A 144,179-nucleotide genomic window follows, 5' to 3' on the forward strand; every position below is an offset into this window, starting at 1 on the left:
GACGTAAGTGAGAAAACTGCAATGGTGCGAACACGAAAAATATGATGGTACTTTGTAGCTTTTGTTATTTTTATATAAATATAGATTTTAAGACTGCAGCCTAAGTCGTATATACCAACCCAAACTGAACACACGGGGCAGCAACAACAACAACAATAAACAAAAATGTAGAACAAAATTACACGTGATATTAAGAAGCGACGTCGCCTGTAACGTCGCCGATGATATATTTTATATTAAATTTATTTTTAACGGAGCGGTGTTGTTGGTGACCTCTGCGTTATGTTCAATGTAAATGTCACCCAACTTGTATACGTTTTGTGGCAGATGTCACGACGTTAATAAAGTGGCATCGAAGATATGAGGATGACGATGCAAACGAGTGAATGTTTTCAAACAATATAGGGGTTTTTTTTTGTTAAAGAACGAAAGAGGATTATTTCTCCACATATCTGGCTGTCGCCTGATGATGCTGGTTGTAATTACTGGCGAAACGTCGTACTCAAATTGTCAATGTTGCGGATTTACTCTCCAACACACCGGTGTGCTGTACTAGTAATTGGCATGTTCTGTTTACGTGACAAACCTTACAAATTCGCTGTGTCCAGTGGTTGCGGGTGTAACGACATATTTATCTAGCCTTAAAAAAAAACCTCTTTTACGGATAATATTGGTCGTGAAAGCCGGCTACGTGTTAAACCAAAGTTATGTTCATCGGCTTATAGTTTTATTTTATTTCAGGGGAATTCTCTGTAACGTGTGAAAGGTTTTGTGTCGTTTTATCAAAGTGATGAATCGACCCTCGAGGCCCAGAATCGGGTTTAACTTCGATGAATTGATCTGAAATTCTGCGGTTACAGGATTGTAATCATTGCCAGTGTTTAATGCTTGAACATAAGTTAATGCTATAATGCTAATATTATTATATTTAAATAATACATAATATTATGACATTCGTTCGTTCGTTTCTCAGTCCGCTTGTCCTGGTGAGGGTCGCGGTGGCAGCTTGTTGAGTCGGGCAGTCCAGACCTCCCTTTCCCTATTGTATTATACATTATATTATATACCAATATTATTACATACATATCAATAATACAGTAATAATATCAGACGAATCGTGAACCCACTGCTGAATGAACCCCTCGCTGCGTCCTATGTCAGTCATGGGACTGTTTGTTGGTAGGAGATATTAACGGCATAATTTGTAGGTATTATTATATCCAGCTGCCCCAGCAGACCCACCTCTCTCTCTGCACCCCCACTCCCTTCTCTATATTTAAAACCTCGACACAGATACATTGGGTCTCTGTGTGTCTATGTTGTGTGTCTCTCTGTATGTCTCTGTGTTGTCTCTCTCTGATTGTGCGTCTGTCTGTGTGTCTATGTTGTGTGTCTCTCTCTCTGATTGTGCGTCTGTCTGTGTGTCTATGTGGTGTCTCTCTCTGTGTGTCTCTGTGTTGTCTCTCTCTGCTTGTGTGTCTGTCTGTGTGTCTCCGTGTCTGTGTTTTGTCTCTCTCTCAAATTTAGTTCTACCTGATGACGGTTGCTTGTGTTGCAATCGAAACGTCGTATTCGATTATTTAATTTATTTTCTTTCTACGTGACTTTACCGAAAGAACCAAATAATTATTATATCCATGATGTTCATACTGCACGTAGAAAAGAGATGTTCGTAACACATAATACACACAGACACATCGATATATCCATGCACAAAGACATGCACGCACACACATACTTGCATACACATTCTGTTCACGTATATACAAAGACACATTTATACTACGACACGTAACAGCACCTATACCCGACATTCGCCACTTAGTGACGGTGACGTCATCGCGCCGCCTGTGCCAGGCTAGGTGCACTTTGAGGCCACGTGAAGTGTCGAAGGCTCTCTGCTGACAGGAGGTCTCGGGACCAGACTCAGGTGCCATGGGTTGCCTGACTGAGATGACCGGTAGATGCACCAGCTGTACACCCCTACTGTGCCAAAGATACATGCCAGCATGCACGCACTACACCTACATGCGAGAGATACGTTCGTATATGTATACGTCATCGGGTGACGTCACTATTGCTAGTACGAAGACATGTTCACGTGCCTCCAGAACGGAAATGATCAGAGCATCTGAAACCTCTGAAATCCGAAATCAGTCTCTCAATTAAAATCAAATGCAAAGATCCCCCGTGTGGCCTTTGACCGACCTGTTGGGGCAAGTGCTGTCAACGAGCACACACGATGGGTAAGCCAGCACCACGCGCGCCCGCCCGCCCGCCCTTTGTCTCCCGCGGTAAGAGAATGACTACAGACTGCATCCTGGGTACTCGTTGAAGGCTGAGGAATCCTGCAGGGGAAGGCTAAGCGACCGCTTCAGACATGGCGTCAATAAAGTTGGCTGTGAGCGGGGATCGAACTCGGGTATATGTACATAGAGGGGGAGGAACGGGGTGATGTCCGCGGGGCAAATCCCACTGTGTGGAATCCCCGACGACTTCCAACTAAACCGAAAGTATTACATCTGACACCGTGACGTCGAAGCCCCCCCCCCCCTTCCAAAGCGCGGGGCCTGGGGCGGCCGCTCCGAATCGCACGTGTCTGTCAGTACATACACACGTGTCTGTCAGTACATACACACGTGTACATACACACATGTCTGTCAGTACATACACACGTGTCTGTCAGTACATACACACGTGTACATACACACATGTCTGTCAGTACATACACACGTGTACATACACACGTGTCTGTCAGTACATACACACGTGTCTGTCAGTACATACACACGTGTACATACACACATGTCTGTCAGTACATACACACGTGTACATACACACGTGTCTGTCAGTACATACACACGTGTCTGTCAGTACATACACACGTGTCTGTCAGTACATACACACGTGTACATACACACGTGTCTGTCAGTACATACACACGTGTCTGTCAGTACATACACACGTGTACATACACACGTGTCTGTCAGTACATACGCACGTGTCTGTCAGTACATACGCACGTGTCTGTCAGTACATACGCACGTGTCTGTCAGTACATACACACATATCTGCCAGTACATACACACGTATCTGCCAGTACATACACAGGTGTATGTCAGTACATACACACGTATCTGTCAGTACATACACACGTATCTGTCAGTACATACACACGTGTCTGTCAGTGCATACACACGTATCTATCAGTACATACACACGTATCTGCTGTCAGAACATACACACGTATCTATCAGTACATACACACGTATCTATCAGTACATACGCACGTGTCTGTAAGTACATACACACGTGTCTGCCAGTACATGCGCACGTATCGTGCTCCGGACGTATGGGTTCACAGTCGCCCCAGCGTGCACAACACGTGTCGAGCCAACTCAGTTAAACGTGTGGGTTGATTCGGTGAAACGTTCAACGTGTCTTTCTCTCGTCAATATACGAGCACACGCGCAAATAAATCGCCAAGTGATCAACATCGTAGCGATCCATTGATTTGCCTTCCTCACGCCAAAAAAACCAAAAGCCACGTTAGTTGTCGTATTGTACACAAAGACAAAGGGGAAAAAAACGCCGCACAGCCTTTGACGTACTGTTGAGAGCAAGCGATGTTAGCGAGCACCTATGGAGGACGGCACAGCACACGAGCGGGTGTGTGAGCAGCACCTCGCCGGGCCGCCTTTGTCTTCCTCCTGACGATTTTTTTACACGTCGCGGCAGATTACTCATTTGAGGATTTGTTGACCCTAGGGGAAGCCCAGGACCGGTTCAGATATAATCGTCACCGGTTGTCGGTGGCCGTGAGCGGGAATCGAACTCGGGTGGCCGGGTTCGTAGCGCAACGCAACGCAACGCGCTGACCACTGCGCCACCGCTCCCCACAAAGCGCACACACAGTCATGTACTGTACACACACACGCATGTGCACACGAACGCATACAAACTGTATGCGTGTGTGTGTGTGCACATCCACGGCTGCGGCGTGATACACATTTAGGGAATTATACAACGAAGCCGTTTGCACGTGTACACACACAGGTACATGATCCGGCCGTTCATACATCGCCATCCTTCAAGCGCTAACGCACGCGTCTTATACAGCAATGCGTCACGTATACATAGTCGTCCCTTCTTTTATAATTAACTTAACGCATGTTGGGTAAAAGCTTTGAAGATAGAGAATCATGTTGTTTCGTTTGGGTCATATCTTACACGGCATATATTGAACCAATATATATATTATTTGGTAATCTCAGCGGCCTATGTCTCACCCGGCTGGTTTTGCCACGTATATATTTACCTGTAGTTGACAGGTGCTGGTAAATCACAACGTGTCAGTTACCTGGCATTACGCGCCGTTGTGAGAATAATTCACACTCTACAGAGATGGCGTTTGCAGTGAGCCATGAATGAATCATTTCTTCATGTGGGTTGAAGTGAATGTATTTGAAAATATTTAACACGTGTCGGCTTCCGCGACCAATATTGCTGATTCATAAAAAAAATCATTTGAGGGGAGGAGGGGGGGGGGAGTTCAGGCCGCGTGAGTAAAATTGCGTGTCGTACACCCTCATCCACCCGACACTGCCAATTAATAATGTTGTCACCTAAACACCAACCAATTTCCAAGATTCTCGCGAAACGTCGGGCTACCCAATTGTTGAAATATACATAAGTTTTGATTTAAAGCTTTCGTGACTGCAGTGATTCATATTCTTGGTTCTTTCGGTAAAGTCACGTTTTATTATTTTATTGTTTCCCTTCAACGTGACTTTACCGAAAGAATCAAGAATATATATACATAAGTGTTTACGATGCACGTAAATAAATATATTATCTTAAAGCAAACGATTTAAACATTGTTAGTAATCTAAACTCATGCGAAAACCGCGAACGCATTGAAATCGCAACATTTTGAACCTCGCACATTTCACAATCCACAGTTGCGTTGGTTTCGCATCTTGGATAATCCCGTCGCTCCACGCGTGAGAATGAGTCGACGGAACGACTAAAAAGTATACAGGATAATTACGTCTCTCCACGCGTGGGAATGAGTCGGCGGAACGACTAAAAACTACAGGATAATTACGTCTCTCCACGCGTGGGAATGAGTCGGCGGAACGACTAAAAACTACAGGATAATTACGTCTCTCCACGCGTGGGAATGAGTCGGCGGAACGACTAAAAGCTTCGGGATAATTCCGTCGACATAAAACCGGACACGCGGCCCCCACAGCCAGACCGAACCACGATGACATCACCACCCGCAATGTCACCGGCTTTGTTTAATGCTATCCTCTAATCTAGCGCAGCGACGACAGCCAGGATGTCTGGATATCATACGTGATTACATTATTTATTCTTATCATTAACATTGTAGATTCATATCAACGCCACCCACCGACCCACCCTCGTACCCCCACTGACCAGCCATGGGAAAGTAGGTTCGGTCGAGGAACTCCCGTGACCCATAGGCGTGGTGGGAATGCCTTCAGCCAGCAGTGGATTGATTGACAGCAGGCTGTCTGAACAATGATGGTATAATCAATTATCGGTATAATGCAGGTGTCTAGGTGCATTCTTATCCATTGCAAGAGTCGTGCCAGTCGGCGGCGTGCTTTGGTGACCGAAGCCTCTCATCCAGCAGTGGGTTGTGACCATGGCTGCTGCTGCTGATAATACAAACACGTGTGTGTATATATACACACACATCGCCACTGGGGAGACAAAGGCGGCCGTGTGTGGGGCTGGCCACCCACTCCCCTCGTGTTCGCCGTGCCAGCCTCCATAGGCGCTCGCTAACAGCGCTTGCCCCGAAATTATGTTAAGGCTACACGGGGGATCTTTGTCTTGGATGTGTATATATATACACACGCACACACACGTGGTTTGTTCTGTTGATTGCTGCGCGCCGTCAATTCGCAATGTCTGTGATCGTTCTTATCGTCGCTTCTGTTTGCTTCAGGACAGCGCTAAATGCCAATCAAGGTTCTCTTCTGCTGTTCACGCGTCGATTACACCGATGGACACGATCCACTGTGGGGTTGATTTCACTCTCTCTGTGTCTCGGCTGACACAGGTATCAGTTACCTGTGTTGTATAGCGGTTAACTGTGTCGTCATTCATTGCGACGAGTGTCACTTACAAAGGCAACGCACCCCCGTGTAGCCTTTCACAGACTGTTGGGGCAATTGATGCTAGCGAGTAGGACCTATGAAAGCCGGCACGGCACATGAATGGAGGTGGTTGGCCAACACAGCGCCCGACCGCCTTCGTCTTCCTCGTGGCGATGTTTACACACCGTACCAGGTACTCACGCGTGGAGCGATGGAATTATCGCGTGGATTTTAGTCGTTCCGGCAAACTCATTCCCACGCGTGGAGCGACGGATTTATCATTTCGGACAGCTTTCTGTGCTTCGTGTTGTTCTCCTTCCGCCGCACCTCCAATTAGCGCGGCTTGTCTACGTATGGCAAGGCCGTAGCCATCGAGTCAACATTGGGGGGGACCAAATCTTCCAGGGGGTCTGGGGGTCCCCCCCCCCAGAAAAATATCTAGATTTGAAAACGAATTTCCTGCCATTTCCTGCCTAAAATATGATAAAATTCACTAACACATAGGATGGATGTTTTTTTTTACAATTAAATCTAATAATCTATTGCATTACATTGCTATGCTTTTTTACCTTTTCTTGTTTCATTGCATGTAATGGCAGAGATTAGGGATTAATAAAGTACAACCATAACCACAATCATATAAACATAAATCTATTTTATAGCAATATATTGGGGGGGGGGGGACATTTGGAGCATATCTGATTGTGGGATGTGTCCCCCCCCCCCAATATATATTATAATTACGGCATTGACGTACGGTGCGAAAGAAGTTCAACAAGCAATGGAACACGTCTGAGAGAGAGAGAGAAAGTACGTCCCCCGGGGAGACGGAGCGACGGAATGACTTGGTGTGCACGTGCTTCAGTTGGACTCTTACGTCGCAAGGTCGTGACAGGTCGCGACGGTTTGGTGGGAAGAAGGCCTTCATCCAGCAGTGGATTGACCATGGCCGATTATGATTATTAGCAGTACTGTATTAACAATGCATGTCTTTAATGCGTGGATCAATATTAGTTCAACAATGTAGCTCACGTGATTAGACATCACTATGTACGTGGGTAGTCAGACGGTTAAAATCAATTATTCCAATCGACCTGGAGATGGGGAGCGGTGGCACAGTGGTTAGCGCATCGCAGTGTGAACCCGGGCCACTTGAGTTCAATGCCGGGTCACGGCTAACATCAGTGGCGTGAGATATCTGAATAGATCCAAGGTTTATTTCTTCCCCTGCCCAAACCCTCAAACATTCTAACAATCTAACCATGTTACTCAGAGAATTATGAGTCAGTGTACACGCGAGTATTGTTAAGGTTTAAAGTGAATAACTATTCTACATAATTGCCTTTTAACAAAGTGTATATACAACAACGACGTACATCTCGTCTGCAGAATCCACTGCTGGATGAAGGCCTCCGCACCTCATAGCGCGGGAGGGGGGGGGGGGGAGGTGTTTGACCATACTTCACCACGCGTTACAACGCGGAGCAGAGCTCAAAGCGACCGGGCCAAGCTGGGATGGAGTTAGACGCCACGCAGAGACGCGTGCGGGGAGGGGGTGGGGTCATCATCCACGAAATGCCCATACTTGACCTACGTTGTGATCACGTCAGCCCCCGCGGTGTGATTCTCTACCTTGCTGGCTGCTGGACGCTCGCTCGTCCCGATAGAGAAGTTCAACACACACACACACACGCAGTAGGCACCGTGACGCTCAATAGTCAGGAGCTGACTGTGCAGCCACTGAGACAGGCACGTAATTAGACAGCGAACCAGTTCATAGCAACAGTTTCCAGCGCTGCTTGCGGTAGAGAGCGCACGTGCGTATGGCATGGCGCGTAACAAAGGGATTGCATGATAATGATGTATTGCTATGGCAACGGTTACGATCGTCCTTAATATTGATGACGATTTAAAATGACTACGATGGTGGATTTAAGGCGACGATTGTTAAATATGATGGTGTGATAATGATGATAACGACGATGCTGATGGTTCGGATTATTGATGATGAGTATGACAACGATGTTGATATTTATGACGGCGACAATGATGATGACGACGATGATAACAAAATCGACAATGATCGTAACAATGCTGAAGATGATCGTTACCATCATCACCACCACCACTATCAGTGTCATCGTCTGGGCGGCCTCAGTGTTCGTGGGTCACACCCCCACCCCCTCTGCCCCTCGCTCCTCTCTCTCCTCTCCGCCGACTCGCGCACGCCCTCAAGGGGATGGCCTTGCGAGTCGCCTCCACTCCACTCGCCCCGCACATCTCGAGCCACACACACACAGACACACAGACAAACACTCACACACACACACTCACACACACAGACACACACTCACACACACACACATCCATCCACACACCTATCCACCCACCCACACAACCATCCACCCACACACCCACACACCCACACACCCATCCACCCACACACCCACACACCCATCCACCCACACACCCACACACCCATCTACACACACCCACACACCCATCCACCCACACACCCATCCACCCATCCACCCACACACCCATCCACCCATCCATCCACACACCCACACACACATCCACCCACACACCCACACACACACATCCACCCATCCACCCATCCATCCACACACCCATCCACCCACACACACCCACACACCCATCCACCCATCCACCCACACACCCATCCACCCATCCACCCATCCAACCACACAGCCATTCACCCATCCACCCACACACCCATCCACCCATCCACCCATCCATCCACACACCCACACACCCACACACACACATCCACCCATCCACCCATCCATCCACACACCCATCCACCTACCCACACACCCACACACCCATCCACCCACACACCCATCCACCCATCCACCCATCCATCCACACACCCACATACATCCATCCACACATACACACCCACCCACTCACCCATCCACCCATCCATCCACACACCCATCCATCCACACACCCACACACCCATCCACCCACACACCCATCCACCCATCCACCCATCCATCCACACACCCACATCCACACACACCCACACACCCATCCACCCATCCATCCACACACCCATCCACCCACCCACACACACACCCATCCACCCATCCACCCACACACCCATCCACCCACACACCCATCCATCCATCCACCCACACACTCATCCACCCATCCATCCACACACCCACACACCCACACACCCATCCACCCATCCACCCACACACCCATCCACCCACACACCCATCCACCCATCCACCCACACACTCATCCACCCATCCATCCACACACCCACACACCCACACACCCATTCACCCACACACCCATCCACCCATCCATCCACACACCCACACACCCACACACACACACATCCACACACATCCACTCATCCACCCACCCACACACCCACATCCACCCACACACACATCCACCCACACACACCCACACACACATCCATCCATCCACCCATCCATTCACACATCCACACACACACACATCCACCCACACAAACACATCCACCCACACACACACACATCCACCCACACACACATCCACCCACACACACATCCACCCACACACACATCCACCCACACACACACACATCCACCCACACACACACACATCCACCCACACACACATCCACCCACACACACACACATCCACCCACACACATCCACCCACACACACACATCCACCCACACACACACATCCATCCACCCACACACCGATCCATCCACCCACACACCCATCCATCGACCCACACACCCATCCACCCATCAATCCACGCACCCATCCACCCACCCACACACCCACACACCCATCCACCCATCCACCCACACACCCATCCACCCATCCACCCATCCACCCATCCACCCACACACCCATCCACCCATCCACCCACACACCCATCCACCCATCCACCCATCCACACACTCACACACCCACACACACACATCCACCCACACACACCCACACACCCACACACCTACACACACCCATCCACACACACACATCCACACACACATCCACCCACACACAACAACCGCCATTCGCCACTAAGTGGCGGTGACGTCACCACGACGCTTGTGCCAGGCTATGTGCACCCTGAGGCCACGTGAAGTGTCGAACGCCCGCTGGCAGGAGGTCACGGGGCAGACCCAGGTGCCACGGGTCGACTTACTGAGATGACTGGCTGATGCACCACCTGTGCCCCCTACTGTGCCAACCTGCTGTGCTTCAGCCACCCGGCGCTCCGCTCGTTGTTGTGAGCGTCGCTCCTCCGCCCTCCGTTGTTGTTGGAGGGCGACTACCTCCAACTGCCCAGTAGCGTCCTTCACGAGCCTCCTCCACAGAGGCCGATCTTGACTCCGCTGGTACCAGTCATCGGCAAGTCCACTCAGCTCCACGTCCTCCTGTACCACATCACTCCATCTCTTCTCTAGCCCGTGCCGCGCCCGTTTAGCCCCCTCGATCCGGCCGAACAAAAGCTGTTTCGGCATGCGGTGGCTGAACATGCGGGCTACATGACCCAGCCATCGCAGCCTTGCCCGCCGGAGGAGCTCACCGATGGGACCTTGCCCAGATCTTTCAAGGATTTGTGAGCTCCTCACACAATCCAGTCTGGTTAAACCCAGGATGGATCGTAGGCAGGCCAGCCTAAATGTTTCTAACCAGCGAAGATGTTCCATTAGGGGGGTCCACGTTTCGCAAGCGTAGAGAAGGGAGGGAATGACCGTGGCCGAGAAGACCTGAAGCTTAGTGCGGAGCGACAGACCAGGTAGCTTCCACACAGCGTTACGCAACCGATGAAAAGATATTGCCGCTCGACTGATTCGGAGTGAGACCTCTGCTGTTAAACTGGAGCCGGTCATAAGCACACTGCCCAGGTATGGGAAACTCTCCACTCTCTCCACACCTGCCCCATCACCGATTGCGAGTTGTGGGGGTGGAGTGTCCGATGGTACAAAATACCCAGGCAGGCGCTTAGTTTTGATGGGGCTGATGGTAAGGCCCCACCTCCAGTCTCAGCAGCAGCGTCTCCAACTCTTGCTCTGAATGAGCAGCTATTACCAAATCATCAGCATACATAACGTGGTTGAGCAATAGGGAGCCATCCCTTGACCGCACCCGGGCATCGATCAGCCTCCCATTATATCTGTACCATATTGAGATTCCCCCGGTACAGTTATTGAAGGCTTCACGAACTACGTGGTCAAAATAGATGTTAAATAATATGGGAGCCAGAGGACATCCCTGTCGCACCCCAAGGTGTACAGGGAATGGCTCTGACTCCCGGCCACGTAGTTTTACCCGGGCCCGCTCACCATCATGAACGTCCTTAATGATCGTGAGCAGAGGGTCAGGTACTCCAAAAGCACGAAGAACAACCCAGAGCCCAGGCGTACTGATGGTATCATAGGCCTTGACCAGGTCACACACACACACATCCACACACATACAAAGATCCCCCGTATAGCCTTAACAGACTGTTGAGGCTGAGTCGACCGTGGGGAGGCCCAGGACCGGTTCAGATAATCGTCACAGGTGGCCGCCAGCGGGAATCGAACCCGGGTATGCACGGGTTCGTGGCTCAGCGCGGCGCTAACCTCGAACCCACCCCAGCGGTCCCAGAGCGACGGGGGTCTGCTGTTTGCCCTCAGCCAAAGATCCTCATGGGATGTGAATTCACGGTACATAATTCATATGCACGCGATGGATGCAGTGTTCAACTTTCGAGATACTCTCTTCCCTCCCCTCGCCCCTCCACTCCTTCCCGTCCCTCCCCTACAGCCCTTCCGCGTCCCCCTCATCCCTCAATTATCGTGGCACGCCCCTTGTCAACTGCATCATTTTCCATTCTGTCACCGTTTTGTAAGCTCGGTCAAGCGCGTTGAGTGAAGGCGCTCTATAAAAAATATTAATCAGATTATATGTAATACACTGCCCATAGAAAGGTGGTAGAGGGGGTATATAAATATATCACAGGCGACGTTTCGGGCACTGCCCCTTTTTCACAGCAGTGGCCCTTCTTGTTGAAGAATGGGTATACCGTCGTCGTTTTGTGCCTATGTACCATTGCCACCGCAGTCTCACGACATCGTCGTTGTTGTTATTGTTGTTATTGTTGTTATTGTTGTTGTTCTATGGCGATAGTTGTGTCAATCTTGTATGGAGGCCTCCCCACGTCATGTTGTACATGGGGGAGTTGGGGTTGTTTGACCATACCTCGCCATGCTGGTCAGTGCAGCTCGGTGAAGGGAAGTGGGCGGATGGGGCGGGCGAAACCCGGTTCAGATGTCACCCCGCCACCGATGGATATCACCTTGGCTGGATCTCCAACTCCGAGGATCGCTGCGTTGATGAGGCGAGGTGCGCTAACCCTGGGGTTGCCAATCAAAATAAGAGGAAGAGGCATTCTTTTCGAATTCAGAAAAGAAATATGAACAAAACAACTTCCAGATTTCAATGAGCCGCAATGCACTGTGGTGGTGAACACGAGACGGGTGCGTCCTTAATACAAAAACAACGCGTCACGAAGTGGTTCCTTGAAGAGCCACTGCATGCGGCTCCGGAGCCGCACCCAGGCTGCCGAGCCCCTGCGCTAACCTCTGCGCCACCGCTCCCCGAGGGACAGTCTAAAGTTATATCCGCCCAATCAGCTGCACCCCCCCGCCCCATTCCACCACCCCCCGCTAAAATTAAATCTACATCAACAGCTGCGCCCCCCCCCGCCCGCCACTCGACCCGCCAACCACACGCCCCCACAAATTTAGCAAAAAACCTTCCCGGACAGCTGGTTCATGTACCCCACCCATCCACCCACAGCCACGCTACAAATTGCAAGTAGCGACCGTGAATCCAATGGATGGCCAGGGCAGTCGACCAATCACTCGGCCGAGGATTTTTATTGTAACCACCAGGTACGACCCGCAAGGAGATGTTGGTGCCTCTGCTGGCGAAGGAGGGAATGGGGTAGGAGCATGGTGGGGGGGGGGGGGTATGGTCGAGCTTTTGGTCCCGTACGTTAACAATTGAAAGTCCAACTCAATTTAGAAAGGTGCCCCACGCAACATGAGCGAATCAACGTCAGTCTTCGGTCTCCGGTAAGATGCAGGTTTCCCTCGCTTTATGCGGATTCGGTCCCTTGTGCGATTTCGCGCATGTATATGCGTCGATAAGCTGCGCCGCAGTGGCGAGACGTTAACTGCCTCGCCTGGTATGCAGGGGAGCGTGGGTTTACATCCAGAACCTATGCAGCTCTTTTTCAGAAGCGACCTGGCCACAAACGCTAGCTCAACGAAGTGCCTTATCACGTGGTACATTCATGGCAATCAAACACCCTACACGCGTGACGTTGTTTCTAAACGTGGAGGGAGAAACTCGAGGGTCCGGAGAAAAATCCACGCGCACACGGGGAGAGAGATACGCAAACGCCAAATATACAGCAGGCGTCAGGGTCGGGATGGAACCGACGACCTCCTGCATACCAGGCGAGGTAGTTACCATCTCATAACCACCGCGGCCCCATTCGGGTTCCTTCCCCACGTCTACGATGAACACGACTCACCATTAATTGGCTGAAAATATCTTAAAATAAGAACCCAATGTAGCGGCAGGATTCCTGCAGAAACAGCAATGGGACCCAGCGTGGCTCTTTTGGATAAATGCGATTTATACAAAAACAACAGCACGTGTACATGAACAGACGGTTGGTCAATTCAACTGCTAGGTTATGACTTCCCCCATGCCGTGTCTGTTGTGGGGTGATGAGGGGTTGTTTAGCCATACTTCACCACGCTGGTTAGAGCGTGTTGCTTTTAGCCGGGAGGGGGGGGGGGGACACACACGGAGCATTAAACAAACCATTCCGAAAACAAAAATGTATATCACACAGCTAATAACACAAACAGGCATGCATTACAACTTGAATAATTAGTTTAGTTTTAAAAGTGGCGGAATAGGTCTCTCTGGTTTTGTATTACTGCACTGTGGTAATTATTTTTATTGTATTATTTTTGCTCAAGCCCTCAAAGAAGACAAAGATCCTCCGTATAGACTTAACAGACTGTTGGGGCAAGCGCTGTTAGCGGGTAGCACCTATGAATGCCGGCACGACAGACGCGAGGGGGTGGGGGTGACAAACACCACGCCCGGCTGCCTTTGTCTCCCCAAAAGCGACGCTGTACACATCGTCCCAGGTACTCATTTGAGGTTGAGTCGACCTAGGGGAACGTACAGGATTGGTTCCAAGTAATCATCACCGGTGTTTGTGGCTGTGAGCGGGAATCGAACTCGGTTAACCGGGTTCGTTGCGCAGCGCGCTAACCGCTGCGCCACCGCTCCCCGATCAATCACTCAGTGAGAGGGGGGTGGGTGGGAAATTCCGACCTCACGAACCCCCCGCAGTCAAACTTTACGATTCTGGTTTTATTTTTTATATGAAGCCGTTACTTTTAATGTCTCACCCAATGCATCTGAATTACCCCGATTTCGATTGTCGTGCGGTACGTACGGCGTGTATCGAATTAACCTGTAACCATCATCACCACCACCGTCGTCATGATCCACCATTCGTCATCATCTATCTACTTCTGGATGAAGTCATTCCTTTCCCAGGCTGTCACATCCATCACTGTAAGCCGCATTGCCGCAATCAATTCCTTGGTCTCTCCTCACCTCTCTCTCTCTCTCCCGCACATGAACTGAACTCTTCGCTTCAACTTCGGCACCGTGTTCTTGGTTCTTTGGGTAAAGTCACGTAGATATAAAAATATATAAAAAAGAAAAGTAAGTAAAATAAAAAAATATATTTTCATTTTTTAAAATATATATTTATTTTATTTACGTTTAGTTTTTTATATTTTAAAATATATATTTTATTGGTTTTATATATTTTTTATTTTATTGTTTCCCTTTCTACGTGACTTTACCGACAGAACCAAGAATTTATATTTTTATTTAATTAACTTTACTTTTTATATTTTTCTATTAACTTTTATTTTTCTATCTAGTTTACTTATTTTATTTACTTAAATTTTAGATCTTTTTTTGTATCTACGCGACTTTACCGAAATAACCAAGAATATGAATTCCAGCAGTCACGAAAATCTTACGTCAAAATTCTTCGGCGCCGAGTTCCTCCCCCTCTCGGGTAGCATAGCCCCCCCACCACCCCCACCCTCTCATTTTTGGGCTGCCACTCATTGTGCCACCAGTCTCGGTCTCCATCGTCCATTGTAAACTCTGCGTCCTACCAACACCTGAGCCGGAAAAGTCAATTATGCGATGGCACTGATTTTCTTTTTTGCTCTCATCGATTTATTCATCTTCCTGCCTCTCGGTTTTAATTCTGAGCATGCGTCTCGCCGTGTTTTCCTTGCACATTCTATACCCGACGTGAAAAAACGATGGCGAGCACACGCGTATACGACACACTTGCGTTTTTTGTAAAGCTCTTGGAGATTCGATATGAATACCGAATTAATGCGGAATGAAGATATAATCTGAGTGATGTGTATTAAAAAAAGTCTAGACCCCCACCAATGAATATGTAAATTTTGGTTCCTCGCAGATACATAGCTCAAAAGGGGAAATTACGTATTACAATGACAAAGATCCCCCGGATAGGCTTAACCGGCTGTTGGGGCAAGTGCTGCTACCGATCAGTTATGAAAGCCGACACGACACATGAATGGCGTGGGTAGTCAGCACCACGTCCGGCCGCATTTGTCTCCCCCATTGCAACCACCATCATCAACATCGTCATCATCATCAATCGTCATCAGCCGTGACTAATATATTAGCGGCTCGCCGCGTTGTTTGATCGACGTGATGTTCAACAACTTTCCGATAATGCCATCTAATGGCAATTTACAAGAAGCGTGCATCTACTAGTATTGGAACAAAGCGGTCTGCCTATGCGTGAGGACTGTAAGGGGTAAAGCCTTTGGCACAATGCCGTTATATATACTGTACGTAGTTTTTTTTAAATATATACATAAGTTATATTTTAAGAAAACGAAACACATTCCCAAAAAACATAGACTGGGTTTTCCGTTCCATGCTGGAGAATTGGCGAGCGGCTGTTTCTCAGTCAGGAGGGAGCGTTCAGAGTGATTGTAGAGTCTGGCTCAATAAAAGTGAGGTTGGCCACACGAACGGCTGTGGTCTTTTTAGGAATATAGCCCTCTCATCCATCCATGCATGTATGCAGTGCCGGATTAAACTAGTGCGGGGCCTGTAGCAAATGTTATGAAGGGGCCCTAAATTAAAAATAAAACACGGAAAATTTTAAACACTTAAAATTTTTTACTGGCATAGTAAAGTAATTATATTTTTTTCAAGTGCTATACAGCCAGATAATGCGACAATCACTAACCTACAACAACCAGTTCTTCCATAAAAGTTGAATGCGGTATAGTACTATAGTTATAGAGCAAGTGCAGAATCACTGAACCGGAATTGATAGCTTGAAAGGATTTAGCGCGTGGCCCTTGAAAGTGCGGGGCCCGTAGCTACATATGTAGCTACTTTTGCTACTAGGATAATCAGGCACTGCCTATATGGGGTAGTGGTAAAAAAAAGCACACACACAACACACCGCCTTAAAAGCAATGTACTCTACAGGTTCCACGAGCATTATACGGGTTCGGTTTGTGCGATTTCGCACTGTACATGCGGCTCACCTATTTCTACACGCAAAAAATCGCTTTATGCGGTTTGAACCAACTCGTCCGGTGGGACATGGAAACAACATTGCGTGAACTGCAGGCTGACTCATTAAAATAAAATGTTGAGTTCTAAAATGTTGCTGGCACAACACTTTGTGGGAAGGTTTGATGGCATCGATTATAACGGATTATGCATCTATGCACAGTATGTTGAACTTCTTTCGCACCGTACTTATCCAACCGTATTATTCTACATATACATGGGGAAGTATGGCCAGCTCACCACGACCATTAGGTCCTCCATTGAGTCGTGGTTTGAAAAAGTGCAGATAATTATCTATTTTGGTTTCGAAGGAATGTTAACGATGAATGGATTCATCGATAAAAATATATATTATTTGCTCAAGATGCGCTGTATCGACTCGCTTGTGTATTATTTTAACGTTTATTCATTTTATAGCTTCACGAAAATGTTACATGGGGGGTGGACGGAACACGAAGTAGGGAGAGAGACAATACCAACGAGTCCGTTACAAAGGAGACAGACAGCACGAACAGATATGGCAGCACAGACGAGGCAGAACAGAGCCAGAACAGACCAAAGCGACAATGCGAACGAAAGAGAATTTACGAGTCGTAATCATACAAACGAGACGGTATTGCGCCAAAAAAAAAATCGATTTTTTTTTCGATATATTACATTTTCGATTAAAAAAAAGATTTTTTTTTTCGAAACGCGATGTACACATGGCGACGATTTATTGATTCGCGCGGGAATTAATCGTAACACGACACTCGCTACACACGTACGATGCATGTGCATACATGCGCATATGCATATACATATACAATTAAATGCATACGCACTTACATGTATATTGCTTATACGCAGGGAGTCATTTCTGACTCGATATTTTCCGGAACTCTGCTCGGCTGACTTGATGCAGGGATTATCGGCGTAAGGCACTACCACTTGTAGTATAATGTACGACTGTCCACAATAACACAATGTAATTGCACCGTATATTACTAAAATCGTACGAACAGGTTTAGTGTATATGTATAACATATACTGCATATATATGTGGATATATACTATTTTTTTTTACCAGGTAAAGCCCACTGAGCTATAAAGCTCTTCAGAAGCGACCTGGCCACAAATGATAGCCCAATTAAGTGGATTATCACGTGGAAATTTAAAGAAGCCAAATACTCTAAACGCATGTTTCTAAATGAGGAGGGAAACCCGGAGGACCTGGAGAAAAATCCGCTCGACCATGGGGAGAAGATGCAAACTCCAAATATAAAAGCGTCAGGGTCGGGTTCGAACCCACGACCTTCTGTATACTGGGCGAGGTAGTTCACATCGCGGCACCCATCAGTTACGGGGAACTGTAGTGGAGTGGTCAGCGCGCTGCACTACGAACCCGGTTACCCGAGTTCGATTCTCGCTCACGGCCAACTGCAGTGAAGATTATCTGAACTGGTCCTGGGCTTCCCCTAGGTCGATTCAGCCTCAAATGAGTACCTGGTGCGGTGTGTAAATATCATAACTAGAGAGACAAAGGCGGCCGGGCGTGGTATTAGCCACCCAAGCCGTCGTGTGCCGTGCCGGACTTAATAGGTGCTCGCTAACAGCACTTGCCCCAACAGTCTGTTAAGGCTACACGGGGGATCTTTGCATTTGTTTTTATTGTTGCAGACCTAGAATTAATCACACACACGGGATATTTTGTTGGAAGTTATGCTGGGCAATCATTTAACTTGAAAAGAGTTCAAATCTAAGCCACGTTACACAGGGAAGAAATTCATCTTTGCCAAGGCACAGGTATTAATTTACAAGGCTACCACCGCTGTAGCCTGCACACACACGCACACATATATTTCACCGTGCACTATTGTCCCGAATGATTAATATTTTATGAGTGAACTCCACGTACACTGCAGCGAGTGCATGGCATTGCGAGGAGTATGCGTGTGTTGTAGCTCGTAACGGCGAGATGCAGAATACTGTGAGCTCTCTGCGACGTTTTTTAAATTAACTTCGTGGGCGCTCTTGAATGTGTGGGAAACAACACGATGGCCTTAAGAGGCGACTACATATAATTATCAGCGACGTTTCGGGCTTTGACCCACTATTCATAGCACGTAGAATAGTGTGCTATGAAGGTTTATTTTCTATAAAGGGTCAAAGCCATTGTCTGAAACGTCACCAATAATGTTTTCTTTCAAGACAGCGTTGAAATTGACTGGTGTGTTGAGTTGTGTATTATTATTAGTTGTGCGTGTGCACCGCTGCCAACGCAGCAGTAGCAGCAGCACATCACCAAATAAAGTGTTTGCATTTTAAGAACGTGTGCCAAGCCTGCTTCGTTTCAAATGAGTGATTTATATCCTGACAAACACATTATTATTTTGTACTCTCAATTCAAGTAACGCTTGTCAAGCAATCATCATAATCATACGGGCGAATCATGAGCCATTACTCTGCTTTGTGTTTATAGGTATGTACTGTATTATGTTAAAACTCTTTCTCACCGTACGTAGCCAACCGTGCTAATTGGAGATGATCCGTAGTTGCAACTAAACTCATTACGTGTTCATGGATAAAATCACATACAAGCTAAACTCCGTTCTGTGTGTCCACACGCACATGGATAATTAAATACATATTCTAGCATTGCCCATCGGCTTCCCATTTGCACGTGACGCGAAGGGGTCGAAATTGGGCCAGAGTGGTTGCATGAACAAACAATACTGGGTACTATTGGTCTGGGAAGCCAATGTGTACGCTCATGGACCACAGCATAATTTGTGTTTATATTCCGCAGGCAGAACTGAGTTCTTGCTCATCATATACATTATGGCAACCAGATGAGAGCCCATTGAGAGATAAAGGGAGGCTTGGAAATCTAAAAGCGGGTTAGAGTTCAACAAAACTTAATCGAGGTTCAGTCCGCCATAGCAGACAGATAAGAGTATGACTCTTTTATTTTAATGAAATAAACCTTAAAATCTGACACATTTTGCAATAAGCAAATAAACCAGGGGGTGGAGTGGGGGTTGCAAATTTTAGTTTAGCCTTGCGCACGATGATGGCTGTAGCGCGGCCCACGAGCTCGACGCTAATGTGGAGGTTTGCTGCTGGCTGCTGCTGCTGCTGCCGGGTCACAACGAGATGGCTGCAAGAGTTCGTGTCGTTTTGCTCCGCCGCCGAAGGAGCCCAGGCTACAGTGGTGTTTGCTCTACGGTCCATAGGGTGGCTTGCATGGCCACGATCGCACTGGCGTGGCTTGTCTTTAATGGTTTCCTATATGTATCTCTGTGAGTCTCTGTGAGTCTCTGTGTATCTCTGTAGGTATCTATGGGTTCGCTATAGGTTTCGTGGTGTGGGTTTCATGGTCACAATCGCACTGCCGTGGCTTGTCTTACATTTTATTTCTATGAGCCTCTGTGGATCCCTGTGGATCTCTATGGATTTTTTCCGTGTCCCTATGGATGTACTGTATATTAACAGTAATACAATTTATATAAAAAAGAGCCTCTCATCGATCATCTAAAAACGCTGTTCGAGACGCAGCGACCAACATTCAGCATGAAAAAAAAACCTCACGGAATTAAAAGTTGAATAAACAAAAGTGCATGAATCAGTTTTAAGACGTGTTTCTAAAACGTCCACAGACTCCGAAAGAGATGCTGAGATCTAGTGGGGTTGGGGGGGGGGCACGCAGGGAACAGCTCCCTTGCCCAATGACCGAAGATGCCTCTATGGCCTCATGGGAACGCAGAGGGAATCTGCAATCCCCAGACGTTGAGGACGGGACCTTATGGGTGCAGCGGCGAGTCTCTGATGTGTAGACTGGGAGCAAGGTGGTTTAATTCAGAACTCTGTGGTCCATAGCCTTGGGTTGTAGTGGCCGCAGGCCCCGCTGTAACAATTAAGCGAGTCGTGAAAAAAAATGCTGTCGACCGTTGGCTCACGTTAAACATTTACCAACGACGAAGTTAAACTCCGTTTGCCTTGGTGGCTCATTTATTTCCTCGTGTCTAATTGTTTCTCGTGTCTTAATTATTTCCAGGTCCGCCCGGATGTCCGGTGCCATTGCAAAGAGGCGAGGGTTGGAGGAGGGGGCCGGGGGGAGGAGGGGGGCGTGGGGGTGGTGATGGCGATGGCGTCACGTGACGCGAACAATGCGTGAACCGGACAGGTCACGTGGATCGTGGTCAACAGAGTCACGAGGTCACACCACTCACTCCCCATAACCACGTGCCGCACCACGCAACATCCCCCCGCCCCCCCCACCCCGTGGCGTGCCGTCACAACAACAACAGAATATATTAAGCATCGTCGTCGAGACGTGATCTTCCCCTATTTACAACCCCCAAGCCAAGCAGTGAGAACACCGCATCCCTTTGGCGAGGCCGAGCCTATTCATAATAGGATAGTAGACTTCCTCACAAAGTCGTCCTCATTTTATCGACCACCGGAAGGTTGATTGGTTGAGTTGAGTTAACCGCCAGGAGTTGGCTTGGCAACTTTTCGATTTGCGAGGCCGTTTTTTTTTGTTGTTGCTCAAACACAGAGCTACCAGGCTGACTCCGACGTGCTACGGGCTGCCGGTGGCGGTGTGACCGTACACTCTCACTCTGGGGGTGTCCAGACAAGGCTCAGCTGCGATCCAGCCCGGAATACGACGATCGTCTTCGAGATGGACACGTTTTTTCCCAGCTGTTTGAGTCGCTGCTCTCAACGGCAAAGTCGCCAAGCATTCGGTTCCTTGTTTGAGCTGGTAGTCTGGAGAAGGCCGGGAGATTGTTGAGTTCCGTACGCGAGCAATGCTGCACGCCTGTCTGCTAAATCTAAACAATTGTTGACAATAATGATGACAACACTCATTATCTATAGCCTGGATTGAAGGGTCACCCCCACGTTGTTTCGGTCAAGGGGGGTTGCTTGACCATACTTCACAACGCTGGTCAATGCTGGTTGGTAAAGGGATGGTGAGGCCCAGGACCGGTCCAGAAAACCATCGCTGCTGATGTGGTGGTCAGCGCACTGCCGCTATTAAACCAGCGAACTGAATTTGATTGCCGGGCCACAGCCAACTTCAGTGGTGAGCGATAAAATTTTGATTGAAAGCTTTCGTGACTGCAGGGATTCATATTATTGGTTCTTTCGGTAAAGTCACGTAGAAGGGAAACAATAAAATAATAAAAATATGAAACAAAATTCTCACGACGTTTCCACTGCAACACAAGCAATCATCATCAGGTGTGAAAACCACAACAAGAAAATTTGAAAAAAATGCTGTGGTTGTCACACCTGATGATGATTGCTAGTGTTGCAGTCGAAACGTCGTGATAATTTTATTGTTTTATATATTTTTATTATTTTATTGTTTCCCTTCTACGTTACTTTACCGAAAGAACCAAGAATATGGTGAGTGATAGTTCAACCCGCACCGACCAGCGTGGTGAAGTATGGCCAAACGACTGGTAAAGACGGTGTATCTCTATAACCATTCAGGTGATCGAGAGTTGAGACGAGACCTGGGGACGAGGGAGACATGCGGATACTGAGCAAAGAAGGAACGCGGTGCAAAACAAAAAAAAGGTAAGGAAAAAATTAACGTAGGTCCATTGACCGAAACGTCAGATTGCCATGTAAAAGCTACGTCTATACTTTACACGGATTGTTCGTGTCTCGGTGGTGCAGTATGTTCATCCTGTGCAAAGTGACTCTGCTGCCTCTGAGCGGTGATGATTTGAGGTTATTACAGTGCCCTGCTATATGCCGGGGCGTCCCAGAGCACCTCACGTTACATCTCAACGCATATTAAGGAAGGGCACCCCCAGTGGCAGCTGTCCCCGTGCAGCACAAGTTGACTACAGCACCTGACCAGCAAACGGGCATCAGTATCCAAGTAGTGTGTGTGGGGGGGGCGATAATTTCTGTGCATAATCAATCCCAATTTGCGTCTAAAAAAATAAATGTTGCCAAATTTGGACCCTGCCGCCGGCATCCAATGGCTTTGTTGGGATGGTTTCCCTTTGCGCATGACGTCAGGAAGGTCTTTACTTTCCACTGCGAGTGAAGCGGACGACGCGTAGTAGTATTAGTATTATTATTGCTGGTGTTGTTATTAATGCACCCGCCGCACCCGCGGTATTAATCAGGGTGGCCCGCTGGAAAAAATTCGAACCGCGAAAGCCTCCGCAACAACGCGGCGGAAGCGCTGCCGGCTGTGGCAGCGCCACTGCCAACACTCTCCTGACTCACGCTCGCCACGGTGAACACGAAGCGGGGATCGATGGGCGTGATTAACAAGGACGACAATTGGTGTCAACTCCTGTGGATGTAAAGCGAGTGGACGTTGTTAACTGCACTGATTAACAAAAAATATATATATATGTACGAATGGCCGGCGGAAGTGTGTCGGTGGGAAATGACGTCACAAAGGGGAAATACGAATGAACGGCGGAAGTGTGGGGGGGGGAGGGGGATGACGTCACAAAGGGGAAATACGAATGACCGGCGGAAGTGTGTCGGTGGGAAATGACGTCACAAAAGGGGAAATACGAATGAACGGCAAAAGTGTGGGGGGGGGGGGGGGTGACGTCACAAAGGGGAAATGCGAATATGAACGGCGGCAGTTTGGGGGGGGGGGAGGATGACGTCACAAAGGGGAAATACGAATTAACGGCGGAAGTCTGGGGGGGGATGACGTCACAAAAGTGGAAATACGAATGAACGGCGGAAGTGTGGGGGGGGGGGTGACGTCACAAAGGGGAAATGCGAATATGAACGGCGGCAGTGTGGGGGGGGGGGGGGAGGATGACGTCACAAAGGGGAAATACGAATTAACGGCGGAAGTCTGGGGGGGGGGATGATGTCACAAAAGGGGAAATACGAATGAACGGCGTAAGTGTGGGTGGGATGACGTCACAAAGGAGAAATACGAATGAACGGCGGCAGTGTGGGGGGATGACGTCACAAAGGGGAATGTTTCGCAGCATCGCTGGCAGCAAACTGATATCGTGTCTCGAAATATAGCCATTGTTGCGTTCTCCTGGTTGTACAAATGTACTGCGTGTACTGCCGATACACAGGCTTTCCGTGTAGAAGTACTGAGAAGTGTCTCCATTGAATATTTAGTTTACCACATTGCATGCTATTTCATAAAATGATATAGTTGCCCAATAGTACAAATTAAATATTCCTACTATCGTCATAGTCAAAATTAACACGCTGATGTTGTTTATCTGTTTGCATTTTATATTGCATGAGCATTTGTGATTAAATATTAGATCTAAAGTTACTTTACAATGATTCGGTGGCTAATGCGTGGCACCGATGCCATCGGAAGTTTCAAACGACACCGAGCATAGACTTTGTGCATAAGCCAACAAAACTATTTAGCGTTCGTGAAGAACTGCATTGTGGTCTTCTATTGTCTTGGGACATGATCAAAGCAGATTTGAGACAATGCGACCGCATCTTGAGCGGTAGTGGCAACAGTGAGATACACATTTGTAGACCTGTTTCGCCATCATCTGGCCTCGTCAGCAGAGTGGATTCAGGAATGCTCATTGCCGCAAAGTATGTCTCCATTTGAGAGCGAGATCTAAGACAAGAGGACCATAATGTAACCTCTTCAGGAAATTATGATGGTTTGTTTTATTAAATGCACAGATGTTTGCGTCTTGTTTGCAACTCGTGCTGTTCGGGCCTGTACTGTTACTCTTATCATGGCGTTGGATATTCCTCATGATGTAAAGTTGGGAGTGGATCATAGGTCATTTACAATCCGCGATCGATGCTGTTGGATGTGCAAGTGTCCGCGAGGTGGTGGTGTTCGTGCCACGTGCGTGCACAATGACTAATGCCCGTACGGGCACGTCACGAGTTCTAATGATAATTGCATGGCGGTGATGATAGCTGATGATCCCACATTCGCGTCGTAGTGAACCTGCCGAAACACTTCACCACCTTGCGTAGTCCACGGGCCAGTGTAGAATTCGGTGGTGGTCTCGGGGTCTTCCTCTCCACGCTGATGATGAAGCGGTTGTCGTCGATGCCCGGGCAAGACGATCATCGTAATAATCATCTCACTCAGAAGCCACATTCATTGTCGTATCATACGCAAAGACACAGATCCCCCCGTATAGCCTTAACAGACCGTTAGCGAGCACCTATGGATGTCAGTACGGCACACGACGGGGTGGGTGGTCAGCACCACGCCCGGCCGCCTTTGTCTCCCCAGTGGCGATGTTTGCACACCGCACCAGGTAGTCATTTGAGGCTGAGTCAACCTGGGGGGAGGCCCAGGCACCGTTCAGATGATGTTGGCCGTGAGTGGGAATCGAACTCGGGTCGCCGGTTTTGGACATCTGTGAAAAAGAGCTTTATAGCTCATCGGTTTCCTCCAGTATACATACATATTGTCGTGATGCTGATTGGCAGCGTAGCACGTTAACCATTGAACTACACACTGGCTACAATAATAATAACAACACAGTCATCATCGAGGGTGGTTCCATCAACAGTTCCATTTATGTGGCATGTGCCCCCCATGGGCGAGGAGAATCCACCCAAAATCAACGATGGAAGATCGCGCCTCACGTTTTCTGTTTGCCCACCACGGCGTTTGTGCTTTGGCCAACAAAGTTAACTTTCGCCACCCGCGCGTGAACCGGGCACAACCGTGACGCATCATCTCCCCGACGAATCCTGAGTGACTCTTGAAGAGTCATCCTTCTTCGGTAAATGATTACTTGATGTTTTTTCGGAAGTAACGTAACCCAATCCGGCATGTAGTTGTTGCGGGCTTTTTTTTGGTTCTTGTTAAAGTTTAACGTGCTTTGATTGATTGATTGATTATTTTCGAATCAACATACATCTGGGGAACTCTTAGTTCAATGAGTTATTTTTTCTATCATTCTGAGTGTTGGTCGCTGTGTCTCGTACAGCGTTTTGAGATTATCGATGAGAGGCTCTTTTTATCAACTGAATTACTATTAATATAAAGCGCATCCATAGGGACACAAAGAAATCCATCGAGATGCACAGGGATCCACAGAGGCTCATATAAATGAAATGTAAGACAAGCCACGGCAGTGCGATTGTATCCATGAAACCCACACCACGAAACCCATAGCGAACCCATAGATACCCATAGAGATACACAGAGACTCACAGAGACACAGAGATACACATAGGAAACCATTAAAGACACGCCACGCCAGAGCGATTGTGGCCATGCGGGCTACAACGACTACTACGACCGCTGCTGCGTCTGTGCACTGAGTGCTGCACAGCGTCGATGCTTTTGCATCGGATGCAGACTTTCTCACGTCAAACCATGCATAATACAACCCAATCATTCTCCCATGTTTTAAGTCGTCCTCTTAACCTGAGTAATTGTCGGAGAGTAACGAACCCGTGCAATGCTCATTTAGAGTAAGACAATGACGTGTAAACCCGAGGTAAGGTCACTACCGGCACGGTAAGTTAGTAACGCGACCAGGGTTTATAATGTTATCGTTGTAAAGCTGGATTCCCTACCACGTGGCTTACTTAACCAGTTCTTAATATGATAGGCTTATAACAAACACACATCTAATAACGTGATGTGTAACATTATACTTACAGTACATATACGTACGTGCATATATATGTAGTGTATGGAACACATACATTGCTTTATTTGGATATATTTACATATGGTATGGTAATATGATAAATGGTCACAACTTGGGAAGATCATAATCCAGAGTGGATTGATTTTGGCATATTATGATGGTACACAGTATACATATTTAAGTAATACATAATGTAAAATTATAATTCACCACTGATTGTTAGCCGTGGCCGGGAATTTAACTCAGGTGGATGGGATCATCGCGCAAGTGCGTGCTAACCATTGCGCCACTGCTCACCCACTGTAGCAAGTACACGTGTTATCATCGGTCATGATCTATGCACTGCTAGATGAAGGGAACTCCTAATCTAGCACTGCGTAGTATATATACATATATATTGTATACAGCAGCATACGCATATTTGACAGTTCTTTGTGATTTTATACACCCCAAACATATGCACGTAAATGAAAGTACAGCGTGTACACCTTGGCGCGATTCACAAAGCTTCCGCAGGTAGAACGTTCATGGTTGTTAAGCGGTGCATACAACGCTCGCGTCTACGTATGCACTTCATAGAACTGTTAAGGCTATACGGGGGTATTTGTATTTGTTTGCACCAAAGACAAAGACAACGAACATCAGCAGTCGGTTGTGGTGCTGGTCATCCCAGCCCGGAACGCTGTTCCCTGAATTTCGAAATGCACATATATGGCATTATTTGTACTCTAGTGGTAGTGCCGTACGCTGGTGCCTACTCCACGCACGCACACCCACACATATATATGAACACACACACACAGGTCATTACTCGCCGCGTCTGTTGCGAGCATGAACCGAAGGAGCGCGCATCACATTTGCATTCACTAATTGCCCGGAGACGAACATTCCCCGTAAATTATTCCGATGCAGAGAAGCTCCAACGAACACACACACGCTCCCTACACACACACACTCCCTACACACACACACACACACGCTCCCTACACACACACGCTCCCTACACACACACACCCAGCCACTTCCCCCTACATACACACCCAGCCACTTGCCCCCTTCACCCAGTCACTTCCCCACACAACGACAAATATCTCCCGTGTAGCCTTACCATACTGTTGGGGCAAGTGCTGGTAGCCAGAAGGTCGGTCCACGTGGGTGACCGCCTTTGTCTCCCCAGTCGACCTAGGGACCGGTTCAGATAATCGTCACTGGTGTTGGCCGTGAGCGGGACACACAGAGACACAGACTATACAACAACAACCGCCGTTCGAGGTGATGTTAACACGACGTTTGTGCCATGCTAGGTACACTTTGAGGCCACGTATCGGAGGCCCGATAGCATGATGTTACGGTACACTTTGAGGCCACGTATCGGAGGCCCGCTAGCATGATGTTACGGAACAGGTCCAGCTGCCATGGGTTGACTGACTGCTGTGTCAGCTCTGCATTTTAGGCGCCCGGCGCTGCGCTCGTTGTTGTGAGCGTCGCTCCCCTCTGCCTTCCGTTTCACACGATAGAGTGTTAGGGTAAGTTTGCGAGCACCTATGAAGGCCGGAACGGCACACGAGGGGGGTGGCCAACACCACGCCTGCCTTTGTCTCCCCAGTGGCGATGTTTACACATCGCACCAGGTACTCATTTGAGGCTGAGTCGACATAGGGGAGGCCCAGAACCGGTTCAGATAATCGTAACTGGTGTTAGTGGCTGTGAGCGGGAATCGAACCCAGGTCGCCAGGTTCGTAGCGCAGCGCGCTTACCGCTACACTACCACACAGACACACACACAGAAACACACACAGAGACTCACACAGAGACACACACACAGACACACAGAGACACACACACAGAGACACACACAGACACACACACACACAGACACACACAGAGACTCACACAGAGACACACAGAAACACACACACAGACACACACACAGAGACACACACACAGACACACACACAGACACACACAGAGACTCACACAGACACACACAGAAACACACACACAGACACACACAGGAGACACACACCACGCAGAGGCGCGCGTGTTTATGGCTTCTTCTCGGTGGTGCGCTCTGATCTCCCTGATGCGGGGCCTCCGTCTCCACGCGAAATTGCTTTATGGGGGGAGGGGGGGGGGCACTCTACCACCTCGTGGGCAGGCAACACAATGCGACTCGCAGCTATAAAAGCGGCCCGGTATGTCGCCTTAATAGCTCCATAAAGCAATTACGGCGGAAACGCCGGAGCCTCCGAACAGAACAAGCGACGCTCGCAGCTCAAGCTGTTATATGGTCCTGGGGCAATTTGGCTCCCCCTTTTTAATTCTTTCAACTGCGTTTATTTATTTATTTTATCCCCCCCGCCCCCCACACACACACACAACCATCCTCGGATTCTTTCTCTTCCCTCTCCTTTTCCTCGACCGCTTAAAAGAAACCGCATTTGTACGGTCGTCCCCAGCCCCCCCCCCCTTTCTGAGAGATTGCCAAAGACAAAGAGAGCCTGCATAGTCTCAATGTACTGTTGGGGCAAGTGTTGTTAGCGGGTAGCACCTATGAAGGCCGCCACGGCACACGATGGTGGGTGGGTGGCCAGTACCATGCCCGACCGCCTTTATCTCCCCATCGACGATGACATACACACACACACGCGCGCGTACGAAATAAAGACCAAGATAAGATACCCAGTAAAGGATCTTTCAGGCTGTTCGGGCAAGTGCTGTTAGCGAGTACCTAGGCAACGGTGCACGAGGGGATCGTGTGGCTAGTACAATGCCCAGCCGTCTTTGTCTTACCAGAACTGTTTGTAGTATAAGCACACATACACACACCGCTCCAAGTACTCAGTTGAAAACGAGTCGAAGCAAGAGGAGGTGACCCAGCACCGGTTCTGACATCACTCGCCACTGATGTTAGCCGCGGCCCTGGAATCGAATTGGAAGCGTGACGGGGTCGTAGTGCGGCATCGCTAACTACTGCACCACCGCTCCACACACACATACACACACACGTGCACCCTACACGCACGCACACTACACGACCCACATTTCCACATCTCTCTTCCCAGGCGCAGTGGTTTGGTTTATGTAATGCCGCATACTTAGAATGCCGTGACAAATCGTAACCGCGAAAGCTGTTATTGTGGTGGTATGTGTGTGTGTCTGTGTGTGTCTGTGTGTGTGTGTATCTGTGTGTGTCTATGTGTATCTGTGTCTGTGTGTGTATATGTGTGTGTGTGTCTGTGGTGAGCGCTCTGCGCTACGAACTCGGCGACCCGAGTTCGATCCTGCTCACGGCCAACACCATTAGTGACGATTATCTGAACCCGTCCTCGACCTCTCTTAGGTCGACTCAGCCTCAAATGAGTACCTGGTGCGGTGTTTTTCTTAAGCATCGCCACTCGGCAGACGAAGGCGGCCGGGCGTGGTGCTGGCCACCCACCCCCTCGTGTGCCGTTCCCTGCCTTCATAGGTGCTCGCTAACAGCACTTGCCTCAACAGTCCGTTAACGACTATACGCGTGATATTTGTCTTTGTTTCCCAACATGTATGCAGGAACGCAAATCCATATATATGCAGTAATGATATAACATTATAATCATTTTCATCTTCTTGTCATCTACTGGACGAGCAATGATCTCTCTGCTACCTCGAAGGTCCATTGCCCGAATCGTCAGTTATAATCTACTTATCACCCCCACGTCCCATTATCTTCGTTTCGTGGATGACTGGACGTAAATGCCTACTCACGCCGTGTTGGTCACGGGGAATTTGTTTGACCATACTTCACCAGGCTGGTGTGTGCGCCGTTGATGGTGAATGGAGAGGGGCGGACCAGACTGAGGTATCACGCCGCCGCTGATGTCGTTGTAGCTGCGGCCGGGACTCGAACTCAGATCGCCGGACTCGCACACAAACACACACACAGGGCGCAGTGCTCTAACCGCTGCGCCACCGCTCCATCTCGTATAATTACCCAAACGCAAGTCTATAAATGTTTGTTACAATTATGTATCTTGCATGCCAGTTACAGCACATACTAATAATAACAACTAAACGATATTAAAGCTATATATCTTTATTATCGCGCGCAAGGCAAATTGAACTATGCTATTTAAATTGGAATCGATTATTTTACGAAGAGCCAAATGTATATCCGCTTTGCAGCGGCTCGTGCGAGGTTCCGCTGCACGGTCGCAGCTCATACTCTGTCTGTGGGTTGATGTTGCTCTCTTTGTACTTTGCTCGTGAAGAGATGTTGATGTATTTGCATCTCATGTCCAGTGAATTTATGGGAGTCTCTTCCGCTATAAGATTAAGCCGCCTGTTTAACTAATGCACGTTAACAGTAGTACAAAAAGACACAGATCCACACGTAAAGCCTTTAACGGACTGTGTTAGGAAAAGTGCTGTTAGCGAGCAGCACGCAATGCACACGATGGTTCTGGGTGGTCAGCAACACTCCCGGCCGCCTTTGTCTCCCCAGTGGTGATGTTTACACATTAGGCCAGGTACGATTTGAGGCTCAGTCGACATAGGGGAGACCCACCACCGGTTCAGACAATCGTCGCTGTTGTTGGTGGTGGCCGTGAGCGGGAATGGAACTTTGGGTCGCCGAGTAATCCAACCACCACCATCGTCGCCGTCAATCATCATCAGTCGTGATTAATCGATTACTGGATGAAGAATGATTCGCGTCAGTCACAGCCATCTTTCACGATTTTACATACTGTATAGGTCAACATGTATACTGTATGTACAACATAGTGTATTAGGCTTAAGTGTAAGCGTAATACATATACATAATAAATAAATCATGGTTGTAATAACACACATGTTTGTACTGCTCTATGAATATCACGAAGCTCTGCGGCTTGCGATTGTACCAACTCTATGATGGTTGACGGGTGGGATGTCTACTACACTTCAATGTTTACGACATTACGTATTGCACGCGGAATATTCATCAGGGTCCTTGTGCAGAGTAAAATTAACTCGATAAATATTCAGTACATTCTTCTCATACTTGCTCCCAATTTGTCTCTCCACGTAAACAAATAAAACATATATAATGTTAAACACATTCCCATCGGCCACGCACACTATTATTGCCTTACATATATATGTATCCTAACAGTGAGGTTACGCGGTTAAATTAAATACGATAACTTTGTTTTATATGTGTACGCTGTTTACCGCTGTTATTACCGAAGTAAAATAAAGTAGGCGTTGCTATAAGAAGGCATAACAAGTCGTAAAGATGTAAATCTACTTAAAATAATAATTACATGTGCAACCTCGCCTCTTCCTCCATCCGTTACCTCCTCCACTCTCAACTCGAGCAGAGACAAAGATCCTCCCCACCAGATAGCCTCTAACAGACTGTTAGGGCAAGTGCTGTTTGCGAGCACCTGTGGAGGCCGGAACTGCACGCAATGGGGCTGGCGTTGCCAGGGATCACATCCCCTGCCGCCTTTGTCACCTCAGCGTTGCTTTTTTTATTTTTCCACACCGCACCAGGTTCTCATTTGATGCTGAATCGACCCAGAGAGGGCCCAGGGGCGGCTCAAGACATTCGTACACTGTGTGAGTTGGTTGTGAGCGGGAATTGAACTCGTCGCGCCGGGTTTTGCAGCCCAATGCGCCAACCACTGCGCCACCGCTCCCCACTCAGCTCAAAAACCCACGCGAGTGACCCGACCATACCTCGACCACGCTGGTGAGTGCTGAGTTGGTTGTTAAACGTTAAGTTATTTTCGCTGTGAGTTTGCACGCGGCCGATTATAAGTTATTATTTAATAATTTGGTCGCCTGTTCCAATATAAAGTGCTGCACTACACACAGCGCGTGTTAGTCAGCAACGTCGCTGCAACTCAGTAACAACATTGCAGTGCATTCGATCTGTGTAATATATTCCCATATAGACATATATGTATATATACACATATATATAATGCTGTCATAGTCAGTTCGTTGTCAAAGCTATTGCTGGATGAAGGCTGTCTTCCCATGCTGTCTCGGTCATGCGGGGGTGGTGGTGGGGGGGGGGGGGTGTTTAACCATACTTCACCACTCTCGGCAGCACGGGTCGTACAGGGCGGCAGAGAAGCAAGCGGAGGGAGCCGTTCCTGACATCGCTCGCCACTGAAGCTCGCCGGGTCGCGCCTCCTATTAACACGGTCGCTTAACGTACGGCGCGAAATAAGTTCAACATACTGTACTTGCATACGTGTCCCGGGAATCATTGAGCGAAGTCCGCCGCCGGGTTCATAGCCCAGCGCGCTAACCACTGCGCCACCGCCCCCCCCTCCCCAACAACACGTAAACACGTGGGTTCATAGCCCAGCGCGCTAACCACTGCGCCACCGCCCCCCCCCCCTCCCCAACAACACGTAAACAGGTGGCTGTTGTGAACCCATGGAATTCGAGAGACAAATGGAAAGCGGACGAGCCCCGTGTTTTTATACGAACAAAAATGACATTTATTTGTATTTGTTAAATGTATTCTTGTTCTCCTCTCCAACGCTACATCGCGACGTCCGATGTGTTCGCCCATGTTGATGTTCTCGTTGTTGTTGTTATTGCTCTGGCCCGGAGTGGAATTAGTCCAACGAAACGTAGGAGCAGCATCGGCAGCAGCAAGCGGCAGCCGCTGTGTTCACCGGGTGAACGGATTGACAGCGGCGGCGTCAACTCCGCGTGCACGACTCCAAAGAGCGACGCGGTAACAACGCGAGCGCGGCCGCGTCACAGCGCACGTCTCGTCACGTGACGCCTACAAACGCGACCGCGTGTCTGCGGTGGCCAACAACGGGCGACTGTCGACGGGCGAGGACATTCACGAGCACGTGTAGGAGTTTTACGGAGAGAGCGGTGTTAGTACACCACAGAACGGCGCGCTCTCTCTCTCTCTCTCTCGCTCTCTCTGATGTGGTTTGTTTTTCGGATCGTAAACGCGCGTAGTGCTGGCTCGAGGCGAATTCCCCGGCGTTTGGCTAAAGACACCCTAAACTTAAGCTATTTTTTTACTTTACCAGGCAAGACCAACTGAGCTATATATTTATAGCTCTTTTTCAGACGCGACCTGGCTATCACAAATTATGGTTGAAGCAAGTGGCTTATCACGTGCAAATGTATAGCAGACAAATACTCTAAACGCATTTTTTCTAAATGTGAAGGGCAAAACCGGAGGACCCGGAGAATAAATTCACGCAACCACCACGGGGGGAAGATGCGGACTCAGCAGGCGTCAGGGTCGGGATCAAATCCACGACCTCCTGTATACCAGGCGAGGTAGTTAACATCTCGCCACCTACTCCCGGCAAGTGGAGCGAAACGCCGGACGTCATGCCGAACGCTACACGTGCTCCGACCCGTAGACACACCCAGGAGCTGTGCAGCACAACCACGGACTGGTGTGTAGCAGAGAGAGAGACAGTCGATCATAACAAGAGGATACTAAAAGCCTTCAGCCTGGGTTTAAGAACAGAGGGCATGGAGTCGACAGCACGAACGTCTGAGAGAGGTGGGGGAAGATATCCAGACCACGTGTGCAGCACAGGATCATTCACGACCTTGCTTCATTCCACACTGATCAGCTGAGTTCACCAGAGTTCAAGACTCGCTGTCAGGGAGTTCGGTGTCCTTCGTAATTGTGAGTCCGCAGGTTGATACAGTAAACTGGCTAATACAGTAATTAAATACACAATATAAACTTGTATTATTGTTACTACGAATTAATACCGTTGTGACATATCCAATAAACGCACTGCATATGCCACGCGTACCTTGTTTAACAAAACGTGTCTCCGTACACCGCGGGGATATAATACACGCCGCAATCGAAGAACGGGACACTTGAACAAACACAAAGATAGGATCTGAAAAAAACAATAATAGGTTTTACCCTTTCTGGCAATAAAACAGCAGGTGTTCGTTAATATGTTCATACACAGAGATAGAAACCTTTTTTGCAAGGAATCGTGTCTGCATTAACCACACGTACTTGTGGTGATCATGCAAAAAACATGCTCTGATAATGATAACATGTGGCATTGTCTTTGAAACTGATTGGCCTACACCAGAGACAGCCTTCTATAGGTCCTCGTCTCACCAGTGTCAGACCAGAGAACGCCAAATAGGCGAACAGTACAAAGACAATGCCACATATGATTCCTTGCTAAGAGGTTTATATTTGGTGTTTGAACATCTTAACACCTTTTTTTATTGCCAGAAAGGGCAAAACCTAATCTTATTATGTTTCCATACATTAAATACTGGCAACAACAAACAAGATAGGGTAGCCAGCTAATCGCTATTAGCCAATGGCATTGCACAAAACAAAAGCTATTAGCGACAGATATAAGAGCGACGTTGAACCCTGATCCTACGGACCCTCTCGCCATTTCTTCAGTGCCGGGAGCATCATGCAGGGCGATCCATTCACAGATACCCCACCGATTTCCAACATGCCTCGTACATTCTCCCCCCCTCTCGCTGAACACAGTACAAAGGCCGTTTGGATATGCGCGAAAGCGAGAAGGCTCCCATGGTCGTACGAAGGAAGGAGATCGCTAACTACATTTGATAAGGTGCATTGAGATTCGGTGGCTTCGAAATGAAACGTCGTGTTCCATGTACATTTCTCGCTTAAATGTTTTGAGTATTCATAAATGGATCATTCTCTATCATTTTTGCTACATAGGTCTAACTGTAGTGAAGAGTCCCCTTGAGACCTTACCCTGGCCATAACTTAACCCCCCCCCCCCTACAAAAAAACCCGAAACCGAACACAGCTCCGTCTCTAACTATAATGCTACACTCTAACCCGACTCCCCCTCATAACCCCAACCATAACATTATCCATAACCCTATTGTGATCTATAGCGGTACAGTCTAATCCTAACCCCCAACTATAAACTTGATTTTAACCATAGCTTTAATTCCAAACAATAACCATAACTCTGGAATAACCCTAAGCCTAGCCCTTAATACGAACCCAACCGAAACCCAAACACAGCCACAGCCTCACCAAGATCATTGTATTCTCGTCATAACCCTGATACCCCAACTTTAACCCTACACTTATAACATAGCACAAACAGTATTACGCTAACGGTAACTATAAACCGTAACAGCACAAGCTCTAACCCCACTTCTAAACCCTAACCCAAACTCTAACCACACCTCTAAATCTTAACTAACAATACAAACTCTAACCCTAACGCCAACACAAACTCTAACCACACCTCCGAACCTTAACTAACAATACAAACTCTAACCCTAACACTAACACAAACTCTAACTCTACTTCTAAACCCTCGCTAACACAAACCCGAACTCTTAACCCTACACCTCGGGGATTAAAAGGCTCCTTGTGGCCTAGACGAAAAGGGTTGGCTTTGGTTGTTTAGCAGCCACATTGGCACTTATTACACATAATTGCATCAAGGTAAACGCACTAATTGCCTACTCGACAGAGGTTACACTTGACGTGAATGCGTCAACCACAACAACGACTACAAAACGACAACAACAGGGGTTTAATAATCAAGAGGCCGTGTGCAGAGGCACGCGTCAACATTCCAACATGGCCATGTGCAGAGGCCTACCGGAAGTTCCATGGAGAGGCGTGAGTCCTCGCAACAATCCAAAAAAAAAACCCAACGAATTGTGAACGTACTGCGCTCAAAATTAAAAAAAAGCGTGCTGAAAATGTAACACTCTAGCAGTGCCGGAAGTTGTAAGTGAAAAAAAAAACATATTTTTTTAAACGAACATGACAAAAAAAACATTACACAATTCAATTGTCAAACGTACTTGTCGCTCGTCGGGCCATTGACACCACGAGCCTTTTGGGGGCGTCAACATTGGCCACTGTCGAGCTGAGATGATCCGATCTCACCGGGGTGAATTTTTTCTGCTATCGCACTAAAACATACAAACGTAGTGCGACACGCGTTCAAGTGGTGGGGAGGCGATTGTCAGCTGCGATGCGCGTGAGTGAGTCAATTGAGCATCGACCACCCACCCCCGCGTGTTCTCGTTCTCTCGAAAGTAAAAGCACGTGGAAATTTTCCAAGCGAAAGTATAACCAGCTGCTCGAAAGCGAACGGCACAGATTTTCCCATGTTGACGAAATCGGCCGAAACTAATTCAAAAGAGTTCAGTAAATTTGGCCTCCGAAAGAAAAAAAAACACTCAAGCTGACAATGAACGATCCTCGTACGTGGGAATATATCCCGACGTCTTTTCCACATCATGGGCTGCTACACAACACGCACAAGACGAAGATCCCCCGTATAGCCTTAACAGACTGCAGTCCCGAACACACACACACACGTAAAGACACACACGCACAATTGTCACGCAAAAGACAATCTCAACGAACGTGCCGGTGAATGTTATCAGAGGTAGAGAGAGGCCAACGCAGCATCGTCGTCGTCATCATCAAAGACAAATGTCCCCCGTGTAGCCTATTCAGGCTGTTGGGGCAAGTGCTGTTAGCGAACACCTATGAAGGCCGGCCCGGCAAAACCGGGGAGGCGGGGGGGGGGGGAGTGGATCAGCACCACGCCCGGCCGCCTTTGTCTCCACCAGTGGCGATGTTCACACACCGCACCGGGTACTCATTTGAGGCCGAGTCGACAAAGGGGGGCGAAAGACCCAGGAACCGGTTCAGATAATCGTCACTGGTGTTTGCCTTGAGCGGGAATCGAACCCGAGTCCGCCGGGTACGTAGTCGCAGCGCGCTAACCCCCCCCCCCCCCCCCCATCATCAGCCACAGCAACAACAGGACCCCCCCCCCCCCTCCACACACCCTGGACTGGAGTCCCCCACTTCCAAGCAAGCTCCCCCCCCCCTCCACCGCCCGCCTCCACTCGGGCACCACCCCCCGCGCTCCCCGACACCCCTCAACGCGAAGGGCCGGGCGCCGGACCTCCTCCGCCCGTCCGGGTCTCCTTCTTCCACTTCATGCGGCGGTTCTGGAACCAGATCTTGATCTGGCGCTCGGTGAGGCAGAGCGAGTGGGCGATCTCGACGCGTCGCCGGCGGGTGAGGTAGCGGTTGAAGTGGAACTCCTTCTCCAGCTCCAGCGTCTGGTAGCGCGAGTAGGCGGTACGGGCTCGTCGTGAGTCCTGGCCTTCTGTGTACGGATGGAGTGCATGGGGGTGGGGGGGGCGACAATACACATTGCTATCTCTCTCACACAATCTTATTTTGCTCTCTCTCTCTCTCTCTCGTGCTCTCTATCTCTCGCTCCCTCGCTCGCTCTCCCGCCAGCTGACGAACAACTCAGCCTTTGGGTCCCGGTCTGCAGTTTTGTTTAGAGATAATGCACAGCACAGCGCTGTGCTGCGCTGTTCAGTAATTGTCATGTGAAGGGGCAGCGGTGCAATTGCCAAATCGCGGCACTGCAGGCGATAGGGCACCCACGAGAAAAGTCCACAAAGTGGAGTCCCTTAAGAGTGGCTCTTTGGCCTCCTCTTCCACGCTGGTCAGGCGTCTTGGAAGAGGTATACTGTAAATAAATGTGCGTAGCAATAATATAAATCAAAATGCTACAGCACCCCCCCCCCCCCCCCCCGTAATACTAGCTATGAGTATGGTCTGCGCTAGTCACCCTGTCTGTATGCATATTCAGGGTGCACGCTCTTCATTGTATAATAGCGCGTGTAGCCCTATCTTAATCCACTGCTGGATGAAGGCCTCTCCACGCCGCGTCCGTCACGCGTTGTTTGACCATACTTCACCACGCCGGTCAGTGCAGATTGGGTGAGGAATGGCGGTGGGAGAGGGTTGGGAGGTTGGCCACGACGATCTACGGATATCACTCGCCACTGATGTTAACCGCGCCCGAGGACTCGAGGTAGCCGCATTCATAGCGCAGTGCACTAACCACTGCGCCACAGCCCTCTACCTTCCTTTTAACAATTCCAAGCCTCCGTGTTAAACCAAATTCCAAAGATAATTGTTTGGGGGCGAATGATGTGAGCGAGCGCCTATGAAGGACCGCGCAGCGCACGATGGGAGTGGTTGATGCGCTCGGCAACAGGAATGCCAGGCCCCATTTGCTGCTGCTGATGATGGTGGTGGTGGTGATGATGGTGATGGTGGTGATGACACACGCATGACATCGGGTGCTGGTTTTAAGCTGAGTCGACCTACAGCTTTCACACGCCAAAAATATTTATTTTTGCTAAATAATAACGTGTCTGGCTCACAGGAAAAGATGTTGATAAATCTGCAGTCTGCCCTTCCTCAGGAAACTAAATATATATATACACACACACGCCGACAACAACAAGACAAAGGTCCCCCATATAGCATTAACAGGCTGTTGGGGCAAGTCCTGTTGGCGAGCACCTATGAAGGTGCGCACGGCTCACGAGGTGTGGCCAAAACATGCCCGGCCGCCTTTGTCTTCCCAGTGTTTATTTTTTTCTCTCACACCGACAAGGAGAGACCCAGAATCGGTTCAAATATTTGACCTGCATTTAAACCACTACGCCACCGCTCCCCACAACACACATGTACGGTACATACATGAAGAGAAAAAGATCCCCCGTAAAGCCTTTAATAGACTGTTAGGGCAAGTGCTGTTAGCGAGCACCTATGAACACACATACACACGTATACATATATGTATACATTTATATACACACACAAGGTTTACTTGAACCAATGCAATTATGTATTTACCTTCAAACACGGTCCTACAGAATAGCGTACAGATACAGTTCAAATAAATTAGCATTGCTCATTGTTAAATGAATTGTGACGTCTGCACGATATGTATATAATGTACCCGGTATATCAATTGGACACGAAAGGAGCACAGTGCATGAATGGTGATGATATAACGTTATGTCGGGGCCTTACTGTTTATATCCTCTGTATGCGTGCAAAGTAATTCGATCAGAAATACTGTATATATATTAAACTCACATTTACATTATTATAATTATCATAAATATTTAATGACATTGTGTAAACATTTCCACAGTTAAGTGTTTTGCTGTTGTTGTTGTTAAGTCGTCCAAGTAAATTTCTCATTCATAACGCCACATCGCCCCTTGCCTGCATTGAGGTGGAGAGTTCAGTGCAACACTTTTCTCGCTTGGATAGCTCTGGAGCAGAAGTGAAGAGTTTCACACTGACACAATATTTTTCGCCATAATACAACGCTTAACTTACTAATACCACTGGTAACCATAACCAATTCAATTGTATTATCATTATATTTCACCCGTGATATGCATATGAAGGTGCGTCGTTTAAAATAAAACGGACTGTTTGCTGCAACTTTTTTCCCCCACTAAACTCGCTTTAGTAAATGATCAACTCACATATTATACTCACTGCAGTCAGTAAAATGTTTAAAACTTACTTTTAAGAGTACAGTACGTGTCTGTGTGTATCATCGCCACTGGGGAGACAAAGGCGGGCGGGCGGGTGTGGTGCTGTCCATCCACCCCCTCGCGTGCCGTGCCGGCATTCATAGGTGCTACTCGCTAACAGCACTTGCCCCGACAGTCTGTTACGGCTATACGGGGGATCTTTGTCTTCGTGTCATTATAAGTAGAACGAATTCTTCTAAAACTGAAGGAGATGGCGACGGAGATTGTGATGTGAAATCGCGTTGCTCAGTTGATGTCTTTCTGACCAATATAACGCCACGTGATGCTTGCACGAGAGCGCACTTTAAAATAAACTTTTGAATGTTGAACTTTCCAATTATCTCCTGTTGTTGCTAGTGTTGTTGTTGGTGGTGGTGTTGTTGTTGATGGTGTTGTTGTTGGTGTTGATCGTGGTGCTGTTGGTGTAGTTAGTGGTGGGTTGGTGGTGTTGGTGGTGTTGTTGGTGGTGTTTCTGTGGTGGTGTTGGTGGTGTGAGTGGTGGTGTTGCTGGTATTGTTCGTATTGGTGGTGTTTCTGTTGGTGGCGTTGGTGGGGTCGTAACCAGCTATACGTTCACTTGCGCTACTTTGGAACAATGTAAACTTTTACATTTTAAAGCTAGAGTTTACAGCAACACTTAAACACAACAACACGAAGTGGCAATGGCGGCACCACGGTGCTTGTGCCAGGCTAGGTGCACCTAGATATACAAAACACACACAAATACCAGACAACACAACCATAATCCACAAACACTCGCTATATAGGAGGCTTGCATATACGTTTATCACGTGCAAATGTAATGATAAGTTATTAGCAAAACTTAGGGTTTAAAAACATATATAATTCTTACCTGCTTTTCAAGTTTCAGTGAAATTCGACTAAACTGACAGTACAATCGTCAGTTTAACAATTCGTGCTTACTTTGAAGGGGACGTGTTCTTGTCAATGCTGTCCATGTTGCTGTGTGCATGATTACTCTCGTTATCAGCATATAACTAAACGCGCGCGTGTGTACACATATATATACATATTACTACATTGCCGACACAACAGCCACAGCCACCACCACCCACCACAAACCCAAACGAGTACCCCCCTCTATCTTAGCTCTGATCAAAGCACTCCTTCTTCCGTCGTTTATAGTATCTAGCATTAGAAGCATTCTATAGCCCATATAAAAAAGCAGGGGTGGACGCGCCTTTCATTATTGGACGTAAACACCCGTGCCTAGTGGAGGATCACACGTCTTTGCTGCCACTATCACCCCCCCCTCCCTTCTCTGTTTTATTGCTCTTACAAACAAAAGCTGCGAGGGGTTATTGTTTACCTATATACGACGAGTGTAACACACGCACCAGCCTACCTACCCTGAGCTTGATGCGACCTCCTCATCCAAGGGAAAATCTGGTGCTGTTGCTGCTCCTCCCGATGCTGCTGCTGCTGCTGCCGCCCTCCCGTCGCCGCTACTCCTATCGCTGCCGCCGCCGCCGCGGCCACCACATGGGACCCCGACCCTGGGTGTCCGTGCGACCCTTCGGGCCCCGGCACTGGCCCGAGAGACTCCGCGTCACCCCGATCGGCGCGGATTTGCAGGGCGGTCGCAGCGCCTCGCAGGGCGCCGTTACTGCCGCCGCTGTTGTTGCTGCTGCAGCTGTTGCCGCGTTCGTCTCGACGTCCTGCTGCTGCTGCTGTCTGCTGGACACTACCCCGAGCGAGGGCTGCTGTCGCCGCTTTAGGAACACAGAGAGACGCTGTCGCCGATGCCGTCCCGCTTGTAGTCGCGAGAGGATTCGTCTCCTGCACCGCGACACGACCGCCCCCCGAGACGTGATGATGCTGATGCTGCTGCTGGTGTTGATGCTGCTGCTGCTGCCCGTACAACCCGCAACAGTACCTTCCGGCCGGTATCATCCCGAGGCCGGCCACCGCGCAGCTGTGAGGAGGCAACGCTCTCCTCCTCGCACGGAGAGGAGACAAATAGAAAGTACCCGGGCCCCGTCGAGAGGATTGATTCGCGCAGCAGCAGCAGCAAAAAAAAAGATCATTAATTTCATTCGATTCTTTTTTTTTAGGGATGGGGGGTGGAGAGCGCAATGTATACTTTTGATGGCGTGCGTCTCTCCCGTGTTGAGACGGAGAACGACGTTTCTACAGAAGGAGACCGAAAGCATCGACCGACACGAAACGACGCCGCGATGCCCCCCCTCCCCCCCCGGTAGAAAACGAAGGGCAGCAGCCCGGGGGATGAGTTTGGATGCGAAGTGGCGAGTTCGGCGCTGTTGTGACTTTTGCACTGTTTGTGCACACAACGCGAAGTTTGTTTTCGATGTGGAGGTCTGTTGTTCTCTCTCCCCCTCTCCTCCTCCACCACCACCACCACCTCCACCTCGATATCTTTTCTGCTTGGTGGCCGCGAGCCGACAGCCCAAGATGGAGGAGGCTCGTTGGGGGGCGCTGGGTGGGGGGGGGGAGCCCGCAGATGACCGCGGTGCGCGTGACACACGAAGGCGATGTCACAGCGACACCTGGCGACCCCCGCTCGCCGCTACCCTCGTGGGCGATGCAGCTGTCTCGAGGCACCGCCTTTACGCACCGCGCCGCTTGTGAAATGGCCGAGTGGCCTTACTACGGTAGCCCTTCCGACATGGGGTGGCCTTCCCCGGGTGGGGGGGGGGCCTTCCAGTTACCAACAACAACAGCAGCAGCAACAATTACGAGCGGCGACAAAACAATATCCACAACAACAATGTAAACGGCAGCGACAACGACACTTCAAGAAAGTCGACCGACCGAGATGCCTAAAGGCTCTGATCGTTTCTATACCGAAGCAGAATTGTCCCCAGACTTGTCAACAGAAGTCGCAACAAGTTGACCGACAGCTCGGTAACCGAACGCACGGGTGATGTTGCTTGCAACCGAAATGACGAACCCCCTGGCAACCGACCGACAGGACGCAGCGCGGTCGTTCTGCGTCAGCGAATATCTCGATAAAGAGTTGGACCACCTGCCACGTGACGGTAAATGAAACGCATCTTTCAATTCGCTGTCTTTTTTTTCCACTTTAAGACCTTGAGTCAGCACACACGCACACACAACTATCTTCAGGAGTCTTCCGTAAAATGTGTTGGGGCACAATGGTAAATCGGTGTATTTAAATGTTTGCAATTAAGTTTGCGATATATACTGTCTATATATTTTTGAATCCCACCGTTAAAAGAAATCTACATATGGCTCAACACGCGTTGCAGTTGGATGGAAAATGAAATGACTAGACAGGCATTGTCGTAAGTTCAGTCGTTACACATTTATTCAGACGATTTGCTTATCAAGCAGATTCCATCCCCACCCCCGATTTAACGCCAGTCCACACAGATAACACACAAAGGCAATGATCCCCCCGTATAGCCCTTCAGCAGACCGTAGGGGCAAGTGTTGTTAGCGAGCACCTATGAAGGCAAGCACGGCACACGAGGAGCTGAGTGGCCAGAACCACGCCCGGCGGCATTTGTCTGACCATGTCCCGATGTTCACGACACACCGCACCAGGTAATAATGTCACAACTGAGCCGACCTAGGGAAGGCCCCTAGATCGGTTCAGATATTCGTCAGCGATTTTTGACCTTGAGCGGGAATCGAACTCGCGTCGCCGGGTTCGTAGCGCATCGCGCTTTCCGCTACACTACTAACCCACACCACACAAGACAAATATCCCCCATGAAGCCTTAAGAGACTGTTGGGACATGTACCTTAAAAAGACACATACACACATGCTATGTATATAGCATATGCACAATTAGCAGGCTTACTTACAACACTATTGTACGAAATCTCTACATCATCTCAATTGCAGTTTATGATACGTTGTTATGCCAACAACCATAACTATATACTGTATATATTTTAGAAAATACTGTTATATGGGTATCATTGTTGTCATTAACTTCCCGGGGCTATTCACGTCATTGCTCAACTAGTGTCACAGACATAATTGTACAAACAATATCGCGGTTGTAATCATCTTTCGCGTACGTGCGCACGTGTGTGTACGTACGCACGTGTGTGTACGTGTGTAAACGATACGGTAGCGCAGTGGTTAGCGCACTTCACTCCGAACGTAGGCCACACGAGTTCGATGCCCGCTCACGGCCAACACCATTGACGATTATCTGAACCCGTCGTGGGCCTCTCCTCGGTCGAGTCAGCCTCAAATGAGTACCTGGTGCGACGTGTAATAGATCGCCACTAGGGAGACAAAGGCGGACGGGCGTGGTGCGAGTGGCCCACTCCCTCGTGTTCCGCGAGTCGCCCACTCCCTCGTGTTCCGTTCTGGCCTTCATAGGTGCTCGCTAACAGAACTTATCCTATAAAGGCTATACGGGGGATATGTCTTTGTGTTACCTTATCTTCAACTGCGTACAGCTCGGTAGTGAATTGGTAGCGTTCGGATGGTTAGTTGTGAGTAGCTTGGTTATTGGTTGAATTCGGTTGAATTATTGCGTTTGGTTTGTTCGATGAATTTGCTTGGGATTGGTGCGATTGTACTTTGTACTGGCAGGTTGCGTGGGTGGGTTGCGTATTTAGGTTGCGTGATCTGGTTGCGTGGGTGGGTTGCGTGGTTGGGATGCGTGGTTGTGTTGCATGCTTGGGTTTCGTGATTTGGTTGATGTTTTCACCGAACATGTTGGGTTTTATTGTTAATGGTTGAATCGTTTTTTTTACAGTTTGGGTATAGCTCGTTAAGTTGCTTGGTTAAACATTTGCTTGGTCAGTTTACACGGTCTGTCGGTCGGTCGGTTTTTCGTGAGTTTCGTTGCTCGCGGTAGCAACTTTGCTTTGTTGATCGAGTTACGGCGGTTGGCTATGAGTTGGATTGGATGTCGGGTCGATTCGGATTGCGCTTGTTGGGTTGCTTAGTTGCGTTTCTTATTTGATTTGGTTGGGTTTGCCGATTAGTTTCGTCGCTCGGGTTGGTTAGTTGCGCACCGTGCTTCATGAGTCCGTGTTCGTTAAGTCGCTTGTTTTGATTGCGTGAGCTGCCTGGGCGAGGCCGCAGGCTATTGTTGCGTCTGTTGCTCGAGTTTGGGTGATTACGATGCCGGGTTCGACGAGGCTGAGTTGATCTGCTTTATTGGTTGCTTGAAAAGGTTGGTTATTTGGGTTTATCGATTGGTAAGCTCGGGATAGTTTGTTTGCTTTGATCGGCTGCTTGCCGAGAGTGGTTGACTCCGTTAGCTTGATGGTGGATTTGGTTGCTCGGTTAAGTTGCTTGGCTGGCATTATTGCTTTGTTGAGTCGGCTCTATTCGGTCGCTTGCTCGCTCAGTTGAGATTGCTCGGCTGGTGAGGAGACGTCTAGCTGGCTTCCTCGATCTGTTCGCTCGGTCCTTTGGGTAGGTTACCGGACGGGGCTCTGTTGCTTGTTGTTAAGGTTGTCTGCCTCGTTATCTTGCGCCGTTGGGTTGCTTTGGCTGGTCCGGTCGCGTGTTTGTTGGTTAGGTGCAATGTTGAAGCGTGGTTATCATAGGGGGGGGCGGTGTGAGATTCATTGAGAGCCCCCCCCCCCCCCAACTATCCAATGGCCGACCTTCCATTTCGTAGCCCGATGCCGTTCCGGCCTGTGGGCCTCAACGCAGTTGCACCGCCTGCGTACCCGAGAGCCGCCCCGCTGACTGGGTGGTTGGTTGTGTTGTTTGGTGGTGGTTAGCGATGTGGTTGTTCGTGGTTGAGAGCTATGGGGCAGGTGAGGGATGGTTGGTGGTGGTTGTGTAGCGGGTGAAGTGGAGGTGTGGTGGTAGTTGTTTAGCGGGTTAAGTTAGGAGGTGAGTGGAGATGGTGGTAGTTGTGTAGGGGGTGAGGTGACGTGGTGAGTGGTGGTGGTTGTGTAGCGGGGGATGTTGGTGAGTGGTGGTGGTGTAGGGGGTGAGGTGACGTGGTGAGTGGTGGTGGTTGCGTAGCGGGGGGTGTTGGTGAGTGGTGGTGGTGGTTGTGTAGGGGGGGATGTTGGTGAGTGGTGGTGAGTGGTGGTGGTTGTGTAGCGGGGGATGTTGGTGAGTGGTGGTGGTTGTGTAGGGGGTGAGGTGACGTGGTGAGTGGTGGTGGTGGTGGTTGTGTAGCGGGGGATGTTGGTGAGTGGTGGTGGTGGTGGTTGTGTAGGGGGTGAGGTGACGTGGTGAGTGGTGGTGGTGGTTGTGAAGCGGGGGATGTTGGTGAGTGTACGAATTGCGGCGTGGACGCGGGTCTCATCTGCACCTCCTTCCACCCAGCCCCGCCTGGCGAGCGCAGACATTGTTCGTGGCGTCGCGTACGCTGTAGTCACAACCTTGCAAACCTGCATTGGGGACACGCAAGGTCGTACCTACAGGGTAGGCGAGCCAAAACCACAGCGGGTGGCGGGCGGGCGGGGGGCCGGTGGTGGCGAGGACGAGGAGGAGGATGAGGATGACGAGGAGGAGGGTGACGAGGAGGAGGGTGTACGCCAGGAAGGAAGCCGAGGGGGGATGGTGGTGGTGGTTGGGAGGCACGGGGACAGACGGCCACCGGCCGGGCCCCCATCAGAATCACGTCGCGTCCTGGTTGCTCTCGTACTCACTTCGCCAATGTTTCCGCGACGTCGTCTCACGGACGTTGTCTCACGACGACGACGACGATGATGATGGTGGTGGTGACGATGTTGAGCGGGCTATCGGATTTGCGTGACTGCCGCCGGACGCACGCGGCCCTGCTGGAGTCGGGGGCTAATCACGACGACCCCCACCACCTTCTCGTGAAATGGCTTCTGGGTATCGAGAGAGAGAGAGTTGCAAGATGTACTACTGTACACTGTATGTTGGACTTCTTTCGCGCCGTACGTAGCCCACGGTGCTAATCTGAGGCGGCGGGCGAAAATTCGGTGGGTCACAATACAGAAAAAAAAATCAATTAAAATGTGTACACAGACAGACGGCAGCCTAACACTTAAACCGCGAATCGGTTTAGCCCCCCCCCCCTCCCGAACGTTCGAAGCTGTGCAAAATCACGAAACGGGCGGCTGCCTGCTAACGTCGACCCGGCCGTCCTGACGTGCCCACAACGCATCCACCGAGCTGTTCACGTCATTTATCTTTAGAGAGAGAGAGGGAAAAAAAAATTACGTGCGATCCCGTTTTCTCTCCGTCGTTCGAGAAACCACCACCCCCCCATCCCCCCACATCTAAACAATCGATTTTCGTTTCTCGTTGCACGCAATTTTGTTTCTAAAGCGACACGCAGCGATGTATAAAGTCAAGTGAAACCCGTGATGACGAATAAGGATGAGCGTCGATGTCGCGGTCGTGGCGTGCAGATTGCGAGGGCCACGCAGAGAATTCGGCGCCGCGGGGTGGCCCGGCTGCTTGTGCAGAGGCGCCGCTATTCGGGACTGCATAGCGGGGAGCCGTTCCTCAAGCGACCCCGGATCCCACCGCGCGCGCTTCGGCCACCAGCAAATAGCCCCTCCACACGACCACCACCACCAATCGCCCCTCCACACCACCACCACCATCACCACCCTCGAAGCCCCCACCTCCATCTCCCCCCGGCCCGAAAACCTCCGCACTGCGGAAAAACCACGTCAGTCGCGCACAACCACGTGACCCTTCCCTTTATGCGCGCATTTATTAATTATTTTACGGCGAGCGCCGGAGGTGAATACATTACATTGTTTAATTTATCCGGCTTAATTTTTTTTGTTGTTGTCAATTTTTGCCGCAGCTTAACTGCAAGTTTGTCCTTTTAAATAATAATTACAACTACGACGCCAGACGCTAATTTTTTTTATTTCAAGTATCGGTGCCGAACATTTTTTTTCAGAAGTTAACAAAAAGCAGCCGTTCTTTTTTACAATTACTTGCGGCCGGATTTTCGACTACACATGATTGCTTAGGGAGGAGGTGTCGTTAACTCACTCAAGCAATACGCAGACATTATTGGCACACACACATACACACTCCCCCAAAATACTTCGGAATTCTTTCTCACCGTTTTATTCCCCCTCTGTAATATTTAATTATGCCTGATTTTATTGGACCCATGCCAAACAATGCACCTGAAAAACAAGTTAATACCTCGATGGGCTTGACTGGTAGCATGGGGATGGTTAAGCGTAATTCGTAAGTGTTTGGGCGATTTGTTTGCCTTTGCTGTAATTTGCACGACTATCGCGTTTTGAAACTGTTGTTACTGTAACGTTCTTACCAGCCCCTTACTAAACATCTGTGAAACACAGCTTTATAGCTTATCGGATTCCTCCAGTATAAATACACATTTTAATTCCGATTCAAAGGTAGAACATGTAACTTTATCATAGCCTTTGCGCGGACCGTAACTTTTGTCTTTCCTTCAGATGTGACATACGCTCCTACCGCTAAGAGCAAGCACTCTCGACAACAAACGAAAGCACACGCACAACAGCACTGCACAAACGGTACCGATGATAACTTAATATCCGGGTGAATTAGACTCGACTTGCTGAAGATAAGTAATACGCGCGATAGGCAGTAGCAGCATCAGCAGCAGTACGACCCGATAGGTTACCGGACACTGTCATAAGTAGCGAGCCAACATGACATTCCCAACATGACATTCCCAAACGCGCGTCACTCATCGGCCCTGCGCGTGCTCTTCAGAAAATGGCTCCCGCCGTGTTACACAGCTGATGAATGGCAATAACGGTGGCAAGGATATATCCTATTATATGTAAAAAAAAAGATTCCTTTCGTTTCAGCACTGCGCATCCGCAAAAGAAGCAACAAGACCACCGATTATTATCTTCGCAAAACTGTAACAGCATCCACAAACAAACGCAGTCTCAGCGGGCTGTTTTCGCGCTACAGCGCTTTTACGCGACGCCTTATGTGATACGGGGTGTGGTGGTGGTGGTGGGGGGTGTGCACCAGTCGACGGATGCCGCATAGAGTTGTGTAAATAATTATATAATATCACTTTTGACACACGTGTATGCGTATGTGTACGCGTGTGTGTGTGCGTGTAGCGGCTAGCGTACTGACGCGCCCGGCCACCCGAGTTCGGTTCCCGCTCGCGCCCGATAAACATCGGTGGATATTTGAGCCGATCCTGGGCCTCTCCTAGATCGACTCGGCAGTAGATTGAGCAAACAACCCGGCGCGGTGTGTAAATACCAGCACTGGAGAGACAAAGGCGGCCGGGCGTGGTGTTTGCCCCCCCCCACCCCCTTTCGTAGGTCGCTAACATTTGTCCTTATCTCGAGTGGCAATTGGTCAACACTGCCCCGGTCGCCCGTGGGTTTTTGTCGCCCGCAGGCCCCCCAACAATTGCCTGGCTAAGTGGCGCGGACGTTTCACGCGATGGATCGTAGGGGGCAAATATGTAGTTCGCGACGAGCGATGGAATTGGCACTCGAACGTGTACGTGCGCGTCTGTCTGTGAGCTGGCCACCCACACCCCCTCGTGTGCCGTGCCAGCCTTGATAGGAGCTTGCTAAATCGCGCTTGTTCTACCAGTCTACAAGGTTATTCGGGTGATCTTAGTCTTTGTGAGTAGGTATAGATGCTTGCTAACAGCACTTGCCCTTCTAACAATAGCCTGTGTAGCTGGCTACACGGGGGCATCGTTTTCTTGTCTATGTTATACGTGAATGTATGTAGTAACGTGTACGTAGTAACGTAGTAAATTGTATTCAATCTTATAACAACAGCTACACCGTGGTCAATTGCGCGAGGCACGTACACGTATAGAGACTACTTACGTGAGTGCGTCTGCGTGCTGCGGATATAGATTGGCATTCATATCGACAGGCAGCGTAAAGATAAAGCATGAATAGGCTGCTGGGACCAGTGCTGTTAGCGAGCACCTATGAAGAACTGGAACGGCACACGAGAGGCTGGGTGGCAAGCACCACGTCCGGCCGCCTTTGTCTCTCTCGTGGCAGATGTTTACACATCGCACCAGGTACTCGTTTGAGGCTGAGTTGACATAGGGAGGGGGGAGGGCAGGACCGGTTCAGATATTCGCCACTGTTATTGGTCGTCAGCGGGAACCAAATTCGGGTTGGCTATGTTCGTAGCGCAGTGCGCCAACCACTGCGCCACCGCTCCCCACACAGGCAGCGTCACACACAAAGACAAAAGATCCTCCGAATAGCCTTAACCGACTTTTTGGGCAAGTGCTGTTAGCGAGCACCTATGAAGGCCGGCACGGCACACGAGGGGGTGCTTGGCCAGTACCGCACACACAGACAAGACAAAGACACACAGACAGACACAGACCAGACAATACACAGACGTACACTGAGATTTAATTCAATTCGCGGGCGCGAATCGGGTCGAGTCGAGACGTCCTTTAATCCCTCTTCCCCTCTCTCTCTTAATTCGCCGCCGTGGCGTTGTAGCCTCGCTCCGTCCGTCCGTTCCGCGGCGCCGCGATTCGAGCCTCGCAGTGGACGCCGCGAGCCGCTCTCCTTGCCCGCCCAAAAAAGCGATCACCGCTCCGGTGAGCACCGGGCACGGAGTACCGCATCAACTGCGCCACATCCCTCGTGTCCGAGCCGCGGACACGCCGACGTGACTCTGCCGTCACCCGTCTCTCGTCATCATCATCATCATCACCGCCGCCACCACCACCACCACCGACATCATCACTCATCAACACCATCAATAATAATAACATTGAGTGTTAATAATACATCAAATTGGCGCACGCACGGACGTTGCAACTGGCACGCGCGTGGGTGATGTTGGCCGTGGCGTATTCGCGCGCAGCCGACCGTCTCTTCCTCCCCCCCACGTCACTCCACATCATCAACCAACATTTCCACCACCGCCACCACCGCCGTTATCAATAATCGCAACGGCAATACATATTTATGAATAATCACAACGATGAATAGTCTCGCAGCCGACGCGCACTGCACGCGCGCAATCAAATAAAGAGCGCGTGCCGGGAGGATTTGACGGCGGCTCCGGCGGCCGTGGATGGATGATGCATTCCTCCGTCCCGTTCCGTGCGTACGCGCGCGCGTGAGTACACTGCCGTACACGTGTGCCGTTTTTTTGTGTGCGCGTGCATTGCGTACGCGTGCGTACTTAAACTTACCCCCGGGGGTTTCGCTGCGGTAGGGAAGATCGCCCCACCGGGGGCGAGGGGGGGGGGGACCCCCAAAAACCCCTCGGTTGGGCCCCGGTGACACCGCGGGGCTCGGGACGACGGCGGTCGGAAGAGGCTCGGGAGGTCTCTTGGTGGCTGCTGTTGTCTCTCTCTCTCTAAGGGAGATCGGATGTCTCTGTCACGGGGCTCCGAGAGACACTCGGCCCAGGCTCCGTTGCCCCCTTTCGTTCTGGAGTTTTAAGCTGAAATGTTTTTCTCGCGAGCGCCAACGCGGTCCATTCAACTCGGCAAAACGCCACCTCGCTCCGCCTCCTGTTGCCCCTATAAGCCTCGGCCATTATGAACCGCGCGCGCTAAAACCGTAATGTTTCTGGATTGGGGGGGGGAGTGGGTGGTGATGGTGGCGGTGTTGGTGTTAAGCTCAGGGATTGTTCCTACCTAGACGGAGGTTTCGGCTAAAATGCATAAAATAATTGCTGTGAAATTCATAAAAAAAAGTTCATGTTCATTGCTCCGTTCCACATGGTCGGGCTCGGCCAATGGGAGAAACGCTCGCGTCGTAAAGTTGTTCCACAAAGTTGTAAATTGTCATAAACCATCGTCAAATTTACTGTGTTTCTAGTGACGCGCTGAGAGGACAGAAGGAAGACGCCGCCATTTTGGACCGGGCGAGAGTCGCGGATTTGGCGCTCGCCAAGAGACAGGGGGGGGGGGGGGGATGGAGAAAGGGCGAAACAATTTAAACAAAAAAACATTTAACAAAAACACATTTAACAAAAAAACCGAATAATTAAATGGAATAATATGGCGACTCAAAACTACAAAAACCCCCACAAAGTTTGAACAATTTCTTACTTCAAATAGAAAACAAAACCATATAACCGACCGTGTCGCGAGCAACACCACCACCAAACAAACAACCACCGGACAAAAACAACAACAACAACAACAAAGATGATAGCGATCGTGACTTCGACGTTCGTGCCTTTGTGTACATAGCCTGGCTCTGCGAGTAACAACACCTGTGCGAGGAGTGTAGATTCGAATTGTGATCATGACGGCAGACAGCGAGATGCGTACATAATACAAGCGCACTTTGTGTGTGCGAGATTGTGTGTGTGTGTGTTTGCACACACATATATACTACGTCTATTTAATTTGCGATAAATGTGATGGCGTAAATATATATTTGAATAATAATGTCGACAAGATAGCGAAATTTTGAGGTATGTTTTTTTTGGCGCAGCGAATATAAACACCATAAGTCGAGCGCGCATGCTATAGCCGTGTAATAATAATAACAATAACTACAGAGCCCCTTACGCGAAAACAATAAGTCGAGATATAATTATAAAATATTGACGTAGTTTTTATTTTCGTATATATAAATAAAATAGAGTATATTTAATAGCTGAACTGAAAAATCGTACGATCACACGTTGCTTCCCACGGCCAAATATGATTGTTGTCCATGCGGGTATTTGTAGCCGTTACGTCTGGTTTCACGATACTGGAAAGGTATACTTATAGATTGTTATAATTATAATGATATTACAATTACAGGGATTATGTTTGTATATATATCGTTTGAAATAAAAGGTAGTTTTCAAATGGATGTTAAAAGATCAGACTATTGAGTCTCAGCTTTCCGCTTTTGTCAAATACTAATAATGTCTGCAATTATTCGGACGTGTAGTAGTATCGTTCTGCACTCTTTAAATTGTCGCGCTTAAAACAATTAAATACGGTCGCGTATTCTGGACATGCGCGTGGTTTCACAACAGTATAAATGTTATATATATACATATATCAATTACTGGATTAAATATTGACTTTCGTGACTGCAGGAATTCATAGTCTTTGGGGTTTTTCGGTAAAGTCAAGTAGATAGAACAATAAAATAATACTAGATTAAGTGTGTACGAATATCCACATATAGGCGTATTATCGCGAAATACGTTATACAATTACTTTAATTCGTTGATTGTATTTATTGATATACACTGTTTATATAAATGCATGGTATTTATACAACAGCAATTGTTATATATATTTAATTGTGGTTGGTGCGCCGCTGTTTGTAAATGATTATATTTAACCGTGGGAGTTTGTTGTTGTATTATATGCGAACGGTTAGAACATTCAAAACATTTTTGGGGACAAAAAAAATATTCCGTCCGATTTTTTTTTGGGTCGGCGAAATCGTTACCGCCAGGCAACTTGGCAACGAATCGTCCGTTTTGAGTGATGCCCCCACCTCCCCATCTCGAGCCATCGGGAATCTGTGCTCAAATTTTTTTCGATAAAACATTTTTGAGATAATTGTCGAGTGCGAGACAAATAACTCATCCGACCCATATTTGGGCTCTCCACGTTCAACCCCATCGGGCCAGCGACACGGCCTCGCTTCGGTAAGGCGGCGTCCCGTCAGCTTGTATCAGCAAGTATTGGTTCAACACAAGCAAATTGTAAAACAAAAGTAAAACTTGCACCGGCTTCTGACTATCAGTGTCACATCAGCAGTCGGGCTTCGCTCGAACCAATCGGGCGATGCTGCTGATGCATTTGCCCGATGTCTATTTCACCAAACCAAGGCGCCGTGCGGATAGGATTGAGACATACATCACGAATATGAACACGCGACTTATTTTCTCACTACGCGTCTCGTGCCGTTGTCTACTACGCGAAGGGATACACGAACATAGACGCGGTGGAGGGGGGGGGGGGGTGATGGGGTTGTTCTTGCGTTGCCTTTGTGCGCCCACCGAGCGTGAAACGTCCGCGCACCGTCGACGGAGACTGCCTAATGACGGCACTACTTTGTTGCGCGCTCGCAACGTCGTCTTGTTTGCACGTGATACTAATAATGCCAATACACTGAACACACAAAATAATGATGAATGTAATTTTCAAACTAAGAGCGTCTTAATTGGGGTTAGTGTGTTTAATCAGCACAGTACTATGACCGCTCAAGTTCAGCGATCGTTTGGTCATTGTTACCTGTGGTGTGATGCACAGAGCACGCACGACGTTTTTGTAATGTTGTTGGTTAATAATAGCAGCAGTGAAGAATAATAAAATAATCACAGTACATTAGCCTATGCGATTAAAAGAACTACCGCCCAAATTTGGAATTCACTTCAAATAATCTATTTTCCCAAGTTCGTAGCTACCTATAGACAAAGCCTTGCTAAATTCAAGTAAGCGTATCTGTTTTGTATAACAACCTTTAAATCGTGCCGGTTGTCGCGAGCCGTGACACGTGTACATAGCGTAATACATATAATATGTATATAGATGTTTACGGAGTCGAGATGGCACCACGTCTCAAGACGCTGTGAAGAAACCGCGGCTGATGTGTCTTGTAGAGTCCAGGAGACGGCAACCTGGGGCTCCGCATGCGGCACTTTGAGGACTGATCCGTGACATTATTGACATTGCATTGCGGCTCTTTAAATATTGCGGGGTTTTTTTAACTCGAATTCGATCAAAAAATGGTTTCTTGGTATTTTGGTTTGCCTACCCCAGGGTTCGACAGAGGCAGGATCAGTCACAAGCAGGCGAGACAAGAGCATGTTTTCAATCTGGACTGCGGAAACAAATAAGACCCCTACGTGTAACAATGATAATTGTAAACATTGTCATATATTTGTAATTCATATATAGGATACAAATCTGAACAATCGGCAAATACGGTGACGTACTTACCGTTTTTGTGACAAACTAATCCCACTATCGGCTCCATATCACAGCGATTCACAATTATATATAAGAGAAAATTGCGCGGTAATGATCTTTAACGACGCGTGTGGGTGATTCAAACAATATCAGATCGACTAAAAGAGATTGCAAGTGGAGCGGTGGCGCAGTGTTTAAGCGCAGGACAATTGCAAAACACAGCAGAAACACCTCCGTTGAGATCACGAGACCTATCACGGCGACAAACGTCAGTGCCGTCTCGTCTCCGTATACGCGAAACCCGCACTGAACAGTTCCTGTGGATTAAACTCGTGACCCTGCCCAACAGTGGACTTACCAAGAGCTGTGCACGTTGGCGTTACACAAATGAATTATCTTATAATTATATATTATTACGAGCGTAATCATTATTATTATTTCATGGCGTCAGTTGCATAGCATACGCGCGCTGTTAAAAACGACATTGCAGATCGTGTACTGTGTATTTAACACTAACACCCACAACTCAACACACTCGTCAGCAACAATGTGGCATGATCAATAATCAAATATATTTAATCGGGGACGTTCCGGGCAATGGCCCTTCTTCATGGCACACAGAACCAACTGAAAACCGAAACAAATTGCTTCATGTGCTATCAGGAAGGGCCATTGCCCGAAACGTCGCCAATTAAATGTATATTTTATCATTTGAAAGCCACGGCGTTGTTGCTATTGAGCGAGTTGTTGTTGAGTGTATTGTAGTCGTCCGCCGCTGCCAACGCAGTAGTCAAATACAATCGCATTCGCCGTAATTATATCACAGACGCACACACACACACCGCTCGTACTGAATTACAAAAAACGACGTCAACAGTTGCCTTTAAGATGCAGTCTTATCACTTAGATCGTCGTGAGTGGTGTGGGCACATTTTAATCTGAACGCGACAAGTTGTACTTTTTAAGTTTTGCATTCGATCATTTGTATTTTGTGTATGCAGTGCACGCACTGGGTAACGTTACAACGCCTCTTGATAAAATATATTTTAAAATAGAAAAAAATGATTATCAGCTCTGTGTCAATCCACTGCCGGATGAAGGCCTCGTTTAACCATACTTTCACCACGCCTATGATGGTGGCGGCGGAGTTAGGATCGGTTCAGATACGATAGCCATTTGTGTTAGATGTGTTTAATTATACACGTTCAAGCCGAATATTATCTATCATGCGTCACGATACATGCTCATTATGGCAAGCTTCTCGTTCTGAACAGAGCTCGTGAACTTACGATCATACAATGTGTGTTCACGCATACATCTATGCACAGCGCTACCAATAGCCCTATGGGTTCACCACTATACGCAACGAAGACAAAGATCCCCCCCGTACAGCCTTTAACAGACTGTTGGGGCACGTGCTGTTAGCGAGAGGTACCTATGAAGGCCACCTCGGCACACGATGGGTGGTGGTGGTGTGGTCAGAACCACGCTCGCCGGGCCGCCGTTGTCTCCCCAAGTGATGATGCTCAATGCAAACCGCACGAGGTACTCGTTTAAAGGCCGCAAGGGAGACAAAGACGGACAGGCTTGACCACACACCACCCCGTCGTGTGCCGCGCCACCCTCCACGGGTCCTCGCTAACAGCACTTGCCCCAACAGTCTTGTTAAATTCTGTACGGGGGATCTTTGGTTTATGGTGATGTGATCGCGCTACGGGATGTTCACGCGAAGCTAGCTGTCTGACGAGTGCTATCGTCCAAACGAGACCGAATACACGACACGGACCCCCTATGTGGGAATGCTAATCACGAAAACACTGCAATGGAATATGGCTTTACACTCGAAGACGCGGTAGAAATTTCGTTTTGTATTATTACTTTATTTTGATAACACTCTTAGCAAAAAAAAAAAAGGAAAATTATCAAGAAACATGCACACGCACACTGAACTACTTGATATTTTGAGCCACAGCTGTTGTCGGACGCGTGACACAGACTCGCCTTGATGATACACACGCAGCAGACAAAGTGGAAGAACAAAAACCACAACAACGACGACGACAACGACAACACACATGCCTTGTAAAATCTTGTCAAAAAAGTCACGTATATGTAATAAATATTACAATCACACGAATTGAATCTGTATTATCTGTTGTAACTTTCACATTTGGGAGTATAATCCTATATATAGTCACACTATTGGTAAATCATATAAAGTACAGACACGCAAGGTTATATGGTGGTTGACTAGCTTACAAGGTAAGACGGTAGTGTATGTGTGTGGGGTTTTTATATATATAAAGGTGATCCCTACGTTTCGAGAGGTAACCATTACTTAGGGGAAGTAAGAAAGACAAACGCCCCGTACACACACACACGCGCAATATATCTACACAACACGTCACAGATCCTATACGTGCGCATCAAACGTCATACTTGCTATGTATATATATGCGTATCGTTAATCAGATCTGTCAACGGGGATATTGTATTTTTTTTTAACGAGTCACAGTTGTAACAAAACACCATTTGCTGTTTAATCACGACCGGTGTGTGTGCACACTGCACGTGTATATACTGGTAGTAATTCATAGGTAGCATCATTAAAGTACTGGCGTTGCTCGAGTCTAGGTAGTTATTTCCTTGATCTATTTTTGAAAGCTAATACCTCTAAGCAGGGCTAGAGTATTGCTATCATTATTATTCAATAGTTTTACATGAAACTAATTTGTGTCGCCTATTGAGTACAGTACTTATAGTTTACTCCGCGAGGAAACACCTGGAGCGTTAAACATTATTAGATTATCGTGGTAGTAATTCATGCTCAAATGAGCAGCTTTGAGGCGGTATTTAAAGCCCTGAGCCAGTGGCGGGAAATTCCACATTCCTATGACGGCGGCGGCGACGACGACTCAATCTATATCCGTAAGACAACCACTGTGGACATCGTCACAAAGTGGTAGTAATTTTATCGACCCCCCCCCCCACACCACCGACTTGGGAGTCGCTCGCTCTACAGCTGAGACACCAGGCTGGTTAAACCATTCTTAAAACACAATTAAGACAGCGTATATATTGAACATTCCAGATAGTGGTTCACTGAGCGTGCAAAAAACGGGGAGTTAAAATTGCGGTTTATGATTTACAAGAAATTAAAAAAGCGACTCCGTGTATTATATGTTATAACATGCCAAAACACACACACACACACACGGGGTGTGCGTGTCAGGGCACGACGCGTGGATGGCTCGGGTCACTCAAGAATGCGTTTGATGATCGCTGGGTTATAAAGCCAGGCGACTTCCACTCACCAACCCACCAACAATCGTTACCATCGTCGTCATTATCGTCAATCGGTTGAAGAAAAACGGGATGGCGTGGGCCAACCAAATTACCATAATCATCAGCACCATCGTCGTCACCACCACCATCATCATCACAAGATGCACTCTTGGACAAGGCCTAATCACACCATCGTCAGAGGGTTAATGTAAAATGCACGCCTTGGATCACACAATACAACATCACCACCACCGCTATAATCACCGGCATCATCATCATCATTACCACCACCACCATAATCATCATCTTCACCAATCATCGGTTGAACGTAAAATGCGCATCTCGGGATGGACAAATCATAGCATCATTCTTACGACCATCGCTATCATCATCATCATCATCATTCGGCCTTCTTCTCCTCTTCTTCTTCCTCCTCCTCGTCGTCTTCCTCCTCGTGAGCCTCCTCGGGCGATGGGTTCGGACCCCTGTTCTCCTTCTTCCACTTCATGCGGCGGTTCTGGAACCAGATCTTGATCTGGCGCTCGGTGAGGCAGAGCGAGTGGGCGATCTCGACGCGGCGCCTCCTCGTCAGGTAGCGGTTGAAGTGGAACTCCTTCTCCAGCTCCAGGGTCTGGTAGCGCGAGTAGGTCTGCCGGCCTCGCTTGCCATCGTGGCCTCCTGCGTGGTGCAAGAGAGTGTGTGGGGCACACGTTACAATAATGATGATCATGATGATAAGTACAACAATCATCGGTCAAAGACGTCAAAGCGATCTCCTCCGCTTCAAAATGACCACCGTGCAATTGGCGGCGATCTCCCGTTTACGGCACCGAGCCAGTCGGTGGACGTTCCACATTCGTATGCCAGGGGCGAGTCGTGGGAGGTGGAGGCAGCTTGTAGAGGCCTTGATCCAGCAGTGGATTGATGCTGCTGCTGATGGTGAGAGTCGAAACGCGACGGCCTCTCGAGTATAACAGCGGGCATCTTTGTTTCATAGAGAGCGAGAGAAACAAAAATGAAACTCGAGCCGGGACGAGAATAGAGGCAGGGAGTCGACAGCACGGATGGCTGTCGTAAGGGAATTCCGGATGATGCAGGGGCAGCAGAGGAGAATGTGCGACCTCCTAGCGGGCGAAGGGTGGGCTGGGAGCCGACAGAACGCCTTGGTTGCTGGAGTGGAGAGAGGGTGCATGGAGAAGGGGAGTAAAGAAACCTGAGAGTAGGGGGGGGGGTGCGGAACAGTGCCTGGAGTGAGATGAGAGAGGAGAGGGAGCTGGGGAACTCGGGGGAGGGGAGTACAGAGTAGTCCAGATGTCTTGTGACCCGCCAATTAATTTACCACTAACATTATTTTTCCTTTGCATGTGTATTTTTATAATAATTAAATAGCGTGGGGGGGCGTCACAAGACATCTGGACCACCCTGTACATGGAGGACCTGGAAGACGGTGCGGTCTTGACATTGATCAGCGATTGGATTGGGAGACAGTGGACGGATTGGAGTACGGGATGATGTGCCAGGTGATATCATTACTGGTTGATTGCAAGAGGCCGGGCGACTTTTACTAAACTGGAAATTAAACTGGTTTCGATCTCAACCGTGGCGTCTGTATATTTGGGGTTTGCATGTTCTCTCTCCCCATGGATTTTTTCTCCCTCCACATTTAGAATCAACAAACGTTTGGAGTATTTGGCTGCTATAAATGTCCACATGATGAGCTACTTCGTTGGGCTATCATTTGTGATGGCCAGGTCGCTTCTCAAAAAAAGCTATACAGCTCAGTGGGCCTTAGCTGGTAAAATTATTAACAAAAGTTTAGTTTTTAGTTTCGAGACTGAATGCTATTGGACGTTTAAAGGGAGACGACAGTGACGAAACAATATAGTTACAAATAACCCTCGTGAAGATACAGGCGCGCAGGCACTCGTGAGATAAGGTGCTGGCAAAGAGCCCAGATTTGTCTTGCGAGTGAGACTCTCTCGGTCTCAGTCGAGGCTCGCGCGTGTGGCCGCACTTCGCGGGGTGGGCCGCGTGCGGGTTCCCAAAAATTCAGAGCCCTGCTCAAAAAAAGAGTCTGGATACTCGGTGATGCGCTTGCGGAGCAAAACGGTTCATTGAAAGCGAGATTAGGGAGAATGGTAGGGTGCCGTTATGGGAAAGAGAGAACATAATGGAACGGAACACACCACTGTGCGTAGAGAGGGGGGGGAGTTGTCGTCCGGTGCGTATCGCCTGTGAGGCCACAAAAACGATTCACTGCTGAAGGAAAGTTAGCGGGCTAAGTGCAGGGACTTCGTCACTGGTAGAAGGGGTTGGTCGATGGCCGGTGGGCGAGACTGCTGACGGAATGGCAGTCGAAGGAGGGAAACACCACTGCAGCGATGGAGCCATTCATATCGGCTCGTGTGAACAGGGTCCTCGTGTGAACAGGGTCCTCGTGTGAACAGGGTTCTTGCGTATACAGGGTTCTCGCGTGAACAGGGTTCTCGCGTGAACAGGGTTCTCGCATGGACAGGGTCCTCGCGTGAACAGGGTCCTCGCGTGGACAGGGGTTCGCGTGGACAGGGGTTCGCGTGGACAGGGGTTCGCGTGGACAGGGGTTCGCGTGGACAGGGGCTCGTGTGAACAGGGTCCTCGTGTGAACAGGGTCCTCGCGTGAACAGGGTCCTCGCGTGAACAGGGTCCTCGTGTGAACAGGGGCTACACGGCTGAGGATGCTGTTCCTACGGTAAGAGCGGCATCGTGGGGAGGTCTTCATCCAGCAGTTGATAGATCATGGCTGATGGTAATCGCGATGATCTTCATCATTACTGGAATATTTATACCATGAGTGACGTGGCGGAAGGTCGTGAAGGGATGTGCGTACAGTATTGCTAGAGGTCAGGGTATGCACATGGTTTAGTATATACATTACTGTACGGCACGCACGCACGCATATACGAAGGGCGGAAGGCGGCTGATGGACCTACATACATTTTTTGTTTGTTAATAAAATGTATACGTCGACAGGCAGACCCGTGTGTGTCTCATATATTTTTGCATGCGTTTATATACGTAACGTTGGCATTCGCTGGTAGAGTAAGATCTCTTTTGGAATCGAACGCGTCAGTTAGGCGTGCGAAACGTGGAGTGCATAGGGGCTACCTTCTCCGTCGGATTAATTATAAGACGCACCAACACCCCTGTACTTATTTGTCAACAAAATTGGAGGATGCGACTTATGATCCGGTGTGTGTGTCCGTGTGCGGTTGTGCGTGTGAGAGACGTGGAGCGGTTGTGTAGCGGTTAGCAGGCTGCGCTATACGAACCCGGCGACCAGAGTTCGATTCCCACTCACGGCCAACGCCAGTGACGATTACCTGAACCGGTCCTCGACCTCCCCTAGGTCGACTCAGCCTAAAATGAGTACCTGGTGCGGTGCGTAAATATTGCCACTGGGGGAGACAAAGGCGGCCAGGCGTGGTGCTGGCCACCCGCCCCCTCGTGTGCCGTTCCGGCCTTCATAGGTGCTCGCTAACAGCACTTGCCCCAAAAATCTGTGAAGGCTACACCGGGGGATCTTTGTCTTTGGTTGTGCGTGTGAGAGCCCAGTTTTGTACAACTTTATTGACACCAGGTATACGTTTTGGGTGCGCATTTTTTTCTCTCCAGAGCATCTTACAGTCGGGTACATACGGTAGGTGAAGGCTTCGTTAAACTCCAGGCCTTGCGACCCAGCCACGGTTACAGTGCCCTTTTGTCCACGTTTACCGGCTCAAAATGAAGGTCCTTCCGCACGCTGCACGAACCCGATGATTGCTCGACAATACGGCGAGTCGACTTTGCTGTGCACATTTACAACGCTGACTTTGCCGTGGGTTTAATGCGTATCAAGCACGGATAACAAAGACTGCCCCCCGTAAAGCTTTTGCGTGAGGCACCTATGAAGGCCAGCACCACTCCCGGCCGCCTTTGTCTCCCCAGCGCTGATGCTTACACACCGCACTAGGTACTCATTTGAGGCCGAGTTGACCTAGGGGAGGCCCGGCACCGGTTCGAGCTAACAATAGATGTTTTTTCTTCTTTCCGCACAGTCCCATCTATATGATGCTGTCCACACAACGTAGCTTCGCGGCAGGCCAAAGATACTCGCGTTGTACAAGGAAGTCGCCCTCCCAAGCAACGGTGGCAAGCTGTTACCTACCTCGACTGATACACACAGTTCGTTTCCGACCCGAATTCCTGTGTATTTGGAGTTTGCATCTCTCTCTCTCTCTCCCCGTGGTCGCTTGCATTTTTCTCCGGGCCCTCTGTTTGTTTTCCTCCACATTTAGAAATATTCGTTTAGAGAATTTGGATGTAATACATTTCCACATGATAAGCCACTTTGTTGAGCTGTCATTTGTGACCAGGTTGCTTCTGCAAAGGAGATATATAGTTCAGTGGGCCTTACCTTGTAAAATAAAAAAAATAGTTGAGTTTTAGTTCAGCCATATAACTAGGAGTAAATCTGCTTAGCTTCCCAGATCTGATTTGATCACGTTAATATTACCACTATTCTATCTCGTATTGACAATGACTTTGTGTTTTTATTCATTTCCACCTGTTTACCCGGGAAACCTTTACCGAGCGTCAAGATTAATTTTCAGGAGGATCCTTTCAAGTATTCACAGTTTCGGAGGTGCAATGCTGTTGCTTCTGTGTGCGGTCCCAAAATTAGTGATTTTCAGGATAACTTTTTAAAGCTTTGGGCTGAAAAATATCAGTTGTTCATCAAGGAAAAAAAAAACCTCACTGAGTTTCACGATTGGGATGTTTGGCCCAGTACGATAAACAAGATCTTCGGTAAAATGAAACTATTTAACAAGATATCATCACGCACACACACTAAACAAATATAAAGATCAACCGATTAGCTTTATGGGTCCCGGGCTTACTGCAGGGCTGTCGGTGAGTACCAATTATGTCCGTCAGTATACACGAGGGGGTGATGCCACAAAACGTGCCAAGATCGTATAAGGTTGAGTCGACCGAGGAGGAGGAGGCCCATATCGCCAGATGTCGTGAGCTAAAGCAGGGGTGTGTTGACCATGGCTAGTCGTGGGACTGGGAGACGACTGTCTGGGAGAGAACAATAACAGGTATTACAGACTTGGTTCTGAGACGTGGGCATGAGTTGACAGTACGGCAATGGGATGAATCAATCTGTGAGAAGCTTTGTGCGTCACGTGCTATCCCCTCACATTTTTGGGTTTTCTCCGGGCACTCTGAAATGTTCTCCCATCGGCCAAACACACATTCATGGAAATGGTCAACCGTGTTAAAGCATGAAGCTCATGAGAGTTCGTCGAGAGGGCAGTGTTCTTCACTAATTTTCAGATGGGAGGCCACTTTTGCCGATAAGACATCAACGTCAGGGCGGTCACACATTTGACACTATTGTTGGGCTTGACGGCACATTGGGGTATTGTCACGTGTTGTGCGTTGTCACGTGTTGTGGGGCGCCGCACGTCAGGGGCTTCACTAAAGGCCGCGGGCCTTGCAACTGAGAACACTGGTCGAGAGACTCAGCGAGGCTGTCTGAAAAATGTGTGCATTCTAATTATTGGTCACATTGCCGGGAATTGAACCCAGGTGGCTGGCAACTGAGCGTAGAGCACGAACCACAACTCGGTATACATACAAACACTGTACACATGCGAAGACAAAACAAACACAAAGATCCCCCTCCAGCCTTAGGATGTAGGGACAAGTGCTGTTAACGAGGTCCTATGAAGGCCGGCACGGCCTTCATAGGACCTCGTTGCTGTTTGCTACACACTGCACCTGGTGCGCATTTAAGGCTGAATTGACTTAGGGGAGGCCCAGGACCGTTTCAAATATTCGCTGTTATTGGTCGTGAGCGGGGAATTGAACTCGGGTCGCCTGGTGTGTAGCGCAGTGCACTAACCCCTACTCTAGTGCTCCCTACATATACACAACATGCTCTACACTCAAAAGCATGCACACCCACATACACAGGCATGCGTGCATACACGCACCTACAAAACGCACTCTAATATTAAAGTAAACATGCCAAATGTTTTACACACTGTACATACAAAGACAAGGATCCCTCGAATAGCCTTAACATGCTATTAGGGCAAGTGCTGTTAACGTTGACCAATGAAGGCCAACACGGCACACGAAGGGGAGGTGTGTCCAGCACCACGCCCGGTCGCCTTTGTCTCCCCAGTTGCGATGTTTACACATCGCACCAGGTACTCATTTGAGGCCGAGTCGACCTGGGAGAGGGCTCAGGACCGGCTTTTAGATAATCGTCCCTGGTGTTGGTGACCGTGAGCGGGCATCGAACTGGGGAGGGTGGGTGGGGTGGTGGTGATGGGGGGGGGGGTGGTGGTCGTAGCCGGCTTCGTAGCACAGTGGTTCAGCGCTAAGCGCTGCGCCACCGCTCTCCGTACGCAACACCCTCACACAGACGCACGCGCCCATTGCCCAGCAGCGAGAGGGGAGGGGGGGTGAAGAGGTCGCGACGTTGCGAGTGGCGCTGGCCGCCGTGTGGCCAAGTTGAGCGCTGCGCAAAGCGCTCGCGCCGTGTTCACGGGGAACTCTGCGCGTCGCGGCACGCGCGAGGCGTTTTCCTCGTGGCGATTTAAGGGGGGGGGGAGGGGAACAGAAAATAGACGAAAGGGAAATGGAGAAAACAAATATAACTTGGGAGCGCATTTTACTGGGAATACCTCTCCCCTACATCACCCCCCCACCCCCAAAAAATAAAATATACTCCTGGTGGTCTATGAGTAGGCGAGTAAATTCTACGTGGCGTAATGTCATCGCCGTTGAAGCCAGATCTATATTGGCCTGCAGATTGATCAACGTTGTGGGGCGCAGGCTGCGGCACGGATACCGTGCAGGTAGACGTTTGCGAATGTGGGAAATGTCAGCGTGCCACGTAGCAAAGCGAGATGGGGGGGAGGGCGGGTGGATAGTGCACACACACACACACAACATGAAACGAATGCCCTGGTCTAACACCGCAGTGACTCGAGGCGTAAGCATGCGATCTCTCTGTAATGTGGCCTTAGTAACCTTCCTTGTGCTTTTGGGGCGGGCGGGGAAGAGAGGGGGGGGGTGGTGGTGCCGCCATAACCAAACCACTGTCAATGGGTCTATACCAGTCTGCCGCAACACTGTTGCTGGGGGAATTATGTAACCCCCCCCCCCACACACATCTATTATGCCATTTAGAATATGGGTAGAATTGGATTTGAGAATATTATACACAAGTCGAGTGCACTCAGCCAGGCACATCGGAGTATCACCGTTGGCTAAGTACGGTGCGAAAGAAGCTCAACATACATAACACATGCGTACCTATGACTCCAGTGGTAGTGCCTTACGCCGACAATCCCCATTCAAAAGCCAGCCACAGCCTGCCTCGCTGCGTTCCGGAAAACATCGACGCGTAAAAAGATCGAGACTCGCCTCGCCTATCCTCAAGCACTGGGGCACGCCATAGGAGATAGATACAACCAGGCGCTTGCTACGTAACACCAGCCATCATCATATCGCCGCGTTAACGCAACTCAAATGATACTAGACCCGTCAATAATTGATGTCGCGCGTAACATTCGGAGGCGACGGGGACTTGGGCGAACATTACGGGGACATCGTCGCATTTTGACGTTGGTTGGTTGCGTTGTGTTCATGGCACGCAGTGTCCAGTTACTCGAGTAAAAGCGTAGTTCACTCGCGGGAACGAAACGTCAACGGGACTACACTTTATCGGCGAGGGTGGTTCTCAATCGCTCATTGTGGTACAACAGGAACGAGGGCAGATAGTGCGGCGGCCGCATTATGTTTAGTTTTTAACAAAAGCTGCTCCCTCTCTTTGTGCGACCGCGGACAACTCTGGAGTGGTCCGCACAGACTGTTTGGGGGTGGGGGGTCAGGTGATGTAACAACAAAAAATCGAGGACCTTATTAAGGCCGGAAAACACGAGGCCGCCTTTGTCTCTCCACTCGTTTAAGGCTGAGTCGACCTCCCCCCCCCCGCCGCCGCCGCCTGCCCCCGAGCTCGTAGTTCGGGTTCAGAAAATCTCGTCGCTGGTGTTTTGGAACGCCGTGAGCGGGAATCGAACTCGGGCGACGCCGGGTTCGCAGCGCAGTGCGCGCTTAACCACCGCGCCGCCGCCGACTCCCATCGCATCTAAATCGACACGCAGTTTGTGTTGTGCATGTACACACGCACGCACAGCACACACATCAATCCACCGTCGAGTTTGACAGACCTTTGTGGGACACGTGCTATTAGCGTGCGCTTTATTGCAGCCGCGCGGCACACGAGGGGAGGGGGCCGGTGGCCAAAACCACGTCCGGCCGCCTTTGTCTCCCTTTGTGGCGATGTGTACACAACGCGCTAGGTACTCGTTTGAGGCTGAGTCGACCTAGGGGAGGCTCAGAACGGGTTCAGATAATTGTCACTGGTGGTGGCCGACACAAAAGCATACACGCGCGCGCAAGACAAAGATCCTTCATGTAGTCTTAGACCACTGAAAATAGTAATCGCACTTCCTATTCGCATGGTTGGCTACGTACGGTGCGAAAGAAGTTCAACATGCAAATACTGTTGACAAACAGCTAGAACACACAGTATAGACTTGTTATATACTGCAGTATAGACAAAGGTCTCTCGTATAGACCATACATTGTCAGTGACGGCCTATTGCTGCAGAAAAATCCATTGTACTGTACTACGCTCCGACGCCTCTGCACTTACCGCCTCCATCAACCCGGCAACGACCAGAGTGGTGAATATGGTGAAAGCAAATAACTTAATCAACTTCCCCGCGAGGAGGAGGCCCTCATCCAGCGGTAGATTGACAAGAGGTGATGCACACGTGTTGTTTGCTACCTCAACCGCTTAAGCGCCGCGAATAACAAACAGCGACCCTAATCAGCGGCCGCTCTGACAATGCACTACAAGTATGAGCCACCACCACCACCACAACAATCACCACACCAACCACACCAACACCACCACCACAACAATCACCACACCAACCACACCAACACCACCACCACCACAACAATCACCACACCAACACCACCATATCACCACACCAACCACACAACACCACCACCACCACAACAATCACCACACCAACCACAACAATCACCACACCAACCACACCACCACCACCACAACAATCACCACACCAACCACACCAACACCACCACCACCACAACAATCACCACACAATCACCACACCAACAAGTCTCCCTGTCGCGTCTACGACGGCTACACGAATCGCAGGCGGACGACTCGCGGCTGTCTCCCGCACAGCCGTCGCGCTGTTTGCGCTTCCGCTAACAATGGCCTTAGACGCGCGTCGGGAGAGAGGAGAACGCGGAGACGCGGGGAGGGGAGCCGGCGGCGCGCAAGGCAAAACAAAGGCGAACGACGCGCGGCCTCCCCCGCCCGGTCTTTCGGTCTCCCCCCGCCCGGTCTCTCGGTCTCCCCCGGGCCGGTCTCTCGGCCTCCCCCGCCCGGTCTCTCGGTCTCCCCCCGCCCGGTCTCTCGGTCTCCCCCGGGCCGGTCTCTCGGCCTCCCCCGCCCGGTCTCTCGGTCTCCCCCGCCCGGTCTCTCGGCCTCCCCCCGCCCGGTCTCCCTCGCCCGGTCTCTCGGCCTCCCCCCGCCCGGTCTCTCGGCCTCATCCCGCCCGGTCTCTCGGCCTCCCCCCGCCCGGTCTCTCGGCCTCATCCCGCCCGGTCTCTCGGTCTCCCCCGCCCGGTCTCTCGGCCTCTCCCCGCCCGGTCTCCCCCGGGCCGGTCTCTCGGCCTCCCCCCGCCCGGTCTCTCGGTCTCCCCCCGCCCGGTCTCTCGGTCTCCCCCGCCCGGCCTCCCCCGGGTCGGTCTCTCAATCTGCCCCCGACCGGTCGCTCGACTCGGTCTCTCGCTGCCGCTTGTCGTCGGAATCACAACAACGACGACGACGACAGACAAACAATAACAACGAATACCTGTGCTGCGCATCCACGGGTAAATGGGCACTCCGCTCGGCAGCCCAGCATGCTGCTGCTGCTGGTGGAGCTGCTGGTGGTGGTGGTGCTGGTGCTGCTGCTTCCCAGCCACCGTCCCCACCACCTCGACATCGCCGCGCTTTGCCGCCGTGTCCCCGTAGGCGGCCGCGGCGTGGAGAGCCCCGTGCTCGTAGGCGTACTGCAGGCCGTGCAGCGAGGCGGCCGCGGCGGCTCCCAGACGCTCGAGCCCAAAGCCCGACGATCCGTACAGAGAGGCTGGGTGGTGATGGTGTTGCTGCTGATGATGATGGTGCTGCTGTTGGTGGTGGTGGTGATGATGATGGTAGAGCGCGCTGGCTGCCGCGTAAGGGGAAGACGAGGTAGAGGACGACGATGAGGATGATGATGACGACGAGGAGGTGGAGGTGGTGGTGGTGGATGAGGCGGCTAAGGGCGCCGAGATGGCGCTCGCAGGCGGGCAGCTCTCGCTCGGGTAGGGTCCGCAGGGCGCTTCGGGTAAACCTCCGGCGGACAAATACGCGGAGCTTTCCGAGGCATATTTAGAAAACAGAGCGTTCATATAATATGCAGAATTCATATTTGGCCCTAATGATTTGCATGCAGAAACGTTAGTCTTTTTTATTTGAAAAAAAACTCGGGAGAAATCCGTGAATTACGACGACATAAATCCACAGATTTACAACTGCACGGCTCTCTCGCTGGTACGGCGAGGTCACGTGGCAGCGCCATGTGGTATGCGGTTAGCCAATACACGCGGGCAATGCGAAAGGCGCATCAGTCATCTCGACTCTGTTAAAGCCATTTAAATAGGGTTTTTTTTTTAAACAATGGTAAAGCGGGAGGATTTTCTACCCAAACGAGTTTTTATTGTTATTATTGTTAGTAACCGACCCGCCTTTTCTTTTTTCGTGGGCAAACGGAACGAATAAAGTCATTTGAAGATGCAACGGATATTATTATTATCCGTTCTTTATTAATCGAGCGCAAGTCGTTTTTTTTGTTTAATGTTTGTTGGTTCGGCCGTGTTTTGTGGGGGTTTTGCGTGGGGCTACGACGAGAGGTGGCGTTGGTTGGTTTATCGCGCTGTCATACATATGCAGTGCGTACCTACCTGACCCGTATCACACGCGCGCACACACACACACGCATTATCATGATTATTTCCACGGACGATTTCAAGAGAGACAGAAAGGGGAATTCTTCGAGCAGCCTGTCTGCCTGCCTAAGCATTTTCATTACAGACGCCGCGGTTTACGATCGAGTGAGAGAGTGCGTGGTCGTGCGTGCGTGCGTGCGGGCGCGTGTGTCTGAGCGCGCGCGCGCGTGTGTCTGAGCGTCTTCCCCGTCAATAACAACATCGGCGAGCGGCTTAGGTGGCCATGTGTCCGAAGCGGGACTAGTGTGGCACTCGGTCTAGCTTTCGACGTCCCAGACGACGCTTTCGCTCGACCATGAGCGGGTGCCATTTGTGCACCACCCCCCCCCACCCCCCACTTTATATTACGCAGATAGCAAATCTGATATCATTCACGAGCCAACCATTGGCCGAGTCTGTTATGGCTCTGGTGGTCGTACTCACAAAGCAATCGCGATACGAATTATCCACGGTATTCAATTGCATGCCCCCCCCCACACGTCAAGCCAGCCCCTCCCCTCGTCTAAAAACCAGTCGGGGGTGCGGGGTTGCAGACGGTGGGGGTGAGCCCAGACTTGACACAAAAGGCAGTGGGAATGTTACGCATTGTATACACACGAGGGCGGTGAACACGCCTTAAGAACAACAACAACAACAAGACGTGAATTAAAAGTACGAGCAACATACACATTTAGGATTTTATTTTTTTTCTCAATAGTCGTCATCCCCCCCCCACCCTTCCCCAACCTTGACATCAATGTGCCTGTACAATGTTCTTGTTCGTCTGTTTGCGATTCAATACATTTGGTGAAGTATGGTCAAATACATCTCCACGACCCGCAATGACGTTGTAAATGGAGAGTCCGAATCCCCTTTCGTGCAGTCTCAGCGGGTGCATGGGACTGACGATCTGGAGTCGTGCGTGTACTGTATAGACGGATGTGCTGGATATTAATGTATATGTGTGGCTTCGTCGTAATCGTTACATGGGCAAGCTGTTAGCTCTGTTGTTGAAGTTGCTTCGGCTGTCTTAGTTCTCAAGACGTTCGCTTGATCGCCTCCTGACTCAAATTCGTTGTGTATGTATGTTGAACTTCTTTCGCACCGGACGTGTTCAGCCGTGCTCACCGTAGGTGCGGAATACATTTGATTTGGTGGTGGTGATGCTGATGGCGTTGTTGCTGGGTTGGCAGTATTGCAGTGCGCAATCACACTTTATAACAATACCGGCAACAATAAACACAACGTTCGTTAACAACACCGTTGGCCTTAAAGTATATACAAATATATGATAGGCGACGTTTTGGGCAATGGTCCTTTTTCATAGCACATGAAAGAAGGGAACATTTCCTGAAACGTTGCCTATTGTGTACAGTGGATGTATATATAGTACATAGATTTATTTTAAGGCCACAATGTTGTCATTGAGCAATGCGTTGAGATGTTTGTTGGAATAATGTGCGTTTGCATGGGTGCAAATACCACGTGAGAGTGGAGGTATTATTGCATCTGCGAGGTGTTGTCATTTAATATATTTCGCACTTTCACTGTTACGTAAGTAACTTAAATACCCTCTTCTGTTGCACCACGCGTGACACAAAATATAATGGGACAGCGATGTGTCTTTTTGTTATCCTCCTTGCTGAAAAACGAAACGCGAAATAATTTTATACAAAACCAAACCAACAGCGTGTGTGTGTGTGAGAGAGATAGATATAATACGCGAAAAATACGAAGATTTAACTTTTAGAACGCACCACGAATGCATCTCACTAAACATTACACAGTCACGCGCGCGCGCACGCACGCGTTTTAACACGGGTATAATCGTACACCACATAGCGTAATCATACATGCATTTCAATACGCTGTTGTTTTAATATAAAATACCAATATACACGTATAAGTGAAGAATGACAAGGTAGCTCATGTTGTTGGGCAATACTGCACCCTTATTATTATTCTTATTATTCTTCCGTTGTTGCTCCTTCGACCCGTGATATTTGTTGACAGCGACTCCACACGGACATCACATGCACTGTGTCTCAGAGGGGTAGACTCCACCGCAACAACCGCCGCAGTTTCTCGTGGTCGACTCGACCCCCCCCAAACACACCCCCACACACACAAAAAGACACGACTCTCGAGTGAAGGTTAAATTGCTCAGGCTAAGACTTCTGTTCCAACTCCTCTGCGGTGACGGACGGAGGTAATCATGCCGCTGCTGCTGAACTCGCAACGCAAGCAGTGTCGCAGTCGACTACTTGTTGACTTACTTGTTACCTTAACTTTACCCCGTATAGCCCTGCTGTTACCTGGTCAACTAACTTGTTAACCTCACCCCCTATAGCCCTGCTGTTACCTGGTCAACTAACTTGTTAACCTCACCCCGTATAGCCCTGCTGTTACCTGGTCAACTAACTTGTTAACCTCACCCCCTATAGCCCTGCTGTTACCTGGTCAACTAACTTGTTAACCTCACCCCCTATAGCCCTGCTGTTACCTGGTCAACTAACTTGTTAACCTCACCCCGTATATCCCTGCTGTTACCTGGTCAACTAACTTGTTAACCTCACCCCGTATAGCCCTGCTATCTACTGGTCGACTTGTTAACCTCACCCCCTCTAGCCCTGCTGCCTACTGGTCGACTTGTTAACCTCTCCCTGTATAGCCCTGCTATCTACTGGTCGACTTGTTAACCTCACCCCCTCTAGCCCTGCTATCTACTGGTCGACTTGTTAACCTCTCCCTGTATAGCTCTGCTATCTACTGGTCGACTTGTTAACCTCACCCCCTCTAGCCCTGCTATCTACTGGTCGACTTGTTAACCTCACCCCCTATAGCCCTGCTATCTACTGGTCGACTTGTTAACCTCACCCCCTATAGCCCTGCCGCCTACTGGTCGACTTGTTAACCTCACCCCCTCTAGCCCTGCTATCTACTGGTCGACTTGTTAACCTCACCCCCTATAGCCCTGCTATCTACTGGTCGACTTGTTAACCTCACCCCCTATAGCCCTACCGCCTACTAGTCGACTTGTTAACCTCACCCCCTATAGCCCTGCTATCTACTGGTCGACTTGTTAACCTCACCCCCTCTAGCCCTGCTATCTACTGGTCGACTTGTTAACCTCACCCCCTATAGCCCTACCGCCTACTAGTCGACTTGTTAACCTCACCCCTTATAGCCCTGCTATCTACTGGTCGACTTGTTAACCTCACCCCCTATACCCCTGCTATCTACTGGTCGACTTGTTAACCTCACCCCCTATAGCCCTGCCGCCTACTAGTCGACTTGTTAACCTCACCCCGTATAGCCCTGCTATCTACTGGTCGACTTGTTAACCTCATCCCCTATAGCCCTGCTATCTACTGGTCGACTTGTTAACCTCACCCCCTATAGCCCTACCGCCTACTAGTCGACTTGTTAACCTCACCCCCTCTAGCCCTGCTATCTACTGGTCGACTTGTTAACCTCACCCCCTCTAGCCCTGCTATCTACTGGTCGACTTGTTAACCTCACCCCGTATAGCCCTGCTATCTACTGGTCGACTTGTTAACCTCACCCCGTATAGCCCTGCTATCTGCTGGTCTACTTGTTAACCTCACCCCCTATAGCCCTGCTATCTACTGGTCGACTTGTTAACCTCATCCCCTATAGCCCTGCTATCTACTGGTCGACTTGTTAACCTCACCCCCTATAGCCCTGCTGCCTACTGGTCGACTTGTTAACCTCACCCCCTCTGGCCCTGCTATCTACTGGTCGACTTGTTAACCTCACCCCCTCTGGCCCTGCTATCTACTGGTCGACTTGTTAACCTCACCCCCTATAGCCCTGCTATCTACTGGTCGACTTGTTAACCTCACCCCCTATAGCCCTGCTGCCTACTGGTCGACTTGTTAACCTCACCCCTTCTAGCTCTACTGCCTACTGGTCGACTTGTTAACCTCACCCCCTCTAGCCCTGCTATCTACTGGTCGACTTGTTAACCTCACCCCCTATAGCCCTGCTATCTACTGGTCGACTTGTTAACCTCACCCCGTATAGCCCTGCTATCTGCTGGTCTACTTGTTAACCTCACCCCCTATAGCCCTGCTATCTACTGGTCGACTTGTTAACCTCACCCCCTCTAGCTCTACTGCCTACTGGTCGACTTGTTAACCTCACCCCCTCTACCCCTGCTATCTACTGGTCGACTCCTGATCCTCTGAATGGCCCTCACACCCCAAAACTCTGTCTACTGACCGACTTGTTAATCGAATGCGACACTTACTTGAGGTGGGGGCGGGCGGGGTGGTTGAGGGGGGGGGGGCTCACCGCAGCAGCACCACCAGTACCACTAGCCACCCCCCCCTCCCTCTCGTTCATATAATCATCACCATCATTACCATCATCACCACCACCACCACCATCATCATCCCACTGCCTCCATTCTTCCCTCTGCCTCCCAAAATCATTTATCCACTCTCGCCTCCGCCTGGCTCCTCGCCCGCATTGCAAGATAGTGACCAAGATAGTGAACAAGATGGTGAACAAGATGGTGAACAAGATGGTGAACAGAACAAAACGTGGACGTTTTCGGGGATGGAGGGGGAGTGCGGAGGTGGCGGAATTCGTAACTGGAGGGATGAGCGGAAGGGGCGACCCTCTGTGGGTCCTTCACAAGCCACAGAGAGCACCTCGCGCCCTCGTAAACAAATCCATCCGCTCATCGCAGAGACCTCCCCCCCCCCCAACTCCGCTTCCCCTTTCTGGCGGGCGGCGCTCGGAGCGGGAGAGAAGAGCAAGGTTGACCCGAACCTTGCTCAAACATTTCCATCCGGAGAGAAGTTATTCTGACACATCAGATAGTCTCTCTCACGGAATATTACTGGAACCATGTTTTGTTTTTTGTTGAAATTTATCCCGACACACACACCATCTTAGCGTTTAGGCGTTCGAAAACTCCCCCGTGCCTTGTTTTTGGGCTTTAAACGCGTACGCGCGTGCGTCTGTGTGCGCGCGTTGTTCACGTTTACTCAGATCAACAACAACAACAACAACAAAACGTCGCCTTGTTCTATTAGTGCACGGGTACAAGTTTTGACATTTAAATAGGACGCGGCTACCACCGCCTCCTCCTCTTAAATCCTCTCCGGCACCACTTGGCACCATCGGCCACCACCCCCCTCCTCCTCCTCTCGCTCCTGATCTCTTTTCCGTGTCCCTTGCGGTGTCCTCCCCCCTGCCCCACCACCCGGCGCCCCCTTCACTCCTTGGAGGTGCCTTGCGACTCCTCGTCGCCCGAGTTTTCCTCCGCCTTCTTCGCGGGCTCTTCAATGTCCTCCTTCCTGGCCGGGAATTTGTCTTTGTTGTTCTCCTTCTTCCACTTCATGCGCCGGTTCTGGAACCAGATCTTGACCTGGCGCTCGGTGAGGCCCAGCGCGTGCGACACCTCGATGCGCCGCTTGCGCGTCAGGTACGGGTTGAAGAGGAACTCCTTCTCCAGCTCCAGCGTCTGGAAGCGCGAGTAGGTCTGGCGGCCCCGTCGCCTGCCCGGCCCCACTGTGAGCAGCAAAGCAACAACAAAGAATACGTCACGACAACAGCGAAAAGACAACAGCAATGAACAAAAGAAAGCAACATGAGGTCATCATCGTAGCGTGTGAGCTTACAGCGTAGCGTGTGGGTGACATCATAGCGTGTGGGTTACATCATAGCGTGCGGGCGAGTGGCTAGCGCGACACGAGCACGTGCACAAACACACACATACACACACGTGTCCAAAAGACAATACCCTGACCTTACCAAAGAAGAAACATGGATCGTAGTACAGGTATTTGCTATGACAACCCATACCTACAATGTGTACACGTCACAATGCAATTTGTACATGTCATCGTCTGGATGCGACCCCATCTAGAAACGCTGTACACGCACAGAGGCACACATATGGAAGACAAAGGAGACGTCACCCCCTTGTGAACCCTTTAACAGACTGGTGGGGGCAAGTGTTGTCAGCGAGCACCTATTAAAGCCGGCCTGGCGCGTGTAGGAGTCGGGTCTGGACGGCATCTCTCCCGGACGCCTTTGTCTCCCCGCTGGAGATCTTTAAAAGCCGTGCGCCAGGTACTAATTAAATATTGAGTCGACGTACGGAAGGCCTGGACTAGTAATGATTCTTCCGTCTCCCAATGATATTCGCTACGCACAAACGCGAGTATTTGTATGACAAAGATACAAAGACATGACACACAAACAATCACGCGTGCACTTGAATCCATCTGTGCGGCGGAGTTTCGTTGTATTGGGTGGATGAAATCCCATCCGGATACTTCGGTGTAAAAGACTCATTCATGGAATTATCCAAACATCCCGCAAAAAATATATAATGCAGGGCCCTCCTGAGAACTAGTCTTGAGACTCTATTAGACGTTACTGGGTAAATAAAGGGGAATCTTGAGTAATATGGTGACGAACACATATGCGCACATGCAATAAAAGACAATGATCCCCCGCATAGCCTTAACAGACTGTTGGGGCACGTGCTGTTAGCGAGCACCTATGAAGGTCGGAACGACGCATGAGGGGGTGGATAGCCAACACAACGCCCGACCGCCTTTGTCTCCCCAGTGGCGATGTTTACGCACCGCACCAGGTACCTACTCGAGGCGACACACATCACACGACATATGAACACGTGCAATGAGCATTCGCAAGCGCACGTACACACAATGACTCGTGCAAGCATACACACAACGTACACAATACATACACACACACACACGCGCACAATGACTCTTACAAACATACACAACGTACACAATACATACACACACGCGCACAATGACTTACAAACATACACACAACGTACACAATACATACATACACACATACACGCGCACATACATTGAATCTTACAAACATACACGCAACATACACGATACACGGAGAATCAGAATCTTTATTTATGCTGGAGTAATCCGATGAGCTAATGAGCTCTTTTTCACAGATGTCCACACAAGATCTGCTACAAAACCAGACGCCCCCCCCACTCTCGCCCTTTTTTTACTCTGGACAAGCTTACTTGTTAGCGATTGAATTACTGTCTAATATTATACACAATTGCATACATACAAACACACACTCGAATACATCCGTGAGTGTATTGATTGGTATGCTCTACTAAATGTGGGTAATACACATCGTTAACACACACATATAGACACAATTTCACCTATCTGCACAGTATATGTATACACACAGCTGTATATGTATTATATAACACGTATACACCTTATAAGTTTGCAATGCTCGGACACGTAGACAGAAGACAGTGTCAATTGCTGAGCAATCTCCATCATAAGTCAGCGCGTGCGGGGCGCTACTCTCGAATAACGCGTGCACGCCACGTGCTGTTAATCTCGGCGTGTGCTGACAACTACGCCATTAAATGCAAAAATTATAAATCATTAGAAAAGCCCCCCCCCCCCCCCCGTCTCTCACTCTCTTCATTCACTGCAAACAAGACTGCGCTTAAAAGTGCTGGCGACAGATCTCCGCTCTCTATTCTCGTCCGGGTAACTCCTCTCGCCTCCAAATTCTGCTGCCAAATCGTCGAGCGCGCGCGCGCACGCACGCACGCCGTCTAACGGATGTACAACTCGCCCATGAATCACGGGGGCTCTCTCCGTGTGTGCGCGCGCGTATGTAGGTGTGTGTGTGTGTCTGGGGAGCGGTAGTGTAGCGGTTAGCGCGTTGCGCGACGAACCCTGCGACCCGAGTTCGATTCCCGCTCAAGGCCAACAACACCAATGACGATTATCTGAATCGGTCCTGGGCCTCCCGTAGGTCGACTCAGCCTTAAATTAGTACCTGGTGCTGTGCGTAAACATCGTCACTGGGGAAACAAAGGCGGTCGGGCGTGGTGGTCGCCACCGACCCCCTCGTGTGCCGTTCCGGCCTTCACAGGTATTCGTTAACAGCACTTTCCCCAATAGTCTGTTAAGGCTACACGGGGGTCTTTGTCCTTTGTGTGCGTGTGGCGAGCGGTAGTGCAGTGTGGTTAGCGCGCTGCGTTACGAACCACAGCGACCCGAGTTCGATTTCCACCCACCACCAATAATAACAGTGGCGAATACCTGAACCGGTTCTGGGCCTCCCTTAGGTAGAATCAGCCGTAAATAAGTTACCTGGTGCGGTGTATAAACATCAGCACTGGGGAGACAAAGGTGGCCGGGAGCGATGTTGTCCACACCCCTCCCCCCAGCCTTTACGGGCCTTCATAGTTGCTCGCTAACAGAACTTGCCCCCAACAGTCTGTCAGGGCTATACGGGGGAGCTCTACCTTTGTACGCGTGCACGCGAGTACCTACGTGCGTACGAGCGCACTGCACTGTGGGTGACTGAGTTTGCCCGGACTGACTTTGCTACGTGTTTCCCTGCGGCAGTTTGGCCCACGGGGGTTCGTGAGACCGTGATGGTTTTAGTTCAGTTCCGTGTCGTGCGTGCCATCTTAAAGTTAACGCTGCACCAGACAAGACAAAGACCCCCCCACCCCCGCCGTAGACCCTTCAACTGTTGGGGCAAGTGCTGTTAGCGAGCACCTAGTGAACGCCGGCACGGCACACGAGGGGAGTTGGTGGGCAGCACCACGCCCGGCCGCCTTTGTCTCCCCAGTGGCGATGTTTTTTCACACATCGCACCAGGTACTCGTCTGAGGCTGAGTCGACCTATGGAACGAGGCTCGGGACCGGTTCAGGTTATCGTCACCGGTGTTGGCCGTGAGTGGGAATCCAACTCGGGTCACCGGGTTCGTAGCGCAGCGCGCTGATCGCTACACTACCGCTCCCCCTGCACCAGACACACACACACGCATTCCTCACACGTATTAAACAAAGTGAATTTTCGGTGGGATTTGCTCTATGAACCTGGGTTTTTTTTCTCCCTGAGTTAGATTTCCTGCTACGGCTAACATCAGTGGCGAGTGAAATCTGAACGGATCCCCCGCGCCCCCCCGCCCCCACCTCTTGACCGACCCGCACCGAGCATGTTGCGATGTCATGAATTCAGCAGTGCATTGACAGAGGCCGCTACATTTCTATTGGCAGTATTATAATAAAATAATAATGATGATGATTATTATGGCCACCATCATTATTACACAGGGGTCACCGCCGGCCTGCTAGCAGAGGCCCGTTCACTCCGGAGCTGTTGTGTACACATGGTGCGGAGAATATTTACACACGCGCAATAAGCAATTACAGCGGGGGTGGGGGTTTTTTTGGTTTAAACCGGGACTTTTCCAGTTTATCGGCAGCACATTGATTGGCCTCGGATGGCATCGTTGCTCGCACGCACGTTTTAGCTAACGCGGTCCCTTAAACGCTTTCTTGTAAACGAATCCGTGAGCTACCGTGGAACAACGTCGACGGGAAACGTATCTGATACAAACATGCCCTCCCCACCCCCCCCCCCCCCCCGAAAAAAAGTACTTTCGCAACGTTCGCCGTACGTGTCTTTCTCTTTATACGGTACGTATAGCGCGCTATTAACATTTTAACGTTTGGAAACACTTCGTGGGGTTAATGGAGCATTGAGTGACTTGACTACGTGGAATATTTTTTTTTATTTGGCCGTGACTGTAAACACGGAGGGGTGGGGTGGTGGTGGGGGGGTAGGCGAGGTTCAGGGCAGACCCTGCGAGCGTTTGAGCCACCACGATTGTCCTTACTTAATGAACCGTGGCCGCGTTCTGCTCTGCTCGAGATTTTTGTAATAAAGCCCCAACCACCACCACCCCCCCCCCTTTTTTTTCTTTCGCCTCGGCATTTAGAAGAAACCGCCCCGGTTCGGCCCAGCGACCCCACGCGGTTAGATGCAAACAAGCGAGAGTGCAGCACAGGGGCCACGCACGGGGGGAAATAAAAGGAGTCAACGCGTCAATGATTTGCGAAAGTAATAATAATAATTGTAATAATTTAAACATTGCACAATGCGACCACGAGCAATGGCAATCGCCACACACACACACACAGACACACATTTGCCCCCGAGATAATGTTCCGTCCAAATAGCGCAACGTATGTGACGCCAAATATATACACACACGTGTTGTCTTGTTATTTGTTGCAGACGGCGTTTTGTAGGAGCTCGTGACATCGCATATGTTGTTCTGGAGTGGTGGTAACGTGCCACTTGAACTTATTGCGCCTATAAAGATTGTTTATCTTGAACGTTTACCCACGCAATTCGTATAGAATACACACACACACAGAGTAGTGACAGCATCTCTAGATATAGGTATACATGCTCACATAATTTCCAAAAGTGTGGTGGTGGTGGTGGTGGGTGTAAAATTCCGTAAAAGTAACAACAAAATGTTAAAGTGCGCTTCAAGTAGGGTGTTTAACAAATGGACGAGTAAATTGGCTCAACACAATAACACGACTGACGCGATATTTGGTCGCATTGGTTTTAAAAAAATAACAACCAAAGTCTTATCAAGCGGTCCAATGGACACTATTAATATATACACACAGAGACTGTTCAAGAAATTATCCAACAAACTGGTGAATTTCAACACGATATCCAAGAGAGGCAGCTGCTTGTATTGTTACCCATTCCCGCGATAGCACTACCGTAATAATGAGCTTGCGCAAAACGTTGTCTATTATTTAAGCGCGTAACTTCGTGCGCATTACAAAACACACAACTTTCATGTCATCCATATCAACCCATATAAAATATGCACTTTGCGACCGTTTTAAGAGATGGCACAGCCTATATACTGCATATATATATATTGACGCGTGCTCACCGGTTACGTCACGACTATCCCTCCGACACGCGCCCATGAAATCTAACCAGCGTACAGTTGAACACAATTACGCGCGCGCCTAAATAGGTGACGTGAAAACGAGAACAATCGACAACAACAACAACAACAATCCGGCGACAAGGACCCCCCCCTCCCCCCACAGAGGTCGGCTATCGGCTTCTCATCTCCGAGTTGATTGCACGCCGTGACCGCTCGCTTCCTACGCTGCGGCGTTTGTTATCAACGGGCCCTGGCCGCTAAGTAGCCCGCAGACTACGGCTGCGATGATCGTATGACGGTTGCGCTATTGTTGTTCCCGCCCGTTACGCCAGACGCGTCCGTCTGCCTTTTGTGTGCGCACGACACAATGGACGCGTCCATAAATAAGCAAACAACAACAACAAGCGACGGCAGGAGCAGCGGACACAAAAACAAATAATGAAAGCAACAGCAGCTGTTAGGCAAGGTACGGAATGACGAATGAGACAGTAATCAGAGACCACAATAATTGTGATTATAACAATATGAATAATACACATTGCATAGCAACAACGCAGCAAGCAACGATGAACGGGGAACGTTGCCCGAAACGTCATCTTGCTCGACAATCGTTCTGCTCCGTAAGACATTATCAATGAGGAAGGTATAGCGCAATTGCCATCCATACACAGATCATCGACAGGACAACACAAGGGGATGCCAGACGCACGATTGTGGGCGCACACAAAGAGAGACAGAGGCACGCGTGTAGAGAGACGACAGGGCTATCGAGGGGACAGAGGCGACCCGTGCCCCCCCCCCTCCCCACCACCACAACCACCCAGACTCCCCCCACGCACCTTGAGACCTCATCCAGGGGAAGAGCTGCGCCGACGAGGATCCCTGACCCGGGTACTCGGCCTCCTCCTCGGCGCCGGGCCCGAACGACTTGAAGTCGGGTCCCGGGTACTGCACCACGCCACCGCACTCCTGCTGCAGGGCGAACACGGGCTGCCTCGGGAAGGCCGGGTAGCCGTAGAAGTTACCCGCTGCGTCCAGTGCGCACGAACCGGCCGCTTGGTACGCGGCAGCCGCCGCCGCCGCCGCCGAACTTCCGTTGTGGTAGAACTCCTGGTGGTGAACTCCCGCGGCTCCGCCCGTGCCCGCGCCGGTGCCGGCCGGGTGCTCGAATGCCGGGGGGCCTCCTCCTCCTCCGGCTCCTCCGGCTCCGGCGCCGGCACCGTAGAAGACGGCCTGCCGGCCACTCATGGCGTCCGTTGCGAGGCGGCAGTCATAGTAGCTGGGGCGCAGCGCGTCGCCGGCCTTGTACTTCGCGAAGAGAGGGTTCGCGAAGTACGAATTCATCGGGAGTCGGCGGGGCGGCGAGAGGGTCGTGACGGAGATGCGACTGGCAGGAGGACGCGCGCTCTGCGTCGACTCGCGCGGGGTGGTAGCAGGTTGCGCCCGCGTTGCACACGAGCGGGCGAGCGGGGATGTTACCGCTGCATGCCAATTAAGAGGGGCGAGCGGGGAGAGTGACACCCCTGCCGCCGACGCACATGTTGAGAGCAAGCCAGAGGGGGGGGGGGGGAGACGAAGCGGCTCGGAGCTCCGTCGTGGTTGTTAGGTAAACGCGGCCATTCAGCGAAGCGGCGGGGGTTGGTTGGGGTTTGTTGAGTTTTTATTTATAATAAGAATATAATAAATAAAAAAATTAAAGGCTGCCGAGCCCCGCAAAATTTGGGCTGCTCACCTCGAGAACCGCGGCGATCAAATGTATTTTCGCTCAAAGTCTTGCGCGAACATGTGGAATTTATTGCTTCCTAGCCCTCCCCACTCACTATATATGTTCCGCTTCCACTGCCTGCTCCTGCCACACGGTGGGGCGGAATATTGGGCGGATTAATATGTTGAAGCAAATGATAGAATAACACGCAGCGTGGAAATGGATGTACATGCGCGATAAAATAAAATCCCGCCAGGAAAAGCCTATTAACCCGCGATGTGAATTATTTATACGCACCTAAAAAAAAAAACCCGTATATATTTTTGACGGGTTTTTTTTTTTCTTCCACGGCTACTGACAACTCTGGCCTCAGTGTTGAAAGTTCCCGCGCGTCTCCCTTTAATTTGGGGGGGGGGGGGGTTCCTAAAGAGACATCTTCCCCGTGCCCGCACGGACTGTCAAGAGCGCTATTCGTGGGGGTGCCGTTACCCCCCCTCACCACCCACCCACCCCCCCCCCCCTTTTTGGGTACCTGTCTCTTCTTCACTTCCCGTTGCTCCGGCATGCAGGAAAGGCCTTTTCTCTGTTTTATAGCTTTAGAGCCCCCCACCCCCCCTCTCTCTCTCTCTGCTTTATAAACGACCGCTTTGCAAGTGTCTCACATAACAAGGCGTAGGGAGCGCTGGCGTCCCAGCTCTTTATGATCCGAGGAAGACGCGTAAGTTATCAAACGCCATTACATCATTTATATATACAGCGTTGCGAGCGGCTCATTAACAAAGCGATACGTTATTTTATATTGGACCCCCCCCCCCGCACACACACATATACCCCTCCCCCTGCCCCTCCCCCCCCACACACAACCTGCTATAACCCCCCCCCCCCCTTTACAATTGGCAGTCAACACCGCTATGAAATTTGTTTAATATATAGGCGGGTCGTGACCGGAGACATACAGTACAGATAATAATAAAAAAACTAACTTATACATATATCTCAAGATGGATATATGGGGGGGGGAGGGGGTGGCGGGGAGTCCTTCTAATTGTAACAGTGTCGGGAATTTCATTCGCGGACAGCGCACCGCATGTACACGCGGTGATTAGGCCAATAATGTCACAGCCTGGACCCCCCCCCCTTTGTTCAGACGAAGTTTTGATTTCTGCGCGATGTTAGCCGACCACTGTCTGTGTCCGCTTTCACTTTCACTCGAACAGACGTCAAACGAACGCTCAATTCCACGCGCAGAGATAAACAGCAGACGTCAACATTTCAATGGCGATCCAAAGTTCATCCTTAAAATATGTATATATGTATCGAAGGCAAGCGAACACGCACACGCACGCGCGCACACAACAAAATCAAACCTCCCCCCCCCCCGGATAGCCTCAACAGATTGTATATGGGCAAGGGCTGTTAGCGAGCACCTATAAAGGCCTGCACGATACACGAGGGGTGGGTGGCCAGCATCACGCGCGGCCGCACACGGACACACACGCACACACACGGACACACACACACACAAAGATTCCCCGTATAGCCTTAACAGACTGTAGGGGCAAGTGCTGTTAGCGAGCACCTATAAAGGCCGGCACGGCACACGAGGGGATGGGTGGCCAACACCACGCCCAGCCGTCTTTGTCTCCCTAGTGGCGATGTTTACACATCGGACACCCACACAGGCGAAGCAATTTCAGAACTCACGCACCGAGCGTACGCGGTGGAGCAAAAATGACTTATAAAACAAACAATAAAATAATCCCAATAAATAATAAAACTAAATATAACGAGCGCTACGAATACAACAATATCTGTCTCGGGCCGTGTAGGGTCCACATGGCGAGGTGGTCGGTAGAGAACGAGAGCTGTTGGCAAGCGAGGGGCCAAAAGACGACCACAAAATAAAACATTGGCGGTGTCCAGGACCACGAGCCGGTGTCAACTCTTCTCCTGTTATCTCTCCCCCCCCCCTACTCTCTCTTCTCTCTCTCTCCGTCCCTCTGTGCGAGCGTAAATTTTGTCGCGTTTCCAAAACCGCCGCTCGGACCGTAAAATAAAAGCCGCGAACGGTCGCGGAGGCGCAGTATTCGCGGGTTTAAGGGGTCGCTGTGCATGTGTGGGGGTGGTGGTGGTGGTGGGGGGGGTTGTGTCTGGGGTCGAGACGAGTGGAGTTTTAATTTGGAAACAGATTATCGCGCATTTCCCACCGCGCGTTTGTAGTGCGCGTGAGCAATGACGATATATGGGTAGGATATATATATATTGTAGTGCGATATGGTGGAATATATATAGTGCGATATGGTGGAATATAGTGCGATATGAGTGGAAAATAGTGCGATATATAGGTGGAATATACAGTAGCGTGATATATGGGTGGAAATATATACATAGTGCGATATATGGGTTGAATATAGGGCGATTTGTGAATGGAATGTGCGATGCTTCGGTGGAATATAGTGCGATAATTGGTGAAATATTGTGATGTTTCGTGAAATATAGTTCAATATTCTTGTGGAATATAGCGGGCTATTTGGTTGAATATAACCCGATATTTCCTGAATATAACGCGATATTTAGATGTAATATTGCGCTATGTTTGAGAGGCATTGTGTACTAATATAATTGTATATATTTTTTTGCTCGGGCTCTCTGTCTACGTGTGTCCCGTATGCGTGCACCTACTAAGTTATATTTCGCCGCGTTATAATAAATGAACATATATAATGTATTTCACGTAACATAATATAATATTTTCTCACAGTTTGTTTTACTTGCGTTATTACTGTTCACAACACGCAATATTAAAATTCACATTATGCATGCATTTCCCGTAAGATAGAAACTCCGCGTTGCGTATATAATTGCGCGTGATACGACCCGCGCGCGGCAATAACGTTAACGACAACGATTCGAGTAAGTTACAGCCCTCGGGCCAATCCACTGCTGCATGAAGGTATTCCTCGATACGCCATGGGGGTTGTGGTAATTGTTCGAGCATACTTCAACCCCGCAGGTGAAGGGGCTTCCAGCGCCCAATTCGATATTGTTTTATTTTATTTCGTTCACCGATGCTCATCGTGATGGGACATGGCACTCGGGCTCGCTGGGGGTACACGGCGCAATGCCCTAACCACTGCACTGCCGCTCCTCAATAATTTGGGCACCTTGTTCTGGATAAAGAAGGCCCATTGCCAAAACCGTCGCCTATAATATATGTTATGTTTTTTTTTTACTTGTAATGCCACAGTGTTAATGACGAATTAATATAGAATTTAACGTTCAAATCTGACTCGCTCTCAATCGCGTAATTGATCAAATATTTAATTAATCCCGCAACGCGCGCGGCCCATGGCATCGGTTAAGGTGGGCCCGAGCGTCGTTGCATTCGAACACTAGCTCTGTGTGAGCAACTTTTTTTGGTGTCATCAAAACTTTGTGTGTGTGTGTGTTTTTTTCGTTTTTAAACCGACGCTCGTTGGCGTGACACGACCGATGCGAAATCATATCGAGTTGAACGCGACCTCAGATTGTCGGCGGAAATGGGTAGGCAGTGTTAGCGAGCACCTATTAAAAACCTAAACCGAACACAAGGGGGCAGTGTCGGCAGAGGCACGCGCGCCCGGTCGCCTTTGTTGAGTCCAATGGTGATTTTGAACAACGCCAAAGCCGTCGAACCCCCTTGCTATGCTGAGTCGACGTAGGAGAACCGGATGTCAGGTTCGAGACGTTTTATATATATATACACATTTACATATATATGTAAATGTGCTTTGTTCTTCAAGTCGCTATGGTTACCGGAAATTTGTAATCTTGGTTTTTCAAAAGCAGCGACTGATCCACATTTAGCACCGCCAATCACGATACATACATTCACAGACAAAGATCCCCCGTATCACACGAAGGCTATCGCGACCAATATCCATAATACAGTTATTTCTGGGCTTAGATCGCGTAAAAATATAAATGTGTCGTTAACGCCGCCACCACCCGACACAGCCAATTTGTAAGGGTTGGCATGTTCTGTTTACATGTTCTGTTCACGTGATAACCCTTACTAATTGGCTGTGTCCGGTGCTGGCAGGGTTAACGACACATTTACGTGATCTAACCCAAAAAAACTGTATTATGGATCCCCCGTATAGCCTTAACATATTCTTATCGGTAAGTGCTGTAGGCGAGATCATATGAAGGCCGGTGCGGCACACGTACACACACACACACGCACGTGTTGGCCTGCATATGTGCTCACATAGTATACACATAGTATACACATACATACACAAACACAGATCCCCCGTATTGTCTTAACAGACTTGGAGTAAGTGCTCTATGGAGGTTTGCATTGGCCTGCATGTATACTTACGTAAAAAAGTCCACCATATTTACTCCCAAATGCGCTCACATACTTTGACACAGCACACAATATGACAAAGATCCCCCGTGTAGCCTTAAGAGACTGTTGGGGACAAGTGCTGTTAGCGAGCACCTATGAAGGTCGGAACGGCGCATGAGGAGGTGGGTGGCTAACACAACGCCCGACCGCCTTTGTCTCTCCAGTGGCCAGTAAAACACACAAGGGAGTTGGTAGCCAGCACCACTCATTTGAGGCTGAGTCGACCCAGGGTAGGCCCAGGCCTGGTTCAGATAATAGCTCGTCAATGGTGTTAGCCGTGAGCAGAAATCGAACTCGCGCTAACCACTGCGCCACCGCTCCCCACTATACACATTCATGCAAAGACGAAGATACATGCACGCTCGAGCACGAATTACAGAAACGTAGAGACCGACGTGAATTCCACTCTAGAGTCATCACGAGTCTATGGCCACCAGTCTATAGCCTACGTCTGGCCGATACGACGACCAGAGTCATTACATGTCGTTACTCGCCCTATTCATCTATTGTCTGAAGAGCCGAGCGCGCCCAGTGTTACGCAATTGACATTTCTCACGCCTCGATATTCGAGGACGATACTGATGAAGACAATTCAGATCAAATTGTTTTTTTTTTTTAATATATATAATTGGAATAACAACAACCTGGCTCTGCTGTATGTTCGTGGTTGTAAGTTAAGTATAATATGAACAGAAATGAATGTTACTGTATGCCTATGTGTTACGAATGATAATGACGGGACGGATACGCGTGTACAGAGTCATACATAGGATGGGGAGAGTTGTCTCGCTGAGTCTGAACTGCATATTCATTACAACCGAGATCAAACCTATACAATGCCCCGTGTCTGAGTTATATGAACGATGCTATATATATGATACTTTTTTTTTCTTGTAATGTAATAACAACAACCCAAGGCATTACGAACCATTCACATTGTACATTAATTTAGAACCGTTCACATTGTACACGGAGAACCGATCACGTTATATATTGAGAACCGTTCATATTCTACACACATCGAGAGGCGTTCACGTTATACATTGAGAAACGTTCATGTTACACATACAAAACCATTCACGTTGTACACACATCGAGTCAAATATTTACATTCTAGGCAAAATGGAAAAAGCGAAAAGTATGTTTGAGCGTTGTAGTAATACATAGGGAAAGTATTAACTGAGTCTCAAGACCTCATTTTCAGAAAGGTTGGTGCTTTAAATGCTTGGACAATTTATGAACGGACTATTCCACTTCCTGGACGCGTTTGGAAACCAGACTTTATAAAGAAAGACCCATCCATCGATTATGCTATATAAATAAGTAACGTTTTAATATAATTCTACTGTACAGTAATAGCTATTATATCAAACTATTTACGTACGTATCTAAAACGTATAAATGTATGTACCTGTTTATTCAGAAATGAATTGCATCGCCCATATATAGCTTAGCACTTTTAGACGGTGTTAATATTCAAATGTGAACGGTAGTATCGAGCGGTGAGGGCTCATACGTTGAGCCACGTTGCGTTCACTACAACCGAAAACACGCGACTCTTTGTGTCTCCGTCTCTCCGTGTGCGTGTCTCTCTATCGTTGCATCCCTCTGTATCTGTCGTCTGTGTGCCTGATGAAATAGCGACAAACAATATTAGTCCCGTCTCGCGTGTTGTTATTTTTCGTTCGTAATATCACGGGCGTTATATTTTGTGTGTGTGTGTTCGTATTTCTCCTCTCGACAAGCGTACAAGCTTCTTGGCGTAGCCTTGTATCAGTGACAGAATTATGTAGGTTTGCGCTCGGCTAACGATCGACAGTAAAATTTTATAGCCATTTTATGTGACTACACAGATTTCTAAAGGAGCTTAACGGTCGAAGAAGGGCAGTAAGTTTTAACACACCTGTTTTAAATGTTACGCTTGCGTTCTCTCGAAATTAAATAAAATTATTAGCTCGGAAAATATCAGAGCACAAAAAAGGAAAATAATGCTTTTGTGGGGGGGGGGGGGGGGCAAACCCCGTGTCGTGTCTCGCGGGTTCTGGGGGCCCCGTTCAACACATGCGCATGAACAGCGGTGCATCAACGGTAGAAGCCCATGAAGATTCGCGCATGAACGGTAATTTGTGTGCAGAGTTGGGATAATGATTGTGGTTGTTGTGAATATTTATTTATTATATATAAAATATGTTGTTTGCGTACAGTTATACTACAAGTCACAGTGAACGTTAAACTACGAGGGGTTGTTATTTTATTTATTAGCAATCATTTTCCCCTGGCCGACATATATATGGACTAGGGTAATTATTGGCAACTTTAAGCGTGCTACCATGGTGACTACAGTATATACAGTATATACAGAATAAATATATATGTGAGCTATAGTTAATTAGCCAAAACGTAATGACGCAAATGTGATGGGTTAAAAAAAAACTTTAAATTAATTGAATACAGGATTCGACGGATTTCTCGTGGGTGGGGCAAATCGTGGGTAACTTAAATTATACTCGTGCAGCTCCTATGGCAGTGTCGAAACATACACACACGGAACACACACGGAACACACACACACACGGAACACACACACACACACGGAACACACACATATAGTCACACACGGAACACACACACATATAGTCACACACGAAACACACACATCGAAACACACGGAACACACACACACGGAACACACACACACGGAACACACACACACGGAACACACACACACACGGAACACACACACACGGAACACACACACACGGAACATACACACAGATAGTCACATACGAAACACACACATCGAAAAACACGGAACACACACACACGGAACACACACACACACGGAACACACACAGAACACACACACACGGAACACACACACACGAAACATACACACACGGAACACACACACACGGAACATACACACACGGAACACACACACACGGAACACACAGACAGATAGTCACACACGAAACACATACGAAAGATACACACACACGGAATATACGCACACAAAATACACCCAAAGGAAGCACACACATCGAAACACACGAAACATACACACACACGGAACACACAGACAGATAGTCACACACAAAACACACGAAACATACACACACGGAGCGCATACGAAAGAAACACGCACACCAAATATACACAAACGAAACACACAGTCGGAATACTCACACACGAAATATACATACGAAATACACACGGCATATATACACACATACAAACACACGAAACAAAACAAAGATCCCCCGTGTAGCCTTAACAGACTGTTGGGGCAAGTGCTTTTAGCGAGCAACTATGAAGGCCGGCTCGGCACACGAGGGGGTGAAAGGCCAGAAACACACCCGGCCGCCTTTGTCTTCCCAGTGCCAATGTTTACACATCGCACCTGATACCCATTTGAGGCTGAGTCGACCTAGGAGAGGGCACAGGACCGGTTCAGAAAATCGTCACCGGTGCTGACCGTGAGCAGGAATCAAACTCGGGTCGCCGGGTTCGTAGCGCAGCGCGCTAACCGCTACACTACCGCCCCCCCCCCACACACACATACACACACCCACACATATACACACCCACACATATACACACCCACCCACACATACACACACCCACACATATACACACCCACACATATACACACCCACACATACATACACCCACACATACACACACCCACACATACACACACCCACACATATACACACCCACACATACACACACCCACACATACACACACCCACACATATACACACCCACACATATACACACCCACCCACACATACACACACCCACACATATACACACCCACACATATACACACCCACACATACATACACCCACACATACACACACCCACACATACACACACCCACACATATACACACCCACACATACACACACCCACACATACACATACCCACACATACACACACCCACACATATACACACCCACACACACATACACACACCCACACATATACACACCCACACATATACACACCCACACATACACACATACACACACCCACACATACACACACCCACACATACACACCCACACATACACACACCCACACATGTACACACCCACACATACACACACCCACACATACACACACCCACACATATACACACCCACACATACACACACCCATACATATACACCCCCACACATACACACACCCACACATATACACACCCACACATATACACCAACACATATACACACCCACACATACACACACCAACACATGTACACACCCACACATACACACACCCACACATATACACACCCACACATACACACACCCACACATATACACACCCACACATATACACACCCACACATACACACCCACACATATACAGACCCACACATACCCACCCACACATACACACATCCACACATACACACACCCACACATATACACACCCACACATACACACACCCACACATATACACACCCACACATATACACACCCACACATATACACACCCACACATATACACACCCACACATACACACATACACACACCCACACATACACACACCCACACATATACACACCCACACATACACACACCCACACATACACACACATACACACACCCACATATACACACACCCACACATATACACACCCACACATACACACACCCACACATACACACCCACACATACACACACCCACACATGTACACACCCACACATACACACACCCACACATACACACACCCACACATATACACACCCACACATACACACACCCATACATATACACCCCCACACATACACACACTCACACATATACACACCCACACATATACACCAACACATATACACACCCACACATACACACACCAACACATGTACACACCCACACATACACACACCCACACATATACACACCCACACATACACACACCCACACATATACACACCCACACATATACACACCCACACATACACACCCACACATATACAGACCCACACATACCCACCCACACATACACACACCCACACATACACACACCCACACATATACACACCCACACATACACACACCCACACATATACACACCCACACATATACACACCCACACATATACACACCCACACATACACACCCACACATATACACCCACACATATACACACCCACACATACACACACCCACACATACACACACCCACACATATACACACCCACACATACACACACCCACACATATACACACCCACACATATACACACCCACACATATACACACCCACACATACACACCCACACATATACACCCACACATATACACACCCACACATACACACACCCACACATACACACAGCCACACATATACACACCCACACATATACACACCCACACATACACACCCACACATGCACACCCACACATACACACACCCACACATATACACACCCACACATACACACACCCACACATATACACCCACACATATACACACCCACACATACACACACCCATACATATACACCCACACATATACACACCCACACATACACACACCCACACATACACACACCCACACATATACACACCCACACATATACACTCCCACACATACACACCCACACATACACACCCACACATATACACACCCACACATACACACACCCACACATACACACACCCACACATACACTCCCACACACACGCCTAACCCAAATTGTGACCACAAGAGCACACAAAATACGACCCGTGGCAGACACACTATGTTTTTTAAATTCACGTATAATTTCTTGCTTTCGTCTTTTATGGCTATAATTGATTTTTTTTCAAAACCCATACACAACAATGTGTGAATGATGAATTGCCTATTAACACAATGGATACACTTATAACTGCATGTACTTTAGCGCACGATGTGTTGCGACTTGAAGCACTGCTGTCTCTGTGCCCGCAGGTGATAGCTTTCTGGCAGTATAGACCGACATAGCACGCCACGTGACATCGCCTTTTGGGTCCTTCGAGTAGATAATCGACTTCATATTCTCCATCGTCACGATCATCATCGGAACAGTTTTAATGTACGTGATATTATTTACGCATTCCCCCCCCCACTCCCATGCATTCTTACTCAGAACACAAATTCTGGTACACTTTCTCCGAAACTATTTCGGAAACGGTGTGTTTGTATGGGTGTATGTGTTTGTCTGTGTGTGTGTTTGTCTCTGTGTGTGTTTGCTTATAGGGGAGCGGTGGCGCAGTGGCTAGCGCGCTGCGCTACGATCCTGGCGACCCGAGTTCGATTCCCGCTCACGGCCACCAACACCAATGACGATGATCTGAACCGATCCTGGGCCTCTCCGAGGTCGACTCAGCCTCAGATTAGTCCCTGCTGCGATGTGTAAATATCGCCACTAGGGAGACAAAGACGTGGTGCTGGCGACCCACCCCGTCGTGTGCCGTGCCGGCCTTCATAGGTGTTCACTAACAGCACTTGCCCCAGAAGTCGGTCAAGGCTATACGGGGGACTTTGTCCTTTGTCTTCATTATTGTGCGCTTTTCAAGAGCCGACAATTTTTGCGGGTTGTTAGTGCACTGGTCACTTAACTCGACAACCGAGGGTTCGATTTCCCACCGCGGCTAACATCAGTGGCGAGTGATTATCTGAACCCGAACCTGAGCGCCCCACCTCACTTGACCGAGTCGCTCTTACTAGCGTGGCGAAGTCTGGCCAAACAACCCCCTACGAAACCAGCAAAGACACGCGGAGACCTTTTTCACGTTGAAGTGGATTGGGCAAATGATGATCATCATCATGTCCATATTATAGGACTCTCGGGACACTAATACACACTCTGGTGGTGATAGTTCATCGAAGTAATCCTACCGGATTTACAGAAGTCCTCCAAACTTTGCTTTAAAACGCATGGGGAGGGGCAGGGCAGTGGGGCCTGCTCGGCTTAGGGGTGGGGGGAGGGGTCTTATAATCGGGAGAATACGGTTATCTTAATTTAATTATTACAGTGACTCAATGGGTTATAAGTGGCTCCCTCTCTCTCTCGTGACATTGCGCCACCTCGCACGCTCCAACCACGGCATTCACGGCATCGGCCGTGACCCGAGATGGAGCGGGTACCCGTCCATTACACCCGCAATTCCGCACAGGGCACGCGGACTCAAACTCTGTACGCGCACACTCGGACACGCGAGCACACACACACACACACACCGTACACACACCCATAACAGCGAACACACACACACCGTACACACACCCATAACAGCGAACACACACACACACACCGTACGCACACCGGACACGCGAGCACACACACACACCGTATGCACACCCATAACAGCGAACACACACACATAACAGCGAACACACACCGTACACACACTCGATACGCGAACACACACACACATATCGTACACACACTGTACACACACCCTATACGTGAACACACACACACACATCGTACACACACCGTACACACACCCTATACGCGAACACACAGACCGTACACACACCGTAAACACACACACACACATCGTACACGCGAATACACACACACATCGTACACGCGGGCACACACATACGGTACTCACACGATACGCGCGCGCACATCAAGTACACACGCACACACACACTCGGTATATTTACAGCCGCCTGTACGTGTGTATATATTTTATATATAGACAGTGACTGTAGTGGGCGGTTGGCACCCTGTGCTACGAACCCCGCGACCCGATTATCTGAACCGGTCATGGACCTCCCCGAGGTCGACTTAGCCTCAAATGAGTACCTGTTGCGATGCGTAAACATCGCCTCTAGGGAGACAAAGGCGGCCGGGCGTGGTTGTGCTGGCCACCCACCCCGTCGTGTGCCTGTGCCAACCTTCTGAGGTTGCTGATCGCTAAAAGCACTTTCCCCAAATGTCTGTTAAGGCTTTACGGGGAATTTTTTACTCATCTCTGTCTAAACTGTATATATATGTGTGCGTGTGAGACTACGTCTATTAACAAAAGTATGTACTGGATATTTCAAGAGCCGTCATAAATTGACACTTTGTTATCTGCCCTGGCATACGAAAATAAACAACGTTTGTTTTTAATTACTCTCTGGTGGTGTTATATATTGCCGATTGCACTACGAAAGTTGATGCTTCACGTGTAGAATATATAACCACACACACGCGCACTCGCACACATCTATATATAAGCGTGTGTGAGTGTGTGCATACAGACACCCACACACACAGCATGTGTGTATGTATGGGAGAGGACCTTTCATAGGTGCTCGCTGACAGCACTTGCCCCCAAAAGCATGTGGGTGCTATACGGGGGATCTTTGTAGCGGTGAGCGCGCTGGGCTACGAACCCGGCCACCCGAGTTCGATTCCCGCTCACTGCCGTTACCACCCTAAACCAGCCGTGGGTCTTCCCTGGGTCGACTTAGTTCCTTCCCTAATGTCGACTCAGCCTCAAATGAGTACTCGGTGCGGTGTGTAAAACATGGACCACTGGGGAGGCAAGAGCGGTAATGCGTGGTGCCTGGCCACCCACACTCCTCGTGCGCCGTGTTGGCCTTCATCGGTGCTCTTACTCCCTAACAGGCGATACGGGGGGGGGGGGGGGTCCTTGTCGTTACAGCGGTGGCGGGCGTCTTTGGCTCGGCACTGCGCTCCCGACCCCAGCGAGTCGAGTTCAATTCCCAGCCACGGCTCTATACACAAGTGACATCTGCACTTGTCCTTGGCCTCTTCTAGGTCGACTCAGCCTCGAATAAAATGAGCAAATAGCCGCGTGTAAACATTAGCCACTGCCAAGTGTGATGCTGGCCACGTAAACCCCTTGGTGTGCCGTGCTGGCCTTAATAGGTGCCCGCTAACACCGCTTGTGCCTATAAAAAGTCTACAAGGGGGAAGATTGATTATTCATTTTTTTTAAATCATTCCGTACAGTTTGGAATGGTGATAGTTTGAATAGCGATTCCAAACTGACGATTACATCACCACCGGCTTCGGATCAGTTGAACTCCATTGCTAACAACGCAATGCACTACCCAAAGACAAATATCCCCCGTGTAGCCTTAACAGACTGTCGGGGCAGGTGCTGTCAGCGAGCACCTATGAAGGCCGGAACGGCGCACGAGGAGTGTGGGAGGCCAACACAACACCAGACCGCATTTGTTCCCCCACGCCACACCAGGCACTCATTTGAGGCTGACTCAACCTAGGGGAGGTCCAGGACCGCTTCAGATAATCGTCACCGGTGTTGACCGTGAGTGGGAATCGAACTCGGGTTGCCGGGTTCGGAGCGCAGCACTCTACACAACACAATACCCACACGGCTTCTTACGCATCTTAAGACAACATTACACAGCGCGTCCTTTGGACATCTTACTACGTAAGTGTATAATGTATCATATTTCGCCATATGAACGATTCTATGTTAAAAGTCAATCCACTGCTGGATTAAGGCCTCCCCAAAGCGATGTAACAATTTACCCAGCAGCTACACACGCACAAATACGTGTACCTTTCTATATATATCAACGCTAAGCGTCATCGTCAGCCGAATATAAATTGCAACGCGTTAACAGCATGCGTCACTTTAGCCAATCATCATTTCAGGGTGGTTAAAATTCGTACAATTTTGGTCGAAGCTACCAGCGGGCACACGAAAGACGCAGTTAATCCTCGCCATAGGAATGTGGAACCCCCGCCACTGGCTCTGTACCGCTAATAGGAACGGACACATCTCCAACCCCGCGTCGACGCCTTGAGTATGTCGGATGCACTTTGAGACACTCGAGCGAGGAACGCCACGGACAAGGCGTTCGAAATAACTTTCGACGACAAAACCGTAATTACACGCTGGAGGTGATAACTCGTGCGTGTGTGCAGTGTTTGTATCGTTGGCTGGAGGCCTTGTCAATCGGAACCGACGACGACATGGTTGGGGTCCCATCAGCCCTTTCCCTGAAGAGTGCTGCGGAACGTTCCAACAACAATAGACGTCGTAGAGGCAAGACGTCTGAGCGCTTTGCTTTCTCTGGCGAGCCACGAGCCGTCGGGTGCTCACCTCCGGTTTACGGCGCGGAGCCAATGGTGGAAATTCCACATTTCCCTCGGCGGGGGGTGGGGGGGGTAAATGTCCCACCGAGGTGCGGTGATGGCGTGAGCGGGTTTTCGAAATCTCGGTCGTCCAAGACACTCGTGGGTTGGACCTCATCAACAGCATGAGAACATCGTCGACAGGCCAATAATAATGCGCCCATCTCATTCGTAAATGGAAAGAAAAGCTGCACACCCGAGCCACACAGCTTGCAGTGCGCTTGTGGTCATGCAACCCAGGCTATGGACCGTTTGGTAAACACACAGAGACCGATAGAGGTACATTAAGGACAAGCAATAGCAATGCGACTGTGGCTATGTACGCCGAAACAATGAATAGTACAGTAAACAACTGTTCTGGCTGCCGCCTGATGAGACTGGTTGTAATTACCGGCGGAACGGTGTACTCGAATTGCAAATGTTGTGGGTTTACTCTCCAACACACAGGTGTGCTGAACGAGTAACTAATTGGCACGTTTTGTTTACGTGACAAACCTTACTAATTGACTGCGTCGGGTGGGTGGTGGCGGGTTATAGACGCATTTATATTTATGCGATCTAACCCCCAACAAAAACCCTCAATTATGGATAAACCACTGTAGCCTCCTCTCCTTCAACACAAGAGGAGGAGGAGCAAAACGACACGAACCCCCTCTCTCCCCTGCAGGCCCCTTCGTCGTGGCCAGCAGCAGCAGCAGACATCGACATTGGCACCGAGCTCCTGAACAAATTGCTGCTGCCATCATGCGCATGACGGATAGGAGAGAGAGGTGTCAATCAATCTCCAGGACTGGCACAATGCAGACGCCGGGCTGCAGATCGGCACACAAAGCTGACGTTTACAACCGCAGGTGGAGGAGGTGACACAGGGCTGTGCATTTAGAAGTTGTATTTAACGCGACAGCACGCGAGGGCCGATTCGGATGGCAATACGGAGAGCGACAGTCGAGTGTGGGTGTGTGTATAAAGACGCTTTGCAAGTTCACTGTATAGTTTACAGAGAGGCGGTCAGCCGCAGTCGGAGGGGGAAACGGACGGTCCCCTGCCGGAACGTGTGCAAAGGCAAGGCAGTCGACAGCACGGATGGCCCGGTTCGTGAAGAGAGTTCCAGACAACGCGGGCAGCAGAAAGCAGTTGTAGGCATCATACACTAGGACAAAGATCCCCCGTAATAGCCTTAACGGACTGTAGGGGCAAGTGCTGTCAGCGAGTAGCACCTATGAACGCCGGCAAAGGCACACGAGGGGATGGATAGCCAGAACCACGCGCGGCCGCCTTTGTCTCCCCAGTGACAATGTTGATGCAGAAGGTACTTATTTGAGGCCAAGTTGACCTAGGGGAGGCCCAGTACCGGTTCAGATAATCGCCACTGGTGTTGGTGAGCGGGAATCGAATTCGGGTCGCCAGGTTCGTAGCGCTGCGCACCAATCTGCTGCATCAAACGCACACACGCGTCCACACACAAACGAGTGGAATCCAAATCATCCCGATGCCAAGGCGTACCTGGCACGCGAAGACGAAGACTATCACTCCACATTCCTACGGCAGGGCGTGGGGATCGACGAGAGTACTTCCCATAGAACCAGCCTATACAACTGCATACACAAACAGGAGTAGATCAGGCGCGTTGCATTCAAGTTGCTCCTCGTAACAATTTAAACACAACGCACGGAAAAACGAAGAAAAAAACACACACACACACACACAACAGCGCCAGGGGCCCGTGCCGTTGTTTTACGTACGCCGAACTTCTTTCGCCCCGCACGCATGCCAACCGGTTCGTAAATGCATCAGCGCGCGCGACCACGTGGCGCGCGCGCGAGCCGCGGTTGGGCACGGCGGTGATCGCGGCCGGCCTGGCCAGAGTCGTTCTCGCGCATCATCCATCACCGTAATTTGGCGCCGTAATCCCCCCCCCACCACTCCCCCGGCACAATAAACGAGAAACGATCCGAAGGGCGCGCACGCGCGCACGCTTATCGAGCACGACCGCAGCACCCGCGCGGGCTTGCGGCATTGCACTCAATTCATATGATGCAATGAGTGTGTGTCTGTCTGTTAGTCGGCGTGTCCCCCTTGTGTGTGTGCGTGTGTGTCCACGGGGAGCGGTGGCGCAGCGGTCGGCGCGTTGCACTACCAACCCGAGTTCTATACCCGCTGACGGCCAACACCGGTGACCATTACTTTAACCGCTCCTGCGCCTCCCCTTAGGTCGACTGAGCCTCAAATGAGTACCTGGTGCGGTGTGTCAACATCGTCGCTAGGGAGACAAAGTCGGTCGGGCGTGGTGTTGGCCACCCACCCGCTCGTGTGCCGTGCCGGCCTTCATAGGTGCTCTCCAACAGCATTTGTCCCAAGTCTCTCCGGGAGATATTTGTCTTTGTTTTTGCACGTGTGTTTGGGGAACGGTGGTGCAGTGGTTAGAGCACTGCGCTACGAGGTCGGCGAAACGAGTCAGATTCTCCTTCACCGCAGACATCGTTTAGGGATATTTTCACCGGTCGTGGGCCTCCCCCAGGTCGACTCAGCATTACACGAGCACCTGGTGCGGCGTCTAAAACATCAACATACACACACGCACGCATATACTGTTATTGCTAAAGAGTTTACATTGCATGATGTTTCTGCTGTTGTTATTATTATTATTGTTGTTGTTGTCATCATTGTCATTATGAGTGCGAATAAAACCCGGCGGGAAACGCATTCCAAGGCACGGGCGACATGACGGTGGCGTGAGACATCGGGGGGGAGAATTCACCCCGCACGTGGCCCGCCGATCCCGCAGGTTCCTGCTCGACATCGATCCCATCCACGTGCATATACCGGCTGCGTGTAAAAAAAAAGTTCGCCAGGTCGCATTCATTAGAAACAACCATTGCACTTCGAGGGGACGTCTCGGCTTGCACAACGGTGGGCTCGGGTTGGCACGGGACAATTGGCACGCGCAACGAGCGGTGTTGAATTCTTACAACTTGCGCTGCACAAAAGCGGCGTACGGCAAGGATTGCTGCTTCAAAGCGGAAAGCATGGACGTTCCACCGCATGGGCGATGGGCGTCCGATGCACGATGGCTTGCAGAGCTCACGCGGCACGGACGCACGGACACTGCGGTTGGATATTTTTTTTGTTCGGAGGAAGACCGCACGGAACACCGGGACGCAACGGTCAGCTGAGTTTTGCAGCGCGAAGGCAAGTTCCCCCGTTTTGCCCGAGGTGCAGTGAAATCTGCAGCCCGACGCGAAAGGGGAGACGCGAATGGATGAAACGCGCGCACAGCCGAGTGACAGACACCCGTCGCAAAAGTCTGTCTCGCCGCAATGTGTATCAGTAATATCAAACAAACATCATCATCAACAACAACAACAACAACAACGGTAATAACATAAATTATCCTCCGTAATATTATGGATGATAATGTTGATAATATCGGTTGCGAAAGCCTACGTGTTAAACTGACAAATTAACCTCTGAATGCGATCTAATCAGCAAGTGCATTTAATGCAAGTGATGCTGAAAATAAATAAATACAGCCTCTTGAATGCGACATGCGGCACTGAGATCAAGAAGCGTTGCAGCGTGCAGCACACAAACGCGATTTAATCTGCAAATTACGGACGGGGTTGCGTCCTGGTGTTCTCAGGACCTACACCCATGGCAAGGGGTTGGAGGTCATGCTGCACTGTGCAGGTTCAATGAGCACTGAGTCTCAAGACTCCTTTTCAAGGTGGGTCCTGCATTGAATTGTTAGGCTATCTCCCGGATGAGCGTTTGTTTGGCACGCGAGATCAAAGTGGAGTATCCGGACAAAGCTCACTGCGAACGTACACGAGGAAATAAACACTCGAATCTCGAGCACAGACAGATCCAGGAATCCATTGCTGTGCTGCCCCCTTCCGGTCACCTTGCGGCCAAATTATGATTTGAAGATGGAGAACGTGTGCGGTGAAAACGTTCATTGCCTTGTCAAGATAAAGACCCCCCCCCCCCACCACCCGCGTATAGCCTGTAACAGATTGTTGGGGCAAGTGCCGTTAGTGAGCACCTATTAAGACACACAAAGACAAAGATGCATCATGTAGCCCACGCAGACTGTTGGGGCAAGTGCCTATGATGACCGGCACAGTACACGAAGGGAGTTCTCATTTAAGGCTGAATTTGACCTCGGGTGGAGGCCCAGGAGCGGTGAAATTATTGGCCACTGTTATTGATCGTGAGTGGCAAATCGAATACGGATCGCCATGGCTGTAGCGCAGTGCGCTAACCACTGCACCTCCGCTCTCCATTGCGTCGCCTCTCACCACCTTAACCACACACACGCGGTTAGACCCCCATACAGAGAAATGTTGGGCCCCAACAAAGAGCGTTGGTACGTACACAGCAAGTCGCGTGCGGTGGGGTAAAATTCGAGTACTCACAATATCTTCCAAGACATCTACGGAGCCTGCTTCGAGTAAGACAAATCACCGTTCTACAGGGCCTCCGTAAAGATATATAGTGAGAGAGAGTTCACCCCAGTGGAGACCATTCCGCGATCTCCAGCAGTGGCGTTAACAACGCAATTGCATGGGTGCGCCTTTATCGTCACCCAATATGGAAACATTTCCTTCAGGCCTGCCACCTGGATCCTCAAGACAGACTCTCCCCACCCACTCCGCCCTCGCTCACCGGCGTTTGCCATAAAAACGACAAAGGAACGCAGGCAAATTTGGTGTTCCGCTCTGTAAATTCCATCCATTACCGAACGCAGTGGGAGGGCTGCACATTTCAATGCCGCTGTGGGTGACCGTAAACCTATGCAGAGCGCTGGGAATGGAAAAAAACATGCGCTTAGTGGGGGAATGCGGTGGAGGTTACGACCAATTCGAGTTGCATTACGATTTTTTTATATCTCGCAACTGCTTCAATGTTGGCTCCTTCGTCGGCCGTGGATGCGGAGGCACGCGAACGCACCTCCGATTGGCACGGTTGGCTACATACGGTGCGAAAGAATTTCAACGTATATACAGTACACACAATTGTACAGCTACAGCGTGGATCGGTGACGTGCGTTAGTGATAACGTGGGTTAATGATAATGTGGATTCATATCGCGGATTCATGACATGGATTTATTTACGTGGGATTCACGGCGTGAATTTCTCATAACGTGGATTGATCATAACGTGGATCCATGACGTTGATTAATCATAAAGTTGATTCATTCAAACCGCGGCCTCATCTCAAGACGCAGCTATACGTCTACTACACACGTTGGAGTGCGGGGGGGGCGGTCACGTGCCCCCGTAGGGAATTAGGGATCCGATTGTGAGAGGTGGGGGCGGCTGTGGAGAGGCGTTTTAATCCAGCAGCGGATTAACCGTGGGCCAGAGCCGTCCCTAGGGCGACCGCCCAGGGCCCCGCGCTTTGGGAGGGGGGGGGCTTGCTTCGACGTCACGGTGTCAGATGTAGCACCACTTCCGCTTTAGTTTGAAGGCCTCAGAAGACCCCCACACGGTGAGATTTTCTCCAGGCCCCCCGCACGCCGTTATGGGAGGCCCTGACCACTGGCTGCTGCTGATGATGATAAGGATAATAATTCTGGACGACGCATATATTATGTATGTATGATGAACTTCTTTCGCACCGTGTGTAGCCAACCGTGATCATCGGAGATAGTGAGGGAGTAGGAGACCACAGGAACCAACACTCGAGACGAGTTTCTGATAGAGTTCCGTTGACGACACAAATGGGTGCGTAAAAAAGATGCTTCTGTTTGGTGGTGCTCGCTAACAGCACTTGCCCCAATAGTCTGTAAAGGCTATACGGGGGGGGGGGGTCTTTACCTTTGTGTTCGTGCGTGATTCTGACCAAACCCACCCCGTCGTGCGCCGCCACTGTCCTTAATAGGTGCTCGCTAACAGCACCTGCTACGATGGAATCAGAGCGAACAGCATGGGATGTAAATTCATCCTCTGGCCGAGTGTTTTGTCAGAGACGCATCGGCAAGTTTGCGATGCCCCTTTTTTATAGTGAGATACTGCCATCTTCTGTCGAAAAATGGAAATAACTTTATAACTTCGATCATTTCCCAACTTGTACGCCTCGGAGAGACTGCGTGATCCGAACGGCACAGATGATATTAGAGGCTGTTGTAAAAAAAAAATCTTCTGCTTCTCGAAATGTTTTTATTAACTAAATATAACAATGATGTTGTGACTACATTAAGTGATAGAATTCGTACAATGCGTTCAAACTGCGATTGAATTAATGTCAAACAAATATAGTATTATCACAGACACAAAAAAACCACCCGCACACTATCCTAAACACAATTAAAGTGTGTGCTCTAATTAACAAACAACACTCCGTTTAAAACTTACAATTGTGTAAATATGACGATCCGTGCAATGACCCTTGGTCACGTCACGTGTGTTTTGTTTGTTATATATATTAAAACAACTTGTCACAATCAAACGCACGTCATTGCGATTGCGCCGAGCTGATCCACGCCTAGGGAGTCGCCGTGCCGCGCCCGCGAGCTTCTACGCCACTGGTCTCGTTCACCTCAAATACATTTCGGTGGACGCGAGAGAGTCACACTCGTTGATTCATCCGTGAAATTCCGTCCTTCGGGCGCGAGCGAGGGGTTGAGGAGCAGGAGGAGCAGGAGGAGGGAGGGAGCGCTGGGAGTCGTCGAGAATGGCCGGTTGCGTGCTGCGTGAGAATGAGCAGCCAGCGTTTCGCTTTGAAAGATTAAAGTCAATTTCTGCCTCCAGACTGCAAAAGCTGCGGGCTTGCTCGCCGCACACGCTGGCAAGAGAGCGGATGCCATTTCACAGATGAGTTTTTTCGAGACAAAACAAGGCGGGAGAGTGCTAGGGAACAAGATTGATTAGGGACCCTTGCAGTGCCATAAAGCCATTAACTCCAGACGTCTAGCCGACCTGATGGCTTTATTGCACCTCTCTGTCCCTCTTTCTTCTTTCGCTTAAAGTCGCATCCGCTAATGCATCACCACCGCCGCCACCACCACCACCACCATCACCAACAGCACCCCGAGAATTCCCGACACCAACAACAGAGTACTCCCACCCAGAACACCAGCCCGTTCCGACAACATCAATACCACCACCACCACCAGCAACAATAACAACATCACCACAAACACCAATGACGTCACAAACACCACAGCGCCACCACTAACTAGTCTAAACAACAGCACGACCGCCACTGTCATCAGCAGCAGCAGCAGCACCACGACCACACTCTAGCGCACACTAAAACATCAATACCACTACCACCACCAACAATAACGACATCACCACAAACACCAACGACGTCACAAACACCACAGCGCCACCACTAACTAGTCTAAACAACAGCACGACCGCCACTGTCATCATCAGCAGCAGCAGCACCACGACCACACTCTAGCGCACACTAAAACGAAGACAAATGCCCCACAACAGGTGGCGTTATCTCCAGCGTCAAAAAATCGGTGCCCTCGGCGCTGTATTTCCTCGCAGGCTCCTCGCAATAGATTTGATTTACAACCTGCGACAATAATAAATAAATAACGGCAAATAAATAACAACAGCAGCAGCGGCAACAATAACCATAGGGTGGGTGGGTTTGGGGGGGGGGAGGTGGGGAGGGGGGGGGCCTGGGGGTGTGGGGTAGCGGGCAGCCGTGGGGGGCGGGCGGGCGGGCGGGGAGGGGAGGGGAATCGGTGGCGATGGCGTCTCTGGGAAGGCAGCGGTGGGGTGGTGATGATCGCGCCCTGATGCTTCGGGGTGCGTCGTGAGACGCGGTCGCGGAATACCCGCGGCGCACAAAACTCGAGGCCCCCACCCCCTTCCCATCCCAAGGCCATCACCGCTTTTTTTGCGAGCTTCCTTTCCCCCCCTCCCCTCCCCCTTATCCACGTCGTCGTCGTGGACGATCTCCGCGCACCGCTTTTATATGCAATAAATTTTTACAGCGGGCAATTTTGCTTTACAACATTTTGTGGCCCCGGACGTTCTAGAGGCCGATGCCTTGCTCGTTTCCTCGAGTCAAACAGATCGTCAATAAAAGGGAATTCCCCCCCCCTCCTACCACCACCACCACCACCACACCCCACAGTTCCAAGGAGTTTCGTTGTTCTTCTGCCTCTGCGGCTTTCTCCCCCTCTTCCTGGCCTAACGGCCCGTGAAGCCTGGGATTTTACTGCCTGTGACTCCCTCCCGTCTCACACGGCGCATTGTGTTTGCGGCGGGGGTCGTATAGAGGCCCCCACTTCCATCACCCCCCCCCCTCGCCTTCCTAGCCATCACCACCACCACCCCCGCATCCGTCCGCACCACTACCACCACACCCTCTACCACCACCCACCCCAACCTACCTCGCTCACTACCCTACCACCGCTTCTCAGCTGCCATCCTCCAACCACATCCCACATCCTCTCCATTTATCTCCCCCGCCCCCCGTGCTCCCCCGACCACCACGACCAGCTCCATCCTCTACCACCCGTACCATCAGCCCCACCGCTGCACCACCGCTCTACCACCACCCAACACCTGCCGGCGAGTCTCGCTGTCTCCCACCAAAGCGGGTTTCTTCCGCTTAGTAGGCGATTCCCGTGTTATTTATTTGTTGTTTCAATTACAATCATAATAACATCCGATTTGGGAATTACGCTGAAATCCAATCTGTATGCAGGCGGCTCTCTCTGCATTTTAAGGGCGATGTGGCCAGCCGTGATTATTATATACGATATATTATCACGGCTATAAATTGCGTTATCGGTATGAATAATAATAATAATATTACTACTGTCATAATTGATTTCCGAGTTGGACATAATTGGTATATTTCTCGCAACGATTATCTGCAGCAGTGCAATATAACACACACGGTAACCCTCGCCTTATTATCCACAAGACAGCGGAGAGGCGGAAACTTACCTCCAAATCAAAACACGTTCGTTCCCCACGGGCTCCTTACGATGCAATCGCTACATTAATATTTTTATTTTATTTTTTTCTTCATTTTTTTTTAAACTGCCTCCGCCTTAAATCCACCTCCCCCCTCTCTCTCTCTCGTTCGGCCTATCACCATCTTCTCCCAGATAGCACAACAACGTTACGCGGGTGTTAAGTTTACTTTATAGTCTGGCAGATTGAACAAGTTTTGGGTACACGTGGGAGGTTCGTGGAGATTATGTCAAAACTTAGCATGGCGAAGTCAGTTGGACAGGTTGCTTTGAGAGGCGAAACGCATTGTAACACTACGCGACATTTATTTGGTGCCATACTTTACAGTTGCGTATATTTGAACTTTTTTATACGACCGCTTTTCGTTAGTAACACGGCACTTTTCTTTCGCGGGAGGTGGTGTTAATGAGGATTGTTGTGAGTTAACAAAATACATGTTGTGTTTGTGGACGACTGTAAACGCAGCCTTGTGTAATGTGTGTCAGTATATCCACGTGTATTAAACACACATAGGTTCTGTGTTTTAAATTTCGTAAATATGATGAATAAACAATTAAGATACATCTTGGTTCTTTCGGTAAAGTCACGTAGAATGAGAATAAAACAATAAAACAAAATAAGACAATAAAAATCTCACGACGTTTAAATCGAAAATTAAAATAAACACCACAATGTGTTTTATATTAAGATATATAATTCGTTCAGATTTAAGATTATTAATTGGCATTAAAATATTGTATACCTATTTTTTACTTGTAACAAATACTCAACACGTTCGTTGATAACACCACCTTAAATGGGTCGGGCGGGGGAGATAGCCGACGTTTAAGGCGATGGCCCTCCTTCAGAGAAACGTTTACTCTGATCGCTATGTCGCTGTGTTAACTTCGAAGTTGCACCATACCTTACGCAAATCTGTTGTAACGTGATCGCGTTATATCAGGGGCGATCTGCGCGTTGTATCGTTATGCGGGTGGTATTGTAGAGTTACACACATTGCGCAGAGACAACATTGCGTTGGCAAATGTAGCTGGAACATATTGTATATTATTGTAGCTAAGATCTCCGCTGTGTATAACATGTGTACCGTCGCAGGACGCCCACGAAATCGAGCCGAAAGCAGCTCATTGGGACTTTCTTACTGAAGCAAGTAAAATCTACAAACCTCACAAAAATAATGACGAAGGCATAGATCTCCTGTAATAGCCTTGCTAGACTTTTTTTTGGGGGGGGGGGCAAGCGCTGTTCACGAGCACCTACGAAGGTCGGCACGAGCACACGAGGTGGCGAGTGGCCAGCACATCGCCCAGGTACGCATTTGAGGCTGAGTCGACCTCGAGAAGGACCGGTCCAATAGAAAATATTCAGTGGTGTTGGCCGTGAGCGGTAATTGAACTCGGGTAGCCGGGTTCGTAGCGCTTCGCGCTAACCGCTACACTACCGCTCCCCACTATACTATAATACTCACATTACCAACTCGAATGTATATTTATTGGCAGTGGGTGGTGTCATCTCATAGCATTCAGACTACTTATTTGACCATACACAACGCAATACAGTCATATGTACGCAACATAATTGCGTATACACAATGACAATGATATACCGTATCCTATACTGTAGCTTTCAACAGACTTTTGGAGCAAGTGCTGTTCGCGAGCATCTATGAAGGCCGGAGCGGTCATACAGACGCGCACAAAAATAAAAAGAGGTACACACACACACTCATACATACACGCAACAAAGACAAGCACGCACGTACACAAACACACACAAACACGTGTTCTCAACATATGGGATACACACACAAATATACGGACACGCAGACACACCCCTACATACATACAAAAACACATACATTGTACAAAAACACACGCAAACACACATACACATACACGCAGCGTACACTATAGCATTGTGGGTAACACACAGCGTACACAATAGCATTGTGGGTAAGAACTTTGTCTAACACAGGTTGTTACAGAACACCTTTTAACACATTCATATTAGCACCCACACATATAAGATCCCCCATATAGCCTTAACAGAGTTTTTGGGGCAAGTGCTGTTAGCGAGCACCTATGAATGCCGGCACGGCACACGAGGGGTTGGCTGGCCAGGTCTCCCTAGTGGCGATATTTACTACACACCGCACCAGGTACTCATCTGAGGCTGAGTCGACCTACGTACATCCAATTGTGTGTTGTCTCCGCAACCCCAAACCAAATTCGGCCCGCGCCCCGCGATTCTCTTCATTTCAAACAGACAGGTGACTTTAGTCGCGGCAGGTGAGTGACCGAGGTGCCACCACTCACTCCATCGACCAAGGCAGCTCGCTTACCAATATTAATTACTCGTTACGACTGCAATGAGCACGATGTGAATATTACACACGGGGCAGCCAATTAGTGCGCCACGCGTTAAGTTCACATGGGTCGCAACTGAACACAAAAAGGTAAAAAGAACACAACAACCGCTGCCGCCGTTCGCCACTAAGTGGCGGTGACGTCACCACCAGCGCTTGTGCCAGGCTAGGTGCACTTTGAGGTTCGTCGCGTGAAGTGTCAAAAGCTCGCTGGCAAGAGGTCAATGGGAGAGACAAGAACAAAAACGACATAGACAAATATCCACCGTATAGCCTTAATAGAGTGTTGGGCCAAGTGCTGTTTTAGTGAGCATCTTTGAAGGCCGGCTGAGCACACGAGGGGGTGGGTGGCCAGCAACCAGGACGGGACAGACTTGACGGGACAGGCAACACACGCGCACACACGCGCACACACGCAAACTTTTAAAGCGGCAACAATGTTCGGATCTGTTCCTTGCGAACCGTGCGCCAAATTGGCTTTAAGTGAGCGAAGCCGCAGATATATATACTGTACACTTCACCACTCCATAGACAGAGAGGCATCATGTGAGCGTGTGTACCCATCATCTCGAGTACCGTGCTGGTCTTCATTTGTGCTGCTCGCGAACAGAACTCGTCTCAAAAGTCCGTGAAGGCTTATAAGGGGGATCTTTGCCTTTATGTATTTGTATATTTATTGATTTATGGACTCGTCAATAAAACTCTAACTTTGCTGCCCTATATTTTGAGAATTATGTCGAAGTAATTCGCAGTTATCGTTTGATGATGAATGTTTGACGATTATTGTTATGGATAAACATACCCAATGTTGAATGTTGTAGTTGGTAGCAGTATATTTGAAGCGCTTTGTGTGTCCATTAAAAATTGCGTAGTTTGAAGAATATCTGCGTATCGTGCCATAATCATCGTGTTCGTGAGAATTAGTTTATGTTATATTATCAACAATGCATTGTATATTATAATATCGATGGCATATACTTGATGGTGAGTGTGCTATTATTTTTTTTCTAGGAAAGCCTCACGGGATGCCTTTATATAACATTATGCGAGCTGTCTTTACATTTTTATTAGGTTATATCTCACACGTATCGTGTATATCTGTACTTTACTTTTAATTGAATGTACACATTCGCCACCCACTGATAATAAACTCGCGACAATTGACTAAACTTTGAATCGAATTCAACTTTGCGATGGTTTTAGGCGCGTGCTGCATCAAACGCGCTTCATACGGAGGAGCGACGTTCGGATTAAAAACGTTGCCCCCAAATCGTTGTGTTGAAACACCGCGGCGACCGACGCGATTCACGGGGAGCACGGCCACACGGTAAGGAGCAAGCGCCGTTAGCGAGCACCTATGAAGACGCACACAGCCCACGTCACGAATGAAATAAGTTGCAGCCATATATACACCCTGGCTGCGTGTCATACATCTGGCAATGCACCGCGGAACAATGCTGCTACTATACAGTACACGGTTTCTTTAGCCGTGTCTGCCCATGTGTAGGACTGGTTTGGATTTCGCAATCACCGTATTTAATGCAAATGAATTCATGGCGACATTCAAAGCGTTCGAAAGCAAACGCTGTTGACATATGGTGTTGCTGTTCATTATTATCGGATACCTTCAGACGCAGTTTTTACTTACCATGATATTAACATTATGTAACGCGTGTTTCAGTCTGTGCCGCAAGGGGTGGACGTTGCATGTGTCTGTGTATTCGTGTCGTTTTTGTGTCTGTGGGTTCTCGCTAACAACGCTTTCCGCACGAGTTATGTTAAGGCTATATGGGGGGTATGTCCTTTGTGGCCTGTGTTTATGTGCGTGTTTGCTCGTGTGTGTGTATATATTGTTGGTGTTTATGTATGCGCGTGTTTGTATGCATGCTGTGTTTGTCTGTGTTACCATCCATGTTGAAATAACATCTTTGCCGCGTGATATCTGAACCGGTCCCGGGCCTCTGCTCGGTAGGCACAACACTGAAACGAGTTCCTGGAAGAGACAAAGGCGGCCGGGCGTAGTACTCCACCAGCCCCCTGACTCGCGTGGCGTACGCGCCTTAATAGATACTCGCTAACAGCACTTAGCCCCAAAAATATATCTATAAATTATGTATTTTTGTGTATGCATGTAATTGCGTGTAGCCTGTGTGATTGCGTGTTTGTGTGTATTTGATTGTGGGTGTGTGTCTATGTGATTGTTTGTGTCTGTATGTATGTATCTGTGTGCACTTGCCCCAACAGTCTGTTAAGGTTATACGGGATATCTTTTTTCTGCGCTTGTGCATGCGTGTCTGCACATGTGATGTCTTTGTGTGTGTATATTATAGTGTGTCTGTTTGCATGATGATGGACAGTGTCTTTGTGTACGCGATTGTGTGTTTGGATGTATGTTCGTGCAGTGTGTATGATTATGTGTGTCTGTGATTATCTATATCTGTCTATGCGATTGTGTATGTGGTCGCATTTGTGTTGATACGATTGTGTGTCTACGTGCATATCCGATTGTGTGTCTGCGCGTGATTGTTTTCCATGGGTTGCTCGCCAACAGCACTTGCCCCGACACTTTGCCGAAGGCCACACGGGATATCAAGCAATACACAATCAGTACGGGCGCGCGCCGCAGTGAGTTGATTAGACAGGCGATCATCAGCACACCCCTTGACAACGCTCACACCTGAAGTGTCATTGTCCTTTATTTTCATTACCTTTATTTACACAACATAACGGGGAGAGGGGGGGGTGTGGTTGGCGGGTGGGGCGGGCGGGCGGGGTGAGAGATAGGGGGGCCACGGGTAAATATTAATATAATATATTTTACAATAAAAACTTTACCATACCAGGAAGGCAATAGTCACAGTACTGCGAATATATATACATACACACATACATACAGCGACCACGACGAGCGAACAACATGAGAGGAGAACACCGAGAGAGAGAGAGAGCGAGATTTGCTTGCAACCCTGTCGGACATGCGTTCAAATTGGCTCCGACGTGCTCTGTGTGTCTCTCTCTTTCTCTCTCGTGTCTAGAGACCGACCAACTGCATGCACCGCAAGCAACCAATGAACAAACCCGCAGGGGCGAGCAATGAGCAGTCAAGTAGGGGTTGGTTTTTTTTTCATTCCAAAAGGCAAGGTAGGGAGGGGGAGGATGGCGAGTTGCTGGATATAACGCTACGTACACACACGCACACATCTACACATATATATAACGTCGCGACCCAGATTAAGTATCGAGTATAAATCCTGACATCACACAGCAGTCACAAAACACGATTTTCAAGTACGCGGGCGGCAGCGATGAGGGCCGGGTGTAACACTGTACAGTCGCGTTCGGGAAACCACGTGTACATTATTTTTTTTTAAAGTCTCTTAAATAAAAGGAACTCTTTTTTGTTGTTGTAATTTTTGTTTAAATTTGCGCGCATTTCTACATTTACAAAGTGTCAGCTTCTTATATATAGGTAGCCCAAATATCGTGTGAATAACTCCTCCCCTTTTTTATTTAATTATTTTAATATATAATTATTATATAAAATTACTTAGATTTTTTTTGTTTGTTTTGTAAACGGTTTAAATAAATGTACATCGGTTAAATGTAATTAATACAACAGTGCTCTATAATAATTATGATATAATAATAAACACGCAACGGTAACCTTCCTTTTTCAGTCTGCCGTCCAAAACAATTGTACTTATTCCAAAATAATGAAACGCAATTATTGGAATTGCTTCCCAGGTAGTTGGGACTGCACGCGTCTTGAGCCACATAAACCTCTCTTCTTTAGCAATGAAAAGGGGAAGAGCCATTGATTAAATAGTTGCAATTCCGAACAGCTTAACCGCAATGCCTAAACCTTAATAAAGATATTACCGATTTGTGCAAGGTACAACCGTTCTGAAAAATAGCTGCACTCCGGCATGGTGTATTTATTAATATATATACTATATATAATGTGAGACCTTCATTATCAGTGTATAGTTTCCTTTCTTTTGTTTTAATGTACGATGCAAAGTCGAACGCGCACTTCCATTGCATTCATCGGGGAGTTGTATCAATTGCTGTTGTTCACATTTGAAAGTTGTTGACTGTCGTCGTCTTCACCACCACCACCACCGCCACCAACAACAACCACCCACCGCCACCAACACCAACCACCACCATCGTCAACACCAATCCGTCTCGTCTCGCGCTTCCGGGCGCTTCTCTACAAACACGGCGCTTCAGACGACCTCACTGCGGATCTTTGTTTCTGTCCTTGTTCATCTTTTTCATCTTCATGCGCCGGTTCTGGAACCAGATCTTCACCTGGCGCTCGGTGAGGCTGAGCACGCGAGCTACCTCGTAGCGCCGGTCCCGCGTGAGGTACATGTTGAAGAGGAACTCCTTCTCGAGCTCCAGCGTCTGGAACTTGGTGTAGGGGCAGCGCTTCTTGCGAGAGGGTCGCGCGTGGATCCAGTTGGCCGTGGGGTTGTCTGCGGGGCGACAACGAGGGAAGGAACACACGGCAAAGGCTCAGAGACACGAGCGTGTAACAAAGACACGAGACTACGATCCCACCCGCACCCCCCCCCCCCCCCCCAATTGCCTTTTAACAGACTGTTGGGGCGAGTGTTGTTCGCGAGCACCTATGAAGGCCAGCACGGCACACACCACGCCCGGCCTCCTTTGTCTTCCCAGTGGCGTGGTTACACGCCTCACCAAGGTACTCATTTGAGTCTGAGTCGACCACGGGGAGGCCCAGAACCGGTTCAGATAATTGTCAGATATTTGTGTCGACCGTGGGCGTGAATCGAACTCGGTTGGTCGACTTCGCTGACCGCTACACCACAGCCCCCCACACACAGACAGTCCCCCCCTCCTTACCAAGCCTCCAAGGCAAACACCTCCCCCCCCCCCTGCACGACGCCCTCATTACTGTATAGCCCATCTTCGTATGGCAAACGTTGATGTAGGGCAACAGCTCTAATTTTACAACGGGGCTGGTGAGCCAGATGATTGCGTCCAGAGTAGCGGAGGATTATCGCCTCGTGTTCAAATCTAAGTTATGGTTTTTGCTCCGAGGCCTTGGAGAATGCTCAGGATTGAACCTCTCGGCACTTGGGGCAAAACGTCGGACATCATGGCGAACAACACGCCGGTGACAACCCATGAACACAGCGAGATAACCTGCATCGGCTTGTCGGGGGGGGGGTGAATAACTGTGTCGAGCAACCTACGATGGCTGTATCGGCACTCGAGGGGTATGGAGGTGGTCGTGATGGTGATTGTGTGGCCACTGTCTGTCCCGAGTGCACGGCTTTGTCCCGACGGTGCTGATGTTTACACATCGCACCGGGTCGACTCATTGAAGGCCGAGCCGGCCCAGACCTGCAGGAGGCCTCAACAGAGGTTCGCGTATTCACGACTCTTGTGTTTGTTGTTGTCGTTGTTGTTGTTGTTGGTTAACCCTGGCACGGAACATCACTCGGTGCTCGCTGTGTTTGTGTGAAGAGCAGCGTGAGCAAACCGCTCGGCCACCACTCCCACGTACACTCTTTTTTTTGCATGCCGAGATGCACACAAGGGAACAAACGCATTGTCATTGCATTATGTACGTGGTCCATAATTTATTATGTACACGGCCTATGGGTACTGTGTGTGCAGACACGAACAAAGACCCAATTATATTTTGAATTACAACCTGCACGAACAACAACAAACCACAGCAGCACCAAAAAACAACGACGGCGTCGTATCGTGTACCCACTGCAATTAGCGTTAAGAGCGCGCGCGCGGCTATATCTTAGCATGATTTACGATCCGCATGCATACTGTACGTATAGAATAATATTACACAATCCACACACAGATGCAGCATGGGCCCGGAAGGATGTGTTGACGATGACGATCACGGCCCCTTTGCACACATCATCATTGACGAGGCCCCGGTTCGTACACGTGTCAAAGACAAAGATCCCTCCCTCCGCATTGCCTACACAGGCTGCTGGTGCAAGTGCTTTTAGCGAGCACCCTGTGAAGGCCGGCAAAGCCAAACGAATGGCGATGCATGAAGGTTGTCTTCGTCGTACACGCAGAGAACATACACCACTATCGCCTGCCCCCCCCCCTTCCATTCCTCCCCCCTCGTCCCCCGTGCACACCCGACACTCATGCACACACGCCGTGGGTATACGCCAACAAGGTGGGCGTACCGACTCACTGCATTATTGGGCATTGATTGTACAGCGGCCGGATGGGATAGTGATTAAAGCGCAGGCCCGGACCCAGAGACCCCCCCCCCCGCCCCCCCCCCCAGTATAGCCTTGAACAGAACGTTGGGGCAAGTGTTGCTAGCGAGCAATGATGAAGGCCGGCACGTCACACGCCGGGATGGGTGACCAGCACCACGGCCGGTCACATTTGTCTCCTCAGTAGTGATGATTACACACTGATTCGAGGCCGAGCCGACCTAGGGGAGGCCCAGCACGGGTTCAGGTAATTGTCACTGGTGTTTGCTGTGAGCGGGATTCGAACTCGGCTCGCCGGGTTCGTTGCGCAGCGCGCTAACAGCTGCACCACGGCTCCCGCACTGTAGGCACACACGCACGGCGTGTGTTTGTGTACTACGCCAATAAGACGCATTGACCGGCGTGGTGAAGTATGGTTAAATAACCCCCCCCACCCCTCTCCACCCCCCCCCACCCTCACAACCCGCAAACGAGCGTGGCGAGGGCCTTCATCCAGCAGTGGATTGACACGACAAAATTAGGTGTACAGACAGGTACACGAGGGTGTGGGCGAATATACATTAAGCAAAAATGTCACGTGTCACCGCGTTTCGTCGAGATATAGTAGATCTCAGCGCGAGAGCACTTGCGAAGGAAATTGCGATTACAATTCACGCCGTATCATTCAGAGCACTCGTGTGCGTGCGTGTGTGGTGCTCCGTGTTCTTTGTCTGGCGCTCACGCTCTCTCTAAGTGTGTAGACGCGACTACTCCTGCTCTCTTTCGCCTCTCCCCGCCATCGACAGCACGCCGCTTGTCACGTGCAGCTAACCGCTGCAGGGTTAGCTGTTGCTGTTCGTCGTTGTTGTTGTACACATTTTGTTGTTGTTGTTGTATACGACCTCGCCTGTTTTTTTTGTTCTGCTTGTGAGCGAGAGATATCACAAAACGCTACGCTCTCCCGTCTTTTTGCGAGCGCCATCTCAAACGCAATATAACGCGCTGACGCTGTGCCGTGCGTGTGGCCGATACAATAACAATGGGGGGCTCTTGTGTTCGAATTTATATTTTTGGTGTTGTTGTTGTTTAAACGCAACGCAATACACCGACGACGACGACGACGAAGATGTATACGGGCTTAACGTTGTGGGTCAAGCTGTGAATTGTCAAACGCGACACACCAGCTGGGTGTGTGCCGTGCTGCTACCATGTGCGCGTACCCCGAATAATGTCACCGGAGCCACACCACAGGCCTCGTCTGCCATCCACGCTTCATTCAGCGCTTTGTCTGCAGCGAACCGCTTTGTTTCGTATTATTATCGTCGCAGTCTACAATTCATTATATTATCTCTATACGTGTGTGTGTGTTCGCGGCTGTGTTGTTTACTAGCGGCAGTGCATCGGCGTGAGCCCGTTACCCCGACGAACCCCCGCGAGCCTCCCCGAGTTCGATTCCCGCTCACGGTCACCAACATCAAGGTGACGATAATTATCCGAACCGGTCCTGGGCCCTCCCCGAGGGTTAACTCGGCCTCAAACGAGTACCTGGCGCGGTGCGTAGTAAAACATCGCCACTCGCGAGACAAAGGCGGCCGGGCGTGGTGCTGGGATCCATCCACTTCCTCGTGTGCTGTTGCCGGCCTTCAGAGGTGCTACTCGCTGAAAGCACTTGCCCCCAAAAGGCTGTTAAAGCTACACGGGGGATCTTTGTCTTGTTTACGAGTCGGAGACAACAACAATAACAACAGCGTCACTTCAAAGGAGGGGAGGGCAGGGTAGGGGGGTGGACAGCGGACTCTTTGCCTATCACCTTTGTTCGACTGGCCCGGTTGGTGTCTGCGGCTGAATCATTGGGACACCACGCGCGCAATAAGCAAGCTGCCGAGCGGGTAGCCACGTGGGCTCACAGAGAGAGAGAAGCCGTAGCATTTTACAGCACGTAATCAGACACTCCCCGTGTCATATATAACTCGCACGTTACGACACAATGCGATTAGGAAGCGGTGATGTCAACTCGTGGGGTTTTTTTTTAATGGAGCAGCGTGCAAGTTAAACCGGCAATTAATGAATAATATCCACGATATAAAAGTAACGGAAATCTCTTTTTTTACGTCGGGGATGTATCTCTTGGGATTATGTGACATCCTCTTAAAAGTGTGACATCATGTGAAAAAACAATAAACATGGCAATACATATTTTATTATTATTATCATCAGGGGTGATATTTGTTGTTACTATTATTAGGCTATTAGTAACGGACCGTTGAATATTGTCTCGTACTTTATAGCGAAATGTTTAAAGGCTTGCTGAATGCGTAAAGCTGTCAGCTCGTCAATGAAGCCACTACCAGGAGCACGCAAAGTTATCTCAATTAACGCGCCTATAAAAAAAAAAACATTATTGAAGGTGGGGGGTGTGGAGGAACACACACACACACAAAATACCCCTGGCCTAGCTATTCAATTATTTTATGGTGGGAAGAGAAGAGGAGGTTTCATTTAAGACTGAAAGGTACACCAAGCGCACAGTTTGGTGTCGGTGACACGACCGTTGTAAACAACAACAACAACAGAGGCGGCGGCTGGGGCGAAGCGACGAGGCTACACAACAAACAGCAAACAGCAAATCTGACGCACGGGGCGTGGATGCAATGACGGGGTGGTCGCATGGGAGGGGGGTGGGGGGGGTGTACACGGGGTGTGTGTTGTGTGTGTGTATAGGTGTGCATGTTTGTGTGTGAGTGCGTACTTGGGGGGTGTGCGTACGTGGGGGTGTGTTTGTGAGAGCTGCGTACGTGAGGGGTAGTTGGTGTGTGCGTAATGTACGCGGGGTGTGTGTTGTACGTGTGTATAGGTGTGCATGGTTGTGTGTGTGCATACGTGGGGGTGTGTTTGTGAGAGTGCGTACGTGGGGGGTAGTTGGTGTGGGCGTACGTACGCGGGGTGTGTGTTGTACGTGTGTATAGGTGTGCATGGTTGTGTATGTGCGTACGTGGGGGTGTGTTTGTGAGAGTGCGTACGTGGGGGGTAGTTGGTGTGGGCGTACGTACGCGGGGTGTGTGTTGTGTTTGTGTATGTGTGCATGGTTGTGTGTGCGTGCTTGCGTACGTGGGTGGTGTGCGTAAGTAGTGTGTGTAAGAAATGGCCGCGTGTGTGTGTGCACGGAGTGTTATACATTACACGGTATATTCGCGCGCGTGTGTAGGATGTGTGTGTATACACACACACTGTGTGTGCAAGTCTGCACACACCACCACGTATGTATGTGTGTATAATACGTGGGTGTACACGGTGTGTGTGTGTGTTACCGTGTGTGGGTGTACACACGGTATGCGTACACACAGACGATATATGTACACACACACTGCACGTTACGTGTGTACACGGTGTGCATTGAACCGAGGTATATGTGTGTACACAGTGTGATTGGAACTATGTGCACGTGTGTACACCGTGTGTATAGAAATGTGTACATGTGTACACGGTATGGGAAGTAGGAGTACGCGTGTACACGTGTGCACTGTGTGCATGGGACGTGCGTGTACACGGTGTGCGTGGGTCGTGTGTGTACACGGCGTGCGTGGGTCGTGTGTGTACACGGTGTTCGTGGGTCGTGCGTGTACACGGTGTGCGTGGGTCGTGTGTGTACACGGTGTTCGTGGGTCGTGCGTGTACACGGTGTGCGTGGGACGTGCGTGTACACGGTGTGCGTGGGTCGTGTGTGTACACGGTGTGCGTGGGACGTGTGTGTACACGGTGTGCGTGGGACGTGTGTGTACACGGTGTTCATGGGTAGTGCGTGTACACGGTGTGCGTGGGACGTGCGTGTACACGGTGTGCATGGGACGTGGATGTACACGGTGTGCGTGGGTCGTGCGTGTACACGGTGTGCGTGGGTCGTGTGTGTACACGGTGTGCGTGGGACGTGCGTGTACGCGGCGTGCGCGCGCGCTCACTCGGGTCGATGGTCGGCTTGTCGTCGCTCTTCTCCGAGTTCACGTCCGCGTCGTCCGTGCACGGGTACGGGGAGACGTCGGCCAACTTCTCGCTCGGCGCCTCCAGCGGGAAGTCCCCGCCGAGCAACGGGGCCACGGTGGCGCCTGGAGACGTCTCGTAGGCCACCACTCCCGCCGTCACGTCGCGTCGCTTCACCGCCTGCTGCTGCTGTTGCTGCTGCTGCAGAGGCTCCGGTTTGTAGTCATAGGGCCTGGCCCCACCACCAACACCGCCGCTGCCGCCGCCGCCGCCGCCACCGAATCCCGAGAATCCCACGGGCTCCAACCAAGAGCGCACGTAGCGGCTACCCTCGTCGGCGAGGTGCGGCTGCCCCACGTAGGCCGCGTGCGGGTGAAAGACCCCGCCGGGTGGCGGCTGCGTAGGGATGGGCGCCCAGGCGGACGGCGAGGCGAACACGGAGCCCTTTGGCTGGAAGCTGCACGACGGGAAGTCGGGGTGCTCGGGCAGCTGCACGGGGGCCGCGGGCCGCGCTGCCTGCGAGTGGTGGTGCGCACCTCCCGGGTATCGCGCCGCCGCCGCTGCCGCAGCCGCGGCGGCCGCGCTCATCATCCCGTCGGCATCGCCGCTGATGAGCGAGTGCACGTAGTAGGTGCTGAGCGCTCCCGAACTCGACATCGGAATAAATAAGGCGGCTGCGCGCGCCGCGCTGCCGTCGCTGGCTCGTGCTGGCCGACCACCCCCCACCCCACCCACCACCACCACCCACCACCACCACCCACCCACCTCGCTGTGTTGTGCCTTGAGCCCTCGGCGCGTCTGCTGCCGTCTCGACCGCGTGCGTAACGTCGAGTGCGCCGCAGCCGCCGCTGCTACTGCCCTCGTGCGTGCGCGCGTGCGTGCCCTCGTGCGTGCGTGCGCGCGCGCGCGTGCGTGAGTGCGTGGGGTCCGGCGCTCCTTTGCCGTCTATTTTTCGGATCTTTCCTCGGCTGTGTAGGCGGCGGCGGCGCGCGTGTGATCTGCGGGTCAGCGTGCGAGTCCTCTTTGGAGCGACCCAACGCGGCGGCGCTCGCTCACGTGGTTATTATAACGAGCGGCGGCGGCGGGAATAAATCACTCCGCGTGGGTCGTGATTGGGTTGGCATGTCCAGTAATTAATTAAAGCACGGGATCTTTTGGCACGCATTGGTGTGTGGGCGACGACAAATAAGTGAGGTGCGTTATAAGCGGCGACGTCGGCGATGCGCGGGGCTTTTAATACGGACGCGTTAGCAGGGACTATTTGCTTGCGCAATTAATCTTGCTGTTTTCCCTCCCGGAACCCTGCCTGTACACAGGCACCTGGGCATCTGAAGACAGCCCGAGCACATTTGTGTCTACAGACGGAGTGGTTACGTGCAGATAGGGCAACTCGAACTACTATATATGAGCTCGCGTGTAAATGTACGGCATGGATAGGGATTTTAACGCTGACAAAGCTGCACATTATTACACGGGCGAATGGAACGCAAGAGAAGCGTGACCCTCAAAAACGTGACTATATACTCATTGACACGGTAGTGTCTGCTACGCATTTTCTATGCATTTTACCCCCTCCCCTCCAAAAAAAATGTAGAAATTTTTTTCCGTACGTTTTTGTAATCATACGACTTCCATTACGTTGCAGTGAGCGAGCGCGCTTCTACACTGCTCCCCTAATTAGTGGATAATTATAGTAAACCCGTGTGACTAACCCGAGTCTCGTATATCTTCTCGCTTACGATGTCTACTACAACTCCTCGTACATCGCCCAATTCCCCCCCCCCTCCCCAAAAGATTTACTCCATCATCTCCAACGCCGTGCGTACCCGGAGTGCACAAGGAAGGACCGACACGGCCCCCCCCCCTGCCAGCGTGGTTACAGCAGCAACAACCAGACACAACTCCATGAGTCAGGCCTTCACTGGCAAGACCTGCCCTGACAAACCGGGTACCACCACGGCTACCGTTTTGCAAGGAAACTGGTACGTTACCTGACACGCTATAGCGCCCGTGCTGGTGGGCGCAATGGCCGTGAGGCTCGCTTAAGTGCCGGGTACGACGCGACCACGTTTTTTTTTCTGCAGCTGTACTGCTGCTACGGGCAGATGGATAATGGGGCTGGGGCAGCCCGATGTGTCACGGTGACAGTGGAGGGCATCAATGCTGCTTGTTGTGCTGTGTTGTGCTGTAGAGGGGTGCTTGTGTGTGCGCGCGCGCGCGCGTGTGCGCGCACAGCAAAAGTACAGACAACAGTTTGCTGAGAGTTTAGTCAATGGCCTTCAACAAAACCAAGCCGAACAACCAACATCACCGGGCAAGACTACGTTCCGAGGCTCTTGCTCCGTTTGAGCCTCACTCTTTACCGAAGCGGGCCAGTCGGGCCGAAACGTCGGACCGCCGTTGCCCGTCCGCTCGGTGACAGCCGATGGAACAATTTGCTCTGTTGCGTGCACGATGTGTCACGTGTTTGACATTGATCCATCAGCGCTCTCGTGACTGTGTTTCGAATCGGAGCGCCCTTCTCGGTGTGAGTGTCGCGGCGCGCGATAGGAGCGATTCGAAATGCAGCGCTCTCGTTATTAGCTAATTATAATTAATAGCGTCATTATAATTAATGGCATTGTTATAGCGCGTCGTAACACGCACATGCACGGACAATGCACACAGGGTCGACTCGTGCATTACAAGATGCTGTCTATCACATGCTAAACGTCGCCGATTATAAATATTTGTTTTAATTTTCAAGGCAGTGTTGTCGATCGAGTGAGTGCGTTGAGTTCTGTTTGATGCTATTGTTGTTGTTGTCGTTTATCGCAAAAGGAAAGCGTTACCGAAGACACGTGACCGTTGCGCGACGCTTTACCGATGGGGCGAGAAATCGAGCGCGCCGGTCATGTGGCATCCGTGACGCGCGCGCGTGCACGTGTGCACGCGCGCGCGTGCACGTTTGTGTTAAATGCAAGTTTGCAAAGGTGGGCGGCAAAGTGGGGGGGGGGGGGTGATATACATTGAAGGCAGAAACCGATTCCTCCTAAGGATCGTGACCCGGGGACACGGCGACAGCAAAGACCGGCCCGGCGGTCGGAACTCTGCTAAGATGTAATGACGCGGAGCCATATTGGGTGTTGTTTCATCCATCATAGCACGGTGCCAGAAATGCTTAAGGCCACGCGATTGCAGACGCCGGGGTTATGAAGAGACGCGTTAATCAGCGTGGCAGTGTTTAGGAAAGATAAAAAAAAAACCCCAACATCTTTAATTATTTGGCTGGCTGGAAACCGTGAGGCGCAATAATGTAATCTGTCCAAATGTCCGAGGGATTTGTTACGGGAGTTATGTGTTGGGACTGAGTGGAGGGAAACTGTACACAAAGACAAAGACCCCCTCAGCCCCGTATAGCCTCAACAGACTCTTGGGGCAAGTGCTGTCAGCCAGTACCACCACCACCAAACACACACGCACACAAACATCCTCATGCACCGCAGCTATAGTGTGGTCAGCACCAACCCCGGCCGCTTTTGTCTCCCGAGTGGCGATATTTACACATCCAAACAGGTACTCGTTTAAGGCTGAGTCGACCTAGGGGAGGCCCAGGACTGATTTCGGATAATCGTCACTGGTGTTGGTGGCCGTGAGCGTGAATCGAACTCGGTTCGCTAGGTTCGTAGCAAAACGCGCTGACGACACAGACACACAAAGGCGCACAGACACGCACAGTGTCACGTACGTCAATACACACACGCAGATAGACAAATAGACATGCGTTCACAAAGTCGCGTATACATGTATAGAGAGAGACTGGGGGTAAACGTGCACCGACACTCCCACGGACGCACAGACACACACTTTATAGACACCAGGACATACACACACTCTCAGATATACATGCACAGACGCAATATTCCCCAACTTTCAACGAATACATACACGCAAATGCACGCATAGACACAGAGATATACACACATACAGTTGCATAATATATACACTCAAAAACACGTGTGTACAAAGACACACATGTACAGAGCAACATATGCAAATGCACATATCTACGCAGGTACACCACGTACACACGATGACAGCCACATACAAAAACCAAAATGCACACAAAGACACAGATGTACATGCACGCATGCATACAAAACAGAGAAGAACACGCAGGTACATACACACATACACATATAGATACACACAAATGCACACATAAGTGCTGTTAGCGAGCACCTATGAAGGGCGGCACAGCACACGAGGATTAAGGTGGCCAACACCACGCGCGGCCGCCTTTGTCTCCCAAGTGCTAATGTTTACACATCGTAGCAGGTTATTGGTGAGCTGGAATTGAACTCGGGTCGCCAGGTTCGAAGCGCACTACTGCTCCACACACCGGCGTGTCTGTATGTGTACACAAAGGTGTTTGTATGTATACACATCCAGCCACGTGTAATCAAAGACAAATATCCCCTGTATAACCTGTAACAGACTGTAGGGGCAAGTGCTGTTAGCGAGCTCCTATGAAGGCCGGAACGGTACACGATGGGGAGGGTGATCAGCACAACGCCCGGCCGCCTTTGTCTCCACAGTGGCGATGTTTACACAACGCACCAGGTACTCATCTGAGTCGACCTCGGGGAGGCCCAGGACCGGTTCAGACAATCGTCACTGGTGTTGACCGTGAGCGGGAATCGAACCCGGGTATCCAGGTTCATAGCGCAGCGCGTTAATCGCTACACTCTACCGCTCCCCACACATGCACACACACACACACATGTTGAGACACACAGAGGCAATCACACACACATACACACTAACATGCAACCAATGGCAGACAAGCTCACACAACGATATATACGGTATCAATACAACCACGCCGGCCGCTTCATATCCATTCAAACCCCCAGCTATCTCGTTATTTTGTTTGACCCCCCCCCCCCCCACACACACACCTTTCATAACAATAAAAAAAACAATTGCTGTGAACCAAATAATTTATTGACATTATCTCTGAAAGGGAGGGCAGCAGCGAGACTGCGTCAAGGCTCCGGATCTTCGTGGGAAAACCCGGGCCGCGCGAGTCGTGGTGGTGCTGCTGGCGGTGGTGGTGGTGGATGTGGTGGTGGTGGTGTCGAGGTGGTGTAGCGGTTAGCGCGCCGCGCCTGCCAACGCCGTTGGCGATTTTCTGAACCGGTCCTGGGCCTCCCTCTAGGTCGACGCAATCTGAAATGAGAGTTCCTGTTGCGATGTGCAAAACATCGCCGCCGGGAAGACAAATGAGGCCGGGCGTGGTTCGGGCCACCCACCCACTCGTGTGCCGTTCCGCCCTTTATTGGGTACTACTCGCTAACAGCACTTGCTCCTACAGTCTGTTAAAGCTATACGGGGGATTTGTGTCTGTATCCTGCGTACGTATGTGTGTATGTATGTATGTGTGCGCTGACCGCTCTATAAAATATACAAAGGCACCTTTCTTTAAGGCCACCAATAAAATCACGGCTAGGCCCCACGTAACGGCGCGCGCTGGGTGTTTATACGACTGCAGCATATGCACCATGCACGCGTCCCCCCCATCACCCCCCTTCTCTCAGAGAGACGCGAGATATATATAGAGAGTACTGTGACATCATGCTCATTAAAATGGCATTTTAATACGCGTGTTTGAAAATGTGTTTTTATCTAATATATGTGTATATAAAATGACAATTTTGATTGATTTGTTTCGACAGAAACAAGGTTGTTTAATTTGTTTGCATTTTATTCGAATGCACATTTGCGTCCAAGTGAGGCTACAAGAATTGTAAAAGTCTCTTCTTACGTGGGATATTAACTGATAGTAACCACACACCATGCATTGCCGCGCGTGTATTATATTATGATAGCGTAGGTCCGTTGCAATTGCATGTTACGTTTATAGTTCACCGTAATATACAAGTTTTTTTTATTAGACCAGTAAAAAGTTTAAGCCTCGTGTAAATATACCAAGGCGCGTGTAGCCATTCACCTGATTCTGTAAATAACTCAGTTTTAAAATACATATACACTGTACGTGAAAAATAAAAACCAAATACAGACATGACTTGGAGCGGTTGCGTCGTGAACCACTTGATGCGTTATTAATCCGGAGACGGAATAAGTTCAATTCCCGGCTACGACCACCATCAGTGGCAAGTTGTATCTGAACCGGTCCGCGGTTCCTTCCCCACCAGCCCCGCCACCCTCCTACACCACCAACGCGAAACCAAACAGGCGTGGTGGAGTATGGCGAAGCAACGAGCCAAGTTAGGGACGACCTAGTAGAGACTTTCATCCAGAAGTGGCTTTTTTTTGGAAAGTAATTCAATATTGTCGTTATTATTATTATTAGAGTCTCAGTAACGAATGAGACTTTCTTAACTTGGTTGTCGGTGGCATTTGACTGACAGCGCCAGAGCGTACATTGATTCTCAGATATAGACATTGCTGCTTACATACACAACCCTATGCTATATATAATACATATGAGTTACAATTGTATTTATTTTTTCATATGCAACAAATGTGTATACAATTGAGTGTAGTGTATGTATTGTATATCATACAACGCGTCCCTTAATGCCAGCGTGAACGCTGTTCCGGGAATCATCGGAATCAGAATATTTATTTATACTGGAGGAATCCGATGCGCTATAACAACTCTTTTTCACAGATACCCAGAAAGATTTTGACAGCCAGCCACATGCGCCCCGCCGCCTCGTTTTAGCCTAGTGATACTGCTATTGTCCTCGTATAGTTATTGGAACATAGGGAACAATCATAGAGGCTTAATATAGAGGCGATTGAATATATATTCATTCCGAGCCATGGGGCCTGAGCAGAGTTCCCGAAAAATACATCAAGTGAGAAATTAAATATCTGTTGGTATAACCTCCGTTAAGGTAGGGTATAACACACGTTGAGGTATAACACACGTTCAGGTACAACGCACGTTCAGGTACAACACACGTTCAGGTACAACACACGTTCAGGTACAAGCCATGTTCAGGTACAACACATGTTCAGGTATAACACACGTTAAAGTATAACACACGTTCAGGTGCAACACACGTTCAGGTATACCACACGTTCGAGTATAAAACACGCTCAGGTATAACCCACGGGCAGGTATAACCCACGGGCAGGTATAACACACGGGCAGGTATAACCCACGGAGAGGTATAACACACGCAAATAGCATTAAATACGGAACACGTCCGGTGACGGATGTCATTGGTGATGGTGCCACATGCGAGAGACACCTTCACCACTCGATGATCGAAAACAAAATACAGTCAAAGGCTACACCTCTCACGCGATATTTTCCAGTATGTTGTGAGGTTGTTTTGGAAGGATTATCGGCGTAAGGCACTAGCACGAGAGTACACGGTACTGCTTATCCAAAACCCTATATTATGGTACCCCACTGTCCTTAATGACATCCGGTAACCCTGGAAAATATTCCAGACACTGGTTTTGTGTACACCACGGTACAACGACAAATATCATATAGTCTTATCAGACTGTAAGGGGCAAGTGTTGTAATCAATTATAGATTTGAAGCTTTCGTGACTGCAAGGATCCATACTCTTTGGTTCTATTCGGTAAAGTCACGTAGGTAAAAAACAAAATCAAGTAGTACCTATAAAGGCCGGAACGGCACACGAGTGGGTGGGTGGCCAGAACTACGTCTGGCATCCTTTTTTCTCCCGAGTAGCGATGTTTACACACCGCACCAGGTACTCATTCGACGCTGAGCCGACCTACGGGAGGTCCATAACCGAATCAAATAATCGTCTCCGGTGTTGGCCGTGAGCGGGAATTCCACTCGAGTCGCCAGGTTCGTAGCGCAGCGCGATAATCACCACGGCCACCGCACACCACCACGGCATACACCACCCAGTACCATGAGGAAAAAATCACGGGGGCGAGATGGATGTGGCTTGGTGCCAAAATAATTCTCTGCATCGGCGTCCCGGACTGCTCCGGCTGAAATCAAGCATTGCTAAACGGTGTACATAAACATTCAGATTTATCGTCATTTTTTTTTTGGACCAGCAAAAAAATTAGGCAAGCAGAACATATTTGCCAATTACAATTCGATATCATTCATGCATTTAAACAAATATGCCTATCGGACATTTACACAAGGTGAAATTCTCAAGATTGTTGAAACACCTTCGTACGGATCTGTGATTTAAGCGCAGCAATCAATCGCCAACAAAAAAAAACACAACTACCGGTATGGCGAGGGGGGTGGCAACCCAATTGCCCTGCGAATTTAAACCATCTCCAAACGTGCGGTTGTTCTTTTTTTTTTAAAGATACAATCTGGGAGAGTGTCGGTTGGCTCAGTTGGCTGACGACGAGGACAAGACAGCACAGTTGCACCCATGCGGACAAGGAGCGAGAGGGCTGGAAAGAGAGCGAGCGAGCGAGCCAGGGAGAGAGAGAAGGGAGACGGAGTCTGAGAGCGTTAATGACTTTGTCTCGGGGCCTGTCGAGACGGACAAAATGGCTGCGCGCGCGCGCGTTCATCCCACAGCGCGGAGCACCGCGCACTTCCTTAGCGGCAGAGACTGCGAGGAGCCGGGTGGGGGTGGGAAGGGAGTGGTGGTGGGAGATGGGGAGGAGGGGAGGGGGAGTCGGAGATGAGGGGAGGAGTAGGTGGATACCGGCCACCCCCATCGCCTTCTCTCGCCCGTACAGACAACAACGCAAGCCTTACACCGAGTGTAAGCACGCACGCATGTATGTATCTATGCATGTATGCATGCATGCATGTGTTTTAACTGTGCATGTATTGACACGAGCAGCGGAAAATGAGCGAGCGGGCGGGGCGGGGAGGGTTGAGCAAAGTAGTACAGCCCTGGTCAGGATGGCGATTCTCTGTGCGTCTTCCCCTCTGCTCATCCCCCCCCCCCCATCCCCGACGACGCACTTGGTACAGCCTCGCGCGAGACGCTACGGGGCACTGTACGTATACTCATGATATAGGCGGTGGCACGAAACGTCGTGGCTGAAAGTACGCGACCGTTTCTCCTCCCGAAGCGTATTTGCTTCGTCGATGCGACCACCCCTCGGGGCTTACCTGATGGGATGCTACGAGTTGTTGTGCATATTCAGTTGCGTTATTGTTTTGCGATGAGGATGTTGCATATACAGATATATATGTATAACAACAACAACAAAATCAGAGATGAAATTCGAGATGATTTTTCCCCGACCCTTAAAGGCAACAGAAATAACGAGGTTGCTTTGTGACTAAACAGCGGGTGATATAAATAAAAAAAATTGGTGTAAAAATAAAGTAATTTGAACAATAGTAATGTTGTCTATGTGCCTTATATTATAAATATTTTCCAGCAGCTTTTTTTCTTCCTTTTAAAGCAACAATATATTTGAATTGGTTGCGATCATCACGGGTTTCATCGGTAAGATCAAGCCTGCTTAACCAATCTTCCACCTCGGCGAATAATGAGTTATGTTATATATAAACATAAGTCATCGTCAACTTAACGGTCCTGTTAATGTAACAAATAAAATCCAGTGCGGTTATTTGTTTTGATGTTGCTATGTACTCTACACATTAACTTTCAAAGAACGTGATCATTTATTTCAGACAGCACAATACTACCAGAGTTATGTATTCAGAGATCGAGGTTTTCTGTCTTATGGAATTTAAAGTATTGTACAGGACTACCCCGACGTACGCCTCCCCCATTTTTACGCCGTTTTGCAAATACGTCGTCAATTTATTAATACCGCAACCTGATTTGCGTCGCCCCAAACTCCACACTTACGTCGCTGACAGCATCATCCGTCCATTCACGTTATCCGTCACCTCTCAAGCCTTCGCCTCCACTCTGTACATTGCTTTGATTTTACGTCGTTTTGATATTTGGCTCACCTGTGAGAAACGCATCCCCGACAAAAGCCGTGGGACATTGTTGTACCGCAATTATTACAGCAAGAAATATACGGCATGGACGTACAATTAAAGTGCGATACATTTCCCCGTATTTTGCGAGCTCGTATTTACTGTTGTCAAATTGCAATTGGGATTAAATGACTTATTACGTAACCTACGCTTATGTACGAATTTATATGTTTGTATTACGTGACGTTTGTTCTTTTGTGAAAGTTATTCCTGCACTGCGATTATATACGCACACACAACGTACAACGTACGGCGCGAAAGAAGTTCAACACACGTGTAACCCACCACGTAGGTATGCATATATAATTATATAATACACTCACGTGAATACACAAAGCGATGGAGCATCGGCGACTGAAGAGATTCACATTGAGGTCCAAATTAGGCGACCTACAAAAGTTAGATTCTCGGCCATGGCTAACATCAGTGGCGAGTAATATCCTATGAACTGATTCCGGACATCCTATATCCTTCACCAAAAGCATACTGACCAGCGTGATGAAGTATGGTCAAATAACGACCACCACGACGGAGACGGGGTATAGCGCTGGATGCCTTCATCCAGCAGTAGATTGATAACGGGCTGTTAATAATATACTTATACATCCTACACACACACACACTTAACATAAATATTTATCATGCACAAACGTTGTGCATATTATGTACGAGCTCAGTCGCGATAATCGTAACCGTTTTAATGTTCTTGTGAAGGGCTAAACAGATACAATTTCAATTCCTAAAAATACCAGCGCACTGAGTGATTGTCCTCTCGTGTAGTGTGACGCTAAGGCCGATAGATAGCGAGCAAAGCCCGCAACTCGAGGCTTACAAATAGATACACGTGGATCCCATACTTGCATCCATATGGACCATAGCATATACAATGCAGTACAAATACCAGACAAAGGCCCCCCCTGTAAAAGCAGAACAGGCTTTTCGGGACAAGTGCTGTTAGCGAGCACCTGTGAAGGCCGGAATGGCACGCGAGGTGGTTGGGTGGCCAGCGCCACGCTTAGTGTAACGCTGAGTCAACATAAGGTGGAGGCTCAGGACTGGTTCAGACAATCGTCACTGATGTTGACCGTGAGCGGGAATCTAACTCGGGTCGCAGGGTTCGTAGCGCAGTGCGCTAACCGCTGCACTACCGCTCCCCACATAATAGACCAACACACAAGCAAATTCATGCGTCCGCATAGACATTCATAGAGGCATACACAACATAAGAAAGCACAAGTCTTTAGTGACAGTACAATTTTACTATATATTTTTTTTTTACCATATACTTATCAATAGTGTAGGGAATTAACCGCAACAACAAACAATACTATATAAACTCACGATTCGGGCCGTGATAATATTTGTTTCACAGCAGAGGACACTAAACTAGGTTAACATACATACCCAGGCATACCCAGGCATACACATGCATACGTGCGTGTACACAGCAGCGTTAATGCAGACTTACAACGCTCCGCGTGAATGCAACTGAAACACACATCTCTTCGCACACGCGTACACCTTTTTAAATACAATGCACGCGCATGGACTATTTATGCACGCATACATACACACCTAGAACTACGTATGCAGCATACCTATATAGATGCTAAGGCCAGTTTGCCTATGCCTTCCTTTGATTTCAGTCGGAATATAAAATAAATATATAAAATATCCCATCATACATATGTATAATTATATTATATACACGCTGTATCTACATCGTCATATATACATATGTTACAATGCACAGACCTGCATAGGACTGCACACGTTAGGCTTGAGTTGATGCGATTGCTTAGGTCGGCACTGCGCTAGGAACCCAGTGACTTGAGCTCGATCCCAAACCGCGTCTAATATCAGTGGCGAATGATATCTGAACCTGATCTAAGCCCCCACTTTCACCAACCAGAACTAACCAGCGTGGTGAAGTATGCTCAATCGACCCCCCCCCCCCCACCATGGCCGAGATGGCAGAGGCATTCATGCAGGATTTGATGAGCAAAGGGCTGTAAACGATTCACTGAGTATGGATTCAATGATTCTACACGGACTTAAAAATATGCACACTTTATATATTTCCTATATATACACGTACGTGTATATGCCTGATAACATATACATAAATAAGCATACATACTGTATATAGGCCTATATGCATAGGCCTTCAAACATATTATACACACGTATGGCCTCCATATGCACATAATGCACAGCCCCTTTGTCACTCCACTGCTGGATGAAGCCCCCCCTCCCCCCAAACGCCTTCCAGCCAATGGGTGTTGTTTGACCATACTTCACCACGCTGGTCAGTGTTCCAGTCATGAAGGTCGAGCCCAGGATAAATTCAGATATCACTCGCCACTGGCGTTAACATTGGATGGGAATCGAACTCTGCTAGTCGATCCAAATGATATGAAAAAGGGCCATTGCCCGAAACGTCGACTATTATATAACGTGTTCTTTTCAAGGGGGGGGGGGCAGTTGTTATGGCGAATGCGTTGAGTTATTGTTATTTCCGCTAGCCGGGTTCTTAGCGCGAACCCGTGGCCTGCCGCTCCACTCCCATGGAGACATTTTCATATGCATGCATCCTGCCATGTACACACTCATACGGCCACATTCATAGCTACACATACGGGACAATTGTGCTATGAACAATACTCAATGGTCGCGTGCAGTGAGCCCGGTGACCTGATGAGCCATTCTGAGCACCACGCATCCTGCCACGGGCCAAGGGATGCAGGAGGCTCGGGGAACCAGGGATAGGGGGTACCTAGTCCCCAGCTCCCTCCGCAAGCCCCCTCCCCCCGGCCTACGAGACCTCGATCAAGGCCCCGAAGTGAAAGAAAATCCCACACAGGGGTCAAGTGAAGTGTGGGAGAGCGCGCAGATAGACACAGCTAAGGCAGTGTTTAGCCGAATCCAGTCGCCAAATCCAACCCAGGAGGGGTGCGGTTAAGGGGGGAGGGGTCCCTCTTGGTACGATCCCTCCAAGGGAGCTCCCTTCCCCCGCTCCTTGATCTGGGAAGCAGCTGTCAATCTGCTACGCGCGAGCAGGGACTGTGGCCGTACCCTTGGCATCCACCACCACGACCCCCCGCAAGGTCGGCGGGTCGCGATTTCTTTGCCCGTGGTCATTTCTTTCCTCGCGCTGCTCGACGCTGGAACTCTCTCGCCCGTCTACTTTCTCAAGTGCTCCTCCTCCTCCTGATCAACATCACCAGTTTGTTGTTGTTGTTGTATCATCATCATCATGAACCATTGTCGATCTACTGCTGCACCGTCGCCATCCCTCACGGCCCTGCACGAGCCACGCGTTCTCACGAACCTTGGTCGATCCAACGAACGCGTGCATTATGTCATCTGATAAATTATGGTCAGCGCTATCTGCTGTTGCCCTACGTTGATTGTAGACGATGGGGGCTCATGCTCGATAGCTTTGATTTCAAAACCACCAACACCAACAACAACCTAGGTAAGCTTCACATATCCCGCGCTGACGACGCATGGTGCAGTGTGGTCAAACAGCCATCGACAAGGGCGTGGGGGAGGCTTTCATCCACGCAGCACCGGATTGACGAGTGACCACGATTGCTGGAGGTGGCCGTGCACACACACATACACAGAGGGGGCTGGGGAACAGTGGACCGGGGAAGGGAGACGCGCAGGCCGCCTGAATCTCGGTGAAATTCGCCGCTCCGCGCAACGCGCTCGGTGCGGTTGGTCCACGCATCGCATGTCAGGGCACCACGTGTCAATGCATCACGTGTCACGCGCACTTGCCCGATAACTACAGCATACTAGTACTACATCAAGTCTGTGCTGATAACCGGCGTTGCTATACAACGGACGCCGCTGCCCTGTTGCAATATTAAAACATGTCGGTGGTAATGTAACGTTTCAGGGCAATGATCCAGCTTCAGATTGTCTCCGCTTTAACAAATTGCCGTTTGCTGAAATCTGCTGATTTCTCGCACTCTGCTGTTGCCCTCCAGAGCCCCGGAACCTCCATTCCTTGGCACCAGCAATTCGTGCTGCCAATTCCCTGCCTCTTACCCATATCCATGCTCTAGAGCATCTTCTGCCTATGAGCGGCTACCTCTCTACGAAGTGAATAAGTCCGCTGTTTCTGCACACCGTCTTGAGATGTCATCGCATTAAAACAAAAATTTTGACAAACCCACATTCATTGTATTGTAAATGTATCATCAGCCGGCAATCCAGCGATGGTTGTTGGATCACTGCACAAATGTTATGACACTCCCGTCCCGTGGGCGTCGAGAGAGTGCCATACCCTGGCTCGCCAGGAGAAGGCAGTACAGTAAGTGGACTGATCGCCATCTGTTTTCATCTGTATGTGGGATAGAGTGTTGTCCCCTCCCGCGTGTGCATTTTCTCCGGGTGCTCCGGTTCCCTCCCCCCATGTACACGATAAACCCAACTCATCATTAATTGGTTATGGAAACCAAAACATCTTAAAATAGACGCAATGCAGCGCCAGGACCATCATTACAAAAACCCCTAAGACTCAGCGCGACTCTCCTGGAGTAACAGATAAATTAGTTAGCGGCGTGTGCGCGTGTGTTACAATACATAATAAGCATTCCACAAGCGCGCGACCCTAACCATAGCACCTCTAACCCATGCCCCAAACCTCCTCTGTACCGCGGTCGGCTACAAGTCGACCAAAAATAGTGCGTGTTCTTTTCTCACACAGGGTATCAATTCAGTATGTATTTGCTGGATGACGGTATAAAACGCCATCACGGTCGCCAAGACTGTGTCATAGGCGCGGGCTATAAATAGCCTCTGCACTGCACGCGAGCGAGGTAAGTGCCAATTCTCTGATCCGTCACGCGGACTCGCGGCGAGACCCGTGGGCACGATGATGCGTTCGCTCACACGCACACGCGCGCGCTCGCATCGAGAAGAGCGTGTACACTCACTGGTACGCAAAAAAAAGACGAGTATGCACAAAAGACCCCCCCCCCCCGTGTAGCCTCTGATATACCGTCGAGGCGAATGCTGCGAGCGAGAAACGCGCACGGATACGCAGACGTATGCTACGCGTACGCACGCACGTACGTACGCACGCCAATACAAAGATCCCTCTTATATAACCTTAGTCGACTTTTAGGGTAAGTGCTGTAAGCATGGAAACCCGTACGGCACACGAGAGGGGGCTGGGTGGCCAGCATTACGCCCGACTGCCTTTGTCTCCCCACTGGTGATGTTTACACACAGGCTGAGTCAACCTAGAGGAGGTCCACACACGCGCACAGGCCACACGCAGGGTATATACATACAAGAGACATAGAGACTTGGGAACAAGAACAAAGATCCCCGCGTATAGCCTTTAGCAGACTGTTGGGGCAAGTGCCGTTTCAAGCATCAATAGAAACAAAGATGAAGATCCCCGATATAAGCACACACGCATGCACACACACACACACGTGCTCATATACATAGATACAGACAAGGACCCCAAATCTAACCTTTAATAGACTGTTGAGGTGAGTGCTGTTAGCGAGCACCCATGAATACCAGCGCCGCCGCACACGAGGGGGTTGATAGCCAACACCACGCCCGGGCGCCTTTGCCTCCCCACAAATGCTGACGTTTACTCACCGCACCGGGTACCCAATCTGAGGCTAAGTCGACCCAGGGGGAGTCCCAGGGCAGCTTCAAATTTTCGCCACGCACGTGCGCAAAGTTCCCGATATCAAGTTCAACCGCTACCCACCTGCCTTGTGGACACAAACCAGGGACGGTGATCTTGGCAAGCGGTGCTGTGCATCGTAACGCCAATCTCAGAGCATCGCCTATAGCGTGGACATTCGAAGCGGATTCCCTTGTTGTCAACGGTGCGTCGTAATGTCTATGTATATACCAACACCCGCCATTGAGTGAAGGTGACGTCACTGCAGCGCCTGTGCCAGGCTAGGTGCACTTTGAGGCTACCTGAAGTGTCTAAGGCTCGCTGACAGGTCACGGGACAGACCCGGGTGCTGTGGGTTGGCGGACTGAGATGACTGGCAGATGCACCCAGCTGTACGCCCTACTTTGCCAACTTGCTGAATTTTATCCGCCCGGCGCTCCGCTCGTTGTTGTGAGCGTCGCTCCTCTGCCCTCAGTTGTTGTCGGAGGGCGACTGCCTCCAACTGCCCAGTGGCGTCCTTCGCGAGCCTCCTCCAATGTATATATATACACACACACTGCACACATGCTGCTGGGTATCCGACGAGCGGTTGGTATAGACAAAAACGTAACACGGCCGAGCATATCATGACTACGTCGCTTAAACGTACGGTGCACATGATAAACACACGTGCTCAGGAGCAGATGTAGCCTGCATTCGGAGTGATGTATACGAACATCAGATAAAGATATATGGTAGCTGGACATAAATCAATGTGTCTTTCAAATTGGTAAACATGTTACAACTTTATTCGCACGCAACTGTGAAGCCGTTTGGAGATATGAAAAATATATTAGCAGTAGGCAGTTCAGCGACTTATATAAGAGTTTGTCTACGTGGATTTTTTTCCCATTAATTTACAATTTTAAAACGAAATATGTACAGCGTCCCGACGATAGTTTCTAAATGTCTAGACTGTATATGTTTGTTGTTGTTATTGTCGTCGTCGTAAAAAGCGGACCCCGTACGCAAACCGCGGTGTGCCGAGGTGTGAGCCATGCCCACAGCAAGTTCGAGTCAACTCGGTTGATTCGCAGAGCTATAACCAATAACCACGCACTCGTTTATTCAACGCAGCGCAACTTGGTAATCAACAACAACAACATCGATGTGAGTATCACAGCAGCCCGTTGGTGTGTCCCGTATATTAAAGTTGTGTTCCTTAAATTACACTCGGATTAAAACTTCAACTTGCTTTATTTTTTCATTGTTACGCTTAAACCCATTACAATTGTAACATGCTAAAACCTGACATGCCAGGTGACATTTTGTACCCACTATAACGCGCACGTTACATAGTTTATGAATGTTTAACTTCTTTTACGCCGCACGTATAAAGTAAGTCCGATGGATATCGGGGCATTCTATATATATTATATATAGCTAAGGGGGTGGTAATAGGACAGAGAGGACTTGCACCACGGAGATGGAGCGACTAAAAAATCATCCCTCGTGTGTGTGGGGAGGGGCGTGAAATATGACCACGTGGATTGAGATCTTCATCATCCAGACGTGGATAGTGCATGGCTAATGATGTGGGATTGCTTAGCCTATACACGTAGGCCTCATGGTCTTTCACGAACCGTCGATGACATCGATTATTGTTATACTGCCGTTACACTATTACTATTGTCACAGTATTGTCATCATCATCATCGTTGTCCTCCTCACTATAAAGAGTCGAAGTTAAATAATGAAACGAAGGCCTAGGTTTTGCCACTGATCTGTGGGTGTGTATACGGTCTGACACAAACCCTCAGCGCTCATTTGCTTGACTTTAATTAATTTGCTCTTACACATTCGTCATCCTCATCATCATCATAAGCAGCCATGCTCAATCCACTGCTGCAATGTAGCAATACAAAGACAGATGCGCCCCCCCCCCCCGTATAGTCTAAACACACTTTTAGGGCAAGTGCTGTTAGCGAGCACCGATGAAGGCCGGAACGGCACACGAGGATGGTGGGTGGCCAGCACCACGCCCAGCCGCCTTTGTCTCCCCAGTGGCGATGTTTACGCACCGCACCAGGTACTCATTTTGAGGTTGAAGGCCCCAGGACCGGTTCAGATCATCGTCACTGGTGGTTGCCGTGAGCGAGAATCGAACTCGGGTCACCGGGTTCGCGGTGGCCGGGTTCGAGGCGCAAGCACGCGAATCGCCGCGCTTCCACTCCCAATGGATACATACACACACGGCAAGACATCACACCCATACATATATACACACACAAAGCAACACGCACAACTTATATGAACGTCCCAAACAATACCCGCTAAGCACGCGTGCACGCGAGCCACAGATTATATCATCACAGGCTTGACAGCCAAAGACAATGACAACACGCAACCTATCGCCAAATGTACGCGTGCTCCTAAACACGTGGTCTGTAAGATTGTATGGAATAGCGCCTCCGTCACCGCAAAACAATAGAGAGCAGAGGGGGGGGGGTCTTAATTATACGAGGACGATGTGGTCAGTGGAACAAAAAAACAAACTGCTTACAATGGAGAGATTTCGTTGAATTGTTGCCTCTCATGATGAGCTCTTCATCTCACTCTCCCCCCTCGCAAAGACAAAGATCCCCCGTTTAGCCTTAAACCACATTTGGAGCAAGTGCTGTTAGCGAGCGCCTATTAAGGCCGGCGCACGAAGGGGTGGGGGCAGCACCACGCCCGGCCGCCTTTGTCTCCCGAGTGGCGATGTTTACACATCGCAATAGGTACTCATATGAGGCTGAGTCGATCTAGGGGAGGCCCAGTACCGGTTCAAATATCCGCCACTGTTATCGGTTAACAGGAATCGAACACACACACACACGCACGCGCGCGCACACAGGTGTACAACTGAGTACACGCGCCAATTTACTATCGCAAATCGAATAACTTTTTGTGGCCCGTTGACAGAGTCGCGCAAACGTGGACCGCGGCGAAGTGCAAGCGATTCGTCGCGTTTACCGACCACTCCGGCCTTCTCGTTGGGCGCCGACACACGGGGGGGGGGGGGGGGGGTGGATGGCCACGTGGGCCTTCCTTGGGACCCACAGACGAGAGACGTCGGCAAGGACGAGGCGACGATCTTCCTCGACTGCGAGGCATTGCCGTAGAAGAGACAGACACGCGAGGCGTCAACGATGCTCATCGAGCGACTGCTAAGACCACCGAATGGAGTTCCCCAAACTCGACGCACAGCTATAACAACGCGTCCTTGAGAGGGGAAACTAAAACATATGTAATAGGCGATGTTTCGGGCAACGGCCCTTCTTCGTAGCACATCAAATGAAGGGGCATTGCCCGAAACGTCACCCGTTATATATTTTTGTTTCCCCTTTCAAGGACACCCAGTGATGTAGACGAACGTGTTGAGGTTTTTTTTATGTTGATGTTTGAGCACCATTGCCCAACACAGCAGCATCACCACCACCAGGTCACTCACGTCTTGAATACAGTTCTCATGTTCTGTCATGTGAAATAAGAAACTGCCCAGACTGAGAAGAACCCAACATAGCCCACTACAATGCCCACAGCCAACTGTAATGCCCACACAGCCCACTGCAATGTCCACTGAAATGATCATAACCCAATGCAATGCCCACTGCCCATTGCAATGCCCACATAGCCCACTGCCCATTGTAATGGTCACACAGCCAACTGAAATGCCCACTGCAATGCCCATATAGCCCACTGCGATACCCACGTTGCACCCTGCAATGCCCACTGCCCAATTGCATTTCCAACATTACCCGCTGCAATGCCCACTACAATGCCCATAGCCCACTGAAATGCCCACAAAGCCAACAGCAATGCCCATATAGTCTGCTGCGATACCCACGTTGCCCGCTGCAATGCTTATTTCTCACTGCAATCCCCACTACAATGCCCATAGCCCACTGCAATGCCCACATAGCCCATTGCAATGCCCACTACAATGCTCACATAGCCCACTGCAATGCCCACTACAATGCTCACATAGTCCACTACAATGCCCACTGCCCACTGAAATACCCAGATAGCCCACTGTAATGTCTATAGCCCACTGCAATGCCCACATAGCCCACTGCAATGCCCACATAGTCCACTGCAATGCCCACTGCAATGCCCACTGATATGCCCAGATAGCCCACTACAATGCCCACTACAATGGTAATAGCACACTACATTGCCCACATTACCCACTACAATGCCCACTGCAATGCCCACTACAATGCCCACTGCATTGCCCACATTGCTCACTGCAATGCCCACTTCAATGCCCACATCGCCCGCCGCATTGTGCCCACCCACCAGCACCCCCGTTGTCGACGTCCATATTCACGCGTCACGTGACCTCGAACCGGAAATCCGTAATCCGGAAACGCCGACTCGACCTTGAGACGTGTGCATGGGCTGCCCCCCCCCCCACCACGCTGCCTTTGGAGTTGGCCCCTCGAGGTTCGACTCCGGAGTGTGGTTGCGTGACACACGCAGAGAGAGAGAGAGATATAGAGGGATATTTTCTTCACGGTTGAGTGTTTATGTGCGCGCGCGCGTGCGTGTCTGCGCGCGCGCGCGCGCAATGTGAGTGAAAGCGAGCGGTGGCGCAGTGATTAGCTCCACGCGTTACACATTTCGATCGATTCCCGCGCGCGATCGATGGCAGTGGCGAATATCCGAAGCGGCCCTGGGCCTCACCTAGGTGCACTCAGCCTTAAATGAGTACCCACTGCGGCGTGCATATATAGAGGTCAGCGTTGGGGATACGAAGGCGCTCCCGACCTCGTCGTGTGCCGCCACGGCCTTCAATAGGTGCTCGCAGACGGCACTTGCCCCAACAAACTGTGAAATACTACACGGGGGTTCTTTGTCTTTGCAGTATGAGTGAGTGTTACGCGTGTCCGTGGTTACGCAACGCACAACCCTTTCGACGTGACTTCAACTATGAATTGACGTTTGCCACTGACAGCAGATTATTGATCCATTCAGATAAGAAGTATTAAACGCAGCCTAGCATAGACCAATTTCCCCCACCCCATTGCTTCGAACATCTTTGCAAACGTAGAAGTCTTATCTCGACGGGAGGGCTGGCACGTGGATGAATGTCGACGCCGTTACGTCTGCAACTACACAACCCTGTTCCCATTATTAATAAAGTATTAAAAAAAAGAGAGACTCAAAAACCGGAACACCTACACGAGATTATAATCGCTAATCGCTCCCATGTCCCATGAGCGGTCGCTCTTGCCACGTGTCACGTCGGGAAACGAGTCCTATATCATCATGGCCATGGGTCTCTGGATCCCGACCGCTTATGTCTGCTTGATTTACGTTCGCTCCACGATCCAACCTTACATTGCCAGAAATAACAAATTACTCAAAGGGAGTGCGGCACACACACATATATAGTCTATATACAATGTATTGTGTGGCTATATATATATTTTTTGAAATATGTATATATACTCATATTGGTATCTCCGTGTGCACGTACATGCCGTAGTTACATTATACTGTTATACATGCACCGTGTATGTGCGTACGCAGTAGCATGTGTTTGCATGGGTGCATCTATAGACATAAACGTGATTGCATAGATGCGTTGTAATATAGTATGCACTATATATTAAGTAAACCAGTATGTGGGCGATGAGGCGTGTGTGTGTTTGCTGATAATATGCATCATTATATAGTTGCATATACACGTATATTGTGTCACACGTATTTATATATTCGCATTAAACAAATCATACTAATACCGCGACTGCTGAGAATGAACACACGCGTACCATAAATTAATAAGATATATTAAATTAATGCTGTAAATTAAAAGTAACCGGCGCTATGAAATTCAATGGTTCGTCATACTTTGTTGGCAAGTTCTACCTAACCATATGCAGGATACCAAAATAACTTCACACACTTCGTCAATAACACTACCCTAGAAGGAGAAGAACAAGATGAAACGCGTGTATAATATACGACGTTTTGGGTCACGGGCCTTCGTCATGGCAGAGAGATCAGCTTAATAGAGGGGGGGGGGGGTATCTGCGATGTATAAATAAAATCACGATGTGAAGCAGCGTTAAAATTCCTCATGTAGAATCGATTGTTATTTTTCAGACGCCGCGTGATACCGTTTTAAAGTATATTATTCGACGTCTTAACATATAAATATATGGCTTGTCCCCTCGCGCTGCGCCGACAATATAAAACTCACTTTAACGCCATGTGCAAAGCTACATCTGAATCCACAGCGCGTGAGTAACCTGTCTGACAGGTGACTTCGAACGCCGCACAGTATATTTATACACTTCCTATAACGTATGGTGCTCACCCGGAGCTGTTTTTTTTATGTGGGGGGGGGGCTGTTAGCAGTGTCATAATAATACTTTTACTACGGGCTGAGAGTGGAAGTCTTACTTTCGAGGTATTATCAATGTACCAAGCTCACAGCCCGTCGTCAGGACGTGCATGACCTCTGAGGAGCAGAGCGGCCTGGTCCTAGCCACCACGTGTAGTACACCACAGAAGCGAATTCAATAAATAACAGTGATTACAACATTGAGTAAATAACCGTACGCACCCTTATTGTGCAATTAACATAGACGAGTTATTTCTCGTGGTTGGCAGCTTCGTTGTTGTTATGAGGGTCTCTGCTAAGCGAACTGTGACTACATTAAAATGACACAATTAGTAGAATTATGATGTCATTCATGTACCCAGTGCGCCCGGGTGTGTCGTCGCTTATCGCAGCGCGAGAGCAACCCGGGCCGGCAAGCCCGAGTTTGATTCCTAACCACGGTTGAGACAGTGGCGAGCGATATCTGACACATAATTCCTAGGCCCCCTCCATATACGTCGTCAACCCGCAATGACCAGCGTGGTGAAGTATGGTCGAACTCCGCCACCCCTGCCATGATCCTCAACACGGCGGAAGGATGCCTTCACACGTGGCTTTTCGCGACCAGTATGATCCATAACACGTTTACGCGATCCAACCCAAAGAGAGACCTATTATGGATATTCTTGTTATTGTTACAAGATGCATCGGGACCCTACCGTATAGATACCTACAATATGCAATGGTTAGACTTGAGTCTTCGCAATTGTATCGTATACTCTACAGCAGTGTTCGAATATCAATGCAGTGCAAATGGCACCAAAAACTGTAACGGTATAGCACATGTATATATGTGTGTCAATGTTGATATGTATGCAAAATTGTAAATATGTGGAATTATGTATTTGATTAAACATATATCTATTTAATTCAGCCGATACCGCTTAATACGAACCAATTAGAAATACAGGTGTATAGATGTATAACCCACGTAACGTTGTTGGTTCAGTGAACTTATCCTGTGTTACTGTATTTAATGTTACAACGTGTTTCATGTCAGCTACACGGAAAATACACATGTTGACGTTTCGGCCCTCTGGTGTTCTTCAAAGGGACGTGTGTACACACGTGGCTTTATATGTGCACGTGCAAACACGAGATCGTGCGTCTAAAAAATAAAATACACGATATAGTATTTATAGAAACAAGGTCACGTGCGTAAGCGAATCCACGTGTTTAATTGAGTGCAATATCATATACATTACGGATACAGAGGAGACGCGTGTATGTGCGTTTGTTTTGTTAGAGCAGCAGTTAATGCGCAGCACTACGAACCCGGCGACCCGAGTTCGATTCCCGCACACGGCCAACACCGGTGACGATTATCTGAACCGGTCATAGGCCTCCCCTAGGTCGACTCAGCCTCAAATGAGTACCTTGTGCGGTGTGTAAACATCACCACTAGGGAGACAAAGGCGACCAGGCGTGGTGTCGCCGACACCACTCCCTCGCATGCCGCTCCGGACTTCATAGGTGCCCGCTAACAGCATTTGCCCCAACAGTATGTTAAGGTTATACGGGGGATCTTTTGTATGTGTGTGTGTCAAGTGTCAATTATTCTAATTGGACGTCTAAGTGACAACAAACAAGAACACAGGCCAGAAAAAAACGTGCGCTGCGGCCTCGATGACCAACAATTACGGTGACGCAGATGCGAGGCGTTTGGGCCGTTTCGTCGACGCGTGAAGCTGCCCCCGTTTCGTCGACGCGTGAAGCTGCCCCCGTGAAGTTGGAGCTTGTTTGGAGCCTCCTCCTCCCCCCCCCCATTATTTATTCCCCCATCATTCAGAAATAAGAACAACAGTGCAGAATCGCGAATTGAACGCGTTCCACCACCGAGGAAGAGTTGGAGGGATGAAATCGGCTACAGACGGACAGTTTGCATCATCGCTGGATCGTGCGGTGGTAGTGGATCGAGCAGTGGATTGACCATGGCTGCTGATGATTAATACATCATGTACATGCACTGCGTCAAACCGACATACCAAAAATGTGCCTACATTTGCTTCATAAGAATGATATACTGTTCTCAGTCAATACATTGCTGGATGAAGGCCTTCTCACAGCGTGTCAGTCATGAGTGTGTGTCCATACTTCACCGCGCTGGTCAATACGGTGCGGTGAAGAGGAGGAGGCCCAGGACCGGTCCACACATCGCAGGCAACTGGCGCGTTGGCCGTGCCCAGGACTTGAACTCGGACGGCCAGGTTCGTAGTGCGATGCATTAACTCACTGTACCTCCCCCGCCCATCGGCAATACTTTAATATTAATAGTATGTTAAATAATTATTCATCACAAGGGTACGCGTCGACAGATGATAACTGTGCCAGGTCTACTACACGTGTGTGTTGTGCGTATTATCTACGGGGAGCGGTAATGTAGCGGTTAGCACACTGCGCTACGAACCCCGCTACCCCAGTTCGATTCCCGCTCACGGCAATCAACACCACTGAAGATTATCTCAACCATTGCGGGGCCTCCCCTACTCTGTCTCAAATTATTACCTGGTGCCATGTGTAAACATCGCCACTGGGGAGACAAAGGCGGCCCGGTGTGGTGGCCCTAGCTAGCCACCTACGCGTGTGCCGTGTTGGCCTTCATAGGTGCTCGCTAACAACACATAGGCGCGCGCTTACAGCTTGTCCCAACAATCTGTTAAGGCTATACGGGGAATCTCTGTCTGTCGAGCTATCAAACCCCGTTATCCGCCCGCTAAGGGACTCCAATATAAAAACAGCGCCCACGATCCCAATTCACGACGAGGAATGTGGGTGGCAATTGCTCCGTCTCCTCCCTCTTTCTCCTCTCCTTGTCACCCAACTGCATTCGTGAGAAGTGCGGAGCTGTGTGACCAGCTCCGTGCGAGTTGCAGTGTGGCCCATAGTCCATCGAAGTAACATTCACGCGGGGCTAAACACCAAAGCGACAGGTCACGTGTACACACACCGTGCATGATGCGCGCTAATCCAACGACTGTTAACAAGAGCAACGACGAAGATATTCCTCCCCATGTTGGTCGGCTGATCGCGGCTCCCTTGGTCAGATGTTGGCCCGAGACTCGGCCCACGCCGCGCTCGCAGAGTCTCTCCGTCACCGTCGGCGGACAAATCTTGCGCGTGTTTTACGAATCCGACTTTTTTTGAGCACAGAATTTGGTTGCACTCGAGGCCGAATGTAACCCGCAAGCGCTCGAAGAGTCCGTGTGCCGAGTGTGAATGCATTCGCCAGCGAGTCGGTGAGCATGTTGATGAGCGAGCGATTGTGTGGACCGGTCGATAAATGAGTGCACGTGCGCGCGTGTATTGATTTTGTGTACGCGTGTCGTGGCTGTGCCATCAACCGCGTCAGAGCATCTACAGCAGGCCGATCGGCACATCTCCTTTATGAATGGACAATTAAAGACGCGAGTCACAGTCGTGGCGCGTCTGCGGCCATGCGAGCCAAACGATGGGGACTCAATAGTCACGGCCGAATTAAGGCACGAGGGCTTTACGTGTCTGCAGCCCAGGGGCCTCCAGAGATGAAGTGAAACATTATTTCACTTGTGAATGCTGAATTTCAATTTGTTGTTAGCCTTGTAAAAAAATAAATTATATTTTTCTTTAACTTTGTTTTCCTTTTGAAAATATTACTGGGGGCCTCGCAGTCCCTGTAGCCCCGGGGCCTGTACAATCCTCCTCCGGCCCTGCCAATAGTACACCGTGCACTGTGGTATGCGCTCCTTCAACGGAGGAGCGGCAACACTCCACCAACTCTCGCCTGAAGCCCTCTCGTCGCAGAGCAGACCTCAACGTTGGCATCTCGCTCGTGAGAGCATTGCTGCCATCATGCGAAGCAATGTAACCGAGTGACAACGCATTGTCCGATGTGTGAGTGAGTGAGGGGGTGAGTAAAGGTTGGTGAAAATGTAAATGCGCGAGTTGGCGACTGAAGGGAGTAATGGGGGCGAGTCATTCGGTTGAGTGAGTGAGCGAACGAGTTGAGTTGCTTACTGAGAGAGCGGGCGAGTACGCATGAGTGAGAGTGCGAGCAAGGGTTTTTTTGTGTGTGTGCGTGAGTCACTCGTTTGGCGATTGAATGAGTTGGGTTTTTTGAGCGAACTGAACGTCTCGCGAGGAAGTGTTGCGAGCGAGCGAGGGAGCGCGTGAGTCGGCGGATGGATGTGTTGCGTGTGGTGCTCAAACCGAACTCACACACGGGAAGTAAAGGACTAATGGCGTGCAACCGTGGCAATAAACAATGGTGGGTTGGTTGGTGAGTAGGTGGAGTGGAGTGGATGCAGTGTGTGGATGAGTAAGGGGATGCGATGGGTGAGTGGATGGGTGAGTGGATGCGATGGGTGACTGGGTGGTTGGACGGGTGGGTGGATGAGTAAGGGGATGCGATGGGTGAGTAGATGGATGAGTGGATGAGTGAGTGGATGCGATGGGTGACTGGGTGGGTGGACGGGTGGGTGGATCAGTGGGTTTAGTGAGTGAGGGGATGGGGCGGGCGGGCGAGTGAGTGCGGTGGGTGGGTGTATCTTCAATGAACAACATTCTCAGAATAAAGCAACTGAACGGCTAAATAAC

General features: G+C 49.6%; 5 protein-coding genes and 2 long non-coding RNA genes across 10 annotated transcripts; 3 read left to right on the forward strand and 4 right to left on the reverse strand.

Annotated features, from left to right (window-relative positions):
- Positions 1-10,936: 10,936 nt before the first annotated feature.
- On the reverse strand, positions 10,937-41,761 carry LOC116940931 (uncharacterized). 2 transcript variants are annotated; one of them, XM_032951321.2, is made up of 3 exons: positions 41,218-41,761; positions 37,387-37,593; positions 10,937-12,517 (listed from the first exon to the last, which is right to left on the reverse strand). In XM_032951321.2, the coding sequence occupies exons 1-3, from the start codon at positions 41,759-41,761 to the stop codon at positions 12,456-12,458; spliced, it is 813 nt and encodes a 270-aa protein (XP_032807212.2). In that variant the 3' UTR covers positions 10,937-12,455. The 2 variants fall into 2 exon arrangements, with proteins under 2 accessions (XP_032807212.2, XP_032807213.2); XM_032951322.2 differs by lacking the exon at positions 10,937-12,517 and having other exon boundaries at positions 32,903-37,593.
- Positions 20,853-34,232, forward strand: LOC116940933 (uncharacterized). Of its 2 annotated transcripts, XR_012941416.1 has the most exons (4): positions 20,853-21,047; positions 22,335-22,421; positions 31,967-32,165; positions 32,529-34,232. It is a non-coding gene; the product is annotated as an uncharacterized LOC116940933 (long non-coding RNA). The 2 variants fall into 2 exon arrangements; XR_012941415.1 differs by lacking the exon at positions 32,529-34,232 and having other exon boundaries at positions 31,967-32,478.
- Positions 41,762-42,329: 568 nt separating the features above from the next.
- LOC116940935 (uncharacterized) lies at positions 42,330-52,560 on the forward strand. Of its 2 annotated transcripts, none has more exons than XR_004402623.2 (2): positions 42,330-42,867; positions 51,572-52,560. It is a non-coding gene; the product is annotated as an uncharacterized LOC116940935 (long non-coding RNA). The 2 variants fall into 2 exon arrangements; XR_012941417.1 differs by lacking the exon at positions 42,330-42,867 and adding an exon at positions 49,270-50,861.
- Positions 52,561-56,486: 3,926 nt separating this feature from the next.
- On the reverse strand, positions 56,487-69,376 carry LOC116940930 (uncharacterized). Its single transcript, XM_032951320.2, has 2 exons — positions 67,914-69,376; positions 56,487-58,590 (listed from the first exon to the last, which is right to left on the reverse strand). Exons 1-2 carry the CDS (start codon positions 68,509-68,511, stop codon positions 58,313-58,315), a joined length of 876 nt encoding a protein of 291 aa, XP_032807211.2. The 5' UTR covers positions 68,512-69,376; the 3' UTR covers positions 56,487-58,312.
- A 379-nt stretch (positions 69,377-69,755) lies between these two features.
- LOC116940932 (homeobox protein Hox-D8) lies at positions 69,756-82,378 on the reverse strand. Its single transcript, XM_032951323.2, has 2 exons — positions 80,707-82,378; positions 69,756-74,613 (listed from the first exon to the last, which is right to left on the reverse strand). Exons 1-2 carry the CDS (start codon positions 81,209-81,211, stop codon positions 74,318-74,320), a joined length of 801 nt encoding a protein of 266 aa, XP_032807214.2. The 5' UTR covers positions 81,212-82,378; the 3' UTR covers positions 69,756-74,317.
- Positions 82,379-84,542: 2,164 nt separating this feature from the next.
- Positions 84,543-94,078, forward strand: LOC116940936 (uncharacterized). Its single transcript, XM_076066006.1, has 3 exons — positions 84,543-84,554; positions 89,479-92,044; positions 92,209-94,078. Exons 1-2 carry the CDS (start codon positions 84,543-84,545, stop codon positions 91,675-91,677), a joined length of 2,211 nt encoding a protein of 736 aa, XP_075922121.1. The 3' UTR covers positions 91,678-92,044; positions 92,209-94,078.
- A 10,858-nt stretch (positions 94,079-104,936) lies between these two features.
- Positions 104,937-118,324, reverse strand: LOC116940927 (homeobox protein Hox-A9). Its single transcript, XM_032951317.2, has 2 exons — positions 117,572-118,324; positions 104,937-111,881 (listed from the first exon to the last, which is right to left on the reverse strand). Exons 1-2 carry the CDS (start codon positions 118,245-118,247, stop codon positions 111,640-111,642), a joined length of 918 nt encoding a protein of 305 aa, XP_032807208.2. The 5' UTR covers positions 118,248-118,324; the 3' UTR covers positions 104,937-111,639.
- Between the last annotated feature and the right edge of the window lie 25,855 nt (positions 118,325-144,179).

This window comes from Petromyzon marinus, chromosome 10 (assembly GCF_048934315.1).
Source record: "Petromyzon marinus isolate PM22_M1 ecotype Great Lakes invasive population chromosome 10, UKy_Petmar_22M1.pri1.0, whole genome shotgun sequence".
NCBI lineage: Eukaryota > Metazoa > Chordata > Hyperoartia > Petromyzontiformes > Petromyzontidae > Petromyzon > Petromyzon marinus.

What these genes read in the sequence shown, in the direction of transcription:
- LOC116940931 (XM_032951321.2), bottom strand. Translation starts at nt 41,761, where the DNA reads ATGATACCGGCCGGAAGGTACTGTTGCGGGTTGTACGGGCAGCAGCAG. An exon ending in GAGGTCGCATCAAGCTCAGG is followed by an intron (nt 37,594 to 41,217) that starts GTAGGTAGGCTG and finishes ATCCGTACACAG; the next exon opens with AAGGCCAGGACTCACGACGA. An exon ending in GACCCGGACGGGCGGAGGAG is followed by an intron (nt 12,518 to 37,386) that starts GTCCGGCGCCCG and finishes TGGCAACCCCAG; the next exon opens with GGTTAGCGCACCTCGCCTCA.
- LOC116940930 (XM_032951320.2), bottom strand. Translation starts at nt 68,511, where the DNA reads ATGAATTCTGCATATTATATGAACGCTCTGTTTTCTAAATATGCCTCG. An exon ending in CCCGTGGATGCGCAGCACAG is followed by an intron (nt 58,591 to 67,913) that starts GTATTCGTTGTT and finishes TGCACCACGCAG; the next exon opens with GAGGCCACGATGGCAAGCGA.
- LOC116940932 (XM_032951323.2), bottom strand. Translation starts at nt 81,211, where the DNA reads ATGAATTCGTACTTCGCGAACCCTCTCTTCGCGAAGTACAAGGCCGGC. An exon ending in CCCCTGGATGAGGTCTCAAG is followed by an intron (nt 74,614 to 80,706) that starts GTGCGTGGGGGG and finishes TGCTGCTCACAG; the next exon opens with TGGGGCCGGGCAGGCGACGG.
- LOC116940927 (XM_032951317.2), bottom strand. Translation starts at nt 118,247, where the DNA reads ATGTCGAGTTCGGGAGCGCTCAGCACCTACTACGTGCACTCGCTCATC. An exon ending in CAAGCCGACCATCGACCCGA is followed by an intron (nt 111,882 to 117,571) that starts GTGAGCGCGCGC and finishes GTCGCCCCGCAG; the next exon opens with ACAACCCCACGGCCAACTGG.